Here is a 144,179-nt window from a genome sequence, read left to right on the forward strand (position 1 = left end):
AACCAGGTGAAGAGCTTTTTCTTTACCTGGCCTTCTCCCCCGCTGTCGTCAGCGCCGCCTTGACCAGAGAAGAGGATAGGGTGTAGAAGCTCGTATACTATGCCAGCCGGGTGCTCCGTGGTGCCGAAGAAAAATACCCACCTATGGAGAAACTTGCCTTTGCATTAGTTACAACAACTCGTAAGCTCAAGCCATACTTTCAAGCCCATACGGTGAACGTCCTGACCGACAAGTCCTTCCGACGGGCGATGAGCAATCCTAAAGCTGCGGGTTAACTGGCGTTATGGGCTATAGAGTTGAGCGAGTTTGATATCCAGTACCACCTACGGATTGCCATCAAAGGACAGATTGTCACTAACTTCATAGCAGAATTCACTCATGACGAAGACAAGGGGGCAGAAGAGTCCCCTCATTGGAGCTTATATACTGACGGATTATCCAATAGACGAATCGGGGGGGCTGGCATTGTACTATTGTCACCCGAAGGAGACAAGGTTGAATGTATGGTTCGTCTCGACTTCCCCACCACCAACAATGAAGCAGAGTATGAAGCATTAATAGCAGCCCTCGACCTCGCTAAAGCAGCAGGAGCTGCGAGTGTAGTCATTTACTGCAAGTCTCAGGTTGTGGCTAATCAAGTGAATGGAGACTATGAATGCAAGGGTAAAAGGATGAAGAGATATCTTGATCAAGTAAGGGCAAGAGTAGACGACCTAGAGGCCAAAATCATCCAAATCCCCAAAGGAGAAAATGAGCACACCGACCGTCTAGCCAAAGCCGCTTCAGCAGAGCATATGATAATCCCTAGTAATGTACTCTCTTTTGTTCAGCTTTCTCCACTAATAGATTCCAACGACATGCAGGAGATAGGCTCCGAAAGTAATTGGACCACACCGATAGTTTCATACTTAAAAAAGGGGTCTTACCAGACGGGAAGGAGGCTGCAAGAAAGCTGAAGGTCCAGGCAGCGAGGTTCGTCTTGATAAAAGACGTCCTGTACAAAAAAGACTTCTCCCGTCCATATCTGAGATGCTTGGGTACAAAAGAAGCAGACTACGTCATGAGGGAGGTACACGAGGGAATCTGTGGAAACCATTCGGGGTCAACGTCGTTGGTGCACATGCTTGTGCGAGTAGGGTACTACTGGCCAACCATGCAGAAGGATGCCGATGTTTATGTTAAAACCTGTGACAAATGCCAAAGATTCAGCAATATTATTAGACAACCAATCGAAGAGCTGGCCCCGATGATGGCCTCATGGCCGTTTGCTTAGTAGGGATTAGACATTATGGGACCATTCCCTACAGCAGTACGACAGCTGAAGTTCCTGGTAATGGGCATTGACTACTTTACAAAGTGGGTGGAAGCTGAAGTTTTGGCCACCATTATGCAGGTTTGGCATTCCTAAAATCCTTGTATCGGATAACGGGAGGCAATTCGACAACGACTCCTTCCAAGGTTTTTGCTCGCAGTTAGGAATAAAGAACCACTACTCCTCCCCCACCCATCCTCAGCCTAATGGCCAGGTTGAAGTCACGAACCGATCCTTACTTAAGATTATCAAGACTTGGCTCGAAGGGGCAAAGGGTATATGGCCTGAAGAATTGCCAAGCATACTATGGGCATACAGGACGACGGCAAGGACACCCATAGGAGACACACCATTTCGACTAACGTACGGGAGCGAAGCGGTCATCCCGGCTGAAGTTGGGCTCATGAGCTACAGGGTGCACAACCATGACGAGAACAAGAATGACGGGGCAATGCGGCTACAACTTGACCTAGTAGACGAGATCAAGACGGCGGCAGAACAAAGGCTCGCTAGATACCAGGACCATATGGCCAAACATTACAACTCTCGGGTCCAACACAAAGACTTCCAAGTTGGAGATCTTGTACTTAGGAAGGTCATGGGTGCCGCTAGAGACCCTACCCAAGGGAAGCTCGGCCTCAATTGGGAAGGACCTTACCGAGTTACGTCATGGCAGAGGAAAGGTACTTACCACCTGGAGATGTTATATAGACAGAAACTGCCACATCCATGGAACACCGAGCACCTGCGAAAGTACTACCAGTAGAGTAATACGGAAAACAACAACGATCCCAATTGCCCAGTTTATTTAACCTTTAGCTACAATTACTAGTTTTTCTTTAACTATTTTTGCTACAATCTTTTTGTGTCTTTTTAAGCCCAAGGGGGCAGGTAATTTTCTCTACAAACGCATTTTCTTTTAAGAAGAATATTCAGATACAACTTTGATTTTCCACATGGATTTTTATTGTGAATGGATAGGTTACACAGAGCCCACAAAGTGGACGGGTCATCCCAAGAGGATGAAAATTTGAAGTCCAAAATGGACGGATATAGAACAAGTCCACAAAGTGGACGGATCATCCTAAGAGGATGAAAATTTTAAGTCCAAAATGGATGGATACAGAACAAGTCCACAAAGTGGATACAGAACAAGTCCACAAAGTGGACAGATCATCCCAAGAGACTGAAAATTTGAAGTCCAAAATGGACGGACACATAACAAGTCCACAAAGTGGACAGATCATCCCAAGAGGATGAAAATTTGAAGTCCAAAATGGACGGACACAGAACAAGTCCACAAAGTGGACGGATCATCCCAAGAGGATGAGAATTTGAAGTCCAAAATGGACGGGTATAGAACAATTCCACAAAGTGGACGGGTTGTCCTAAGAGGATGAAAATTTAAAATCTGACATGGACAGACGAATGCCCAAGTCCACAAAATGGACGGAGAATCTTTATGAGAGGAAAAGTATAAACATATCCAAAAAGGAAAATGGACGGATAAATCTACACACCCACAAACATGACGGATCATCAAAAATTCTTCTAATCAAGTGGACAGATAAACATCCATAAACATGACGGATCTGAAGAAAACGAAACCCAATAAGGAGATGGATGCAAACAAGGTCCGCAATATTAGAATACAAGGTGCAAATCTAAAAATCCAAAAATTAAAATACTCAGCAGGACGACTATCACAAGTAAAATGAAGTGAACGGATGCATTCGACAAAAACAACAAAACCGAATAATGTTAAGCCCTTAAAGGGAAGTGTTTACATATCATCCATAAAGGACGAAAATTGTTCTCCAAATACATTAAAAAAAAAAAGTTATCTAACTACGACAACTGTTGGATTTGAGTATCAACCGTCTGCCCTATAACATTGTCCAAATGAGGGGCTTCATTAGCGACGAACTGATGGGTTGCCTCCTCGACGAGTTGTACTTGTGCATTTTGGGCTTGTGCTGACTCCCTGTCACCAAGAACTTCGTCATTGGCAAAAAGGTCGTCAGTGTCCTCTGAAGCAGCAGGCATGACGGAGGTCTGACCTTGGTCCTCAACCTTGATGTTTGACAAGTCCAAGTCAGGGAAGGCCTTCTTGATTTGACGGATGGCGTCGTCGAAGCCTTGAAGGAAGTAGTCTCCTAACTCTAAAATCAGGGCGTCGGAGTCACGGTACTCACGTACCGCCACCACCTTAGCCTGACGGACCTCATCCTTCAGGTCTTGTATCTCCTTGTCCTTACCTTCAAGAGCCTTCTTCGCCTCCTCTGTAGCCTGCTCAAGGCTTTTTCTCGCCTTCTTCGAAAGTTTAAGCTTTTTCTCCATCTTGGGTTTCCAATGTCGCAATTGGTTCAGCTCGTCCTCCGTCTGCTCCGCCTTCTCCCGTACACGTTCTAGGGCCGTCTCATGGCTGAGACATCGTCCCATTAGCCCTTTCATCATAACCATTGCCTAAAAAAAAAAAAAAAAAAAAAAAATGAAATGAGGGAGTTAGACTAAAAGCAAAAGTAATGAACAGGGGTAAAGGAGACAAGGAGGGTTACCTGAGTAATTGCAAAAAGGCCCGTCTCCCACATGGCCTTCGTCGAATGATTCCCCAAGTCCTCTGACGACATGATGGAGGAAATCTGCTCCAAGGCATGTTTAGAATCCTCCCGAAAGAGGACGGGCGGCTTCTCTTAATCCGTTGACGGACCCTTCATGAGGCCCTTGCCAACCCCGTGTTTGGTTGGAGTGGCCGTCTTCGCAACCTCAGCCATAAGTCCTACGACGAGCTCCAAGGATACTTTGGCCTTCTTGGCTAGACGGTCCCCCTTGGGCTGCAGTTTCCTCTTTATAGACGGAATACTTGGGCCCGTCCCAATGGGAGCTACGTCACCTATTTCTTTCTTCTTTGCAGCCTTTGACCTGATCAATGCTTTCCTTTTAGCATCGTCCATTTCTAAAAAGGAGGATGGACAATGTTAGCTACCAAAATAAAGATAAAGACTATTTAAGAATAAAGAAGACGGACTTACGTCTTCGAATCTTTTCCTCGTACTTGACGGCTACTAGCATTGGCTCTGGTCCGTCGCAGTACCAATGGATGGTATTAAGTGTCACCAGTTTCGCCCAAGTCCTTTCCTCCGGCTGGGTCTTGGAAAAAAATTTTTCGAGGAAGGCAAACTCCGTAATATCAACTTGGGGGCGTCGTCTAACTACAAAAGAGGAAGAACGGTTAAAATTGTTAAAAACGTTAAGAGATGAAAGGTTAAAAATTCTTAATATACTAGGACGAGTGCATACTGGACGGGTGTAATATGCCCCAAGTCGTGTCGACAGGCATATGCTTCGTGTCCCCTGGGCGACACATCCAACCATCACCTTCCAGGAAGAAGTAACGGCTCTTACAATCCCTATTTAAGTCCGGCGTGTCATAAATGACCTTCAACGACGGACTCCTGGGTATAAAGCTATACATTCCCTTGGACCTATCGATCTCATCCGGACGGTAGCAGTGAAGGAACTCCCTCACCGTCAGCCTCTTGGCACCGTCGATCATAGCACTGTACAGGACCTCCATTGTTATGAAGACCCTCCAGGCATTGGGGGAAATTTGGTTGACAGATAGTCCTAAGTATTGGAAGAGCTCACGGTGAAGGGAACTTAGTGGAAACCTAAGTCCTGCCTTCAACATCTGCTCATATACTCCGACACCCTCTACTTAGTCGTAATAACATTTCTCGGACTTATAGGGCAAACGGATGGGGATGCTATCCGGAATTTGGTAGTTATCTCTAAATGTTTTGAAGTGGTTTTCCTTGATAGTAGACGTAAAGTTATTCACCGTCCACTCTGGTAGCATGACGAACTCCCTAAGTCCATCAGCACTAATGACGGATCTTACTATTTGTTCCTCACCGTCATCGGAGGCCTCTTCTTGTTCAACCACCTCTGCGTCCTCATTTGTTGAGGACGAGGAGGAGGCAGACGGACTCCTATCTTCGCCTGGACTCTCTTGGTCTTTATGACCGAACGGATATACTTCCTCGTAATCCACCCCGTCATGGACAACTGATTGATTACTGGACGCACTAGACATTTCCTACACGGAATGACAAAACCTAAGACTCTGACAGATCTAGATATTGATGACGGGTGTGTAAAGTTTGGAAGAATGAATTAAAACAAAAGGGGGCAAAAGTATATCTGTTGGATTTATAGGAAGAAATTGGATTTATGGGAAGAAAGCACTTACCAATCTTGTGAATGAACGAAGGAAGTACGACGTTGACGGACGAAACAACTGGACGAGGTGGTCTCTGACAGGTATGATGGGTACACTCTAACAAGTGAGTTTTAGCTGAAAATGGAGAAATGAGAAAGGAAGACTCTGTTATTTATAGGAGAGGTGCACAGAAGACGAATCGATGCTTCGATCCGAGATAAAACCCAATCGAAGGGCGACGCGTGTCATGCCTCATAATGGCTTCCATACTGCCTGTCAGAAGTTGGCACGATCGATGGTATCCGCGTTCACAACGTCACCCCCTCTGGCATGACTCCGTTAAACCTTTATCATTGCACCATCAAATCTTTGGCTTTAATCAACTCTTTGGTTTTGCCCCGTCATCCCTTTAAAGTCGAACAGTCATCGCTTTAGCTTCACACCGTTATCTCTTCAACTTCACACCGTCACCTCTTTGGTTTTATCCCATCATCCCTTTAAAGACTAACCGTCATGCCCCGAGCTTAGGATCGTCAGCCCATAGGTCCTCCTATTCATATATGACAAACCCATAGGGTGAAGGGGGCAACTGAAAAGGATAAAATATGGCTTAATGGGCCTGTTGTAATGGGCCTGACGGATCCGGTTCCACGGGCCAACGAGGAGCTATCCCAACGCTCGCTAAAGCCCATCGCTAGTAGGTACAGTAAAAGCCCTAGATATAGAGTCCTTGCTGCTTACGCCTAAATCACCCTAGAATCCCAAAATAGAAATCCTCGCGCAAAGGGGATTCTAGAAGATACGCGCGCCGAAGGAAGATCTTCTCTACAAGGAAAGACCTTGCTCACCACGTTTGGAAATATTCAAGTAAAGTCCTATAAGGAAAAGACTTCAACACCAAGGAAGAGAGGCTAATCTTCTACTACTATAAAAGCCTCAATACCCTCACAAATCAAGGTACGCGCAATTTACTCTCTCTAGCACTCTAGAGTTGTGAGAATAATTCTAACTTAACCTTCGGAGGGTATTTGGTTGGCACCACACCGGTGTTCTCTGTGAGGTCTTCTATTATTTTGTTGTGCAGGTCTACTTTGAGTGTGCGAGTGCTGTGTGACCTATTGGTGATTTTTTCGGCATCATCAAGAGGGATTCAAATATTGATATTTTCATTATGGTTTTTATCTTTAATTAAGGTTTTTTTTTTTTTTTCTTCACAAACGGGGAGTTTTGACACTTTAAATCTTATAAGGGTCTATTGGGTCATCGTTTTTGGTGAGAGCTAACTGGACTTTTTATGTTTCAAAGAAAATTTGGGTTTTGAAGTGGGATTGTGTAAGATCGTTGGAGCATACAATCCAACATGATCCTACCTACCATCTTAAACTAGAAATGATTCTGATCATTTTGAACCATGGGATTGTAAGATTGTACGATTTAGATTGTAATTTTGACAACCTTGTTTGTGAGTTTGTCACGAAGCTTATTTATCAATGTCAAACTCAAATCCAAGTCCTCTCCTTTGTCGTTCCTGCACATGTACGCATGTGATATGACCGCCATAAATGGGGATTGGAGGACATCCCACATTGTGGGTGGTGGTTTAAACAAGTAAACAACCATCTAGATTTTGATTGGTTTCAACGTGCAAAAATAATGAAAAAAAACTTGGCTACAAGCTTGTTTTAAGTTATTTTGTTTTAACCTATAATGTGACAATTGAAGATACTATTCATGTGTAAATAATACCCAATTATATGATTTGTGTAGTCTAAATAATACACATGAATAATTTATAAATGGTCATGTAACGTGTTGAAAAAAATAAACTCATCTTTTTCCTCTTCTCTTTCCCATCTAGTTCCTTTTATCAAACATGGTGATGTGTAAGCCTTTGATTTCATTTTTCTCTCCCCAATCTACCATAATTCAAACTTGAAGTTATATTGTTCTTTTTAAATCAGATTTTGTGTGTGTGTGTGTGTGTGTGAATAGGTTCAATAGGAATTTAATTAGCAAATGACCCCTTATATAAAACTATTCCACTTGAGATATTCTAGGTTCTCTTATTAGGGAAACTGGCCAGGAAGAAAGAATAGACAATGATTTTAACTGCAGAGGATGAGAGAAAGACATTGGTACAAATACAATTCTGATAGTATAGGACCATTTCTTACCATTATAATTTATAACCTATAGATCTGCACAACACAAATCCACAGAATTTCATAAATACAGGGAGAAAAAAAAAAGTCACACTCAAAATTTTTATGAGTCTTCGTTGCATTCCGCAGCCTCATCTTCAGTAATTGTCTCCAATACAGGAAAATTGGGAACTTTAGTCGGAGAAATGAGAAGGGCTGGTGCAACCTCAATCCAAGAACTCAAATTTCTGATCTCTTTTGCCATTGTAGTAAGAGAATTGCTTTGTCCTGCTAATAAGCCAAAGACCCAAAAATTTTAGAGACCCTAGTAATGAAGATGAACACGATGATAGTTCTTTCTTTGCTGGAGAAGTGAGATTTAAGGAAAGTATTAGATAGTTTGAGAACCTTTATTTGGAGGTTTTATTGTTTGTTTGCGGTGAGACTGAGACTGTGACAGTGGGTTGAGAGTAAAGTTGGTGAAGCTATCCTTTTATACAAGCAAATGACGACGCGTCAAATGAAAGAAGGATGCGGTATCCAAAAGATATCAAAAGATTCGAAACTTAGAGATAATATATATATCATTAAAAGCTTTAAAAAAGTTTTTTACATGTGGGAAATACGGAAGGAAAGTGAGGAGGACAGCAGTCAAAAAAATTGGGTTACAATGAATGTAGACAAATCTATATCGTAACTTTGAATTCACTTTTATATCTGTGAAAATTATATCTTTATCATCAAGTAATTTTGATCGACCCATCAGAAGAAAAAAAAAAAAAAAAATTGATCGGTTCTACAAGCAAAGAAGTAAGGACATTTATTAAAAAGTTTAGCTCATACGATCCTATCTTATTTGAATAAGTATAATTTATTATAAGCTGAAAGTTTGGTCCAGCTGAAAAATCATTCGGGATTGGGTTGCTCTTTCAGTGGGGTTTTCTCCTTGAAAACTCTCACTGTCACGTAGCATTGTAGTTCCTTCTCCGAGGAGTTTAGGTCCCTGTGAATAACAAGGTTATTCTCAGGCTAGTAGGTTTTTCTTCTGGGTTTATAGGGAAACACTACACACTCCCCTCCCCCCACCTCTTCCACCCTTTTAGCTAAAGATGGAGGACTTGTCAAACCGATGGAAATCCCTTACTCTTTCCGAAAAAGAGGGTTCAGGTCTAGCTCTGAAATCCGACCAAGCCACTTCAGAATTTTCCTTGGTGGCTCGATTCCTAACCAAACGACCGATCAACCTGGAAGCCATAGCAAATACATTCAATCACTTATGGAGGACCAAAACGGGATTCAGAATGAAATACATTGGAGATCATCTGGTACTTTTCTCTTTTGATTACAAAGAAGACGTTGACAGAATCATAGCAGCAGAGCCGTGGAGCTTCGACAAAAACCTCATGGTGGTTTCAAGATATGAAAACGAAACAGAGATGGTAAGCTTAAACTTTAACACAGTGTCTTTTTGGATACAAATACACGACATTCCTTTACGTTTCAGGAACAGAGGAGTGGCCAAAAAGATTTGCGAGCCCTTGGGGACTGTCATGCAAACAGAGAACCCAAACGATTGGGACGGTGGTAGCTTCATCCGTGTTCGAGTAGCTCTAGATATCTCCCTACCCCTGTGTCGTGGTCGACTTATAACGCTAGACAACAATGAAGCTCACTGGGTTTCCTTTAGATACGAACGCCTACCAAATGTTTGTTATTGGTGCGGCTGCCTCACACATCCAGATAAGGACTGTGAAAAATGGATAGAAAGTGAAGGCTCACTTAGCAAAGAAAACCAACAGTATGGCCCTTGGTTAAAAGCAGGCCCCTACTTTGCTTCTAAGAAAGGCTCCCTCTCAGTCCAGAGTTTTTATGCCCAAAAGAAGGCCGAAAAATATGGGCAGAGTCACGCCGGAACTCCACTCCATGCTCAGAATCCACAAAAGGCGACAGAAGGCAATGACACCAAAAACTTACCACCAAAAAATCAAGCCCAAATTTTGAACCCAGCCCCCGACAACTCTGAAAAGGTGACTGCTCCCTTTTCAGTCTTTTTGGAGCCTCCCTATTGTGTTCCCCCACAGAAGCCTACCCAAGCTACCTCGTTCGAGCAAATAATAAATGAGATTGACAGAGATATCCAATATGTTGAAGGGTCGACTACTGAGCAGCAAAGCCCAAATGAATCCAATCCGGTCCAAATCACATCCCAACCAATTGGGCTTAACATCCCAAATGAGGCCCCCCCAACAGACAAACCGGTGGATAACGTTAAGGCAAGCCCACTTGCTGATATCTCCAATATCTCCCAGGCCCATGCAGATGTTGACTCGGCTAGTGGAAGAAAATGGACCCGTTTTCAACGGCCAAACTTCCTTGTATCTGATGAGCACCTAGAATTCTCTTTGGGCAAAAGAGGACCCCTACCAAATGCAGTAGACTCAACCCCTCAGAAACGAAGAGCAACCTCAAAGGATGATGCACCTTCATCTCCTTCCCAAACGGCGGTGGCTAGTAGGCAGCCCCGCCGAGCAAAATGAGTCTCCTTTTCTGGAACGTGCGCGAGCTTGGGAACCTACGCACCGTTCGCGAGCTCGAATGTTTTGTTCGGGCACAAGATCCCTCTGCCCTCTTCTTAGCCGAGACGTGGGTGGGAGAAGCTAGGCTAATCGGTTTGTGTTCTGAGTTGGGCTTCGATCAATACTGGGTTTCTCCTCAAGTAAATCGCTTGGGTTGTCTTGCTCTGTTTTGGAAAAACGCTCTTAAGATCGCAATATCATCTTCATTGCCGAATCACATCGACGGCATGGTGGGCGATGACCAGGAAAATAAGTTTCATCTTACATGTATTTACGGCTTTGCGGATCCAGCTAGGAAAAAAGACACTTGGGATCTCTTGCGCCATCTCCGTGCTAGCTCCTCTATGCCGTGGGTTTGCGCAGGGGATTTCAATGAAATCCTCTGGTCTCACGAGAAATGTGACTTGGGTCCTAGAAGTGAGCTGCAAATGAAAGCATTTCGTGATGTCTTGGATGAGCTCGGCCTGAAGGATTTGGGTTTTGTAGGGAAAAATTCACCTGGAAAGGGCGTCGGCATGGTGGCTATGTGCTGGAACGGCTGGACAGAGCAGTAGCAAACTCTCTTTGGCTCGCAAAAAACCCGGGCACTAAAGTCCAAAACCTCCACTCCAACTCATCGGATCACCAAGCCATCCTGGTGAAGCCTCAAGGTATCTCCCCTAATCCAAATCGCCCCTTTAAATTTGAACAAATGTGGCTTAAGGATAGGGGGTGTAGTGCCACTGTCAAGAGTGCCTGGGGTCCTCCTTTGGTGGGGATTACAATGTCGGAGGTGGCAGGGAAGGTTAAAGTCTGTGGCTCGAAGTTGTCGGAATGGAGCAAAAATTCCTTTGGCAGCGTCAAAAAGAGGCTTGAGGAAAAGAAGAAACTCCTTGGAAAAGCTGAAATGGCCGCGGCTAAGGGAGGTGATTTTCTTGTGGTGAATTCCCTTCAGAAGGAAATAAATGACATTCTGGACTCAGAAAATTTGATGTGGCAACAGCGTTCCCGCGCGCTTTTCCTGACCTGTGGTGACAGGAATACTGCTTACTTCCACAGTAAAGCTTCCCAACGTTTCAGAAGGAACAGGATTTTGGGCCTGAGAAATGCTCAAAATATTTGGTGTTCGGAAGTGAATCAAATTAAAGAAATCGCAGTTGAGTATTATCAAGCCCTGTTTTCCACCTCCTCACCATCTGATTTTGGGGTCGTCCTGGAAAAAATCCAACCATCAGTAACTGAAGAAATGAATGTAAAGCTTCTAAGGGAGTTCAACAAGGAAGAAGTGGTTCTAACAGTAAACCAGATGAAAGCCATCTCAGCCCCGGGTCCCGACGGTATGCCCCCTCTCTTCTACCAATCTTTTTGGAATTTAGTTAGCGATGATGTATGTTCTGCTGTGTTAGATTGCCTAAATAACTGCAAGATCCCAGAGGAAATTAACCTTATGCATATAGCATTAATTCCAAAAGTTAAATCACCTGAACGAATTTCTGAATTCCGTCCTATAAGTTTATGCAGTGTGATTTATAAGTTAGTATCTAAGGTGCTGGCCAACAGACTTAAATGTTTACTGCCTGAAATTATTTCAGAGAACCAAAGTGCCTTTCAGGCAGGTAGGGTTATCACTGACAACATATTGATGGCTTTCGAAACTCTGCATTACATGAAGCATCACCAGTCGGGCAAGTTGGGATTCATGGCCTTGAAATTAGATATGAGCAAAGCGTACGACCGGGTTGAATGGAAATATCTGGAGTTAATTATGAAGAGCATGGGTTTTGCTGACAAGTGGGTGGCCTTAATGATGGAATGCATTTCAACAGTTAGCTATTCGATTCTCATTAACGGTGAACCCACACAAACCATCCACCCTACTAGAGGAATCAGACAGGGAGACCCGCTCTCCCCATTCCTCTTCCTTTTCTGCACTGAAGGTCTCCATAGCCTTCTCCGCCATTCAGCTGAATCCGGCCACATCAGGGGGATCTCCATTTGTAGAAAGGGCCCCCGGCTAACTCACCTCTTCTTTGCTGACGACAGCATCCTTTTCTGTAGAGCCTCTACTTCGGAAAGCATCAAGATCCTAAATATTTTAGGCAGCTATGAAAGAGCCTCCGGTCAGCAGTTAAACAAGTCTAAGACTTCTCTCTTTTTCAGCAAAGCTACCCCAGCTGAAACCATCGAGCAAATCACTAGCTTAATGGGTGCTCAGGAGGTCAAGCAATATGAGAAATACCTCGGTCTCCCTACCCTTGTGGGCAGAAACAAGAAAGCTAGTCTTAGATTTATCAAGGAGCGGGTGTGGGCCAAACTTCAGGGTTGGAAAGAGCAACTCCTCTCCCAAACGGGTCGAGAAATATTGTTGAAGGCGGTGATTCAGGCCATCCCTACCTTTGCTATGAGTTGCTTTAAACTCCCCTCCACCCTATGCAACGACATAGAGCAATTAATTCGTAAATTCTGGTGGGGTCACAGGGGAAACCAAAGGAAGATTCATTGGTCTAAGTGGAGCTCTCTCTGCCTTCCAAAAGACATGGGCGGCTTGGGTTTTAAGGATCTTCAGAAATTCAATGAAGCTTTGCTAGCTAAGCAAGTGTGGCGCCTCTCGGAAGATAAGCCCTCTCTCTTCCACAGATTTTTCAAGGCGAAATTCTTTCCTAGAGGCTCTATCTTTGATGCAAAGGAAGGCAGGGGTTCCTTCGCTTGGAATAGTATCCTTAAAAGCCGAGATCTTATTAAAAGAGGGTCCCATTGGCGTGTGGGAAATGGAGAAAACATTCCAATGTACGGAGCAAATTGGCTTCCTGACCCTCATTATCCAGCAATCCAATTTGCTCCTCCTTTCTTCGGCGAAGATGCTAAGGTGGCTATTTTGATTGATAAAGATTGTAAATGCTGGATTGATGAGGTAATTGACAATAATTTTCTGGTCCATGAAGCTAGAATGATCAAAGCAATCCCTCTAAGCCTCATTGAAGTAGCTGACAAACTCTGCTGGTACAGCAATTTAGATGGTCTGTATTTGGTGAAAGGGGGTTACAAACTTCTTATGAGCGAGGATCAAAATTCTAATGTTGTATCTTCCCCGGGGTCCTTGCCTAAAAGCTCGTGGAGGAGTCTTTGGAAATTGAACACCCCTAACAGAGTAAAGACATTGCTGTGGCGAGCCATCTCTAATGCCTTACCAACCCGGGCTAACCTGGTTAAGAGGAAAGTCCTCACTGACCCGACCTGTTAGGCTTGCGGTTTGGCTCCAGAGACTTCCTTACATGCCCTATGGTCTTGTCCTAAGCTATCTAATGTGTGGGCATTGCATTTTAACTTACTGAAAAATGAAGCTAGTGGTAGCTCTTCTTTCCGTGATGTCTTTCAGCTGTGTGTGGAGAAGTCTCACCCCCTTGACCTTTTTGCAATGATTTCCTATCAAATTTGGTTCAGGCGCAACAGGGTGAGACTAGGTGAAGTTGTGGAGGATCTGAAATTGGTTAACACTTTGGCCAAGGATGCCCTTCAAGAATTCCAACAGACTAACTTAGCTCCCCTCAAGTCTTCCCCGGCTCAGAGCATCCCCAAGTGGGTGCCTCCACCTACGGGTTGGGTAAAAGCCAACTTCGATGGGGCTATTTTCCAGGATCGAGATGCTGCAGGTCTTGGTATCATCATCCGAAACGACTACGGTCTTGTAATGGCTGCTCTAACTCAAATTATTCCTCTGCCCACTTCAGTGGAGACAGTGGAAGTGTTGGCAGCAAGAAGGGCGGTGATCTTCGCCTTTGAACTGGGATTTGATCAGGTCATCCTTGAGGGCGACTCTGCAATTGCAATCCAAGCTTTGAACTCTGATGACTTCTCGGCAGCTCCCTTTGGGCATATAATTTCTGATGTTAAGTCCTTTTCTCCCTGCTTTAGGTCCCTAATTTTCTGTCATACTCGTAGATTGGGAAACAAAGTAGCTCATAGACTAGCTAGGGAAGCTTGTAATTTCTCTTTCCCTTTTTGTACTTGGATAGAAGAAGTTCCTGTAAGCTCCTATGCAGAATACTCTGCAGAAATTGTTAATACATAGCTCTCCCCTGCTTTTGCTGGGAAGGTTTTCTCAAAAAAAAAAAAATTATTATATAAAAAGATTTGACAATTATTGTGCATATGCAGTACAGCAGAAGTAGACAAATATAAGGTTTTATTTTTTTAATTTATAAAAATGATAAGATATACATGCACCCAACAGTCTTGAACCCACCAACTGAATTTTTTTTTTTTAATTAATAGTTCCTAACATTTATTTATGGTAATCCAAACTAATGACACTTGCCCCTCTTTCCCCTCATAATACTGAAAATTCTTGGTTTCTATGTCTCATACTACACCGAGTGATGGAGCAAGGATTTCAGCTCGGGTTTAGGGAAATCTTAAAAGACAAGATAGGAAGCAAAATAAAACTAAAAAATCTTTGTTAAAGAAATTAAAAAATATATATATAATAGTGTAATTGCTATACAAAATGTCGGATCTGTTTGAGATTCACTTATTTCGTTGAAACTGAAAATTTTTTGTTGAAAGTACTGTAAATAAAGGTAAATATTAATTGAAATAGTACAGTAGGACCCATGAATAGTACCAAAAAGCGCAGTGAGATCTATTAATAGTTACAAAAATAAGCCAAAAAGTAAAATAAGTTGGCAAAAAATAAACTAGCCAAATAGACACGTAGTATAAATGTAAATTGCAATTTACTTTTGACACCTAGTATAATTACTAAGTTACCCTTATTGAGTTTTCTTATTTATTCCTAGTAATTTTAAATATATCTTTAAAACCATTTTATGATTTCTTTATTATCAATAGTTTTCAATAGACTAAGTAATCATTCATCCATTGATATCTTATTTATTTTTAGGCGAAAAACATATTTTAGTCCCTACATTTTCAGGCTATTCCCATTTTAGTTCATACATTTTATTTTTACCTCTTTTAGTCCCTATCCTAAAAAACGCTTCCCGTTTTAGTCATTACCATTACATCAGAAATGGAAAAAGCTAACGTGGCAAACGGCATGAATAAATAATACTAAATTAATGTCCACGTGGCCTAAATTAATAATAAAAAATGTTTTTTGGCATTAAAAAATGCCACATCAGCATCTAAATTAAAAAATTAATTTATTAATTTTAACTAATTAAAAAAATTAAAAATAGAATTAAAAACTAAAAATCATAGGAATTGAGATCTAAGTGTCTTGAACAAAAACAACAAAAACACAAATCCAGATCCAAGAACACAAACCTAGAAATTAAAAAAAAAAAAAAAAATCTTTTTTTAATTGAATGAATGAATGTTTCAATTTCAAAAAACAATTTGTCAATCCAAAAGTAGAAAGGAAAAACAGGAGCAAGCTCGAGAGTGTGAAAGACGAGAGGAAGAGTCACAGTCTAAATCCAAATGTCCAGTGTAGAGGAGGAAGCCTTTGAAAGATAGGAATTATAGAGTGGACCTTGAATCTCGGTTGGGAAAAATGCAGCTTGTTGTTACTCCCGTAGTGGCACCTGGATATTACTGTTCAGTTTGTGTGTGTGTGTGTAGTGAAGGATCCTGCAAATTACTTGGATCATATCAATGGTGTTAATGTGTATAGTATTAGGCCCAACTAGATTATTTTTATAGCACACATTCTTATACTACACTCTTACTTGTACTATACTCATATGCCTCCTATATAAAGGCATTCATGTGTACAGGGGCGTAGCCAAGAATTTTTACATGGAGGGGCCGATTCGAACCATGAAGGTTGAAATCGATGATGATGAGTATCATCGTTGTATGGATAGTCTATATTTTTAGGTTGATATGGACCTTCTTTGAGATAAGCTCGTTGGATTTCATCTTGTTTGTTGATAGGGAATTCACATATTTGTTTATGTGATCCTGAATCACGATCTATCTCTTCAGATTGAATTCTTGAACATTTGGAGGGGTCAGGGTGTTCATCAGGCATTGAAGTATCAACATTTGTTTTTACAGCCACAGGTGTCCTAATTTTTGAATTGCTAACATCCTTTTTCTTAAAGAATGCATCAATTGTTTTTCGTTTGCTCATAATTCTTTTAGGTTTAAGAATATGACTCAAAAATTAACCTGAAAAAAAGTTTAAAAAATAAAATTTTAATTAGAAATTTTTACTTAGTTATATGGAAGTTATTCATACTCAAGAAAAAACAAAATTTTCACTATAATTTAAACATACAATCCATTTTTAATACGACTTTAATTAATAATAAGCTTTCAAACAAAAACAAAAATTAAACACACAAGTATTGGTACACAACATAAACCAAACAATTTAACAACACCCACAGCCACATCCACAGCCATATGATATCTAACTAATCAAAAATAGGTAATAAATCAAAACAATTTTACCTTAGAAACTTTGTCTTCACAAAGTGCAAAGATGGGTCACCCGTGTGGCAATGCCTACTGCCTCTACCTGACTGCCTCCAACTTTATATCTTCCCTTCAAGACTCATCACAAACAATCTCCCCATGCCTTTAATCATGTATTTCTCTAAAAATCTATGAAAATATAAAGAGCATGTGAATATTTAGGTGTAGATAGTTGAGGAAAAAAAAAAAAAGACACTAAAAAGAGATGAATATCTAATGCTTAAGAAAGAGAAGAAAATTCACCAGTCACCAAGTTCCAAAACTAAAGCTGATGAAGAAAGAAAAAATCGGTCATTTTTTTTTTTTTTTTTTTTTTTTTTTTTTTTTTCCGAATTGTGAGTATAGAGGACTGGAGTTTTGGGGGTTGGTAGGTAGGCAACGGTACCAGTGGAAATGAAAGTGTATCAAAGAAGACAAAACAAAAGAATAAGAAGTAAAGAAAGGGATTCCGTGAGTCAGTGGATGGATTTTTTGAGATGAAGAGAAAGTAGTTTTGTTTTTTGTGTTTGGACTTGAGCGGGCCAGCTTGTTTTATTTAGAGTACATAAGGTGATAAGGCCTAAAACTAAAGCCGGGCTTGGGAGAATATTTGAGCTGGGCTTGGGAGAATAGTTGAGAATGGGCCATGGGGGGGCCGGCTGTCCAATATTAGGAGGGCCCAATTTTTTTTTCTACCTACTCTAATGGAAAAAAAAAAAAAAAAAAAAAAAAAAAAAAAAAAAAATTGCAAGGGCCGGGGCCCCCCCAAGCCACTATGTGGCTCCGCCCCTGCATGTGTATTATTTTACTGTGAAATACAATATACAATCATTCAGTATTTCTAACAAATAAAAAGAAATATCAAAGGACATTGGGTATGTCTATGCAGGTAGAACGGGCATCTGTTGACCAGGTCAAACAGTGATTTGAAGTTCTTAAGAATCCTAGAAGCTTCACTGAACAAGCTCTTGATGAACGGATCTTAAAGCAGCAACAAGAAGAGAAGGAAAGGAAATGCCAACGTTGAGAAAAGAAAAAAAAGAAAAAAGAAAAGAGGAAACTCAAATGGATCCTGATGTTGGTAATGATTTGCCAATTTAGTGTTCTTGTTGACAAAAAAGATTTTTTTTTTTTTTTAATTTCTGGGTTTGTGTTCTTGGATCTGGATTTGTGTTATTGTTCAAGACACACTTAGATCTTAATTCATATGATTTTTAGTTTTTAATTCTGTTTTTAATTAGTTAAAATTAATAAATTAATTTTTTTAATTTAGATGCTAACGTGACATTTTTTAATGTCAAAAAACATTTTTTATTATTAATTTAGGCCACGTGGATATTAATTTAATATTATTTATTGCCGTTTGCCACGTTAGCTTTCTCTGTTTTTGATGTAACAGTAGAGACCAAAACAAGAAGCGTTTTTTAGGATAGGGACTAAAAGTGGTAAAAATAAAATGTAGGGACTAAAATAGGAATAACCTGAAAATGTAGGGACTAAAATGTGTTTTCTGCCTTATTTTTAACAATATTCATTGCTAAAAATTTAGAGTTTATAGCTAAAATCCAGTGTTTGAAATTGTGAAAGAGTCAGATTGAGGGAAAAAGATTAGAACAAAGTTTGGCTCCAAACATGCTCTAATAAACTAACATGTGTCCTCATCATGTCCTTATTAAGGTATGTTGTAGCCTTAGGTTTCAAATATGTTTGAAGCCAAATTTAATCTAAAAAATTAATGTAGGAAATGAAGACATTAGGGGTTTCGTATCATGAGAAAATAAGACACAAGTAGTTTTTTTTTTTTTTTTTAAAGTAATCTTAAGTTATCATCAGACATCAATTAGTTTTTGGTGTAGGCGGGGATTGAACCTCAGATCTCTTATACAATCATTAGAGACTTTACCAGTTTTTAAATGTTATACTTATCTCTTTGGGGGAATTTATTTCCAACATTAATAATTCTGCTCTATTAAAATTCCACACAAACTTCCCCTTCTATGCAAACTCACAATCAACTTGTGTAGCAACAGTTGCAAGTAGAAGCTGTATTATGTGGACGATGTTACTTGTGCGAGACATGTCAAGAAATTATAGGGGGCAAACTAAATTTTTCCAATAATAAAGGAGCTTTTAGGGGAGGTTGAGAGGCAATTACCCCCCTCCCTCGCAGCCATTGGCTTCGGCCTTACATACATCTACAGTTTATAGGTATCTTTTTTTAATTGATATAATAGGATTTAAGCCTAAGTATCCACTTCATAATAATTGTTTTTTATCAACTAAGCAAGACATCAACTAATTTTTGGTGTAGATCGAATTGAAACCAAAATCCCTTATTCAATATTGGTTGAGTTAATCAAAACCCAACATAGGTATGCCATTTGAATCTTGTTACACAAATTTACAATAAAATGCTGCAAATCATTTTAATACAAGCAAAAGGGACATTGCAAACAGAATTACACCCTTGAATTGCATTTTTGCTAAAAGGTTTTAGTAATTTTTTTTCACTAATTATGAGTTGAATGTAGCATATTTAGAAGAATGTGATTAATGCACCAATGAAAAGTAAATTCAAGTTGAAGGAATGAAAAAGGCAGAAGAAAACCAAAAATAACATCAATAAAAAAAAAAATGATATGCCATTAAAGTAATTCAAGAGTTGAAAAATCCATGTGACCAATTAAGAATATGCTACATGAGCCGAAAGTAATTTAAATGATCCCAAAATTTTGGGTTAATAATTTGTAGCTGTGATGGTCTTCATGAGTTGGATGGAGTTTCTGACCTCACTATTAAAAGTGGGCTGAAAATTTTAACATTTTTATTAGCTCTAAATTCTTGGGCAAAGTAATAAAGATGATTCTTTGTAATCTAATGCATCACAAATACTGTCCAGTAGTCTAAAACAAATTAGAACTCCATTTTCCGTAGAGGGAGATAAAATTTACATCAAAAGAAACTAATTTGCAAATTGAAAGCTTTGTTAAAATTTACATCAAAAGAAACTAATTTGTAAATTGAAAGCTTTGTTCTGATGCAAATTGTTCTTTACAGTAATATGTTCATGAAATGACCCTATTACAACAGCTAAGGGCTCCGGATCAGAGCCACCTATAGTCTGAAAACATTAAAATGGTTCCTCTACTTCTTCGATTTTTAAACAATTCAGCTCAACATAACATTTTATATAAATCTGAACTCCGGTAGCAAAATTCTAAAACAAGCAGCTCTTCAAGAATCCAAGACAGAAGAAGATGGAAAGAAAACAACCCAGATTATGAATCATCATCGTATTCCTCAGCACCCTCTTCAGCAATAGGCTCAAGCCTTGGTGAATTGGAAGGCTTCTTCCGAGGGTACATAATAGGAGCTGGGGCTACCTCAGTCCAAGAATTCAAGTTTATGATCTCCTTAGCCATTGAAGCTTGGTATAAAGAGAAACAAATTCTGTGGGTAGATTTCTGTAGATGATTTTTTTCTCTTCCTTGTATCTAAAGAAAGATGAGAGAGATGGGATTTCCTTAGAATCGTTCTAGGAGTAGGAGGCTTTGTATAACGCAGAGCACAACAAATTGACTGTGATGAATATGAACGTGGAGGCACTTATTAATATCGGAAGAGGAGGAAAGTGCAAAACAAAAATGGAAAAGAATATCTAGAAGGAAGAAACAAAGAAAGCTCTGAGTCATAGTTAATAGATGGTACATGTGGACAATATTGATAATGGCTTGGAACAGAGGAAAGTTCGTATGATGATAGAATAAGCGACCGCAATTGCCATAGAAAAGACAAAAACGTTAAACGTGTGAGAAATTTGATGGGACATGGGAGCCCACAAATAAACGAATAAGACAGCCACACCAAAATTGTAAAATTGTCAAAAAAAAAAAAAAAAAAAAAAAAAAAAAGTATAATTTTCATTAAAAAAAAACTACAATTTTTTTTTTACATACTTATTTTTATAAAATACTCATATCAATTTATTTATTCTACACATTTATTTAATAAAATATTTATTCTTTTAAAATTTTTTATTATTTCCTCACTCACTACTCCTCTCTCTCACATCCCCAATACTACCAAAAAATACTAAAATATTAAATGCACAAGCTACAGTAATTATGTATATATACACAGTTATTGTAGCACTTGTGTATTTATGCACAATTTTACACTCACTGATATGAGTATTTTTTTTGCTTAAAATGTATAAAATTGATTACTTTTTTTATTTTGTAAGATTATACACTATCTGATGTGATTGCTCTAATCTTTCTTGAGTTGTTTGGGAACTTGAATTGGAGATATTTGTAAAAGTAATTATCACTTCATTAATCACTTTTTATATAAGACGAGTTTAAATTACTTTTTAAAAAATGGTATAATTAATTTTCTTTAACCGAAATGATAGAAAATTTTATTCAAACTTTAAAAAAAGATAAAAAGTTAAATGATTACAAAATTTCTAATTTAATGGTTGAGATTAAAAGTAAACTTTTTAAAATTTTAATCTCTTAAAAACTATTGTATGGTGCAATAGCTCATAATCCTATCACAATTATTCCCTGTTTTCTTGAACAATTAGGACATTTTCAAAGTGTCGTTTCCCATTTTATGCCTTCAATTCGTATCTATTATGCATGTATTCTCTCCATTTCACCAACAAAGCTTGTAAAAGTCACTTCACCAAGAGACCTCAGCACAAAGTAATTTTTGAGTTGATAGATTATTATTGATTTTCATATGGTCCCATCATTAACACTACTTTATTATCTACCACTAATTACTTACCACCTCAAACAATTGTGATGTCTGTTGCTCTAGATTTTTGTTAAATAGAAACATGTTTATTTCATTAATTTCTTCTCACCGAAGTGAAAGCATGGGTAGTATTAGACTATTTCTACCTAAGATTAGATAGTCACTAGTGGTATCTTGTTAGGTTAAGGAGCACCAAAACCTATTACAATTACTCAATTAGTAATCCAAGATAGAAGAAGCTGAAAAGAAAACCTATTACAATTCCACATGGGATAAATGGAAGAATTGACGGAAAAAATAAAATTACAATTATTGGTGACAAATCTAAATTGTAATTTTGAATACACTTTTAAAAGCATAAGAAATAAGGACTTTTATCTAATAGTTTTTTTCCTGGTATAAAATTATATCTTAATTAGGGGTGGCAATTTATATTCGTGTGTTGGGTTCGTGTCATTTCGACTTATAAGTATCCGACTATATGGGTCAACACTAACTTGACATGTTTATTAAACGGGTCAAGATTCCCCAACCCTAACACAACCCATTTATTAAACAAGTCAGTTGTGTTGACATGTTTATCAAATTTTATCAAAACAAAAAAAAAATTATTATTAACCAGATTTATATGAATTATGAAAAACTAAATAAATAAATATTTTTAATATAAAATTTAGAACTAACGAATAGTTGCATCACAAATAATCATTTAAAACTAAAGCACATCTCAATATCATAAATAATCATTCAAAACTAAAGCACATCTCAATATCACAGATAATCAATCATAATATGTCAAATAAAATAAACCACAACAATTAATAGGTTTATATATTTAGGGTTTAAAGGGTATATTGATAAAATGTTATTTAATTAAATGGGTCAGACAGGTCAAACAAGTTCTATGTGATAGACACTAACTCAACCCATTTATTAAACAGGTTAGTCATGTCAACCTGAATATGACACTAGCTTATTAAACCTCAACTCATAACTAACTAATTTCATGTCGTGTCGTGATAGGTTCGCAGGTTATGTCCAATTTTGCCACTCCTAATCTTAACCAAGTTATTGATAGAGCATGGGAAGAATTGGAAAATTGGAATTGAAGTTGACAAAACTAAAATCCGTTGAATTTATCAATAAGTACAATAAGTTTATCAACATCTGTTGAATGTTTTTGTAGCTTTTGCCAAGAAGTAGGATTAGAAATTAAGATCCGCTTTGTACCAATATTTTGTCACATGAGAATGTTAGGAGAATGATTGTCCATATGAATTTAGAAGCTCAATTACTTCTGCCAAAATGATTTTAGCTTTAGTATCAAATACATTTTTAAATTTTGAAGATCTGAGCCCAAATTCCTAACATTTATTTATGGAAAAAGTTTAGTTTCAAACTAATTTTGAGTTATCTTGCTCCAACCTACTATATGACAACTAAAGAAATCATACTTTTTGTAATGAGTCATGTGGTTTTTTTTTTAAATAATAAACATGAATAATTATATTATTCATCATGTAATGGGTTGGAAATATAGTTTCAAACTAGTTTGGAACCAAACTTTGTCCCATATGCATAGTAATCCAAACTTAGGTGACTTGCCCCTCTATAGGTGTTTTTCTAATTGATATAATAAGATTTAAACTTAGGTATTCAGTTTATGATAATTTTATTTATCATTAAATTAAGATATCAATTTTTTTTTTTTTTTTTTTGTAAATTGAATTTAAACCAAAATCTCTTATTCAATTTAAAAAAAAAAAAAAAAAAAAAAAAAAAAAAAAAAAAAAACTTATACCGGCTCAATTAATCAAAATGGCAAAACCTGCTTGAATCTTCACTTTTTGCACAAATTTACCTCAAAAAAAAGCCGTAAATCATTTTAGGGTAAATTACATATTTGGTCACTATCTTACACACTATATTTCAATTATGTCCATAACTTTTTAATTGTGTCAATTTGGTCCCTATCTTTCAGTGTTGTGTTAATTTAGTCCTTACCATTATTTTTAGGATGAAAATTGATGACTCATCTAATGATCAAAATAAAAAATTAGATTTTGTTGATGTGACAATACACAAAAATTTTATTTTGGTCATTTGTCATATCATCAATTTTCATTTAAGATATAACAATATAGACTAAATTGACACGACACTGAAAGGTTAGAAACCAAATTAACCCAATTGAAATGTTAGGAATTGAATTGAAATATGATTTATAGGATAAAGACTAAATACATAGTTTACCCATTATTTTAATAAAAGCAAAAGGTACACTACAAAATAGAATGTTCATGAAATGATCTTATTATGAACTGCAGCTAATAATAGGAGCTGGGTCAACCTCAGTCCAAGAATTCAAGTTTATGAACTCCTTAGCCATTGAAGCTTGATATATAGAAAATCAAATTATGTTGATGATTTTTTCTCTTCCAAGTATCTAAAGAAAGATGAGAGAGATGGGATTTTCCTTAGAATTGTTCTATATATAGGGGAGGCTTTGTATAATGCAGAGGATAAGAAATTGACTGTGATGAGTGTGAAAGTGGAGGCAGATATTAATATAGGAAGAGAAGGAAGTAAACAAATTGGAAAAAAAAAATCTAGAAGGAAGACACAAAGAAAGTTCTCAGTCATGGAGTTAATTGTGGTTGTACACGAGTCCATGTGGACAATGCAGAAAATGAAAATGGCTTGGAACATGGGAAAATTCGTATCATGATAGAATTACTATTCAATCTGCACAGAATAGACAAAACTTTTAATGGGTGAGAAATTTGATGGACATGGGAGCCCACAGATAATCTACACTCTCTGACCCTCACCAAAATTGTCAATTTTAGAAGGTGTTTGGTACACTCACTCAAACATACATTTTTAGTTTTTTTTTGATAGGCACATTTTTAGTTTTTAAACAACATTACATACATTTTCATACAACTTTTCACCCACACGTATTTCCACATATGTTTTCAAACACATGTACCAAACACCTCCTTAATCTTTCTGGGGATTTTTGTAAAAATAATCATTTTATTATCACTTATTTAAGATGTGTTTAAATTACCCCCCAATTAATATAGAAATAAATTCACTTACATTTATTTCATTAATTTCTTCTCACCCAAGTGAATTACCAATTTCTTTTATAAAAAAAATATATATGAATCACCATTTATGGTAAGGCAATAGTTATTAAACTCATACTAGACATTGACCTGGGCTATGAGCCACTGGCTCATTTGTTGAATCTAATGATCAAATAATTTTTTTAAAAATTAAATATATATATATATATATATATAAAGTAATAAAAGTAGGTTTGAGAAATCATAACATGAATATATAAATTAAAAAAAGTAGGCATATGTTTAAATTAAACTTGCCATTATTATTCAAAATCAAGGTTTCACAAGCAATAACATTAGAAATTCTATAAAATTCTATAAAAAAGTCATTGAGGTGGACCTATTAGTGTAATTTTACACAATTCACAAACCCAGCTAGGTCACATGGTTTACTTAAATCCTGTTAGGTTTGACTAGTTTTGACCTGATCTTATGCACATTCGATCTAATTGATCACCTAGACCAGTCTATGTACCAAGTCATCAAAGAACACCATAAATGCATTCTCCATTATACTATAAAAGAGGCTGCTAATGGGTGGCCAGATTTGCTTGCCTCAAGCACCTTGTAGGTGCAATTAGTCAAGAAGGAGAGAAGTTTTTTTTTTTTTTTTTGATTGGTAAACATGCACCAAATAGGTCTTGAACTTACAACCTTACCCTCCACCTAGAACTTGTAAAAGCACAAGGTGCTAGTTGACAAAAAGAATAATCTTGCACTTTAACTATATAATGTGTTAATGTATAAGTATTGTAGGATAAGAAAGAGAAGTTTAGACAAAGAAGAAACTTGTGCACAAAAGGCTTTTAAGTTTAGATAAGAAACTCAAGTTTAGAAAGAGAAGTTCAAATACTAATATTTAAAAAAAAAAAAAAAAAAATTGTAGGGTAATCAATGTTTAGCTTTGTCTCTGTGTTTGCTGCTTGTTGATGTTGATTTTAGTAACAAGAATGAAATATTATTTTAGTACCGGTAGATGTCGGTTTACCGTTTCAAGATTACCGTAATATATAATTATATAAATATATAATAGAATATTATTACTTATTACTAATGAGATAAAATATAAATTGATAAGAGCATCCATATTGGTGGTGCCAAAAATTTAGTTATTTGACATCACAAAAAATTATTTTATTTATTTTACATTTTCACTTTATAAAACACCCAACATAAGTGATTTTATTTTAACTTTCAACACAATAAAATAATATAAACAATACAATAAAATAATATATCCACTACAATAAACAACATCACAACCACTACCACCACCACAACCGCCACTGCCATTGCCATTGCTACCACCACTTGGATGTCCTTCTAGGATGGTAATTGCAATTTTTAATTGAATGGTTGTGGAGATGGTCATGTCTTTATTATTATTATTATTATTATTTTCAATATTAAAGGCAATTAGTTGTAAATTTAAGGCAATTATTTTTTTTTTTTTCAATATTAAAGGCAATTACTTCTCCCACCTTTTTCTTCTTCTTTAGCTCATTTTCCTTTCATTTGTTTCCTCATTGCAACTTCCAAGTTTGCAGTTCACATCTTTTTTTTTTTTTCCTTAATTTCTTTCAGTTTATGCATGCAACAATAAAGACAGGTGAGTCCATTAGCAAACATTCACAACCCAACCACATAGTTAATACAAATTACAGCAAAGATCAATTTTGAAAACTCAAAATCCATCACATTTCTCAAAAACCAATTGAATTCAACACAAAAAACCTCAAATTAGCAACAAAAAAAAAAAAAAATCCAATCTAAAATCTCAAAAACTCTCAAAATTTTCCCTAAATATTAGAGGTGAGATGGGTCGGCGGAAGGGGTGGGCAACAAGAACAACGGCCAGGCAAGCAAGAACGGCGGCTAGGCATGTGAGAATGGTGGCTGGGCATGCGAGATCGGCAAGAACAGTGAGGTTTGTTGGAAGAGACGAAGAGCAAATGGCTGTGGAAAGTGAGGAGAGAGGAGCAACAACATAAATGGGAAAGGAGGAGAAAGAAAAAAAGAAAAAATATATATTAAAATATTTTGAATAGAGTGTGAACACAACATAAAATATATATATATATATATATGTAAGGACACAAAATCTTTAACGGCCCAACATCGATGTTGGGCTCGCACGCGGAAAGTCCCTCACAATAATATTTGTAGAGAGTGGGCTTGAAAGGCCAGCGTTGGGTCACAGGGTGACTTTTCGGACCGAACTATAGATGAACCAATATGAGGAAGAGCTTTGGGCTGGATATTCAGGCCCTTCGATCTTATATCTAAGAGGATTTGGCTCCTCGGATCATGTCCGAGGAACGATGGTGTTGTCCCCGGTTACCCGTCGGAGGGTTTTTATGTGGTGTCCGGCATATATTATCCAGGCATTCTCTTTCATCAAGTCTTTCTCCAGAAGCTAGATGGGAGCCCCCTCTTTGGTCACATAACATTCTCTTTTATACTAGCCTACGTTTGTTGTCCTTCGTCCACGTGTAGGGTCGATCTTTCTAGGACAGATATCTGTCCCATCAGTCTAATCCCAAAGATTGCTGGAGATGATCCATAAAGCCTAAGATCCCGGCTCTACTAGGGGCAGTGTCATGTCAGGGAAGGGTATTAAAGACAACTTCCCCAGGATATTTTCTGATCTTTCCAACTTACTCGTATTCCATTTCTATCCATGAGGTTTTGGACCTGCCGAGGACGAAACCGTCCTCGGCTATGTCTTCGGGCTATTTTTATGTTTCCTAGTTTCGAGCTTGGGCCCTGGCCTCCTTCAGTTTAAGACCGGTGGGCTTCCCATAAGCGTGTGGGCCGGACCCATAAATTATTGGACCCCACATTAGCCCCTCAAAATCCTGCTGTCCAACATCATGGTAGGACAGGTGGATTTTGATGATGTCAAGCCCTTATTGCCGTTCACTTTCTTCGGATCTTGATCAACACTGGCGACTCTTCCCCTCCCCAAGGAACGCACCGGTCTACAAGCCGCTTTTCCTGGATTTGCGCACGTTGCCGTTATGCCGCGTGGTTATCTGCAGCGTGTCTTTAATGTCTTCCCATTTACGAGGCCTCCTAGATATAACGGTTACTGATGGTATAGGAGAACGAAGCGGCGCGTTATACTCTGGATTTCCCTGGGGATCTGAGTGCGTTACATACCCTCTTCTTCGTCCCCTATATAAAGAGAGAAGACAGAGGGTGACTCTCTCATATCTGAATCCCTCACGTTCTTCTCAGAATCCACTTCCTCCATCCGGTTACGCCCTATTCAATAATACTTCTCTCATAGTAATCCACCATGAACAAATTCTTCCTCTCCTATAAACGCCATGTCCTGACAAAACTTGAGATGGCTCGGTCAGGGCAAGGATGGCGGAGGCTTAAGATTTGCCTCCCCGTTCTTTTAGCCAAAATCCGAAGCAGGGACTCGTCACACCCCATCTCTGGTGTGACTGAGTCGAAAACCTCCCTTGTCATCTCCATCTGCTCTCTCATGAGCATACCTAATATGGCTCCCCTTCTCCCTCTTTTGCTCCTTTTACTTTCTTTTCATTGCTTCCCTCTTCTTCTCCTCCTTCCCGCTCATGTCCTCCATCTTCTTTTTCCCTTGCATTCTTCAGCAACAAGAGCTTGCTGAAGTGCTTCCATGTGTTCCAATTCTTCTTCCTTATCCTTCATTATTTTTGTATAAGGGTCTTCTCCTGATATGAACAGTACTGAGGCATAGATTTCAGAGAGACTTTGAAGGCGAGTTCAGAAGACACTTGATGGTTTACTTATTTGTGTTACGGATGTTGTTACTGTTTTAGCAGTTCATTTTTTGTATAGGCTTGTTTAAGCCCTTCCTTGTATGTTGTAACAATTTTTCATATTAATAAAAGTGATTGTTACTCTATTTCGTATGTCTTGTTTATATATTTTAACAAATGTGAAAGCGCTGCTCGGCATAATAGTATAGCATTTGAATCAATAATAACTAAGGCCAAAGTAATCGTTCCTAAAAAGATGCCACGATAACTTTAACAAAATTATTATTCAACATAACAATCCGACCAGTGAGGAGTGAGACTTATCTTAAAATTAGCCGTGATGGGCATTAAATGCTCGATAAGGTGTAAGAAGTAGTTATCCGAGGACACGTTACCCACCGGATGAATGGCCTCCTTAGGTCGGCGATCATTAGGTCGTTCTGCCATCTCCATGATACGCGAGCCTTAACCTTTTCCAGTATTTAAGCCGAGAAGTTTCTTCATTCGGGCAGTTGATTTCCCAAGCAGTCTGAGTCCGAGGACTTTGCAAAACCTGGGTTTTGTTCAGGACTTATGCGTTTTATCTTATGTACTTGATTTTTCCCCTTAGGCTTGAGTCCGAGACTTGGGTTTTTATCAGTACTGGGTTTTCCCTTTTAGCTTGGGTCCGAGGACCATGCAAGCCTTAGGTTCTGTCCAAGACCAATGTCTGCATTAGTACTTGGTTTTCCCTTTTAGCTTGAGTCCGAGGACCATGCAAGCCTTAGGTTCTGTCCGAGACCAATGTCTGCACTAGTACTTGGTTTTCCCTTTTAGCCTGAGTCCGAGGACCATGCAAGCCTTAGGTTCTGTCCTAGACCAATGTCTGCATTAGTACTTGGTTTTCCCTTTTAGCCTGGGTCCGAGGATCATGCAAGCCTTAGGTTCTGTCCAAGACTTTGAGTTCAGATTTTCCCTTTCATTGAGCATTTCCCGAGGTGCCAAACAGGGTGTCCCTGGGCCTTCACGCAAAGCGGGCCTGGGTCGCGAATTCAATGAACCCGCGGATTAAGAGATATTTCTGCAACCTCTGGCCATGCAGTACTTCTCTGACGCCCCTAAGATCGAGGCGCGCCTTTACGAGGCTCTTTGAGTCTCTTGGCTGCAGTTGACGTTGGAAGTTAAGCCAAGACCACTTTGTCTGTAGTGCTCCTTGGGACGCCGCGTGAGTTGACTGCCACTATCTTGTCTTTTCAAATAAATAGGAGGGAGAGAGGGTTGCTTTATATATACACCCATCCCCTTAGTTTCCTCTCACATCACGCTTCCCATACCCGGAGTTCTCCTTTCTTGGCATAACATGTTGAAAGCGAGGGTTGGGAAGAAAGAACTTCCTCCGCCGCAGAAACGCCGTGTCTTCATGAGGCTTATAACAGTAAGGTATGGGCACAGGAAGCACAAGTTCAGGAGAGTACTCCATCTCCACCGAGGGGGAAAGGAATCTTCCCCTCTTTTAGTCAAAATCCGAAGCAGGTTCTGTCCATGCCAGAGTTTTGGTGCGGCAGAAGAAGGATTTTCCTCCATCAGCGCCTCTGCTTTGCGGTAGGCGTATGTTTAGAGAAAGCCCCACCACCTCCAACTCCCTACACCTTTTCTTCAACGGTGTCAGGTTCAAGTTGGGTCTCTTTGGCTGCCTGAGTTATGGGCAGGTAAGGGTGCGGGGGAAGAATAAGATCTCGGAGCTGTAGCCAACCTTTCCTCCGACATACCTCCTCGGCTTTCTCCAGCTTTCTTGTATTTTTCTTTTTCTTGCTTATGTAGTAAGCTTTGACGTAGGCTGATTCCAGCTTTTCGTTTGTACACTGTACTATTTCTTCATCATAATGAAAATGGAAATTGATTTACATGTTTTAAGCGTTGATCTAATGGGCCACACAACTTCGTGAACGAATGTGCTCTATGTATGTGTTGCTTTGAAAATATTTGTGATAAAGCTACTTTGAAGCATAATCTAATCAACTCTCATCTGTCAGCACTATCAGGCATTATATCCATAACTTGTAATAAATCAAACTTAAGAAACTAACCGGGATATCAGTTGGGTATTCCGTGATAAGCGCGTGAATATCGTCCAAGGCTGGTGATTTATAAATATTCCATCCGAGCAATCGACTGGGAGTTAGGGAACTCCGATGGCGCTTTTGTGTACTTTGTTTCCCCATAGGCTTGAGTCCGAGGACCATGCAAGGCCTTGGTTCTGTCCATTACTTGTAAAATCTCTTTTTTGTACTTGGTTTCCCCATAGGCTTGGGTCCGAGGACCATGCAAGGCCTTGGTTCTGTCCATTACTTGTAAGATCTCTTTTTTGTACTTGGTTTCCCCATAGGCTTGGGTCCGAGGACCATGCAAGGCCTTGGTTCTGTCCATTACTTGTAAGATCTCTTTTTTGTACTTGGTTTCCCCAAAGGCTTGGGTCCGAGGACCATGCAAGGCCTTGGTTCTGTCCATTACTTGTAAGATCTCTTTTTTGTACTTGGTTTCCCCATAGGCTTGGGTCCGAGGACCATGCAAGGCCTTGGTTCTGTCCATTACTTGTAAGATCTCTTTTTTGTACTTGGTTTCCCCATAGGCTTGGGTCCGAGGACCATGTAAGGCCTTGGTTCTGTCCATTACTTGTAAGATCTCTTTTTTGTACTTGGTTTCCCCATAGGCTTGGGTCCGAGGACCATGCAAGGCCTTGGTTCTGTCCATTACTTGTAAGATCTCTTTTTTGTACTTGGTTTCCCCATAGGCTTGGGTCCGAGGACCATGCAAGGCCTTGGTTCTGTCCATTACTTGTATGCTTCTTTTTAAGTAGTTGGTTTCCCCAGAGACTTGGGTCCGAAGACCATGCAAGGCCTTGGTTCTGTCCATTACTTGTATGCTTCTTTTTAAGTAGTTGGTTTCCCCAGAGGCTTGGGTCCGAAGACCATGCAAGGCCTTGGTTCTGTCCAAAACTTGTATGCTTCTTTTTAAGTAGTTGGTTTCCCCAGAGGCTTGGGTCCGGGGACCATGCAAGGCCTTGGTTCTGTCCAAAACTTGTATGCTTCTTTTTAAGTAGTTGGTTTCCCCAGAGGCTTGGGTCCGGGGACCATGCAAGGCCTTGGTTCTGTCCAAAACTTGTATGCTTCTTTTTAAGTAGTTGGTTTCCCCAGAGGCTTGGGTCCGAGGACCATGCAAGGCCTTGGTTCTGTCCAAAACTTGTATGCTTCTTTTTAAGTAGTTGGTTTCCCCAGAGGCTTGGGTCCGGGGACCATGCAAGGCCTTGGTTCTGTCCAAAACTTGTATGCTTCTTTTTAAGTAGTTGGTTTCCCCAGAGGCTTGGGTCCGAGGACCATGCAAGGCCTTGGTTCTGTCCAAAACTTGTATGCTTCTTTTTAAGTAGTTGGTTTCCCCAGAGGCTTGGGTCCGGGGACCATGCAAGGCCTTGGTTCTGTCCAAAACTTGTATGCTTCTTTTTAAGTAGTTGGTTTCCCCAGAGGCTTGGGTCCGGGGACCATGCAAGGCCTTGGTTCTGTTCAAAACTTGTATGCTTCTTTTTAAGTAGTTGGTTTCCCCATAGGCTTAGGTCCGAGGACCATGCAAGGCCTTGGTTCTGTCCAAAACTTGTTGGAGATCAGCCCCTAGACCATGGCGGGGGGGGATTTGGCCTGAAGCCGGAAGCCCCTAGAGCTGCCCGCGCTGTTGACACTGCAGGGCGTAGCCCCTAGCAAAAATTCGGGTCGAAGCAACGACTGCATGTCGCCGGAGATGGAGGGAATCCCACAAACCTCAGCTAGCTAGAGAGTTGACTCAAACACCTCCTGCGCCAACGCGCAAGGCTTTCCCACAGACGGCGCCAATTGTAAGGACACAAAATCTTTAACGGCCCAACATCGATGTTGGGCTCGCACGCGGAAAGTCCCTCACAATAATATTTGTAGAGAGTGGGCTTGAAAGGCCAGCGTTGGGTCACAGGGTGACTTTTCGGACCGAACTATAGATGAACCAATATGAGGAAGAGCTTTGGGCTGGATATTCAGGCCCTTCGATCTTATATCTAAGAGGATTTGGCTCCTCGGATCATGTCCGAGGAACAATGGTGTTGTCCCCGGTTACCCGTCGGAGGGTTTTTATGTGGTGTCCGGCATATATTATCCAGGCATTCTCTTTCATCAAGTCTTTCTCCAGAAGCTAGATGGGAGCCCCCTCTTTGGTCACATAACATTCTCTTTTATACTAGCCTACGTTTGTTGTCCTTCGTCCACGTGTAGGGTCGATCTTTCTAGGACAGATATCTGTCCCATCAGTCTAATCCCAAAGATTGCTGGAGATGATCCATAAAGCCTAAGATCCCGACTCTGCTAGGGGCAGTGTCATGTCAGGGAAGGGTATTAAAGACAACTTCCCCAGGATATTTTCTGATCTTTCCAACTTACTCGTATTCCATTTCTATCCATAAGGTTTTGGACCTGTCGAGGACGAAACCGTCCTCGGCTATGTCTTCGGGCTATTTTTATGTTTCCTAGTTTCGAGCTTGGGCCCTGGCCTCCTTCAGTTTAAGACCGGTGGGCTTCCCATAAGCGTGTGGGCCGGACCCATAAATTATTGGACCCCACAATATATATATACATATATATTTTTATTTTTGAGCTACTGTGCACAGCCATCTTTGGTTGTGCACTATACTTGAGAAGCCAAAAATTTTGGCTTTGGCTCCACTAATCGAGCCCCAGTTCTGTAATTGGTGGTGCTAAAAGGCTATATAGCTTTTTAGTACCACCAATAATAATGCTCTAATAGAATAAACAAAAATTCTAACGAACTAAATTGGAGGATATGGGTTTTTTTTTTTTAAATGTAAAAATCGGTTAATTGCACGCATTATGCATTTGTCCTTATGTATTGTATTCCACCACAATCCACAGTCCACACTGATTGGTAATACAAGGGCTTCGGCTCCACCAATAATGGAGCCCCAATTTTGATTTTGATAGTGCTAAAAATAGCAATATAGCTTTTTAGCATCACCAATAATAATGCTCTAATAGAATAAACAAAAATTCTAACGAACTAAATTGGAGGATATGTTTTTTTTTTTTTAAAAATGTAAAAATTGGTTAATTGCATGCATCATGCATTTGTCCTTATATATTGTATTCCTCCAGTCCACAGTCCACACTGATCGGCAATACAAGGAAAAAAATAAAGGCATTTTTGTAAATAAATATGCATGGAATGGGGCCAAAATGGCCAAGTATTACTATTTGGCAAAATATTATATATATATATATATATATATATATATATATGGGGATCTATCACTATTTGCAAAATAATTAGGAATTTAGTATTTTTAAAAAAAAAACTTGAGTTTGTAAAACTTGAGTTTATTGGGTAACTTGAGTTTCATAAAAAATAGCACGGTAAATTTTAATGTTATCTTCTCAAAGAACTTGAGTTTTTGGAACTCGAATTCCACAACAAAATCAAGTTTCGAAAAAGTATAAATGGCTAAATATTACTAAATATGATATATTGTTAAATATTTTACCACACAAGAGTATACTGCCATTTTGGCCCATGGAACGGTAATTGTAAGTAACACACCTTCCAGGAAGTTTCATTTAAACTTAGAAATTGAAAAGCCTACCCTCCCCAGGTGATTCCTTGTCTTTATTTCTACTTTTTACTTTTCCTTTCCGAATTCTTTGACATTCCATCTTCTTTTTCTTTCATTTGTGTGTGAGATAATGTATGGTATGTTTTCCTTTTTTTTGGTTTTTGTTGAATGGAGAGAATGTATGTGTGAGTAAACACAATGATTTAGTCAATTCCGTGTTGTCAAAAAAGTCATTTTATTCATTGTTTTCTCACTCACTTTTTGAGAAATTAAGGGGCCGTTTGGATTGAGTTTTTTGATAACTCAATTCTCTGTTTGCATAACTCATAACTCAAAAATGGTGGGACCCATAGTAAAAAGGTTGTTTGGCCAAACGATAACTCTGTTTCCATAACTCTGTTTCCATCACTCAATTCTCTGATTTTTGAGTTATGAGTTATGGAAACTGAAAACAACAAAAGGCTGTTTTCAGTTTCCATAACTCATAACTCAATGGCATTTCCGTAAATAAACACACATGAGGGACCCACAGCCGCAACTTTTGACCACCTTTTGACTTTTTTTTTTTTTTTTTTTTTTTCTGGGTTGGCGTTGGCTGTTTTTTTTTTTTTTCTTTTTCTTTTTCTTTTCCTGGGTTGGCCGTTCTGTTTTTTTTTTTTTTTTTTTTTTTTTTTTTTTTTTTTTTGGGTTGGCGTTGTTCTTTTTTTTTTTTTTTTTTTTTTTCTTTTCCTTTTTTTTTCCTTTTCTGGGTTGGCGTTGTTCTTTCTTCTTCTTTTTTTTTTTTTTTTTTTTCTTTTCCTTTTTTTTTTCTTTTCTGGGTTGGCGTTGTTCTTTTTTTTTTTTTTTTTTTTTTTTTAAGCTTCGGTGAGTTGGGTATTAATAAAAAAAAAAAAAAAAAAAAAAAAAAAACTACTGTACTGGCTGACAGGTGTGGGACCCATGAATAGTGTGAAAAAATTGAGTGATGAAAATAAAAGTGATGTTGCCAAATGAGTGTGAAAAAATGAGTGATGAGTGATGAGTGATGAGTGATGAGTTATGAGTTATGAGTTATGAGTGATGAGTGATGGAAATTGAGTGACGGAAATTGAGTGACGAAAATTCCTTACCCAAACAGGCCCTAAGAGCCCCTGTTCAAAAGTTCGCACCATGGAATCTTCGTGGAAGTGGGACTTTTCTACTTTCAAGGCTTTCATTTCCATTCAAATATCGCTCTGTCAAAAAACTTGGAGCTTTACTCTTTATTTTCATCTAAGATACATCTAATATATAATAGCAGAGATTAAATTGACATATCATTGAAAAATTAGAGACTAAATTGACACAATTAAAATATTAAGATGAAATTGAAATATAGTGTCTAAGACCCATCATTTTAATAAAAGCAAAAGAGACACTGCAAATAGAATGTTCATGAAATGATCCTATTATGAACTGGGGCTAATAAGTAATAATAGGAGCTGGGGCAACCTCAATCCAAGAATTCAAGTTTATGAACTCCTTAGCCATTGAAGCTTGATATAAAGAAAATCAAATTATGTAGTTTTTTCTCTTCCTAGTATCTAAAGAAAGATGAGAGAAGGAAGTAAACAAATTGGAAAAAAAATATCTAGATGGAAGAAACAAAGAAAGTTCTCAGTCATTGAGTTAATTGACGGTTGTACACGAGTCCATGTGGACAGTGCTGAAAATGAAAATGGCTTGGAGGTTGGAATAGAGGAAAATTCGTATCATGATAGAATTACTAAACAATCTTCACAGAATAGACAGAACTTTTAACGCGTGAGAAATTTGATGGGACATGGGAGCCCACAAATAATACACCCTCTGAGACTGAGTCTCTGACGCTCCACCAAAATTGTCAGTCTTAATCTTTCTTGAGATTTTTCTAAAAATAATCATTTTATTATCACTTATTTAAGATGTGTTCAAAATTTCAAATTACCCTCAATTAATATAGAAATAAGTTCACTCACATTTATTTCATTAATTTCTTCTCCCCCAAGTGAATTATCAATTTCTTCTATAAAAAAAATAGGAATGTTTATCCCACATTAGTTATGTATGTCTAGTGTCCGCTGTTTATAATTTCAATCTACAACTACAAATGTTTGGCTTTTTTATAGTTATACTTTTGTTATGTAATGTATTATAAACCCGGTTTTAAATAATAAATATTAGTATTACTATTTTCGTGTGTGTTCAAATAAGTATTACCGTTTACTAAAAAAAAAAAAAAAGATGTTTATCCCATTTGTGGTTGTACTTAATATTATAAACCCGGTTTAAAACACTAGTACTACTATTTTCGTATTTTCTAATAAGTATTACTATTTACTAAAAAAAAATTATATATAAAAAATGTGAATCACCATTTATGGTAAGACAATAATTATTAAACTTAGACTGGATATTGACCCGACCCGGTTTATAAGCCATTGGCTCATCTGTCAAATCGCATGATAAAATAAATTTTTTAAAATTAAATATATATAAACTAATAGAAGTAAGTTTGAGAAATTATAACGCGAATATGTAAATTAAAAAAAAAAAAAGTAGGCATATGTCTAAATTAAACTTGCCATTATAATTCAAAATCAAGGTTTCACAAGCAATAGCATTAGAAATTCTATAAAATTCATAAGCAAAATAAACGAATGTCATAAGATTGCAACTAAGTCTTTGCTAAATAAAATCTTGTTACATGTTTAAAAATTATGTATATTAAACAAAGAAAAAAAAGGCAAATCTCAAACTAAGTAAACAAAATAAGAGAAAATAAAATGTTAAAGGCTTAAACTAAAAGAAATAAACAAATAAAGCATAAAAAATATAAACAAAATAAGAAAAAGAAGGTTTAAGCAATAAACTATATAACTTATATTGATATATTCATACCTCTTGCTATGTGAAACTGAAAAGTGATGTTCAGAACAGAGAAAATTGATGCATAGCCCTAGGTTTGGGGAATTGAAACAGTGAAAAGTGATGGGTACAGTAATATGTATCGGCAAAGAAGTGAAAGAAAAATGCATTTTTTTTTAAAAAAAATTTCTTTAGGTTTTCTCTTATTTAAATTACCATATTATCATACATTAAGCAGTAAAAAAGTCATTGAGGTGGATCTATTAGTGTAATTTTACATAATTCACATTCCAGCTAGGTCACATGGTTTGCTTAAATCCCATTGGGTTTTACTAGTTTTAACTTGGTTTTGTGCACATTTGATCCAATTGATCACCAAGACCAGTCTATATATTGGGTTATCAAAGAACCCCATAAATGCATTCTCCATTATATTATACAAGAGGCTGCTAATGGGTGGCCAGATCTACTTGCCTTAGCGAGCACCCTATAGGTGCAATCAATCAATGAGGAGAAACATTTTTATTATTATTATTGGTAAGCATGCACCAAATAGGTCTTGAACTCACAACCTTACCCTCCACCAAAAACTTGTAAAAGCACAAGTTTCTAGTTTACAAAAAGAATAACCTAGCACTTTAACTGTATAATGTGTTAATGTATAAGTATTGTAGGATAAGAAATAGAAGTTTAGACAAAGAAGAAACTTAAGCACAGAAGGCTATTAAGTTTAGATAATAAACTTAATTTTAGATAGAGAAGTCAAATACTAATTTATAAAAATAAAAAAAATTGAGGAGCAATCAATGTATAGCTCCGTCTCTATGTTCGCTACTTGTTGATGTTGGTTTTAATAACAGGATCGGAATATTTTCATACGTAAATATCGGTTTACTATTTTAAAATTAGTGCAATATACAGTTATATAAATATATAATAAAAATATTATTACTTATTACTATTGAGCTAAAATTTAAATTGATAATAAAATAAACAAAAATTCTAATAGTGGATATGGTTAAAAAAAAAAGTAAAAATTGGTTAATTGCACACATCATACATTTGTCCTTACATATTATATTCCACCAGTCCACAGTCCACAGTCCACACCGATTGGTGATACAAGGAAAAAAAAAATGGCACTTTTGTAAATAAATATGCCTGGAATGGTATTTGTAAGTAAGGCACCTTCCAAGAAGTTTCATTTCAACTTAAAAATTGAAAAGTCTACCCTCCCCACGTGATTCCTTGTCTTTATTTCTACTTTTTACTTTTCCTTTCCCATCTTCTTTTTCTTTCATTTGTTTGTGAGAGAATGTATGTTATGTTTTCCTTTTTTTTTTTTTTTTTTTTGGGTTAATTTGTTGATCGGTGCGAATGTATGCGTGAGTAAACACAATGATTTAGTCAATTCCGCGTTGTCAATAAAGTAATTTTAATCATTGTTTTCTCACTCACTTTTTGACAAATGAAAGAGCCTCCGTTCAAAAGTTTGCACCAAGGAAACTTCGCGGAAGTGGGACTTCTCTACTTTCAAGGCCTTCGTTTCCATTCAAATATCGCTCTGTCAAAAAACTTGAAGCTTTACTCCTCATCTCTTGTAATTCTCATTTCATCACATCTTTCTTCTTCTCAATCTTCTGCTTGTAGATTCTAATGGCTTTCCCGATCAATCAAGGAGACTCCTTTTCTTCTTCCACTCGCCAGTGGGATTATGATGTTTTCTTGAGTTTTAGAGGTGAAGATACTCGCAATGGTTTTACTGGCCATTTGTATCATGATTTGTGTGACAAAGGTATCAAGACCTTCATTGATAATGATCTCCAAAGAGGAGAAGAAATTTCAGGGGAACTTCTCAAAACTATTAGATCGTCAAGGATTTCAATAATCATATTCTCTCAAAATTATGCATTTTCGACTTGGTGCTTGGATGAACTTGTTGAGATTCTTAACTGCAAGCAAAATGGACAATTGGTTCTACCTGTTTTTTACAAAGTGAATCCATCTGAAGTACGTCATCAAAAAGGTAGTTTTAAAGTAGCACCGGCAAAACAAAAAAACAAGTTCAAGAATGACAAAGAGAAGGTGCAGAGGTGGAGGGCAGCTTTACGTGAAGCGGCTAGTTTGTCAGGATGGCATTATGAGGATGGGTATGTATCAAATAACTAATGTTATATGCTTTTATAACTTTTAATCTCTAATGGTTTTGTTACAACCACAAATGCCAAATATGAAAAAATATATATATTATGATTATCTCTGCAATTACTAAGTCAATTAAGTTAGTAGAACTAGAAGAATTTATGCAAAAAACACATTTTAATTCCTATATTTTCAGGCGATTTTCATTTTAATCCCTAATTATTTTTTTTTTACCGCTTTTAGTTCCTATTTTAAAAAACGCTTCCCGTTTTGATCTCTGCCGTTACTCATTTAACATAATTATCCTACGTGGCAAACGGTCCAACAGTAAATACTGACATGTTTATTAAAATAATATTAAAAATATTATTTATATTTTTAAAAATATCACATCAATAATTTCATTTTAAAAAAAAGTCATGTCAGATAAAAATAATATAAAAATTTCTAACCTAATTATTTAAAAAAAAAAAGAAAAGAAATTAGTTAAATTAATTTTTTTTCTTTTTTTTTGGAAGAACATGAAGAACTCAAAACCATGTGTTCTTTAGTTTCTTCCCCAGCTAAGTTTGCCCAGAAAATTAAAAATTAAAAATTTACTTTTCTTTTCTTGCATTTTCTTAGCACCCAAACCCATAAAATCACTTAGATTTACAAAATAAAAAGACATGACCATAAAAATTTACAAAACACAAACATCCAACAAGATTTTCTTATGCTTTGAAACCAAACACAAAAACACAAAACTCAAACCCAGATTTTCAGCCTCCATGCACAACCAAACCACAAACAACCACACAACCTTAAATTCAACAACCCACACACCTTTAACCCCAGATCTGAAGCTGCCGATTTAGTTAGCCTATGGGTTTTGAGAGAAAGCCACCACTAGTTTCGGCCATCAATTTAGAGAGAGAAAGTTTGGGTTTTCGTCCATGGGTTTAGAGAGAGAGAACTGGGTTTTCACTTCAAACTCAACTCGATCCATGCAATCATCATCCTTATCCACAAACCCAGAAATCAACATCGGAATACAACATACACCACAAACCCCAAAAATCAACAGACACCACAAACCCAGATCAACAAAACTCACAATCCCCAAACCCACCATCGGAATGCACATCTCCACCACGATCTACACCACTGAGCTGAGAGATAGAGAGATGAAAGAGAGAGACTTACCGATTTGGGATAGAGAGACAATGATCTGTGAGTTAGAGAGAGTTTGAGACATTTGGGTCTGAGTTTGAGTGAATCGTGATAGAGAGAGTAGGTCGTTTTAGAGAAAGAAAAGAAGAGAACCACCGCTGGTTGTGGTGGTGGCGGTACTGGCGATGAGTAGAGGAGGCCGGCCATGGAGGTTGAAAGAGTTGTGAGAGTTTTGGAAGAGAGAGGAAGGTTTGAGATTTAGAAGGGAGGGGAACCGGTTTGAAGGTTTTCTTTTGAGTGTGTGAAAATTTTTTGGGTTTGGATGCCAAGGAAATACATGAAAAAAAAAAGAAAAAAGAAAAGAAAAGGAAGACAAAGAAAAGGGAAGAAAATAAGGGTTAATTTGCTAAGAATATGAGTCAATTTTTTGGGGGAAGAACACAAAGAAAATGAAGAACACATAGTTCTGAGTTCTTCATGTTCTTCCAAAAAAAAGAAAAAAATTAATTTAACTAATTTCTTTTCTTTTTTAAAAAAATAATTAGGTTATAAATTTTTATATTATTTTTATTTGACATGACTTTTAAAAAAAAATTAAATTGTTGATGTGGCATTTTTGAAAATGTAAATAATTTTTTTAATATTATTTTAATGAACACGTCAGCATTTATTGTTGGACCGTTTACCACATAGGATAATTCTGTTAAATGAGTAACGGCAGGGACCAAAACGGAAAGCGTTTTTCAAAATAGGGACTAAAAGCGGTAAAAATAAAATTTAGGGACTAAAATGGGAATCGCCTGAAAATGTAGGGACTAAAATATGTTTTTTGCCAAAAATTTAATCATACTAATTAAAGAGTTTGTCTAACATATTTTTGAGTTTTTCTTCCCCTATTAGTAAGTTGCAAACACGTCTAATGAGTTTTAATCCCATGACCTCACCTTTTACCCACACTTGTGATAAGAGGAGTGTTGTTTGAATCAAGGCTTATCCGCATAATCCTTTTAAAAAAAATTTCTCTAATTTTCTTAATCATTTCGTTTAATGTGTTATAAATGGGCTGTCAATAGGCTTTTATCTCACCTAAGGTGAAGTTTCCATGCAACTATTTGCCAAAAGCCTAAAACAATTTCTTACTAGTGAAAAAAAATAGAATGAATCAAAATCAAAGTTGTGAATAAAGTATAGAATGTCATTTCAGTTTGGCAAAGAAACAAAATATACCTTTCAAAGACTTGATAATGTTATAGTTTCTCCCACCATTTTTTTTAAATCCAAAATTTCTTGAAGTATGGAAAGCCAAAATCTTATACTCAAAAGAATAAAAAATAAAATAAATGATACTTCTCAAATACTTGAATTATGTCCTTTAATTCAATTGATAATATGTCAAAGTTTTAATTCAATTGATAATATGTCAAAGTGTAGGATGTAATGCACAAAACTAGACATCTTGATTCTTTTATTTTCATATTCATATTTTCAACTAGTCCAACTCATTTAATGTCTCATATACTTTGTGATTGGCAGCAACCCTGAATTCAAATTCATCCAACAAATTATTGAAGAAATATTGTATACCAAATTAAATGGCATACAGTTATTTGTTGCTAAATACCCAGTTGGAGTAAATTCTCGTGCCAAGGAGATAGAATCACTTTTAAATATTAAGGTAGACGGATTTAGAATGGTAGGGATTCATGGTCTTGGGGGAATAGGTAAGACAACTATTGCAAAAGCTGTTTATAACAGAATTTTTAAGCATTTTGATGGAAGTTGCTTTCTAGAAAATGTTAGAGAAAGTTCTGAAACAAATAATGGCATGATCCAACTACAAGAGAAACTCCTTTTTAATATCTTAAGGGGCAAAGATTTGAAGGTGTTGAGTGTAGCCCATGGAACCAATATGATAGTGGAAATGCTTCTTCGTAAAAGAATTTTTGTTATTCTTGATGACGTGGATAAGTCAAAACAAATAGAAAATTTGTTTGGAAATTATGATCGGTTTGCTTCAGGAAGTAGAGTCCTTATAACAACAAGAGACAAACACTTGCTCGATAATCTTGGAAAAGTTTGTACAACTTACAAGATGACGGAATTGGACAACTGTGAAGCTCTTGAACTTTTTAATCAACATGCATTCAGAGGAAATGAACTTGAGGAAGATTATTCTATACTTGCAAACCAAGTCATACAATATGCCAATGGCCTACCATTAGCTCTAACAATAATAGGTTCTGATTTGTGTGGAAAACCAAGATCTCAATGGGAAAGTGCAGTACAGCAATATGGAAAAATTCCTAAAGAAGATATTCATAATATACTTGAAGTAAGTTATGCTGGATTGGAAGCTACGGAAAAGGATATTTTTCTTGATATTGCATGTTTCTTCAAGGGAAGGAACAAGTATGATGTTGTAAATATATTACATGCTTGTGATTTATATCCAGGAAATGGTATTCCAAACCTTGTTAATAAATGTCTCGTAACCATTGGTCATGATGGCATATTGGGGATGCATGACTTGGTACAACAAATGGGTAGGGAAATTGTTCGGCAAGAATCACCAAAAATCCTCGAAACACGTAGCAGGTTATGGTATTATGATGATGCATGTGAAGTACTAACTGGAAGTAAGGTATAGCTTCTTTTTCTTTAGATTTTAACTTCTTTTTTCATCAGGTAGAAGTGATAATTTTTTGTTCTTAATATTATAGCAAATATAAATTTAACAATATCATTTTTGCTTAAAATTTCATGATTATTATAGATTTGGCAAATTCTATTGTGTTATATGTTTCACTTAATTCTTTATCCAATCAGGGGTCAGACAAAATTCGAGGTATAATGTGGCATTCGCCTAATCGAATAACAGTGAAATTACATGATGAAGCTTTCAAAAAGATGAAAAATCTCAAATTTCTTATGGTTCGTAATGTAATTATTTCTGAAGAACTTATATATCTTCCCAATGGGTTAAAGTTACTTGAATGGCACGAATATCCTTTTCCTTTGCCATCCAATTATCGTCCTCAACAACTTGTTGTACTCGAGATGCCGCGTAGTTGCATTAGATTGGGCAAGCTATTCATGCAGGTATGAGTATTAGTATTAATGAATTTTGATTTCTTTGGATGTTATTTCTAAAATTTTTTTGATGAACAATTTTTGGGGTTTTTTTTTTTCCTTGTAGGGGGGCCAGTACAATAATTTGAAAAGTATCAATTTGAAAAGGTGTATATCCATTAGAAAATTACCTGACTTGTGCGCCCCAAACTTAGAGAGATTGAACATTAATGGTTGTGAAAATTTAATTGAGGTTTATGAGGCCATTGGATCTCTTGATAAGCTCAAAAGTTGGAGTCTCATAAAATGCAAAAAACTTCAAATTCTTCCTAGCAGCTTTAGGTTGAAATCTCTTGAAGATATTAATCTAGATGGCTGTGTAAGTCTTGAAAAATTACCTGACTTGGGTGCTCCAAACTTAGAGAATTTGAACATGGATAATTGTGAAAATTTAATTGAGGTTCATGAGGCCATTGGATCTCTTGATAAGCTCAAAAGGTGGAATCTCAAGAAATGCAAAAAACTTCAAATTCTTCCTAGCAGCTTTAGGTTGAAATCTCTTGAATATATTAATCTAGATGGCTGCGTAAGTCTTGAAAAATTACCTGACTTGGGTGCTCCAAACTTAGAGAATTTGAACATGGATAATTGTGAAAATTTAATTGAGGTTCATGAGGCCATTGGATCTCTTGATAAGCTCAAAAGGTGGCATCTCTGCGATTGCAAAAAACTTCAAATTCTTCCTAGCAGCTTTAGGTTGAAATCTCTTGAAGGTATTTATCTATATGGCTGCGTAAGTCTTGAAAAATTACCTGACTTGGGTGCTCCAAACTTAGAGAATTTGTTCATGAAAAATTGTGAAAATTTAATTGAGGTTCATGAGGCCATTGGATCTCTTGATAAGCTTAGGCAGTGGATATTGGGGGATTGCAAAAAACTTCAAATTCTTCCCAGCACCCTTAGGTTGAAATCTCTTAAACATATTTATCTAAATGGCTGCGTAAGTCTTGAAAAATTACTTGACTTGGGTGCTCCAAACTTAGAGACTTTGAACATTAGTGGTTGTAAAAATTTAATTGAGGTTCATGAGGCCATCGGATCTCTTGATAAACTCAAAAGTTTGAGTCTTAGAGACTGCAAAAAACTTCAAATTCCTCCTAGCAGCTTTAGGTTGAAATCTCTTAAAGAAATCAAGCTACATGGCTGCGTAAGTCTTGAAAAATTACCTGACTTGGGTGCCCCAAAGTTAAAGATGTTGGACATTAGTGGTTGTAAAAATTTAATTGAGGTTCATGAGGCCATTGGATCTCTTGATAAGCTCAAAAGTTGGAGTCTCAGAAAATGCAAAAAACTTCAAATTCTTCCTAGCAGCTTTAGGTTGGAATCTCTTAAATATATCAGTCTATATGGCTGCGTACGTCTTGAAAAATTACCTGACTTGGGTGCTCCAAACTTAGAGACTTTGAACATTATTGGTTGTAAAAATTTAATTGAGGTTCATGAGGCTTTTGGATCTCTTGAGGAGCTTAAGAGGTGTACGATTAGGGATTGCAAAAATCTTCAGATTCTTCCCAGCACCCTTAGGTTGAAATCTTTACAATTTTTTTGTCTATCTCGCTGCGTAAGGCTTGAAAAGTTTCCGAATATTCACCCAGAAATGAAATGTGACAGGTTAAATCTTCAGTATAGTAATATTAGTGAATGGCCTTTGTCATTGAAGTATCTAAGTAGTGGGCTTTTTTACTTAAGCGTAGGTCATTTAAAAAAGGCCGGGGATTTTTTTGTTAGCATTTCGGGATGTAAGTTTACGAACTTATATGATCTGGAAGTCTATGGTTGTGACAGACATATAATTGAATCACATATTTTGATGAAGCCCGATTCCTTCCCCTCATTACAAGATCTAACAATAGATGGCTCTAATATTGTTACAATCCCGGAAAGCATTATTAGATTTACTACATTACGGGAACTTACCATGCGTAATTGCAAGATCCTACGTGAGATTCCAAGGCTTCCAGAGTCTATAAGAGGAGTGGTCGCATCAGACTGCATGTCCTTGGACTTGGATCTACCATCATGCAGACTATTTAATCAGGTGCGCTCTCTCCCCTTCTCTCTATATATTTAAGTTTAAGTGATATATATATTACAAGAATCTCTAAATTTCAATTTCTTGTTTTTGCTAAATGCAAGCAGTTTCTAGAAAGATTCATGGATACCTCGTTTTTTGATTACGATCGTTATTATGAACTTGTACTACCAAGAATTGAGATTCCGAAGTGGTTCAAATTGAACCATCAGAGTGTTGAAAATTCTGTATCATTCGTGGTTGGCCGTGAATTTAAAAAATTAATTGTCTGTTTTGCTTTTCGATCGGTGGAGGTCGAAGCTACATGGGCAAATTGTTTCGTTGTTTCCACCAATGGTTTTTCAGAAGAACATGAAGCATCGCTACCCTTTATATCAGGAGTTTCTGAGCATCTCGTATTACGTCCTGTATATCTTGGGGGATGGAATGAATCAAATCCATCTGAACAGAATCACGTTACGATTACAGTTGAAATCCAGTATCGGGGCACGTCCTCTTCTTCTGATGACACCAAATTTACATGGTTGGGAGTCCATGTAGACTGCATCTGTTGTGGGTCTTCATCGGTTCCTGATGACATTGATCACCCTTCTTTTCCATCTGATGTGGGGCTTCAAATGGACACCACAAATGGGCTCGACTTACCCATGGGTCACCCAGGTTTGGGATTTACTTATGGGTTGGATGATGTGGGGCTTCAAATAGACACCAACTTACAATTGGGTCACTCAGGTTTAACTGGATATCATGACTCAACTGCTTGTAGAGATGGTTGTGGGTCTTCCTCGGTCCCTGATGACCATTCTTTGTCATCTCACTCAACAGATTATAGTATGTATAAGACAGATTTAAGCAGTGACTCAGAAGTAGAACATTGGTCTCCTTCGGATCCTGAAGATGATCTGGATTCATCTTCAAATGCAAGCATTGGATATAATGACTCAGATGTAGGAGAACATTGGCTCCTTCGGTTCCTGAAGACACCACCATTCTCCATTCTTTGCCAGTGCTTCCAGTGAATACCACAAGTGGGATTTAGTGATGGGTTTGATCAGGGTTCCTCTTCAGTGGCCCATGCCTTTGACAACAATAATTCTGACTTCAATCTGTTTCCACCATCAAAGAAGGCAAGAACATCTTGATCAAACTTCAAAGAATTATGCTTCCACCTGAAAGCAACCACGATGCCAAGGTATGCCTGCTTTAGTTGCATTATTGGATTCACATCTTTGGTTGCCTTTATAATTCATAGGACTGTTTCTCAAGTATTTAATTTAATTTATTTTAATGCAGTTGCTGTTGCTGTTGAAGTAATTGGTAGGTCCAAGATCCGTTTCCACCTTGCAATTTGATTTTCATTTATTGTAATATTTTTCTTTTAAACTTTAATGTTATTAATTGTCATAGATGTTCCTTTACTTTTATTGATTTGCTGAATAATATTACTTAGATTTTTCATTATTTTACTGAGAGGTAAGTGATAGTGGAACAAGAATGCATCGAACATATTACCGGGAGAAATAAAAATCAACTTTGCATTAAACTATGGACTCAGAATCCTTGAGTTCCTCTTTTCTCAAAGATGCTGTAGCAGCAAGTTAAGTCACAGTGTCTAATATAATCCTAGGCATATAGTTGGTACCAAGTAATTCTTTGGGGGTAAAAATAAGTTGAAGGCCAAAAGTTTTAAAAGTCACCGTAAGAAAAACTGCTAGGTCTGTAGTGATTTATTATGTTTGGCTTGAAAGAAATGATGATGTATTCTGCAGCAATGTCAAGTCTGAGGAGGCAATAAGACATTAAAGCCTCGGTTGAGTTTGCCATAATTGAGGGTTTTAGTTTGATTCTTTGTAAGTTTAGTTGCAGCTTTTATTTAGTTTCCTGCTCACTCTGTTTTTGTTGTTAGGTGTTACAACTTTTAGATACTAGCGTTTGCTGTTTGTAAATTCATTTGTTCTTTTAAAAAAAAAAAAAAAAGAATAATCTTTGATTTTACTTGAGGACCTTGACCATTTTCACACACTAATTTTCTACATTGCCAAACGAAGAAAAAAAAATACAAAGGAATTATGCATTCAAACCTGAATTTTGTTGCAGCCAAATCTTACTGTTCTAACTAAAGTAACTTTTTTTTATTGATTGCATTGCTCATATGGTTACTGCGTTTTTCCATTTACTTCTCTTTTTTTTCTTTAATGCGGTTTAACTATTGAGAACTTCTAGATTTGGATGGAAAACATAAGAATATGCAACATTTGAGAAGTTTCTATGCGCTATGCAATCCTATCCTTTTTTCCCTAATTGGGAATCAATTTGTATATTTTCTTTCTGCTTATTATTAAGATATAAAATTTACTGTAAAACAAATTTAGGTGTTTCAAGTTCAACTCTCAGAGATGAAAATTGTTTAGATCTATCCAGCCAAGCTGAATCATATGATGGTTAGTGTGGTAAAATGTTGAAAGGTCCTGTTGGTCGAAAGGTTTATCTTTGTTATTTCTTTTTACTTTTTTGGTTTGAAGTGTTTGCAGGAATTCAAAACCTCTGAGGTAAGACCATGGAAATGTTATTTTGTGGATCTCCTACTTTAGTGATCAATGTTTTGGTGAATATTCTTGGATGGGAGGATGGTACAAGGTAGATGAATTAAATTGCAACCGTTTCATAGTCGTTCAGTGGTATTGAACTCCCTTGTTTTCTTTGAAAATATCTTAAACCAATTTCCCCTTTCATTCAATTGCTTAAAAAAGACTTTTTTTTTTTTTATGCCTAGATTCAGCTTCAAGAGCTACAATGGGAGGTAAAGAGTAGACACCTCTGCTATGGCATGTACTAAATTTTTTTTTATTTGCTATCACTTATGATTTAGAGATTTAAATAGTTTTTATACAAATTAATTGTTTCAAATCTTTATTTGGGTCTTTTTGTCTAGGAATGTGGAGCGGTCATTAAAGTACTAGATCCTATGTCAAGGTCATCAAGAGGTACTCTCTACAGTTAAAAAGCTAGGTAATTCATTTAAATACTTTTGGAAAGCATCTTTGAAAGGGCACCTTGCTCTTAATGTTCTAAAAATTAAATAAAACTTTTGGATCACATATTAAGATAATGAGTTGACTGTTAATCAAAATGACCATCTTTGGCTAGTTTTGTTGACAAAAAACAAACAGGTGTTTTTGAGATTTTGGTTTTGTTTAATACTAAATGATTTGCACTTGAAAAGAGTTTTGCATATTATTTGTATATGATTAGTTGAGGAGTTATTTTTAGAAAAATAATAAAAAAATCACGTGTTTTCATCATTGTTGGGATTGCAACTGTACTTGCTGATAAAATTTCTTCATCCCTTAAGTTCAATTTCTTTTTTAAAAATGATCTTTTTATCTTTTAGGTTCCTGCGTTTGAATCTGATTGACCATTCTCTAAAGCTCAAACTAAATTCTCAAATCAGTTCTGAGTCATGTTGCCATTGAAATACAACATTATAACTAATTCGGAAGTACATGGAAACTAATTTGACCCCATGATCAGTCAAGTCTCTTTACTATCAAGAGAACCTATTGGCTTCTCCATAATGAATACTTAGATGGAAGGAGCATAATTTAGAGATATAGTTCTCAGATGTGGCTGCCCTGTGAAAGATTTATCTCCCTTTCAAAGCCATTATCTTTCCTATGGAAACTATTAAATGATGGTTTTCTAGTGAGAAGGGAGTTAGCAATTAGCAATCTCATCATTGATGTTTCTTGCAGTTTATCTGCTACAGAAAAGGAATGCCTACACCACCTATTTATTGCCTATGACGTGGTTCACATCACCACTCACCATTAGAACTTAGGTCCTAGAGCCAAAGTCAAAGTCAACCTTAAGTTTCTTCTTGGCTGGGAAGAGTGTGTCAATCACAAGACCAGTGCTATCACTTCACTGTCATCTTTGCCAACACTCTTTGGGATATTTTAATACATAGAAACAAAGTAGTGCATTACTGTCCCAAGTCATAGTGCTTAGCTTTCTTCTATTTGTAGGGATGCAGCAAACACATGGGAAGTGGACATTGCATTTAAACCATCTGGCGTTCTTTTCAGCAGTTTTCTTGGAAGTATTGCACCTAACATGATTATTTATTGGAGGTATAGATCTCTCTTTTCATGATATGTCTATATGATGGTGTAAAACCTATAAAGAATTTGGTAAATAAAATTATTGTTGGATGCTTCATATGGTTCTATGTATTATATGTGGTGTGTATGAAGATGAAAAAATAACGGTTTTGCTCCATTAGATATTTCATAATTGGAAACTCATATGTTGGGAGCAATTTTTTGAGTCAGTATTTTGGGGAAAAGAGGGCAGTTTCTTGAGGTTATCTAAGTGAATTGGTTGAATGGGTCTGTATTTGCCCCCCCATCATTCAATGTGATGTCATGAACTGTGTAGTTGTTTCAATTTTTTTAATTAAAATAAGTTTATGTTATGTCAAAGTATTCCTCAAATGTAAGACCATGGAAATGTTATTTTGTGGATCTCCTACTTTAGTGATCAATGTTTTGGTGAATATTCTTGGATGGGAGGATGGTACAAGGTAGATGAGTTAAATTGCAACTGTTTCATAATAGTTCAGTGGTATTGAACTCCCTTATTTTCTTTGAAAATATCTTAAACCAATTTCCCCTTTCATTCAATTGCTTAAAAAATACCTTTTTTTTTTTTTTTTTATGCCTAGATTTAGCTTCAAGAGCTACGATGGGAGTTAAAGAGTAGACTTCTCTGCTATGGCATGTACTAAAATTTTTTTATTTGCTATCACTTATGATTTAGAGATTTAAATAATTTTTATACAAATTAATTGTTTCAAATCTTTATTTTGGACTTTTTTTCTTAGGAATGTGGAGCCGTCATTAAAGGACTAGATCCTATGTCAAGGTCATCAAGAGGTACTCTCTACAGTTAAAAAGGTAGGTAATTCATTTAAATACTTTTGGAAATGCATCTTTGAAAGTGCACCTTGCTCTTAATGTTCTATAAATTAAATAAAATTTTTGGATCACATATTAAGATAATGAGTTGACTGTTAATCAAAATGACAATCTTTGGTTAGTTTTGTTGACAAATTTTTTTGAGATTTTGGTTTTGTTTAATACTAAATGATTTGCACTTGAAAAGAGTTTGGCATACTAAATGATTTGCACTTGAAAAGAGTTTGGCATATGGTTGTCATAAGACTATTCAAACAGCTAAGCAGTAATTTTAGAGGCTCTAAAAGCCGCAAATTTGGAATGGGCTGCCAAGGGAAGGTATTTGCAGTTGAGAAGAATTGGGATTACAGAGTCTGTTCATTAGACTTCTTAGGTAGCAAAACCAATAAGGAGTGTTTAATTAGGTTAGGAGTCATATTCATTTATTTAGTTTATTTAATTTGCTTTAATATGTATGAGAACATGTTTCTTGATCGTAATATTTTACCTTTTTTTATTTTTTCCTATGTAAATTGGGGAGGGGGTTTGGAACCCCAATACTAGACATCACAAGAAGTGTTTTAAGAATATTATTTATATATGATTGGTTGAGAAGTTATTTTTAGAAACAAAATATAAAATCACATGTTTTTATTTACTTGTTATTTTTGTGTTAATTATGAATATTTGAATTAATGAGGATGGACAGGCCACAACTTCATCATTGTTGGGATCGCAATTGTACTCGCTGATAAAATTTCTTCATCCCTTAAGTTCATTTTGGTGCTTAAAGATGAAATTTCTATCTTTTAGGCTCCTCTGTTTGCATTTGATAGACCATTCTCTAAAGCACAAACTAAATTCTCAAAGTAGTTTTGAGGCATGTGGCCATTGGAATACAATATTATAACTGATTTGGAAGTACATGGAAACTGACTTGGCCCCATGCTCAGTCAAGTCTCTTTACAATCAAAAGAGCCTATTTAAAGCCTATTTAACTCCCAGTGAAAATTTAACTCCCTTTTAAAGCCATTATTTTTCCTATGTTTTTAAATGATGGTTTTTTAGTGAGAAGGGAGTTAGCATTTAGGAATCTCACCATTGACGTTTCTTGCCCATTATGTGATACAGAAGAGGAATGCCTAGACCACCTATTTATTGCCTATGGCTTAGCTCATGCAATGTGGTTCACATCACCACTCACCATTAGAACTTTGGTCCTAGTGACAAAATTAAGTTTCCCTTAGAGAATTTGGTAAACAAAAATTATTGTTGGATGCTTCATACAATTTTGTGTATTATATAAGGCGTGTATGAAGATGAAAAGATAATAGTTTAGCTCCATTAGATATTTCATAATTGGAAACTCATATGATGGGGGCAATTTCTTGAGTCAGTATTTTGGGGAAAAAAGGGCATTTTCTTGAGATTATCTAAGTGCATTGGTTGAATGGGTCTATATTTGCCCCCTTCATTCAATGTGGTGTCATGAACCATGTAGTTGTTCATATATTATTTTTGTATTATGATAAAGTAATCTTTGAATGTATGGAACTTGGTGCCGGCGTGCGTGTTGTGGTTAGTTTGGAAAGAGCACAACAACGATATTTTTTGGGATGGCATGAGATCTATTGAGAAATTGAAGTCCTTGCTACTTCACACTTTGTTTGAATGATCTCAAGCTTGGGGTTTTTACTAATTGTGCTTCCATTTTTTTTTTTTTTTTTCAATTTTTTCTTAGATCTTCTATTTGATTTGCCTGTACTTCTTCAAGGTGCTTTATGCTCATCATTGTGAACTTGCTGTAATTCCTTTCATTTGCAATAAAATTTCTTTTACTTACAAATAAATAATTAAAACTAAATATCTTTGAAAGAATAAGGTCGAGATTAGGATGGTAGGTTAAGGACTCACTGGATACAGGTGTAAATGAATAAATATATAGTATTTGACACACATTAACAGTATCTTCTTTTTTTTTTATGAGCATCCTATCAACTCTCTAAATGTCTCTATTTAATACAACTTCGGTATTTAGATTAGTTATTGCGAGGTTCTGGAAAAGCTCGAACAGGTTCAGCTGCCAAGGAACAATGATAGTTTTGAGATGGATGTGCAAATTAGTCCAAAGATTAACAAAGGTATACCTGGTCAGGCTGGTCTTTTGTAGAATTTTATGTGATAAAATATGTCCAAAGTCTTTCATCTATTGAGTTATATTATCAGATGAGCGAAACATCTATTACATATCTTGCTCAAAATATGTCCAATTCATTTGAAGATATGTTTAAAACTATTTGTCTGGTTTAAAGAAAAAAGGATTTTCTTCAATAATTCTGTTCTGATTACCATTTAGTGGGGATGGGGGGTGGGGCTGCAGTTCAAAGCTTTGTAGACTCTAGTAATCTTTAGGCTGTATAGAATGCTCAATGAATCCCCAGATGAGGGATTGCCAGGTAAATTCCTAGGCATTGTTTAAATTAATATGGCTAGATTAGATGTTCTTACGATTGAGATATGGTGCTTAGAGCACTTGCATCAGTCTCTTTAAATTAACATTGTAAGGTGTCCTTGCTACAAATGGCATTGCATTGTTCTTCTCTAGACAATAAAAAATGATAGAGCGTTAATTTTTCTCTCGCTCTGCCTTTCTCTCTATCTCTCTCCCTTTACTCACTGGAAACATTGGCACTCTTGAGTTGGTGCCATTTTCAGCAAGGAGAAGATGGTCGAAATCACCGGTGCAGGGAAGGAGGTTTTTGCACAGCATAGATTGAAACTCACGGACTCAGGTATGATGTCTTTCTCTCTCTTTCTTTGTGCTTTGATCAATTTTTCCCCAATGCTTGATGATGGGTATGATGCCCAGTTGAGTGTGGGTATGTCTACCATATACTGGCGAGTGGTCAGCGGCTTGTGGGATTGTTTGTCTATGGGTGTGGGTGTGCTCAGCAAAGGTGTCAGCTTCAATTATTATGACTTATTTTTCATTAATCTTCAAGTAGCAAGGATGTGATTTTCTGCTCAAAGTTATCATTTTTCTTTACCCATTTTCACATCTGATTAGAGTATCTGTTTCAGTAGATTCTATTTCACTTTCTTTTTTTCTTTTTTATATATTCATTCTTCTCTGCTCAGATCCGGACCTAAATAAAGAACAGTCAATGAGGAAGATCCTAGGATAAAATTGAATACTATAAAATAGAATACTACAACTCACTTTCTTGTAGGTGTGAATTGGCATGGATGACTTTTGTGTGTTTTATACTTGGTACTTCTGTGCAACATGAATAGATTTCATACTCTATGCTCTGTTTGATGACTGATAAATGGGGAATAGAAGTAAATGTAAACAAAAGGAAAAGGAAGGAAAAATAGTGCCATGTAGGAAGTAGAGCTTCAACTGCAAAGCTCTATAGTATTTTTGAGTTTTTAGTTAAGTCACTTTTCAATTCATTGAAATGCAGGATGAGCATAGTCATAAGCTTTGTACTTTCTGTTCTTTGTAAACAACCTACTAAACAATATTGCTAGTCTGAATCATGAAAGTGCCCAATTTTGCTAGATTACTTCTTTTTACTTTTTGAAACCAGCTAAGAAATCTTGGTGGTTTATAGTTTTCCATCCAAAATAAACAAGGTAATATGACTTTTTGGGGTTCAATATAATGTGGATTTTCACTCTCTGGTTTTTGGATTCAATCTTTGTCTGTTGATTGTTGATAATATAGTTCAGTCTTTTATTTCTCTTTTATTATTGCTTATTAGTAGTTATCCATAGCAATCGAGGAGAGCAATCCAGTTTTCTTCTTCATTGTTTGCTCACATTTGCAGTATTTGCAGTTTTACCTTTTATATGTCCGTTTTTGTTTTTAAGGTAGGGAATCAATAATTTAGTATAACTCTGCCTGTTTCTGTGCTTAGTGTTAAATATTTTGTTCACGGTCTGTTACAAACGCAGAAAAAGGAGAGTAGCAGTAGGTTGGTGGCCATTCTGAAATTTAGTTGCTTTATTAGTATGAATCAATAAACTTAGTATGATCATTGTTTGGATCATGTAATCTATGTATGATTTGCATGAAATATGATTTGGACAGTAATTGTAATTATTTCATTCTAATTTGTGCCCAAGTTTTGCATAGGATAAAGCTAAAAGACTAGGCAGAGCTTCCTTATTCTTAATAACAAAATCGTCATTTGTGGGTGGTTTCATATAAACAAGTTGATTTGCCTTACTTGTTGGTAATCTTGTGATCTATATGTAAAGTTGATTTGCCTAACTTCTCATCATATTGCTGCTTATTATGTTATTGTTATTAAGGAATGGATTCACAAATGCAGGGGGGATTGGAACTTCACACAGCCTTCTTAGAAGAAGGGTCGAACATGAATAATGAACTTATGATGGACTCTCCACAAGATGAAGTCCATACCCTACAGTTTCCACCTAAAGTTCAAATGGAATCCATTACTATGAAGACACAACCGGTGGTAATTTCACGGTAGAAGACTGTCTCATTGTGTCGGCATGGCTCAATGTTTCATTAGATGCAGTGCAAGGGAATGAACAAATACACAACATATTGGAATAGGGTTGTGGAGTACTTCAATAAAGAGAAAAGACATTTGCATCCACTCCCAATGCAAACTCTCTAATGAATAGTTGGTCAACAATTCAACTCCATACTAATAAGTTTGTTGGGTTCTTAGCTTCAATTGAGATGACTAATCCAAGTGGTGTGAATGAGCAAAACAAGGTAAAACAATTGTTGCTCAAAGTAGTGTCAATGCATTAATGCACCGATACTATCTATTCATTAATCCAATTCTTATTTGTCAATTTTTCAGATTAATAAGGCAAGGGAAGCATATCTAAAGTTCCAAAATACCACATTCCTCATTGTTGGAATATCTCGAGGCATCAACCAAAATGGTTGGAATTTATTGCGAAGCCTCATAAGCCTCAAACAATAAGAATATCAACCCGCAACATCTTTTACTTCTACTTTGCAATCGATACATCTAGGGGAAGAAGTCTCCTATGCTTCCTTTGTAGTCTTGGAGAGACCACCCGATAGGAAGGCTGAAAAGGAACGATCCAATAAACTAAAAAGTAATGATAGTTTGATTTTGAATCTTGAAGGGATATTGAATGACATGGCAGAAAATAAGGACAGAAAATCTAATGAGAAAAAAAAAAGGCTCTTTAGTGGGAATTTTCTCAAACTCAAGAACTCCTAGAGATTAAGAAAATGAAGCTTCAAGAACTTGTGGAGATCAAGAAAATGGAGATTTAAGAGTTGATTTGTATTAAGAGAGAGAAGCTTCAATTAAAACGAATGACAAAAGAATTGGAAATAACCATGATGGATACTACAGACTTGGATCCAAAGCAGCAACAATGCATTAGCCAACTTTACCAAGAAATCATTCAACGTCAAGAGAAGAGTAATTGGTGAATATTGTTGCAATGTAGCAAACTAGTCATGCAACATTTTTGTACAATGCATGGATTTTGTTGTTAAGGTGTTGCTAAACTTGTCAGATTTTGTTGTAGAGAAACGTGTGCACCACTTTTTGGTCCATCCGGATTTTTGTAACACCCATATATATATATATATATATACACACACTACTAATGAGAGGATTACCTGTTCGTCTTCAACTTTTGGCGTATCATAATATCCATACAAATTCTGAAATAACATACTCTTTAGTTTAATTTTATTTCCTATAAAAAAGCAAAAAAAGTTAAAGAGTAATATTATCTCATGTATAAAAGAAAAAAAAAATCAAATATCTGATTCGTATCTATATTTGTTGACTATTTGAATTCAAATATTTCAATTATGTTTTATAAAAAAAATTTAAAAAAAAACTTCAATCATGTATGTACCCAAAGGAAAAAAAAAACAGTTTTTCTCTCCACCCATTTGTATTAAAATGTTTGATTCCTATCTGTATTTGTTATCTATTTGAATTCAAATACTTCAATTATTTTTATCAAAAAAAAAAAAAAAATTACTTCTTCCCCAAAAAAAAAAAAACTTATTCTCACCTCACCGCTCATTTGTATTTAAATGTTTAATTCCTATCTGTATCTGTTATCTATTTGAATTCAAATACTTCCATTATGTTTATCCAAAAAATATATATAAAATTACTTTTTCCCCAAAAAAACTCTCTACCTCACGTAAAAACTACTCATTCTTATCATGAAATTTTTATGTTTTTTTTATTAATTCTTTAAAACATTCCAAAAATTTTGTTATCCAAATTCAATACAGTTATGACAAATCCCCATCCATCCACGCTAATGTATGTCATCTTTCTTTTGTTCAAATCTCAAATATTTTTACTTATCACAATTCTTATCTCAATCAATAAATTTAAATATCCCATTGGGTTTCAACTTCTTACGATACAAAATTGCCTTCATTTGAACACGTTAAAATTGCATCTACCCACTGCTATCTCAGCTCCCTTTAGCCACTATCAAGCATATCACGTCTCCAACCTTCCTGCTTCATAGATTCATTCTAATTTAACAAATCCACCTGTTTCATGACAGAATCAAACTCAGCAGCCTTTGAAATTTGCTAAATTTCAATATTTAAAAGTACATTATATCTAATTTATATGGAGAAAAGAATTTTTATTGAGGTATGTGTTTAAAGGTGTTTGTTGTTGACAGAGAGCTTGGCAAGAGAGAGACAGAGATTGTTGACTACAAGCCCAGTCTTAATTTCTATTGAGTTATGTATTTGATTCCTTTGTAATGTTTTGTAATGTTGAGTCTATTTTGATCGATTTTTGGTTTTACCTTGAGCCTAATTGTACGCACAAAGCATGTGTGATGAGTCTAGCGTGTGTGTGTGTGTATATATATATATATTGTGATTGGAGTTCTCTTTTTCTTGTTCTTAGTCCTTCTCTTATTGTTTGCATGGTTTTTAAACTTGGACTGTTCACAAAATTGGTAAGGGGAGAGGTCCAAACTTTTTAAGGTCGGACCGAAGTTCGACCGAGGTCAAACCATAATGATATCATAATTACTTTCTTTAATTAATTCATTAAATATAAATTGTGGGGGGACGAGGATCCAAAGCAGTTAATGAAGTAGGCAAGGGCATTTACGAGGAGATGAACTTCACAAAGTATCCTTAGAAAGAACTTATTTGAACTAATTAAGAGATTGAGAAATTGTAGGAGATAAGAGCGCCGAGAACTCCTACCTAACCTCAGAAGGCCGAGAATCAAGAATGAAGGGAGCATGGTGCAACCTGAGGGAGGAAAAGTGTAACTTGGCACTGAACACAAAAGAGAAGAGGAAGGAAGGATAAAGCAGCCATCCCATCTGCATTAAATGTACTGCAACCACTTAGCTAGCCGCATTAATGGGAAAATGACCGTGAATAGTACCCTCATAGCTCATACTTTGGTGTAAAACTCACCAGTAAGGCTTGGATGGGACAAGTATCAAGGAAATGTAATCTTAACGCTCCAAATATAAAGCCCATATGCATTTTGGCTGATTATATAAAGCCAAGAAGCAACTAGATCAAGGGGATTTATTTTTTTTGAAAAAGAAAAAGAAAGAGAAACCATCACTGTAACAACATCCTCGGATTGAACCAAACCCGAGGACAAACACTTAGCCATTTTTAAGGTTTTTCTTAATTCAATATGTACTTTTTATTTGATCAATTCATCTAATCTCCATTAATTACTGAAGCATGGGTACTTAGAAGGTGATCTTGTATCCCATCTCTAAAATCCGGATCCGAATCCTCTCCATTTCAATATGAAATGGAGAGTGTCCAGTTAAGGGCTGAGATTGATTTAAAATCAATCTATGGCCTAAAATCAGCCACGCCATTTAAAATACACTTAAGAAAACAATGAGCCTTAATTAACGTTAGTTTTCAACGTTTCTTCTGTCTCTATGGGTCCTCCCTTTCTCTGTCTCTCTCATCAGAGATCCATGGCTCCTTCAACTTTTACCCACACGACCACTGAATCGACATTACTACAACGATGATGCTCCGACAACCTCTCCACCCCAGTCGTGAATCAATGGTTTTTCTTCCATGGCTGGGCTTTGTTGAGAGTGAGATGAGTGAAAGAGCCCAAATTCAAAAGAAGAAAACCCAGCCATGGCCGACTTCTCCTTGCACGCACATCACCGCCATTGACAGATCTTATGACCGGAATCACCTCGAATATCTAGTAAGGAAGGTTGATATCAGCTTTCTAAACCCCACCCCAAAAAAAAAAAAAAAAAAAATATGAGTAGTTCAAAATTTATTATTTGATATATGGTTTTGTTCTTTCTTTTCTTGTTTTCTTTGTCAAAGAGCATCCTTATGTTTCATTTATAACACTAAAGATTATCCCTTACTTTGATTGAATTTTTTTTCCTTTCCTTGCTATAGATCTGTGGTAATTGTAGTAGGTGTATATGAGCTTCTCTCATCTCTGTTTCTCTCTCTTTTTACCCTCGGATCTCATTTTATTTCAGTTTTGATTAGTTTGATGACTGTGTTTTCTTGTTGAGTGTAAAGCTTGATGATTTTGCTTGAATTTGAAATTTGGGGTTTGTGGGTCTCTAGGCTTTGGCATTAACTAAGAGTAAGTTCTGATATCAATTGATTGAAAAAATCATAAAATCTTTTTTTTCATTTAAGTTATATATTTATATATAGTAATAATAATAATATGTTGAATAAACTGTATATAAATTTTTTTTAAACTTTGAAGTTTCAAAATATAAAATCTATTCAACCTATCTTGGGGAAAACACGACTGATTTGAATGCTTAATGTAAGTTTGGTAGACATCAGGATTATAATTGCAATTTGAAATGAGCTTTCATGGTTATCACTTTTTAATTCATTGATTGATTGTTAAAGAGTTTTGGTCGTTCGTGGGGTTCAATGGATAATAAACTTCATTTGGAAAGTTCTCTTTGGAAGGCATAGAAAGTAGTGTTACTAGGATAACCAATTCCTATTTGTTTACATGGACTTTGTTAATAATATGAATTTTTATTTTTAGCTTGTCATTATTTATGCTGCTTGTATATAGATTTCCTCTAAAAAAAAAAAAAAAAAGAATGTATCACTTGTCAAATAAAAAAGGCTTAAATGAGGTAATCTTAAAATCTCTTATAGCAGTTTGGTTTTGTGTTTACAAGAATTGATATATTATTAAAGACTTATCTTGGCATTGATCGAATCCATCTTGTTGCAAAATTTGTCTGAAACCAAAGTCTAGCTTTTATTGAAGCCTCCACGATTGCATCCTGAACTGCTACTAGGTAAGATGCTGAAACACTACTCGCTCCCCACTGAAGATTAAATCTACCCTGAAGTCCTTTGCTTCATATGCAAAACCACTCCATTTGAATTTCCTTTGCTTGCACCCAGCCACTTTGATGATGAGTTGCCAATCCCTGTTGGAGACGGGGTTTTGAGTCAGCTAGCTGTGATCTTAAGATTAGGATTGTCCATTTTTAAAGGCCTCCTTATACCTGAGTGAAAGAAGGCTTGAAAATTGTTAAAGAACATTGCTAGGACTTGAAAACTGTTCAGTGCTGAGACCTACTTATGCTGTGAGGCATATTGATATTTTTTGTATCTAACAAGCCTTCTTTCTTATTTTCTCCTTTCTGTAGGACATCATTTTGGTATAATTGTTGGGGAGTCAAGCCATCAGAAATTGTCCGAATCTGCAAAATCTTCTCAAAAAATAGATCTTCAAGGATGCAAGACTTTCTTCTTTTTTCTTGCCCAATTTTCTATGAGAATCATGTATTGTCAACAATCATGTTGTTATGGTTTCAATAGAACTCTTGTTATCATGGCTTCATGGTCTTGTGATCAAAATGTTCATTTTAATAAACTTTTGTTCATTTTTGGATCACTGCCCAGGTAGACTTTCAATGAAGATTTTTGAATTCAAAATTTCCTTTGTACCAGTGTAAAATTTGAATGAGTTTGTTAGCAAAAAATTTGATATTTAATCAAACAGATAATGTCATTGATTTTATTTCATAGCTTATGTAACTTAACCCCTGATACACTGTCACAAACTTCAATGTTCAAAATTATTATTAAGCAATGAAGCATAATCCTGTTTCAATTTGTTCAAACTTCAAACTAAAATCAGAAGGTGACAAAGTTCACCACTCAACCCGGCACATTGCTGCTCTTCAATCATCTGGTGCTTATCATATTGCTGAAATCCATATTAATCATGGTAGTGGTAAGACTTGAATATTTAATCTTTCAATATAGTCTGATGTTGGAAAAAATCCATATTAATCTTTCAACATGGTCTCTGTTTTTTTCCCTTTTAAATGATCAAATGATATGTATTAACCAAAATAAACCATTACAGAACACGCAGAAAAAGAAGCGGCAAACATAGACCAACTGGTCAAGCTTTTCACCGTCAATAAGAAAGTCTAGTAGGATCAAAACTGAAACAAAATAAGTCCTAAAAGGTCTCGGCAAACAAAAAGAAAATTAAAATAAGACAAAATAGAGACAAATTGAGATGAGAGAGACCCATATACCAATTACAGTCTTCACTCTATAGTTACCAAAGATATACAGCAAGGAAGGGGGGAAAATTCAATTAAAGAAAGGGGATGAACTTGGAAAAGAAAACATACCAGAAAAAAAAAAGAAAAAAGAAAAAAAAAACCCATTGATTCACGACTGGGGTGAAGAGCTTGTTGGAGCATCACCGTTGTAGTGATGTAAGCTGATATCTAAACTTCCTTACTAGATATTCGAGGTGATTCCGGTCATAAGATATGTCAATGGTGGTGATGTGCGTGCAAGGAGAAGTCGGCCATGGCTGGGTTTTCTTCTTTTGACTCTGGGCTCTTTCACTCATCTCACTTTCAACAAAGCCCAGCCATGGCCGAAAAACCATTGATTCACGACTGGGGTGGAGAGGTTGTCGGAGCATCATCGTTGTAGTGATGTCGGTTCAGTGGTCGTGTGGGTAAAAGTTGAAGGAGCCATGGATCTTTGATGAGAGAGACAGAGAAAGGGAGAACCCATAGACACTGAAGAAACGTTGAAAACTAACGCTAATTAAGGCTTATTGTTCTGTTAAGTGTATTTTAAATGACGTGGCTGATTTTGGGCCATAAATTGATTTTAAATCAATCTCGGCCCTTAACCGGACATCCTCCATTTTATATTGAAATGGAGAGGATCTGGATCCCTAAAATCCATTGTGTAAGTAGGAAGTAACACATTAATAACTGTCAGCAACTACTTTTTACCCGCCACACAAATATAAATATTAAATTTATAAAACTAGCACAATTGACTAATATATATATATATATATATATATATATAGATAGAGGTAAAATTAAATGATTTCCAAACACATTTTAAATAACTTAATAAAAAATAAAGCTTGAAAAAAAAACATTAAAAGTTATAATTAATTTTTGAAGTATAAAAGTAGAATATATTTATACTCCCTCTTAGAGATGGCTAATTAAAATATATAATATAATAAAATTTTATGAATATTAGTTATAATATAAAATAAAAGTAGTAATGAAAGTTTATTTAATACAAATCTTGCCTATGCAAACACAATCATCGGACTTAGAGGTAGAGCTAAACGACGCGTCGGGATCGTGGTCGTGATTACTGGTCCAAACGCTGAGATAAGCCTCGCGAAGCCTTTTCAAGGCGGAGAGGGCGTCGCCAATGTTGGCGGAGACAGAGAGACACCTAAGTGCTGGCTTTCCTAGACATAAATCGGATACCTCTTGGGTTAATAAGCTAACTGCCATACACAGACAACAATAAAAACCGAAGAGAAAGAGGTAAGTGTGATTTGTTTTTGTTGGGAGCAAATTTTGAGGTTGTTGTTTGGTTGGTTTCACTGTTTCAGTTTCAGATTTAGTTTCAGAGAGAGAGAGAGAGAGGGATATAGCCTTGGCAGCTGGGATTTGTAAATGTTGTAGTACACGTGTTTTACTTATAGGCGTTCATATCCCGTACTGATTTGATGTTAGAGATGGGCCCCATTTGTCCTCGGACGGTATTGATAAATCCACCACTTTTTTTTTTTTTGATAGCGATAAATCCACCACTTATTCAAATGTGTAATTAGTTAGTGATTTTTTATTTTTTATTTGTAAAAAATTGTAGGACACCATTGAGAAAAATATCTTTTTATGTTCTTTGTCTTTTTGTATTATTTTATTTTATTTTTTAATTTTTGAGTTACTGCCTGGAAACTCTAAATAAAGTAATGGAAAAGTACGAATGCGTGTAATTGCCGTGTATAACTGTTATGACACAATCGAAAAAACAAATTGGGAAATTAATTTACTTGTCAATTGAACAGAGTCTAAGGTTTCTCTCTCGCTTAGGACAGGTGTTCTTTTCATCTTTTCCAGCGACTGTAGACTTTTGTCCCTCCTTTCAAAGGTGGGTTTCTGTTCCTCTCAGTGACAAGTGCACCGAGAGGCCTGTGGGTAATTTTTCCTTGGGTTACTGGGAATCAGTTCCTTCTTTTTCCCCTCTTCTCCATCCCTATCTGTTTTTTCCTTTCTTTATTGACTTCTAAACCTCCTTTATTCCCTTTTTTTGGTTCCTTTTCGGTAAAATCTCGTTATGGAAGATCTTACAAAAACTTGGAGTAAGCTTAAACTGTCAGATTGTGAGGGCTCCAATGTTAGATTATTAGAAGAACATGCTGAAACAGAGTGGGTACTGGCAGCCAAGTTTCTAACCAAGTGAGTACTCAACCTAGATGCTATTGCAAAAACTTTCTCCCCCCTGTGGAGAGCTTCAAAAGGGTTCCAAGTTAGGAAGGAGGAGGACCACATTGTCCTCTTTACTTTCAAGGACCAACCCAATATGATGAGAGTCCTAGCTGGGGAACCTTGGAGTTTTGATAAATATTTGGTGGTAATGCAAAAGTTTGATGGCTCAAAGGACTTGAGAGACATGGGGTTTGATCTTGCCACCTTCTGGATTCAAGTCCATGATCTCCCACTCAGGTTTAGGAATAGGATGGTGGCTAAAAAACTATGTGATGCCTTGGGTACAGTAAAACGTGAAGAAGAGGAAACGGCCATGGTAGGTGACAGATTTGTGAGGGTAAGGGTTACTCTAAACATCTCCAAACCTCTTTGCAGGGGAAGAGTGATTACTCTAGAGGATGGCAAGGATTTATGGATTCCGTTCAAGTACGAACGACTCCCTAACCTCTGCTATAGATGTGGGTGTCTCTCGCATGATGAACGAAGTTGTGAGTTATGGCCTGCTAGTGAAGGAAACGAGGGACAGGAAAGCCCTCAGTTTGGACCTTGGTTAAAAGCATCCCCTTTTTTGCCCTCAAAAAGTAAGTTGGTTACAGTTTCGGGCTATAAGGAGTTGAGTAAGAAAGCCAATCCGCTTCCAAATCCGATGCAGAGCAACAAAATTCCAGTAATGGTGCTCCGGACTAACAGCCCCTCACCGGAGGTAATCCGTCCCGAAAACCAAGAAAAAATTTCAAACCCAAATGTCATGATGGAACCGGTTTTTCAGCTAAAAGATCCGGCGCTCCTAGAAGTGGTTCAGAGTGACATGACTGAAGCAGGTCACGTGCAAGCTAGTGTGGTAGTGCTGGATGATGTAACTGAAGCGGGAAAAACTTTGAGGAGACGTTGGAAGCTTTGGACAAGGAAATTGAAAGGTATGATTACTCTCCCATTACAACTTCTGAAATTCTTAACCCCCTGGGCCCAACCAAGTCCGGCCCAACAAATTCCACCCCTCCCCCTTTTCCTACAAGCCCACTAGCCAACATTTCAAACTTAAGCCCAGCCATGCCTAAGCCAACGCCCATTTCTTATCCTAAGTGGACTAGGATCAAGAGACAAGTGGACTCAAATGAGGATTCTGATGACCTTAATGTTGCCCTGGGAAAAAGAGTTGCTCACCTCCTTCACTGCGACTCAAAACCTTTTAAACGTAGAGCCATTTACGCTAGACCAGAAAGAAAACATTAGCCCATCGGTGGAGACTGGTTCCCAGCCCCGCCGAGATCAATGAGTTGCTTATGTTGGAATGTGCGGGGGCTTGGGAACCACCGTACAATTTGTGAGCTTGCTAACCTAGTGCGAGCACAAGACCCCTCTGTCCTGTTCCTAGCCGAAACCTGGGCAGATAAAGAAAGGCTTGAAAAAGTGTGTGATGACCTTAATTTTGATGAGAAATGGATAGTGTATAGAATTTCTAGAGCTGGAGGTTTGGCTCTTTTTTGGAAAAATTCTGTAAGTATTAAAATAGTTGGTTCCTCCCTTAATTTTATTGATGCAATTGTCAATGATGGCCAGGAGGATGCATGGAGGTTTACTGGCATCTATGGTTTTCCGGAATCAAGAAGAAAGGTGGAAACATGTCATCTTTTACGTGATCTAAATAATAAGTTCCACCTCCCCTGGGTTTGTGCAGGGGATTTCAATGAGATTCTTAGAGCTCATGAGAAACTCGGCGGTTCTCAAAGAAGGGAAGTGGAGATGGAAGCGTTCCGGGATGTGGTGGATGAACTTGGCTTCATTGACCTTGGTTTCACGGGAAAGAAATTCACTTGGAGAGGAAAAAGGGGTGAGGCAATGATCTTGGAGAGACTAGACCGTGCCTTTGCCACCCCTGCGTGGATGGAAATTTTCCCAGCCACTCGGGTTCAACACATTCACTCTAATTTCTCTAACCATAACCCTATAGTCATCAAGCCTGAAGGGATAGTGCATTGCAAAAATAAACCTTTTCGCTTCGAAAGCATGTGGATGAAGGATGATGGGTGTAGGAACACAGTAAATGTTGCATGGGGTTTACCATCTCCTGAGAGCGATATGAACCTTGTTTCTTCAAAAATTAGTCAGTGTGGAGTGAAGTTGGTGGAATGGAGTCGGTCTGCCTTTGGGAGTGTCAAAAGGTAGCTTTCAGAGACTTCAAAAATGCTTGTCCTTGCTAAGGAGGCTGCTGCAAGGGGTGGCTCTTATGACCAGGTCCGAAGCTTAAAATTAGTAATCAATGAGCTCCTCGACAAGGAAAGCATGATGTGGATTCAAAGAGCTTGTACCTTGTACTTGCAATCAAGGGATAGCAACACCCGTTTCTTTCATAGCAAGGCCTCCCAAAGATACAAGAGAAACCACATCCAAGGGCTTAAAAATAGCCAGGACATTTGGTGCACGGCTAAGCATCAAATCCAAGAGATTGCTACTGCTTTCTATCGGGATCTCTTCACTTCTTGCAGTCCTGAGGAAAACCATCCAATTTTTTACTCAATCCAGCCAGTGATCTCGGTGGACATGAACAGAGATCTTGTCAGGGACTTCACAAGAGAGGAGGTGGAAGTAGCCCTAAAAGATATGGAACCGCTCTCGGCCCCTGGCCCAGATGGTATGTCTCCTATTTTCTTCCAAACTTATTGGTCTGTAGTTGGTGATGATGTTTCCTTTGCTGTTTTAACCTGTCTTAATAATTGTTCTATGCCTGTTGAAATCAATCACACATTTATAACCCTCATCCCTAAAGTTAAGAGCCCTGAACGAATCTCTGAATTTAGACCTATTAGCTTGTGTAATGTGGTTTATAAACTGGTCTCGAAGGTGTTAGCTAATAGGCTCCAGGGGTTACTTCCTGATATAATCTCGGAAAATCAAAGTGCGTTCCAAGCAGGGAAACTCATTTCTAATAATATTTTGATGGCATATGAAACTCTCCATTATATGAAGCATCAAACAGGAAAATCTGGTTTTTTGGCTCTTAAATTGGACATGAGCAAAGCTTACGATAGGGTAGAATGGTCTTTTCTTAAAACATTAATGTTAAAAATGGGCTTTCATGTGAATTGGGTAAACTTGATGATGATGTGCATCACAACGGTCTCCTACTCTCTTTTGATCAATGGGGAACCTTCTGGAAAAATCACTCCGTCCAGGGGTATCAGACAGGGAGACCCTATCTCACCCTATTTGTTCCTTCTTTGCTCTGAGGGCCTACATGCCTTGATTGAGGATGCAGCCCAATCGGGTCTTATCCGTGGCATATCTATTTGTAGAAATGGTCCGCGATTAACACATCTGCTTTTTACAGACGATAGCCTTATATTCTGTAGGGCTTCAATTCAGGATTGTCTCCACATCCAGTCCATCCTCTCAGAGTACGAGGCTGCCTCGGGGCAAAAGCTAAATAGAGAGAAAACTACCCTCTTCTTCAGCAAAGCAACCTCCTCGAGTACTTAGGAAAACATTATCAACTTTCTGGGGGTTCCGGAGGTTAAGCAATATGAGAAATATCTTGGTCTCCCTTCGTTTGTGGGGAGAGGCAAGAGGGCTAGTTTTGCTTTCATAAAGGAAAGAGTCTGGTCGAAGTTGATGGGTTGGAAGGAAAAGCTCCTCTCCCAGGCAGGGAGAGAGGTTCTCATAAAAGCAGTAATCCAAGCGCTCCCATCCTTTGCCATGAGCTGTTTCAAATTACCCTCGACGCTATGCCACGAAATTGAGGTCATGGTTCGCAAATTCTGGTGGGGCAGCATGGTAGCCAAAGGAAAGTGCATTGGGTGAAGTGGCATACTTTGTGTCTCCCTAAACAGAATGGGGGAATGGGTTTTAGAGAGTTTCAGAAGTTCAATGATGCTCTTCTAGCCAAGCAAGTGTGGAGGCTACTCACTAACCATGACACTTTGTTCTACAGATTTTTCAAGACAAAATACTTCCCCCATGGTTCCATTTTTTAGGCGAAAAATAACTTGGGCTCTTTTGCTTGGTAAAGCATTCTAAGGGGTAGGGACATCATCAGTAGGGGTGCTAAGTGGGGGGTTGGTAATGGTTGGAATATTAAGGTTTTCGAGGACCGATGGCTGCCTAGTGGAGGCTTGGGTAGAGTAACCTCTCCTCCCGGAATCCATGACCCTAAATTGAGAGTGGCTTCCTTAATTGACCATGATTTGCACAGTTGGAAATATGATCGGGTTGATGCTATATTCTCCCCAGCTGAGGCCAAAACTATCAAAGCTATCCCGTTGAGTTTTCTAGACTCTCCGGACTGGTTGTACTGGCCTTGGAATTGTAACGGAGTTTACTTGGTAAAAACGGGGTACAATCTTGCCCGAGAATGGGAGTCTCTAAATGCTCCGGGTGCCCCTGCCCAAACCGTTTGCAATAGCACTTGGAAAAAAATTTGGAACCTCCACGTTCCAAATAGAATCCGTACCCTCCTCTGGTGTGCCTCCAATGATTCGCTCCCCACAAAGGTTAACTTGACCCATAGAAAGATGCTGCAAGCCGACACCTACCCCAACTGCAACCTGGAACCCGAGACTGTAGTTCATGCCCTTTGGTCCTATAAGAAACTTGACATTGTGTGGCTTCCAAAGTTTGCAAAACTTAAAGAAGTTTCTGCTTCTCTCTCCTGCTTCTCAGACCTTATGTCCTTAGCACTTCAGGATCCTATTTGTGTGGAAGAGTTCGCAAATACTATCTCCTTGATTTGGATGAGTAGAAACAGAGCATTCTTCAGTAGTGATTGTTTGCCCCTTGAAAAAATTCCAGATCAGGCCCGTGCCTTGGTGCATGAATTCCACCATATTCGGCCAATCCATGCAAAAATCCCAAGAACTGTCCGTGCGGTCCGCTGGAAGCCGCCACCCCCTAGTTTGGTGAAAGTAAATTTCGACGGTGCTATTTTCTCAACCCATTCTTCAGCTGGTCTTGGCGTGATAATCTGTGACCAGGCTGGACTGGTATTGGCTGCCCTGTCACAAAATATTCCCATGCCTACTTCGGTGGAGACAGTGGAAGTGATGGCAGCGAGAAGAGCTCTTTTGTTTGCCAAAGAGCTTGGTTTTGAGAGAGTTGTGGTTGAAGGAGACTTGGAAGTGGTCATAAAAGCTATCAAGGAAAAATCTCTCCTCTCTTCTGGCTGGGGTCACCTTCTTAAAGATATCCATGCTCTATCTCATTCTTTTAGCTGTATTTCTTTCCTTCATGTTAAGCGTTTGGGTAACCGAGTAGCTCATTCCTTAGCTCGTAGATCTTTTTGTAATCCTCTGCTAGTTTGGATGGAGGAACTTCCCCCAGATATTGTTGATGTTTACAACCAAGATCTTGGTTTTATTAATGAATAGCCTCTGCCCTTATTTGTGGGCTGACCTCTCAAAAAAAAAAAACTGTTATGACACAATGTCACAATCTGTTCTTTAATTCTCTTAAGGAGTTTTTAACTTTATCATAATCAATTATTTCAGGTTTGTTTTTGTTAAATCGTGTGAACTTTTTTGGGTATGTCTATGCAGGTAGAACGGGCATCTGTTGACCAGGTCAAACAGTGATTTGAAGTTCTTAAGAATCCTGGAAGCTTCACTGAACAAGCTCCTGATGAGTGGATCTTAAAGCAGCAACAAGAAGAGAAGGAACGAAAATGCCAACGTTGAGAAAAGAAAAAAAGGAAAAAAGAAAAGAGGAAACTCAAATGGATCCTGATGTTGGTAATGATTTGCCAAGTTAGTGTTCTTGTTGACAAAAAAGAATTTTTTTTTTTTTTTTTTATAATTTCTGGGTTTGTGTTCTTGGATCTAGGTTTGTGTTATTGTTCAAGACACACTTAGATCTCAATTTATATGATTTTTAGTTTTTAATTCTGTTTTCAATTAGCTAAAATTAATAAATTAATTTTTTTAATTTAGATGCTAACTTGGCATTTTTCAATGTCAAAAAACATTTTTTATTATTAATTTTGGCCACGTGGATATTAATTTAGTATTATTTATTGCCGTTTGCCACGTCAGCTTTCTCTGTTTCTGATGTAACGGTAGAGACCAAAACAAGAAGCATTTTTCAAGATAGGGACTAAAAGCGGTAAAAATAAAATGTAGGGACTAAAATATGCTTTCCGCCTTATTTTTAACAATATTCATTGCTAAAAATTTAGAGTTTATAGCTAAAATCCAGTGTTTGAAATTGTGAAAGAGTCAGATTGAGGGAAAAAGATTAGAACAAAGTTTGGCTCCAAACATGCTCTAATAAACTAACATGTGTCCTTATCATGTCCTTATTAAGGTATGTTGTAGCCTTAGGTTTCAAATATGTTTGAAGCCAAATTTAATCTAAAAAATTAATGTAGGAAATGAAGACATTAGGGGTTTCGTATCATGAGAAAATAAGACACAAGTAGTTTTTTTTTAAAAAAGTAATCTTAAGTTATCATCAGACCAAGACATCAATTAGTTTTTGATGTAGGCGGTGATTGAACCCCAGATCTCTTATACAATCATTAGAGACTTTACCAATTTTTAAATGTTATACTTATCTCTTTGGGGGAATTTATTTCCAACATTAATAATTCTGCTCTATTAAAATTCCACACAAACTTCCCCTTCTATGCAAACTCACAATCAACTTGTGTAGCGACAATTGCAAGTAGAAGCTGTATTATGTGGACGATGTTACTTGTGCGAGACTTGTCAAGAAATTATAGGGGGCAAACTAAATTTTTCCTATAATAAAGGAGCTTTTAGGGGAGGTTGAGAGGCAATTACCCCCCTCCCTCGCAGCCTTTGGCTTCGGCCCTACATACATCTACAGTCTATAGGTACCTTTTTTTAATTGATATAATAGGATTTTTATCAACTTCATAGTAATTTAATTGATACATCTACAGTCTAAGCATCCACTTCATAATAATTGTTTTTTATCAACTAAGCAAGACATCAACTAATTTTTGGTGTAGATTGAATTGAAACCGAAATCCCTTATTCAATATTGGTTGAGTTAACCAAAACCCAACATAGGTATGCCATTTGAATCTTGTTACACAAATTTACAATAAAATGCTGCAAATCATTTTAATACAAGCAAAAGGGACATTGCAAACAGAATTACACCCTTGAATTGCATTTTTGCTAAACGGTTTTAGTAATTTTTTTTCACTAATTATGAGTTGAATGTAGCATATTTAGAAGAGTGTGATTAATGCACCAATGAAAAGTAAATTCAAGTTGAAGGAATGAAAAAGGCAGAAGAAAACCAAAAATAACATCAATAAAAAAAAATGATATGCCATTAAAGTAATTCAAGAGTTGAAAAATCCACGTGACCAATTAAGAATATGCTACATGAGCCGAAAGTAATTTAAATGATCCCAAAATTTTGGGTTAATAATTTGTAGCTGTGATGGTCTTCATGAGTTGGATGGAGTTTCTGACCTCACTATTAAAAGTGGGCTGAAAATTTTAACATTTTTATTAGCTCTAAATTCTTGGGCAAAGTAATAAAGATGATTCTTTGTAATCTAATGCATCACAAATACTGTCCAGTAGTCTAAAACAAATTAGAACTCCATTTTCCGTAGAGGGAGATAAAATTTACATCAAAAGAAACTAATTTGCAAATTCAAAGCTTTGTTAAAATTTACATCAAAAGAAACTAATTTGTAAATTGAAAGCTTTGTTCTGATGCAAATTGTTCTTTACAGTAATATGTTCATGAAATGACCCTATTACAACAGCTAAGGGCTCCGGATCAGAGCCACCTATAGTCTGAAAACATTAAAATGGTTCCTCTACTTCTTCGATTTTTAAACAATTCAGCTCAACATAACATTTTATATAAATCTGAACTCCGGTAGCAAAATTCTAAAACAAGCAGCTCTTCAAGAATCCAAGACAGAAGAAGATGAAAAGAAAACAACCCAGATTATGAATCATCATCGTATTCCTCAGCACCCTCTTCAGCAATAGGCTCAAGCCTTGGTGAATTGGAAGGCTTCTTCCGAGGGTACATAATAGGAGCTGGGGCTACCTCAGTCCAAGAATTCAAGTTTATGATCTCCTTAGCCATTGAAGCTTGATATAAAGAGAAACAAATTCTGTGGATAAATTTCTGTAGATGATTTTTTTCTCTTCCTTGTATCTAAAGAAAGATGAGAGAGATGGGATTTCCTTAGAATCGTTCTAGGAGTAGGAGGCTTTGTATAACGCAGAGCACAACAAATTGACTGTGACGAATATGAACGTGGAGGCACATATTAATATAGGAAGAGGAGGAAAGTGCAAAACAAAATTGGAAAAGAACATCTAGAAGGAAGAAACAAAGAAAGTTCTGAGTCATAGTTAATAGATGGTAGTACGCAGTTCCATGTGGACAATGTTGATAATGGCTTGGAACAGAGGAAAGTTCGTATAATGATAGAATAAGCGACCGCAATTGCCATAGAAAAGACAAAAGCGTTAAACGTGTGAGAAATTTGATAGGACTGGGAGCCCACAAATAAACGAATAATACAGCCACACCAAAATTGTAAAATTGTCAAAAAAAAGAAGAAGAAAGAAGTCTTTTTTGCATAAAAAAACTATATATATATTTTTTTTACATACTTATTTTTATAAAATACTCATGTCAATTTATTTATTTTACACATCTATTTAATAAAATATTCATTCTTTTACAATTTTTTATTATTTCCTCGCTCACTACCCCTCTCTCTCACATCCCCAACACTACAAAAAAAATACTAAAATATTAAATGCACGAGCTACAATAATTATGCATATATACACGGTTGTTATAGCACTTGTGCATTTATGCACAATTTTACACTCACCGATATAAATATTTTTTTGCTCAAAATGTGTAAAATTAATTACTTTTTTTATTTTGTAAGATTATACACGATCTGATGTGATTCCTCTAATCTTTCTTGGGTTGTTTGGGAACTTGAATTTGAGATATTTGTAAAAGTAATTATCACTTCATTAATCACTTATTATATAAGACGAGTTTAAATTACTTTTAAAAAAATGGTATAATTAATTTTCTTTAACCGAAATGATAGAAAATTTTATTCAAACTTTAAAAAAAGATAAAAAGTTAAATGATTACAAAATTTCTAATCTAATGGCTGAGATTAAAAGTAAACTTTTTAAATTTTTAATCTCTTAAAAACTATTGTATAGTGCAATAGCTCATAATCCTATCACAATTATTCCCCTTTTTCTTGAACAATTAGGACATTTTCAAAGTGTCGTTTCCCAATTTATGCCTTCAATTCGTATCTATTATGCATGTATTCTCTCCATTTCACCAACAAAGCTTGTAAAAGTCACTTCACCAAGAGACCCCAGCACAAAGTAATTTTTGAGTTGATAGATTATTATTAATTTTCATATGGTCCCATCATTAACACTACTTTATAATCTACCACTAATAACTTACCACCTCAAACAATTGTGATGTCTGTTGCTCTAGATTTTTGTTAAATAGAAACATGTTTATTTCATTAATTTCTTCTCACCGAAGTGAAAGCATGGGTAGTATTAGACTATTTCTACCTAAGATTAGATAGTCACTAGTGGTATCTTGTTAGGTTAAGGAGCACCAAAACCTATTACAATTACTCAATTAGTAATCCAAGATAGAAGAAGCTGAGAAGAAAACCTATTACAATTACACATGGGATAAATAGAAGAATTGACGGAAAAAATTAAATTACAATTATTGGTGACAAATCTAAATTGTAATTTTGAATACACTTTTAAAAGCATAAGAAATAAGGACTTTTATCTAATAGTTTTTTTCCTCGTATAAAATTATATCTTAATTAGGGGTGGCAATTTATGTTCGTGTGTCGGGTTCGTGTCATTTCGATTTATAAGTATTCGACTATATGGGTCAACACTAACTTGACATGTTTATTAAACGGGTCAAGATTCCCCAACCCTAACACAACTCATTTATTAAACAGGTTAGTTGTATTGACATGTTTATCAAATTTTATAAAAAAAAAAAAAAAATTATTATTAACCAGATTTATATGAATTATGAAAAACTAAATAAATAAATATTTTTAATATAAAATTTAGAACTAACGAATAGTTGCATCACAAATAATCATTTAAAACTAAAGCACATCTCAATATCATAAATAATCATTCAAAACTAAAGCACATCTCAATATCACAGATAATCAATCATAATATGTCAAATAAAATAAACCACAACAATTAATAAGTTTATATATTTAGGGTTTAAAGGGTATATTGGTAAAATGTTATTTAATTAAATGGGTCAGACAAGTCAAACAAGTTCTATGTGATAGACACTAACTCAACCCGTTTATTAAACAAGTTAGTCATGTCAACCTGAATATGACACTAGCCTATTAAGCCTCAACTCATAACTAACTAATTTCATGTCGTGTCGTGATAGGTTCGCAGGTCCACTCCTAATCTTAACCAAGTTATTGATAGAGCATGGGAAGAACTGGAAAATTGGAATTGAAGTTGACAAAACTAAAATCCGTTGAATTTATCAATAAGTACAATAAGTTTATCAACATCTGTTGAATGTTTTTGTAGCTCTTGCCAAGAAGTAGGATTAGAAATTAAGATCCGCTTTGTACCAATATTTTGTCACATGAGGAATGTTAGGAGAATGATTGTCCATATGAATTTAGAAGCTCAATTACTTCTGCCAATATGATTTTAGGTTTAGTATCAAATACATTTTTAAATTTTGAAGATCTGAGCCCAAATTCCTAACATTTATTTATGGAAAAAGTTTAGTTCCAAACTAATTTTGAGTTATCTTGCTCCAACCTACTATATGACAACTAAAGAAATCATACTTTTTGTAATGAGTCATGTGGTTTTTTTTTTTTTTTTTAAATAATAAACATGAATAATTATATTATTCATCATGTAATGGGTTGGAAATATAGTTTCAAACTAGTTTGGAACCAAACTTTGTCCCATATGCTTAGTAATCCAAACTTAGGACACTTGCCTCTCTATAGGTGTTTTTTTAATTGATATAATAAGATTTAAACTTAGGTATTCAGTTTATGATAATTTTATTTATCATTAAATTAAGATATCAATTTTTTTTTTTTTTTTTTTTTTTGTAAATTGAATTTACACCAAAATCTCTTATTCAATAACCAAAAAAAAAAAAAAAAACTTATACCAGTTCAATTAATCAAAATGGCAAAACTTGCTTGAATCTTCACTTTTTGCACAAATTTACCCCCAAAAAAAGCCGTAAATCATTTTAGGGTAAACTATATATTTGGTCACTATCTTACACACTTATTTCAATTTGGTCCATAACTTTTCAATTGTGTCAATTTGGTCCCTATCCTTTCAGTGTTGTGTCAATTTAGTCCTTACCATTATTTTTAGGATGAAAATTGATGACTCATCTAATGGCCAAAATAAAAAATTAGATTTTGTTGATGTGACAATACACAAAAATTTTATTTTGGTCATTTGTCATATCATCAATTTTCATTTAAGATATAACAATATGGACTAAATTGACACGACATTGAAAGGTTAGGTACCAAATTGACCCAATTGAAATGTTAGGAATTGAATTGAAATATGATTTATAGGATAAAGACTAAATACATAGTTTATCCATTATTTTAATAAAAGCAAAAGGTACACTGCAAAATAGAATGTTCATGAAATGATCTTATTATGAACTGCGGCTAATAATAGGAGCTGGGTCAACCTTAATCCAAGGATTCAAGTTTATGAACTCCTTAGCCATTGAAGCTTGATATATAGAAAATCAAATTATGTTGATGATTTTTTCTCTTCCTAGTATCTAAAGAAAGATGAGAGAGATGGGATTTTCCTTAGAATTGTTCTTTATACAGGGGAGGCTTTGTATAATGCAGAGGATAAGAAATTGACTGTGATGAGTGTGAAAGTGGAGGCAGATATTAATATAGGAAGAGAAGGAAGTAAACAAATTGGAAAAAAAAATATCTAGAAGGAAGACACAAAGAAAGTTCTCAGTCATGGAGTTAATTGTGGTTGTACACGAGTCCATGTGGACAATGCCGAAAATGAAAATGGCTTGGAACATGGGAAAGTTCGTATCATGAGGTAATGTGCAAAATAGTAGTGCAAAAGGATTGTATATAGTTAGTTAGACAACGTTTGAAACAATAAAGGAAAATAGCATCTCGAGTTTTAGAAACTCGAGATCCTATTAGAACTCGAGTTCAAAAGACTCGTCATGCGAGTGTGAAAATGCCACGTAGATCTTGAGTCTTTAAAACTCGAGTTTCATGCAAAAAAATTTTCACCTATAGTGGCGTTTTTAAGTCTTACAGTGACGTTTTAAAGCCCTATAGCGGCGTTTTTCTGCAAAATTTTTTTGTAAATAGGTTTAGGGAGTCCTATAGTGGCGTTTTTAAGCCCTATAGTGACGTTTTATAGACCTATAGTGGCGTTTTTATTCAATTTTTGAAAATCGAGTCTTTAAAACTCGATTTTCAGCTTGATTTTTTCCCATTTTCGTCTAATCCACATACAAATCGAGACTTAAAAACTCGATTTTTATCTTGGAACTCGAGTTTTAGACACTCGAGATGCTAGTTTTCAACATTGTTTTGAAACTTGACAATTAACTAAATTTTTTAATATTTATTGTTATTTAGAAAAAAAATTCTTCGTATCATGATAGAATTACTGTACAATCTTCACGGAATAGACAAAACTTTTAACGGGTGAGAAATTTGATGGGACATGGGAGCCCACAGATAATCTACACTATCTGACCCTCACCAAAATTGTCAATTTTAGAAGGTGTTTGGTACACTCACTTAAACATACATTTTTAGTTTTTTTTTTTTTGATAGGCACATTTTCAATTTTTAAACAACATTATATGCATTTCCATACAATTTTTCACCCACACGTATTTTCACATATGTTTTCAAACACATGTACCAAATAACTCCTTAATCTTTCGGGGGATTTTTGTAAAAATAATCATGTTATTATCACTTATTTAAGATGTGTTTAAATTACCCCCCAATTAATATAGAAATAAGTTCACTTACATTTATTTCATTAATTTCTTCTCACCCAAGTGAATTACCAGTTTCTTTTATAAAAAAAAAAAAATATATATATATATATATATATATATATAAAGTAATAAAAGTAGGTTTGAAAAATCATAGCATGAATATATAAATTAAAAAAAGTAGGCATATGTTTAAATTAAACTTGCCATTATTATTCAAAATCAAGGTTTCACAAGCAATGACATTAGAAATTCTATAAAAAAGTCATTGAGGTGGACCTATTAGTGTAACTTTACACAATTCACAAACCCAGCTAGGTCACATGGTTTACTTAAATCTTATTAGGTTTGACTAGTTTTGACCTGGCCTTGTGCACACTCGATCTAATTGATCACCTAGACCAGTCTATGTACCGAGTCATCAAAGAACACCATAAATGCATTCTTTATTATACTATAAAAGAGGCTACTAATGGGTGGCCAGATTTGCTTGCCTCAACAAGCACCTTGTAGGTGCAATTAGTCAATAAGGAGAGAAGTTTTTTTTTTATTGGTAAACATGCACCAAATAGGTCTTGAACTTACAACCTTACCCTCCACCTAGAACTTGTAAAAGCACAAGGTGCTAGTTGACAAAAAGAATAATCTTTCACTTTAACTATATAATGTGTTAATGCATAAGTATTGTAGGATAAGAAAGAGAAGTTTAAACAAAGAAGAAACTTGTGCACAAAAGGCTTTTAAGTTTAGATAAGAAACTCAAGTTTAGAAAGAGAAGTTCAAATACTAATTTTTTTTTTTTTTTTTTTTTTTTTTTAAATTTGGGGGGTAATCAATGTTTAGCTTTGTCTCTATGTTTGCTGCTTGTTGATGTTGATTTTAGTAACAAGAATGAAATATTATTTTAGTACCGGTAGATGTCGGTTTACCATTTCAAGATTACCGTAATATATAATTATATAAATATATAATAGAATATTATTACTTATTAATAATGAGATAAAATATAAATTGATAAGAGCATCCATATTGGTGGTGCCAAAAATTTAGCTATTTGACATCACAAAAAATTACTTTATTTATTTTACATTTTCACTTTATAAAACACCCAACATAAGTGATTTATTTTAGCTTTCAACACAATAAAATAATATAAACAATATAATAAAATAATATATCAACTACAATAAATAACATCACAACCACTACCACCACCACAACCGCCACTGCCATTGCCATTGCTACCACCACTTGGATGTCCTTCTAGGATGGTAATTGCAATTTTTAATTGAATGGTTGTGGAGATGGTCATGTCTTTATTATTATTATTATTATTTTCAATATTAAAGGCAATTAGTTGTAAATTTAAGGCAATTAGTTTTTTTTTTCAATATTAAAGGCAATTACTTCTCCCGCCTTTTTCTTCTTCTTTAGCTCATTTTCCTTTCATTTGTTTCCTCATTGCAACTTCCAAGTTTTCAGTTCACATCTTTTTTTTTCCCCCTTAATTTCTTTCAGTTTATGCATGCAACAATAAAGACAGGTGAGTCCATTAGCAAACATTCACAACCCAACCACATAGTTAATACAAATTACAGCAAAGATCAATTTTCAAAACTCAAAATCCATCACATTTCTCAAAAACCTATTGAATTCAACACAAAAAACCTCAAATTAGCAAAAAAAAATCCAATCTAAAATCTCAAAAACTCTCAAAATTTTTCCCAAATATTAGAGGTGAGATGGGTCGGCAGAAGGGGTGGGCAACGAGAACAGCGGCTAGGCAAGCAAGAACGGCGGCTGGGCATGTGAGAATGGTGGCTGGGCATGCGAGATCGGCAAGAACGGCGAGGTTTGTTGGAAGAGACGAAGAGCAAATGGCTGTGGAGAGTGAGGAGAGAGGAGCAACAACATAAATGGGAAAGGAGGAGAAAGAAAAAAAGAAAAAAAATATTAAAATATTTTGAATAGAGTGTGAACACAACATAAAAAAAAAAAATATATATATATATATATATACATATATATTTTTACCTTTGAGTTACCGTGCACAGCCATCTTTAGTTGTGCACTATACCTGAGAAGCCAAAAAATTTGGCTTTGGCTCCACTAATGGAGCCCCAATTCTATAATTGGTGGTGCTAAAAAGCTATATAATATAGCTTTTTAGCACCACCAATAATAATGCTCTAATAAAATAAACAAAAATTCTAACGAACTAAATTGGAGGATATGGCTTTTTTTAAAAAAAAATGTAAAAATCGGTTAATTGCACGCATTATGCATTTGTCCTTATGTATTGTATTCCACCACAATCCACAATCCACAGTCCACACTGATTGGTAATACAAGGGCTTTGGCTCCACCAATGGAGCCCCAATTTTGATGTTGATAGTGCTAAAAATAGCAATATAGTTTTTTAGCATCACCAATAATAATGCTCTAATAGAATAAACAAAAATTCTAACGAACTGAATTGGAGGATATGGTTTTTTTTTTTTTTTTAATTGTAAAAATGGTTAAGTGCATGCATCATGCATTTGTCCTTATATATTGTATTCCACCGGTCCACAGTCCACACTGATTGGTAATACAAGGAAAAAAATAAAGGCATTTTTGTATATAAATATGCATGGAATGGGGCCAAAATGGCCAAGTATTACTATTTGGCAAAATATATATATATATATATATATATATGGGGATCTATCATTATTTACGAAATAATTAGGGATTTAGTATTTTTTAAAAAAACTTGAGTTTGTGAAACTTAAGTTTGTCGTGTAACTTGAGTTTCATAAAAAATAGCACGGTAAATTTTAAGGTTATCTTTTCAAAGAACTTGAATTTTTGGAACTCGAATTCCACAACAAAATCAAGTTTCAAAAAAGTATAAATGGCTAAATATTACTAAATATGATATATTGTTAAATATTTTACCACACAAGAGTATACTGCCATTTTGGCCCATGGGACGGTAATTGTAAGTAAAACACCTTCCAGGAAGTTTCATTTCAACTTAGAAATTGAAAAGCCTACCCTCCCCACGTGATTCCTTGTCTCTATTTCTACTTTTTACTTTTCCTTTCCGAATTCTTTGACATTCCATCTTATTTTTCTTTCATTTGTGTGTGAGATAATGTATGGTATGTTTTCCTTTTTTTTGGTTTTTGTTGATTGGAGAGAATGTATGTGTGAGTAAACACAATGAAAGAGCCCCTGTTCAAAAGTTCGCACCGTGGAATCTTCGTGGAAGTGGGACTTTTCCACTTTCAAGGCTTTCATTTCCATTCAAAAATCGCTGTGTCAAAAAACTTGGGGCTTTACTCATCATTTTCATCTAAGATACGTCTAATATATAATAGCAGAGTTTAAATTGACATATTGAAAAATTAGAGATTAAATTGACACAATTGAAATATTAAGATGAAATTGAAATATAGTGTCTAAGACCCATCATTTTAATAAAAGCAAAAGAGACACTACAAAATAGAATGTTCATGAAATGATCCTATTATGAACTGGGGCTAATAAGTAATAATAGGAGCTGGGGCGACCTCAATCCAAGAATTCAAGTTTATGAACTCCTTAGCCATTGAAGCTTGATATAAAGAAAATCAAATTATGTAGTTTTTTCTCTTCCTAGTATCTAAAGAAAGATGAGAGAAGGAAGTAAACAAATTGGAAAAAAAATATCTAGATGGAAGAAACAAAGAAAGTTCTCAGTCATGGAGTTAATTGACGGTTGTACACGAGTCCATGTGGACAGTGCTGAAAATGAAAATGGCTTGGAGCTTGGAACAGAGGAAAATTCGTATCATGATAGAATTACTGAACAATCTTCACAAAATAGACAGAACTTTTAACGCGTGAGAAATTTGATGGGACATGGGAGCCCACAAATAATACACCCTCTGAGACTGAGTCTCTGACGCTCCTCCAAAATTGTCAGTCTTAATCTTTCTTGAGATTTTTGTAAAAATAATCATTTTATTATCACTTATTTAAGATGTGTTCAAAATTTCAAATTACCCTCAATTAATATAGAAATAAGTCCACTTACATTTATTTCATTAATTTCTTCTCCTCCAAGTGAATTATCAATTTCTTCTATAAAAAAAAAATAGAAATGTTTATCCCACATTAATTATGTATGTCTAGTGTCCATTGTTTATAATTTCAGTCTACAACTACAAAAGTTTGACTTTTTTGTAGTTATACTCTTGTTATGTGATGTATTATAAACCCGATTTTAAATAATAAATACTAGTATTACTATTTTCGTGTGTGTTCAAATAAGTATTACCGTTCACTAAAAAAAAAAAAAATAAAGATGGTTATCCCATTCGTGGTTGTACTTAGTATTATAAACCCGGTTTAAAACACTAGTAGTACTATTTTCGTGTGTTCTAATAAGTTTTACTGTTTACTAAAAAAAAATTATATAAAAAAAATGTGAATCACCATTTATGGTAAGACAATAATTATTAAACTTAGACCGGATATTGACCTAGTCTATAAGCCACTGGCTCATCTGTCAAATCGCATGATAAAATAAATTTTTTAAAATTAAATATATATATAAACTAATAAAAGTAAGTTTGAGAAATTATAACACAAATATGTAAATTAAAAAAAAAAAAAAAAGTAGACATATGTCTAAATTAAACTTGCCATTATAATTCAAAATCAAGGTTTCACAAGCAATGGCATTAGAAATTCTATAAAATTCATAAGCAAAATAAATGAATGTCATAAGATTGCAACTAAGTTTTTGCTAAATAAAATCTTGTTACATGTTTAAAAATTATGTATATTAAACAAAGAAAAAAAAGGCAAATCTCAAACTAAGTAAACAAAAGAAGAGAAAATAAAATGTTAAAGGCTTAAACTAAAAGAAATAAACAAATAAAGCATAAAAAATATAAACAAAATAAGAAAAAGAAGGTTTAAGCAATAAACTATATAACTTATATTGATATATTCATACCTCTAGCTATGTGAAACTGAAAAGTGATGTTCAGAATAGAGAAAATTGATGCATAGCCCTAGGTTTGGGGAATTGAAACAGTGAAAAGTGATGGGTACAGTAATATGTATCGGCAAAGAAGTGAAAGAAAAATGCATTTTTTTTAAAAAAAAATTCTTTAGGTTTTCTCTTATTTAAATTACCATATTATCATACATTAAATATTAAAAAAGTCATTGAGGTGGATCTATTAGTGTAATTTTACACAATTCACGTTCCAGCTAGGTCACATGGTTTGCTTAAATCCCATTGGGTTTTACTAGTTTTGACTTGGTCTTGTGCACATTCGATCCAGTTGATCAATAAGACCGGTCTATATACTGGGTCATCAAAGAACACCATAAATGCATTCTCCATTATATTATAAAAGAGGCTGCTAATGGGTGGCCAGATCTACTTGCCTTAGCGAGTACGCTATAGGTGCAATCAATCAATGAGGAGAAGCTTTTTTATTATTATTATTGGTAAGCATGCACCAAATAGGTCTTGAATTCACAACCTTACCCTCCACCAAAAACTTGTAAAAGCACAAGTTTCCAGTTTACAAAAAGAATAACCTAGCACTTTAACTATATAATGTGTTAATGTATAAGTATTGTAGGATAAGAAATAGAAGTTTAGACAAAGAAGAAACTTAAGCACAGAAGGCTATTACGTTTAGATAATAAACTTAATTTTAGAAAGAGAAGTCAAATACTAATTTTAAAAAAAAAAAAAATTTGAGGAGCAATCAATGTATAGCTCCGTCTCTATGTTCGCTACTTGTTAATGTTGGTTTTAATAACAGGATCGGAATATTTTCATACGTAAATATCGGTTTACTATTTTAAAATTAGTGCAATATACAATTATATAAATATATAATAAAAATATTATTACTTATTACTATTGAGCTAAAATTTAAATTGATAATAGAATAAACAAAAATTCTAATAGTGGATATGATTTAAAAAAAAAAAGTAAAAATTGGTTAATTGCACACATCGTACATTTGTCCTTACATATTGTATTCCACCAGTTATACAAGGGAAAAAAAAATGGCACTTTTGTAAATAAATATGCCTGGAATGGTATTTGTAGTAAGGCACCTTCTAAGAAGTTTCATTCCAACTTAAAAATTGAAAAGTCTACCCTCCCCACGTGATTCCTTGTCTTTATTTCTACTTTTTACTTTTCCTTTCCCATCTTCTTTTTCTTTCATTTGTTTGTGAGAGAATGTATGTTATGTTTTCCTCATTTTTTTTTTTTTTTGGTTAATTTGTTGATCGGTGCGAATGTATGTGTGAGGAAACACAATGATTTAGTCAATTCCGCGTTGTCAATAAAGTAATTTTAATCATTGTTTTCTCACTCACTTTTTGACAAATGAAAGAGCCTCTGTTCAAAAGTTTGCACCAAGGAATCTTCGCGGAAGTGGGACTTCTCTACTTTTAAGGCCTTCATTTCCACTCAAATATCGCTCTGTCAAAAAACTTGAAGCTTTACTCCTCATCTCTTGTAATTCTCATTTCATCACATCTTTGATCTTCTCAATCTTCTGCTTGTCGACTCTAATGGCTTCATCAATCCAACAAGGAGACTCCTTTTCTTCTCCCACTCGCCGGTGGGACTACGATGTCTTCTTGAGCTTTAGAGGTGAAGATACCCGCAATGGTTTTACTGGCCATTTACATCGTGCTTTGGTTGACAACGGTTTCAAGACCTTCATTGATGATGAACTCCCAAGAGGAGAACAAATTTCAGCGGAACTTCTCAAAGCTATCAAATCGGCTAGGATTTCAATTATTATATTCTCTCAAAACTACGCATTTTCTGCTTGGTGCTTAGATGAACTTGTCGAGATTCTTAACTGCAAGCAAAATGGACAATCGGTTCTGCCTGTTTTTTACAAAGTGGATCCATCTGATGTGCGTAAGCAAAAAGGTAACTTCGAAGTAGCACTGGCTGAACAAGAAAACAAATTCAAGGATAACATAGGGAAGGTGCAGAGGTGGAGGGCAGCTCTAAATGAAGCGGCTAATTTGTCCGGATGGCATTATAAAGATTGGTATGTATCTAATAACATTAGCTTTTATGACTTTTAGACTTCTAATGGTTTTGTTACAACCACAAATGCCAAATATGAAAAAATAAAAAAAAATAACAAATCTATCAAGTCTATTATGATATCTCTTCAATTACTAAGGCAATTAGGTTAGTAGAAATGGAAGAATTTAATCATACCAATTAAGAGTTTGTCTAACATATTTTTGAGTTTTTCTCCCCCTATTAGTAAGTTGCAAACACATCCAATGAGCTTTAATTCCATGACCTCACCTTTCACCCACAGTTGTGAGAGGAGAAAGTGCTATTTGAATCAAGGCTCACCCACATGATCCCAAAAACATTTCTCTAATTTTCTTAATCATTTCATTCAAAGTTCTATAAATGAGTTCTCAATATGCTTTTATCTCACCTAAGGTGAAGTTTTCATGCAGCTACTTGCCTAAAGCCTAAAACAATTTCTTACTAGGAAAAAAATTAAGAATGAATGAAAATCAAAGTTGTGAATAAAGTATAGAATTTCATTTTGGTTTGGCAAAGAAACAAAATATACCTTTCGTAGACTTCATAATGTTATAGTTTCTCCCACCATTTTTTTTAAATCCCATTTTTTTTTTTTTGGGTCAAGTATGGAAAACCAAAATCTTATTCCCAACAAATAAAATAAAATAAATGATACTTCTCAAATACTTGAATTATGTCCTTTAATTCAATTGATAATGTGTCAAGTGTAGGATGTAATGCACAAAACTAGACATTTTGATTCTTTTATTTTCATATTCATATTTTCAACTAGTCCAACTCATTTAATGTCTTGTATGCTTTGTGATTGGCAGCGACCCTGAATACAAATTCATCCAACAAATTATTGAAAATATATTGGATACCAAATTAGATGAAATACAGTTATTTGTTGCAACATACCCTGTTGGAGTAGATTCTCGTGCCAAGGCCGTAGAATCACATTTAGAAATTAAGGTAAACGATTTTCGAATGGTAGGGATTCATGGTCTTGGGGGAATAGGTAAGACAACTATTGCAAAAGCTGTTTATAATAGAATTTTTAAGCATTTTGAAGGAAGTTGCTTTCTAGAAAATGTTAGAGAAAGTTCTGAAACAAATGATGGCATGATCCAACTACAAGAGAAACTCCTTTTTAATATCTTAAGGGGCAAACATTTGAAGGTGGTGAGTGTAGCCCGTGGAACCAATATGATAGAGGAAATGCTTCTTCGTAAAAGAATTCTTGTAATTCTTGATGACGTGGATAAATCAAAACAAATAGAAAATTTGTTTGGAAATTATGATTGGTTTGCTTCAGGAAGTAGAGTCCTTATAACAACAAGAGACAAACACTTGCTCGATAATCTTGGAAAAGTTTGTACAACTTACAAGGTGACAGAATTGGACAAATGTGAAGCTCTTGAACTCTTTAATCAGCATGCCTTCAAAGGAAATAAACTTGAGGAAGATTATTCTAAACTTGCAAACCAAGTCATACAATATGCCAATGGCCTACCATTAGCTTTAACAATAATAGGTTCTGATTTGTGTGGGAAAACAAGATCTGAATGGGAAAGTGCAATACAGCAATATGGAAAAATTCCTAAAGGAGATATTTATAAATTACTTAAAGTAAGTTATGATGGATTGGAAGAAGTGGAAAAGGATATTTTCCTCGATATTGCATGTTTCTTCAAGGGAATGAACAAGGATAATGTTGTAAATATATTAGATGCTTGTGATTTATATCCAACATTTAATATTCCAAACCTTGTTAATAAATGTCTCATAACTATTAGTCATGGCATATTGTGGATGCATGACTTGGTACAACAAATGGGTAGAGAAATTGTTCGGCAAGAATCACCAAAAATCCTTAACAAACGTAGCAGGTTATGGCATTATGAGGATGCACTTGAAGTACTAACTGGAAATAAGGTATAACTTCTTATTCTTTAGATTTTAACTTCTTTTTTCATCAGGTATAAGTGATAATTTTTTCTTCTTTGATAATTTCTTCCTTTCTAATATTATGGCAAATATAAGTTTAACAATATCATTTTTGCTTAAAATTTCATGATCATTATAGATTTGGCAAATTCTATTGTGTTATATGTTTCACTTAATTCTTTATCCAATCAGGGGTCAGACAAAATTCAAGGTATAATGTGGCATTCGCCTAATCCAATAACAGTGCAATTACATGCTAAAGCTTTCAAAAAGATGGAAAATCTCAAATTTCTTATGGTTCGTAATGTACTCATTTCTAAAGAACTTAAATATCTTCCCAATGGGTTAAAGTTACTTGAATGGAACGAATATCCTTTTTCTTTGCCATCCAATTATCGTCCTCAACAACTTGTTGTACTCGAGATGCCGCGTAGTTGCATTAGATTGGAGGAGCTATTCATGCAGGTATGAGTATTAGTATTAATGAATTTTGATTTCTTTGAATGTTATTTCTAAAATTTGTTTGATGAACAATTTTTGGGGTTTTTTTTTCCTTGTAGGGGGGCCATTACAATAATTTGAAAAGTATCAATTTGGAAAGGTGTATATCCATTAGAAAATTACCTGACTTGTGCGCCCCAAACTTAGAGAGATTGAACATTAATGGTTGTGAAAATTTAATTGAGGTTCATGAGGCCATTGTATCACTTGATAAGCTCAAAATGTGGGATCTCAGCAATTGCAAAAAACTTCAAATTCTTCCTAGCAGCATTAGGTTGAAATCTCTTGAAGATATTTATCTAGTTGGCTGCTTAAGTCTTGAAAAATTACCTAACTTGGGTGCCCCAAACTTAAAGTCATTGAACATTAGTGGTTGTCAAAATTTAATTGAGGTTCATGAGGCCATTGGATCTCTTGATAAGCTCAAAAGGTGGAATCTCGGCAATTGCAAAAAACTTCAAATTCTTCCTAGCAGCTTTAGGTTGAAATCTCTTAAAGAGATTCATCTAGATAGCTGCGTAAGTCTTGAAAAATTACCTAACTTGGGTGCCCCAAACTTAGAGTCATTGGACATTAGGGATTGTGAAAATTTAATTGAGGTTCATGAGGCCATTGGATCTCTTGATAAGCTCAAACAGTGGAATCTCAGCAATTGCAAAAAACTTCAAATTCTTCCTAGCAGCTTTAGGTTGAAATCTCTTGAATATATTGATCTAGGTGGCTGCGTAAGTCTTGAAAAATTACCTGACTTGGGTGCTCCAAACTTAGAGAATTTGAGCATGGGTAATTGTGAAAATTTAATTGAGGTTCATGAGGCCATTGGATCTCTTGATAAGCTTGAGTCGTGGTTTCTCAACAATTGCAAAAAACTTCAAATTCTTCCCAGCACCCTTAGGTTGAAATCTTTAGAAACTATTAGTCTATGCGGCTGCGTAAGCCTTGAAAAGTTTCCCAATTTTCACCCAGAAATGAAATGTGAGAGGTTCGATTTTCTTTATAGTAATATTAGAGAATGGCCTTTGTCATGGGAGTATCTAAGTGGTGGGGTTATTCACTTAAGCCTAGGTAAGTGTCAAAACGTTGGGGATTTTCTTGTTAGCATTTTGGGATGTAAGTTTACGAACTTGAGACATCTGGACGTCTTTGATTGTGACACACATATAATTGAATCACATATTTTGATGAAGCCCGATTCCTTCCCCTCATTAGAATATCTAAGAATAGATGGCTCTAATATTGTTACAATCCCGGAAAGCATTATTAGATTTACTACATTACGGCTACTTTCCATGCGTAATTGCAAGATCCTACGAGAGATTCCAAGGCTTCCACAGTCTATAAGAAAAGTGGGCGCGTCAGACTGCATGTCGTTGGATCTACCATCATCATGCAGACTATTTAATCAGGTGCGCTCTCTCTCCTTCTCTCTATATATTTAAGTTTAAGTGATATATATTACAAGAATCTCTAAATTTCAATTTCTTGTTTTTGCTAAATGCAAGCAGTTTCTAGAAATATTCATGGATCCCTCGCATTTTGATTACGATGGTTATTATTATGATCTTGTACTACCAAGAATTGGGATTCCGAAGTGGTTCAAATTGAACCATCAGAGTGTTGGAAATTCTGTATCATTCGTGGTTGGCCGTGAATTTCAAAAATTATTTCTCTGTTTTGCTTTTCGATCGGCGGAGGTCAAAGCTACAAAAGCAACTTATTTCGTTGTTTCCACCAATGGTTTTTCACTAAAAGATAACGCATGGCTCATATCAGGAGTTACTGAGCATCTCTTTTTACGCCCTTTATATCTTGGGGGATGGAATGCATCAAATCCATCTGAACAGAATGACGTTACGATTACAGTTGAAATCCAGTATCAGGGCATGTCCTCTTCTTCTGATGATCCCAAAATTACATGGTTGGGAGTCCATGTAGACTGCATCTGTTGTGGGTCTTCATCGGTTCCTGATGACATTGATCACCATTCTTTTCCATCTGATGTGGGGCTTCAAATGGACACCACAAATGGGCTCGACTTACCCATGGGTCACCCAGGTTTGGGATTTACTTATGGGTTGGATGATCTAGGTTCATCTTCAATTGCCCGGATTTGTGATAACACTGACCCAGACTTTGAATCATCATTTCGTGATGATGTGCACGATTTGGACTCATCTGCTAGTAGAGATGCTTGCCCTCCCATTGTCCTTGATGACATTGAGCACCATTCTTTGCCATCTGATGTGCTTCCAGTGGATACCACAAATGGGTCCGAATTAGGCTTGGGTTGGCAAGATTTGGGATTCAATGATGGGTTTGATCTAGGTTCCTCTTCAGTGGCCCATGCCTTTGACAACAATAATTTTGACTTCAATCAGTTTCCACCATCAAAGAAGGCAAGAAGATCTTGATCAAACTTCAAAGAATTATGCTTCCACCTGAAAGCAACCTCGATGCCAAGGTATGCCTGTTTTAGTTGCATTATTGGATTCACATCTTTGGTTGCCTTTATAATTCATAGGACTGTTTCTCAAGTATTTAATTTAATTTATTTTAATGCAGTTGTTGTTGCTGTTGAAGTAATTGGTAGGTCTAAGATCCATTTCCACCTTGCAATTTGATTTTCATTTATTATAATATTTGTCTTTTAAACTTTGATATTATTAATTGTCATAGATGTTTCTTTACTTTTATTGATTCACTGAATAATATTACTTAGATTTTTCATTATTTTATTGAGAGGTAAGTGATAGCTGAACAAGAATGCATTGAACATATTACGGAGAGAAATAAAAATCAACTTTGCACTAAACTATGGACTCAGAATCCTTGAGTATCCTATTTTCTCAAAGAGGCTGTGGCAGCAAGTTATGTCATAGTGTCTAATATAATCCTAGGCAAATAGTTGGTACCAAGTTGTTCTTTGGGGGTAAAAATAAGTTGAAGGCCAAAAGTTTTAAAGGCACCATAAGAAAAACTGCTAGGTCTGTAGTAATTTATTATGTTTGGCTTGAAAGAAATGATGATGTGTTCTGCAACAATGTCAAGTCTGGGGAGGCATTAAGACATTAAAGCCTTAGTTGAGTTTACCATAATTGAGGGTTTTAGTTTGATTCTTTGTAAGTTTAGTTTTAGCTTTTATTTAGTTTCCTGCTTGCTCTGTTTTTGTTGTTAGGTGTTCCAGCTTTTAGATACTGGTGTTTTCTATATGTAAATTCATTTGTTCTTTAAAAAAAAAAAAAAAAAAAAAATGAATAATCTATAATTTTACTTGAGGACCTTGACCATTTTTGCATACTTATTTTCTACATTGCCAAACAAAGAACAAAATACAAAGAAAGTATGAATTTAAACCTGAATTTTTTTGCAGCCAAACATTAATGTTCTAACTAAAGTAACTTTTTTTTATTGATTGCATTGCTCTTATGGTTACTGCGTTTTTTCATTTACTTCTCTTTTTTTTCCTTTAATGTGTTTTAACTATTGAGAACTTCTAGATTTGGATGGAAAACATAAGAACATGCAACGTTTGAGAAGTTTCTATGTGCTATATAATCCTATCCTTTTTTCCCTAATTGGGAATCACTTTGTATATTTTCTTTCTGCTTGGGTGTTTCAAGTTCAACTCTCAGAGATGAAAATGCTTTAGATCTATCCAGCCAAGCTGAATTATGTGATGGTTAGTGTGGTAAAATGTTGAAAGGTCCTATTAGTCTAAAGGTTTATCTTTGTTATTTCTTTTTACTTTTTAGGTTTGAAGTGTTTGCAGGAATTCAAAACCTCTGAGGTAAGACCATGGAAATGTTATTTTGCGGATCTCCAGCTTTAGTGATCAATGTTTTGGTGAATATTCTTGGATGGGAGGATGGTACAAGGTTGATGAGTTAAATTGCAACCGTTTCATAATCGTTCAATGGTATTGAACTCCCTTGTTTTCTTTGAAAATATCTTAAACTAGTTTCCCCTTTCATTCAATTGCTTAAAAAATAACTTTTTTTTTTCTTTTTCTTTTTTTTTTTTATGCCTAGATTCAGCTTCAAGAGCTACGATGGGAGGTAAAGAGTAGACTCCTCTGCTATGGCTTGTACTAAAAAAATTTTATTTGCTATCACTTATGATTTAGAGATTTAAATAGTTTTTATACAAATTAATTGTTTCAAATCTTTATGTGGGCTTTTTTGTCTAGGAATGTGGAGCAATCATTAAAGGAATGTGGAGCAGTCATTAAAGTACTAGATCCTATGTCAAGGTCATCAAGAGGTACTCTCTACAGTTAAAAAGGTAGGTAATTCATTTAAATACTTTTGGAAAAGCATCTTTGAAAGTGCACCTTGCTCTTAATGTTCTAAAAATTAAATAAAACTTTTGGATCACATCATCACATATTAAGATAATGAGTTGACAGTTAATCAAAATGACTATCTTTGGCTAGTTTTTTTGACAAAAAACAAATAGGTGTTTGTTGAGATTTTGGTTTTGTTTAATACTAAATGATTTGCACTTGAAAAGAGTTTGGCATATAGTTGTCATAAGACTATTCAGACAGCTAAACAGTAATTTTAAAGGTTCTAAAAGCTGCAAATTTGGAATGGGCTGCCAAAGGAAGGTATTTGCAGTTGAGAAGAATTGGGATTACTGAGTCTGTTCATTAGACTACTCAGGCAGCAAAACAAATAAGGAGTGTTTAATTAGGATTAGGAGTCATAGATTGGCTCATTCATTTATTTGGTTTATTTTATTTGCTTTAATATGTATTAAAACATGTTTCCTGATCATAATATTTAAGAGGTGTTGGAACCACTAGAGTATCCCTTCAACCCCTGAGATTGTGATTGATCATTTAATATATGCTATCCAAAAACCTTTGGTTGGGATCTGTGGAAGGATATTATTTATATATGATTGGTTGAGGAGTTATTTTGAGAAAAATAATAAATAAAAAAATCACGTGTTTTCATCATTGTTGGGATTGCAACTATACTTGCTGATAAAATTTCTTCATCCCTTAAGTTCAATTTCTTTTTTAAAAATGATCTTTCTATGTTTTAGGTTCCTGCGTTAGAATTTAATTGATCATTCTCTATAGCTCAAACTAAATTCTCAAAGTAGTTTTGAGTCGTGTTGCCATTGAAATGCAACATTATAACTAATTCGGAAGTACAGGGAAACTAATTTGACCCCATGATCAGCCAGGTCTCTTTACTATCAAGAGAACCTATTGGCTTCTCCATAATGAATACTTAGATGGAAGGAGCATAATTCAGAGATATAGTTCTCGGATGTGGCTGCCCTGTGGAAGATGATATAGTTCTCAGATGTGGGACTCCCTGTGAAAGATTTATCTCCCTTTCAAAGCCATTATTTTTCCTATGGAAACTATTAAATGATGGTTTTCTAGTGAGAAGGGAGTTAGCAATTAGCAATCTCATCATTGATGTTTCTTGCCGTTTATGTGCTACAGAAAAGGAATGCCTAGACCACCTATTTATTGCCTATGACGTGGTTCACATCACCACTCACCATTAGAACTTAGGACCTAGAGCCAAAGTCAAGTCAACCTTAAGTTTCTTCTTGGCTGGGAAGAGTGTGTCAGTCACAAGACCAGTGCTATTACTTCACTGTCATCTTTGCCAACACTCTTTGGGATATTTTAATACATAGAAACAAGGTAGTGCATTACTGTCCCAAGTCATAGTGCTTAGCTTTCTTCTATTTGTAGTGATGCAGCAAACACATGGGAAGTGGACACTGCATTTAAACCATCTGGTGTTCTTTTCAGCAGTTTTCTTGGAAGTATTGCACCTGACAGGATCATACATTGGAGGTATAGATCTCTCTCTTTTCATGATATGTCTATATGATGGTGTAAAACCTTTAAAGAATTTGGTAAATAAAATTATTGTTGGATGCTTCATATGGTTCTATGTATTAAATGTGGTGTGTATGAAGATGAAAAGATAACGGTTTAGCTCCATTAGATATTTCATAATTGGAAACTCATATGTTGGGAGCAATTTCTTGAGTCGGTATTTTGGGGAAAAGAGGGCAGTTTCTTGAGGTTATCTAAGCGAATTGGTTGAATGGTCTGTATTTGCCCCCCATCATTCAATGTGATGTCATGAACTGTGTAGTTGTTTTAATTATTTCTAATTAAAATAAGTTTATATTATGTCAAAGTAATCCTCAAATGTAAGACTAAAATTTTTTTATTTGCTATCACTTATGATTTAGAGATATAAATAGTTTTTATACAAATTAATTGTTTCAAATCTTTATTTTGGCCTTTTCATCTAGGAATGTGGAGCCGTCATTAAAGGACTAGATCCTATGTCAAGGTCATCAAGAGGTACTCTCTATAGTTAAAAAGGTAGGTAATTCATTTAAATACTTTTGGAAATGCATCTTTGAAAGTGCACCTTGCTCTTAATGTTCTAAAAATTAAATAAAAATTTTGGATCACATATTGAGATAATGAGTTGCTGTTAATCAAAATGACAATCTTTGGTTAGTTTTGTTGACAAAAAAACAAATAGGTGTTTGTTGAGATTTTGGTTTTGTTTAATACTAAATGATTTGCACTTGAAAAGAGTTTGGCATAGGGTTGTCATTAAGACTATTCAAACAGCTAAACAGTAATTTTAGAGGTTCTAAAGGCTGCAAATTTGGAATGGGCTGCCAAGGGAAGGTATTTGCAGTTGAGAAGAATTGGGATTACAGATTCTGTTCATTAGACTTCTCAGGTAGCAAAACCAATAAGGAGTTTTTAATTAGGATAGGAGTCATATTCATTTATTTAGTTTATTTGATTTGCTTTAATATGTATGAGAACATGTTCCTTGATCGTAATATTTAAGGTTTTTTTTCCTAGGTAAATTGGGGAGGGGGTTTGGAACCCCAATACTAGACATCACAAGAGGTGTTTTAAGAATATTATTTATATATGATTGGTTGAGGAGTTATTTTTAGAAACATAATATAAAATCACACGTTTTTATTTACTTGTTACCTTTGTGTTAATTATGAATATTTGATTTAATGAGGATGGACACGGCCACAACTTCATCATTGTTGGGATCGCAATTGTACTTGCTAATAAAATTTCTTCATCCCTTAAGTTCATTTTCATGGTTAAAAATGAATTTTCTATCTTTTAGGTTCCTCTGTTTGCATCTGATAGACCATTCTCTAAAGCACAAACTAAATTCTTAAAGTAGTTCCAAGGCATGTGGCCATTGGAATACAATATTATAACTGATTTGGAAGTACAAGGAAACTGACTTGGCCCCATGCTCAGTCAGGTCTTTTTACAATCAAGAGAGCCTATTTAAAGCCTATTTAACTCCCAGTGAAAATTTAACTCCCTTTTAAAGCCATTATTTTTCTTATGTTCTTAAATGATGGTTTTTTAGTGAGAAGGGAGTTAGCATTTAGGAATCTCACCATTGATGTTTCTTGCCCATTATGTGATACAAAAGAGGAATGCCTAGACCACCTATTTATTGCCTATGACTTAGCTCATGCAATGTGGTTCACATCACCACTCACCATTAGAACTTTGGTCCTAGTGCCAAAATTAAGTTCCCTTAGAGAATTTGGTAAACAAAAATTATTGCTGGATGCTTCATACAATTCTGTGTATTATATAAGGCGTGTATGAAGATGAAAAGATAATGGTTTAGCTCCATTAGATATTTCAGAATTGGAAACTCATATGATGGGGGCAATTTCTTGAGTCAGTATTTTGGGGAAAAGAGGGCATTTTATTGAGATTATCTAAAGTGCATTGGTTGAATGGGTCTATATTTGCCCCCTCCATTGAATGTGATGTCATGAACCGTGTAGTTGTTCATATATTATTTTTATATTATGTCAAAGTAATCTTCGAATGTATGGAACTTGGTGCCAGCATGCGTGTTATGGTTAGTTTGGAAAGAGTGCAACAACCATATTTTTTAGGATGGCATGAGATCTATTGAGGAATTGAAGTCCTTGCCACTTCACACTTCGTTTGAATGATCTCAAGCTTGGGGTTTTACTAATTGTACTTCCATTTTTTTTGATAAGTAATTGTACTTCCATTTTTTATTTTCAATTTTTTCTTAGATCTTCTATTTGATTTGCCTGTACTTCTTCAAGGTGCTTTATGCTCATCATTGTGAACATGCTATAATTCCTTTCATTTGCAATAAAATTTCTTTTACTTATAAATAAATAATTAAAACTAAATATCTTTGAAAGAATAAGGTCAAGATTGGATACGGGTGTAAATGAATAAATATATATTATTTGACACACATTAACAGTATCTTCTTTTTATTATGAGCATCCAATCAACTCTCTAAATTTCTCTTTTTAATACAACTTCGGTATTTAGATTATTTATTGCGAGGTTCTGGAAAAGCTCGAACAGGTTCAGCTGCCAAGGAACGATGATAGTTTTGAGATGGATGTGCAAATTAGTCCAAAGATTAACAAAGGTATACCTGGTTAGGCTGGTCTTTTGTAGAATTTTATGTAATAAAATGTGTCTTTCTCTCTCTCTCTCTTCCCCAATTTTCATTGCTTTGTGCTTTGATCAATTTTTCCCCAATGCTTGATGATGGGTATGATGCCCAATTGAGTGTGGGTATGTCTACCATATACCGGCGAGTGGTCAGCGGCTTGTGGGATTGTTTGTCTATGGGTGTGTTCAGAACAGGTGTCAGCTTCAATTATTATGACTTATTTTTCATTAATCTTGAAGTAGCAAGGATGTGTTTTGCTGCTCAAAGTTATCATTTTTCTTTACCCATTTTCACATCTGATTAGAGTATCTGTTTCAGTAGATTCTATTTTACTTTCTTTTTTTCTTTTTTATATATTCATTCTTCTCTGCTCAGATCCGGACCTAAATAAAGAACGGTCAATGAGGAAGATCCTAGGATAAAATTGAATACTATAAAATAGAATACTACAACTCACTTTCTTGTAGGTGTGAATTGGCATGGATGACTTTTGTGTGTTTTGATACTTGGTACTGCTGTGCAACATGAATAGATTTCATACTCTATGCTCTGTTTGATGACTGATAAATGGGGAATAGAAGTAAATGTAAACAAAAGGAAAAGGAAGGAAAAATAGTGCCATGTAGGAAGTAGAGCTTCAACTGCAAAGCTCTATAGTATTTTTGAGTGTTTGGTTAAGTCTCTTTTCAATTCATTGAAATGCAGGATGAGCATAGTCATAAGCTTTGTACTTTCTGTTCTTTGTAAATAACCTACTAAACAATATTGCTAGGTTACCTCTTTTTTTTTTTGAAAACAGCTCAGAAATCTTGGTGGTTTACAGTTTTCCATCCAAAATAAACGAGGTAGTATGATTTTTTGGGGTTTAGTATAATGTGGATTTTCACTCTGGTTTTTGGATTCAGTCTCTGTCTGTTGAGTGTTGATAATATAGTTCAGTCTTTTATTTGTCTTTTTTATTATTGCTTATTAGTAGTTATCCGTAGCAATCGAGGAGAGCAATCCAGTTTTCTTCTTCATTGTTTGCTCATATTTGTAGTGTTTGCAGTTTTACCTTTTATATGTCCGTTTTTGTTTTTAAGGTAGGGAATCAATAATTTAGTATAACTCTGCCTGTTTCTGTGCTTAGTGTTATATACTTTGTTCACAGTCTGTTACAAACGCAGAAAAAGGAGAGTAGCGGTAGGTTGGTGGCCATTCTGAAGTTTAGTCACTTTATTAGTATGAATCAATGAACTTAATATGATCATTGTTTGGATCATGTCATCTATGTATGATCAGCAAGAAATATGATTTGGACAGTAATTGTAATTGTTTCATTCTAATTTGTGCCCAAGTTTTGCTTAGGATAAAGCTAAAAGACTGGGCTGAGCTTCCTTATTCTTAGTAACCAAATCGTCATTTGTGGGTGGTTTCATATAAACAAGTTGATTTGCCTTACTTGTTGGTAATCTTGTGATCTCTTTGTTGCTGTATGTAAAGTTGATTTGCCTAACTTCTCATCATATTGCTGCCTATTATGTTATTGTTATTAAGGAATGGATTCACAAATGTAGGGGGGATTGGAACTTCACACAGCTCTTAGAAGAAGGGTCTAACATGAATAATGAACTTATGATGGACTCTCCACAAGATGAAGTCCATACCCTACAGTTTCCACCTAAAGTTCAAATGGAATCCATTACTAAGAAGACACATCGGGTGGTAATTTCATGGTAGAAGAAGACTGTCTCATTGTGTCAGCATGGCTCAATATTTCAGTAGATGCGATGCAAGGGAATGAACAAAAACACAAAACATATTGGAATAGAGTTTTGGAGTGCTTCAATAAAGAGAAGACATTGCATCTACTCGTATTGCAAACTCTCTAATGAATAGTTGGTCAACAATTCAACTCCATACTAATAAGTTTGTTGGGTTCTTAGCTTTGAGATGACTAATCCAAGAAGTGTGAATGAGCAAAACAAGGTAAAAAATTGTTGCTCAAAGTAGTATCAATGAATTAATGCACCAATACTATTTATTCATTAAATTCAATTTCTATTTGTCAATTTTTCAGATTAATAAGGCAAAGGAAGCGTATCTAAAGGTCCAAAATACTGCATTCCGATTTGATCATTGTTGAAATATCTTGAGGCATCAACCAAAATGGTTGGAATTAAGGCTCAAACAATATTATCAACCACAACATCTTTTTCTTCTACTTTGCATTCGATACATCTAGGGGAAGACGAGGTCTCTTATGCTTCCTTTGTAGACTTTGGAGAGACCACCGGTAGGAAGGCTGAAAAGGAAACGATTAAATAAACTAAAAAGTAATGATAGTTTGATTTTGAATCTTGAAGGGATATCGAATGACATGGCAGAAAAGAAGAACAAAAAATCTAATGAGAAAAAAAAAATGCTCTTGAGAGGGAATTTTCTCAAACTCAAGAACTCATAGAGATTAAGAAAATGAAGCACCAAGAACTTGTGGAGATCAAGAAAATGGAGTTTGAAGAGTTGATTCATGTTAAGAGAGAGAAGCTTCAATTAAAACGAATGATGAAAGAATTAGAAATTACCATGATGGATACTACAAACTTGGATCCAAAGCAGTAACAATACATTAGCCAACTCCACCAAGAAATCATTCAACGTCAAGAGAACAGTAATTGGTGAATATTGTTGCAATGTAGCAAGCTAGTCATGCAACGTTTTTGTACAATGCATGGATTTTGTTGTTAGGGTGTTTCTAAACTTGTCAAATTTTGTTGTATAGAAATGTGTGCACCATTTTTTGGTATTAAGTAAAAAGTGAATGATAATATTGTGATTGGAGTTCTCTTTTTCTTGTTCTTAGTCCTTCTCTTATTATTTTGTTTGTAGCTTGTCATGCCTTGTTTCTTTTGGCCTTTAGTTATGCTACTATTAAGTATAAAAAATTAAACAAAGAAAAAAACTTGTAGACTTTGCAAGTTTTATAAACTAGTCAGTTTTTTTTTTAATGTCATAATCTTGTTTTGTTTTGTTTGTATATATTAATTGATATTGCAAAGGAAAAATAAAGACGATACTATATGTTTTGAAATATTAATTATGTAAAATTATTTGTGGATGATGCAAGACATGGTGAAAGGGATTTGTTGGGTGGTTGGGGAGGGTTGTATTTTTTTTTTTTTTTTTTAATGGATTGTAAATGTGAATGGATAAAGAATAATATAAAATAATAGTTATAAAATTTGAGTAGTGATAGGGAGTTGAGGTTGATGTATGTCTATAAAAATAGATAGTTAAACTAGAAAAAGTGAAGTTTTTCGGATTAATTTAGTTAAAAAATTGAGTAGGCTGATGTGGATGTTCTTAAAGCTACTTGGTAGTCTAGTACATATGCATTTGTGATCGCTTTAAAAGCAAACCAAAAGTACACCCTAGGAATTTGCATTTGATTGTGCAATAGAAGTTGTAAGCAACACATTCTTTATAATTGGGAGTTTGGGTTATTGTATTAATCATTGCATCTAGATAGCTCTCACTTTTTGTAATGTTTCTTTAAATGATGTGGACTGTGCAACTGAACCTTATAAATTATAGATTTTTTTCATCATCTTTCTTATGATATTTTCTAATTTGTCTTTTCAAATGCTATCTATTAATATGGGTTATTTATCTCTTTTTGATCCTTTGCACATAAATTTATGTATAACCCAATTAACTGCCAGGAGTTCCAGATATATTAGGTGGAGGCAACGTTGAAAGTCTTTAATTTGGAGCTGCATTATGGGGAATTTATCTTGTAGCAACTAAAGTGATGATAGGTGGTACTTAGTGATTTAATTGGTATTTGGAGCAATAGATTATAGATGTTTGGATCACTTTGTAGTATGAGGTCAGTCAGTTTTAGGATTTTCACCTTCATGTCACGAGAGAATATGGATCAATTGATTGACTTTTCAAATATATGGAAACTGCAGTGTGGGTTGGCATAGCTTTCGGAAATCGCCAAACTGGAATTTCAATCCACTTGGGAGGGTCTCGAGTGTGGGTTGGTATAACTCCATTTGGGTGTTGGTTTCTTTCTTTCTTTGTTTTTTGGATTCGAAAGTATTAATCTTTTAATTAGCTCAATGCACTAGAACAAAGCCACAGCAAAAGCTCCAGTATTTATAAAAGATGCTCCATATACTTCAAATTAGAAAGCTATGATCGCACCCTTCAAATTAGAAAGCTAGGAACTCTTTTTTCGCAGATTTGATTTTAGGCGGATATCAACACCAAGGGAACACCGGGAGAGATTCAACGAGGTTGGGATGTGACGGGAATGAATCTGACAAAATTAAGCATTTTGGGGTAAAAAGCACAATATTTTATGAGACCATTGCCTGGACCTTTTCAAGTGGTTGAAAAAGCAATCCAGTTTGTAATCTCAATTGTGTAGCTTGTTAGATACAGTTTGACAACATAGCTTCTGTTCTGACTTTTAGAATTTTGTTTCGAACCGGTGATAGGGATCATTTTTGTTTTCTATATTTCTACAACCAGCCAGGCAAGCTCATGTATTGACATAGTAATTCCCAGAATATAAACATGTTGAGAAAAAGGACATGTATTTATATGTATATACACCAGGTGAACCAGAATTATGAGCCCTATATATTTAAAATCAATTAAACAACTTCAAACCAAAACAACAAACACCATACAAACACTACCAGTAAGCACTAAGCACCCCCATTGTTAACCCTTAGGCAATGTGATAGACAGTGCTACCATGGTAGCTTACACCTAAAACCTAAAATCAGTTAACATAAACCAATAAAACAACCTGGTGGTTTATTCCAGATCATGGAAAAAACCTGGTTTATTCAAGATCATAGCAACAAACAAAGAATTCTCTAGCATCTTGAGATGCTAAAATATTCGAAGGAAATGAGTGTGACTACTCAGGGCTCCCTAATCAGCATACATAAAACTCCTTGAGATCCTAAGAATTCTAAGATAAACGAAACAAATTTCTATAACTGATGAGTAAATACCATAAACAAAACAAAATGCAACCAGAAACGAATCTATTTTACCAGGCAATGTATCCATTCAGTTCAAATGATATTTTATGCATTTCAATGCCTCAAAAGTCCCATCCAAAACTACTTGATTAGAATTATTTTATAAGGTTTATCAGAATCCATCTCAAACCATTCACATTTCTCATTTCAGCAATACTTCCAAGTACCCAAGGACTAAAAATATGGTATTTACATTACCCACATTGATCATTTCAAAGTCATTAAATTCAAAAGAGATTCATCAACAGGCATAGAATCTAAAACCAAGAAATGAAACTAAATCATAACCACATTTTCTTTCTTTAGCAAACTAAACTAAAAGTGCAACACAATTGACCTACAAATATCACAATCTACCTACCAGAAAGAACGTATCCATTCAGCTCAATCATTTCAATATCATCAAAACCCATTAAAAACTACTTGATTAGAATTATTTCATAATACTTCTCAATTGAGCATTTCAATGTCATTATACTCTCAAGAAATTCATCAACAAGCGCAGAAACCAAAAATCAGAAATGACGCTAAATCCAACCACATTTTCTTTGTTGTTGCTTAGCAAACTAAACTAAAAGTTATGCTGTCAAAACGAAATTAACCTTCTATATCCATTCAGCTCAATTATGCATCTCAATATTGTCGAAAGACCCATTCAAAACTACTTGATAATAATCACTTTGTAAGATTTCATTTTGAGCCTATCTACATTTCCCACATTGGATTCTTAAAAGCATTCATTAACAAGCATCGAAACTATTAAAAAAAAACCAGAAATGAAACTAAATTATAACCACATTTTCTTTGTGGTTGCATTAGCAAATGCATTATGATATTCAAATCCGCTCTACTCTGTTTCCAAACATTTTAACATTTAACCCTAAAAATTCAAAGACATAACCATTAAATCATAACAAAAAAAAAAACGATAAAATTTTCTTTCCATGCCTCAAAACTGATTAAACAACAAAACCCAAAACAAAAAGGTAAATTCAAGGTTTTCAAACCCCTGACATAGTTGATTTTCAATCTAAAGGAACCTCAACATCACCATCAGTGATCTCTTGCTGCAAATCCTTAGGGTCCTTACCATCAACAGTACACCCAACAGAGACACAAGTTCCCAGAATCTCCTTCACGGTCCCACTAAGATCCTTCGCCATAGACCTAGGCTTCATCACCTTAGCGATCTCGATGACGTCGTCGAGCGAGATGTTACCGTTGTGCTTGATGTTCTTCGTCTTCTTCCGGTCGCGCTCCGGCTCCTTCAGCGCCTTGATGACCAGCGCGGCGGCGGAGGGCACCACGGACACCTTGGCCTGACGGTTCTGGACCGTTAGCTTGACCGTTACGCGGAGGCCCTTCCAGTCCTTGGCGGTTTCCTTCGCTATGTCTTCTCCGATCTTCTTCGGGGAAAGACCCAGTGGACCGATCTTCGGAGCGAGTGAACTCGCCGCTCCGACCTCACCTCCGGTGACTCGGACGTACACGTCCACCACCTGTGAGGGATCGAGCTTTGGAGGCATTTTCGGGGTCTCTGGTGGTGGAGTTTAGGGTTTGAGGAGCTTGTATGAAATAGCTATGGGGGCGCTGTGAAAGTGAGTCAGAGAAACTGTGAGGTTTTCTAGGGTTCATATATGCTAGGGTTTTGCATGTAGGGTTTTTTGAAATGACCAAAATGTCCTTGGTTTTATTGGGCTTTTTTGTATAGGCCCATTAATTTTCAGTGGACCTTTGGGGACCATTGGGTTGTGGCTAATGGGTTGGATTGAAAGCTTGGTGCAATGAATAGGGTGACAATACATGAGTTTTTATTTTATTTTTTTGGATGGGTGACAAGTACATGAAATTATTTGGATAACAGATAGGGATGAACAATGTTGCGACACTTCACATGACATTAGAGAAAAGAATAAAAAAGAGCAAGATCATGATAAGGATGCATTTTTGCATGAGTTGTTAGCCGTTCTACATTTCTATTTACAATGGATGCCATTGTCAATCATACAATCATATTTTAGGAAGTTCAATCCATTGGGAGGAGTGGATTTAAATTAATAAAGAACTTTAAAATTGAATCTCGCCGACACTAAAAACTAAAAAGAAGTTTATTGGTGAAGAGTAATCATTATAAATATTTTAGGAAGTTCAATCCATTGGGAGGAGTGGATTTAAATGAATAAAGAACTTTAGAATTGAATCTCGCCGACACTAAAAACTAAAAAGAAGTTTATTGGTAAAGAGTAATCATTATAAAAGATTTATACACTCCAATCCTAACATGTCACATCATCTCATTATATATTAAAGAATATGCATAACTATACTTAATCAATTCTATTACTCATTTAAAAATCCAACCCAATTAGAAGTTTATGAAAATGTTATTTGGTGTGATAAGTTATATTAAGTTTTAAATAAAAAACAGATATGACAATCACTTACTGAATGATATAAAATATAGATTTTACACTCCATCCATACCAAATTCGAAATCTTTAGTTAATTCTATTCCATCACTGTACAAATGGTTCATAAGTATGGCCAACTAAAAAACAGTTCAGGACCACTGCCTGGTTGGACAAGTTGGCACTTCCGTAGTCACTAATAAATGCTTGGATTAGTAGTGGGGTGTGAGTTTGAGTTGCCAAATATCCTAGCATATATATTATCTAAGTATTTTTAACCATTCCAAATAAAATAAAAAATAAAAAACCCAAACTTTAATCCAAATATTTATGATCAACTATGGATTAGTTTATTTTATCAAAATCCATATGCTTTATCGCCTTCTTAATTAATTGCCAATTTGGATGCTGCACCGGCCGGCCACCTTCAATATAATTCATATCCTCTGTTTAAAACTAAAACTTTTTTGGAAAGCAATGATTAAACTAATCAAACGGCTTCGAACTTCTCCTCTACCTGGATTAAAGAAAGAACTTGAACTCAAAAGTTCATTTTTCCACTCCAATCTGACACACCCAACAACCATATAAAACACCCACACGTAATTCTCACTTTATTTACACAGTCTGACGTGTATACTTTGACATATATCTGTTAGGCAGCCTGAACTTAGAAAAAAACATATGAACCCTAAACTCACACACAACTCACAAAATGCATGCATGTTTGGCCCCCACAATCTCAAACCATCCATGGACTAAACGTGAAATGAACAAAAAAACAAAAGCTGCAATTCCTGTGGTCAATAAGTTAACAGGAATGTTCTTCTGGATAAAGTCATTGTGAGAACCTTACCTATCTGATAAGAGACTTTCACGCAAAAAATGCATATTTTAAACTTCACGAAGCAGTGAGTGATGCATAACGACATAATAAGATGCCTAAACTTTATTAACATATTTCTTTATGTTTTAATATATACCACAAATGATCATTGAAGAAAAAAAGTATTCTTACTAAGAGCATCATAATTGGCATGTGTCGTGTGTATAGGTGTTGCGGTGTAAAGGATTCGAATAATGAAATAAATCTTGTTTGAAAAGAGCATTTAGGATAATTTTAGGATATCATTGTATAGGCCGGGTCTTTTTTTCTTTTTTTTTAAGTCATTCTATCAAAACAAAACTATTTTTTAATCCATGAATGTTAAAATATTAAAAAAAATGATAGTGACAAAAAAAAATAAGATAAATGTGGCCTAATAAGACCTTATTAGGTCTACATGTATTAGTGTTGACAACTTGTGTCAAATAGTGAGTCTTTTTGCGTCTTAAAGTTGTAATTTGAAATTAAGAAGAAGATTCAATATCAGCTCAAAAATGAATGGTATTTGTTAACTTGATAGGGGATGAATTTGGACGTGAACATGTCGGAAGACTTCACGCACATGGAAATGCATTATGAGGTCTACATGTATTCGTGTTGACAAATTGTGTCAAATAGTGAATTTTTTTGCATCTTAGAGTTGTAATTTGAGAGCAAGAAGAGGATTTAATAGCAACTCAAAAATGAAAAGTCTTTGTCAACTTGATAGGGGATGAACTTGGACGTGAACATGTTGGAAGACTTCACGCACATGGAAATGCATTATGAGAAACCTTACCTGCCCGATAAGAGACTTCACACACGTGCCGAAATCTGATTTTTAATCAAAGCGAGGCCAAAAACATTATAACTTAATTGGCATTGTTTGGTATTTTTAACAAAGATAAAGAACTGCGTTACATTAAAAGATTCCAAACCCTAATTCTCTTGATTTCACTATATTAGAGATATCAAGATAGATCTAGAAATCAATTGGTGAATAAGTTGAAGTCAATGTGTTACCACAAACTTGTTGTCATGGGAGCAAAGACACTCCAAGAAGTTCTTGGAGTCAGTTGGAGGTTGCGGTCCTACCATGGGTGTGTCATTTGTGAAAACATCCTTATGGTTGAAGGGTCAAATATTTTGGAGCAGTAAAGAGTTTTTGTTGTAAGTTGTTTGCTAGTTATACATGTGTCTTATAAAACCTTAAACAACCAAATCTTCAAAATTCATATTTGCCCTATAATGCACTCATCAATTGAATGAAATATATTAGGTATACAATGGGTCTGTTTGAAGTTCGCTTATTTTGTTAAAATTGAAAACTTTTTTGTTAAAAGTACTGTAAATAAAGATAAAAATTAGCTGAAATAGTATAGTGTAACCCATAAATAGTACTAAAAAACGTAGTGGGACCCATAAATAGTAGCAAAAATAAGCTAAATAGTAAAATAAGTTGGGAAAATTAATCATGTTAAAAGAACACAATATGACAAATATAACAACCCAAAAGTCATTGTAACACATAAAATTACAAATTCACGGTAGCTATGATATTATATAAAACATGATCCATAGTAACCTTGCTATTCTATAATTTCTAACAATCAAGATCAATTACAATTTCATTTTTCCAACCCCTAGTTGCCTTTAGTCTACTCTCTAATTAACTTATGTGCCACGTGCCCCACACTAATGACCAGAATTGCATTATCCATGGACTTTAAAATGACTATCAAGAACACTACTATTGGTGCAAACCATGTTACTTTTTGTTCTAATTGGTTTTTGAGTCCCTCGAGAGTATTTTATTATATTTGAGAAAGTCTAGTGTCACAGAAAAATGCACAACTTGTGTCACAACTCGCCACATGGCAAGTTGTGGTTGGTGGAAGGGTGTCCCCACATCACCCTTCCACCAACCACAACTCGTCATGTTATGTATTTTGGTTGTGGCACTAGACTTTCTCATTATATTTTACCCAATGATACGTAAGTACCTAAGGCCTAGGCAATTAACAAGTCAAAAATAATGCAAAATGGTCGCATAGGGTGGTCTAAGAAATTATGAATGATATCATTATATATATTTACTTTTTCTCAAAACTTTGTCCATAAGCTCAAAATATAAGAGACGTAAATGGGAGCATATCATATCAAATCTAGAAGAAAAATATGTCTATTCTCTTTGTTTGATTATGTTGCACATCATAAAGATAACAAATTTGATGGGAAGTGATGCTTGGAATAAATCTGACACTGGCAATAAACTTACACGGAATATCCTTCGAGGAAAAGGAAAAAAGAGAACATGCAATAGATAAAATTAGAAAAACAAAAAAAATTATAGCAATTTCATAACATTCTTAAAATAATCTACCACCTTATACATAAATCCACCATAATGTAGAATTTTTATTTTAACTTTTTGAGAAATATTGTGAAATTGTTATAAAGTTTTATTGTGTCCCTAGCATGACTCAATAAACACTAAAATGGATTTTTTTTTTTTTTTTAAATCATGTGTCTCAATCTGGATTCAAATTGGGAGCAATTTCTAAGGTATTGCAAAGACTGCAATAGTTATGGATCACTACATAGAAAAGTTAAAACGTCAAAAAGGTAAAAGGTTTTCTAAAAAAAAAAAAGTTTAAAGTTACAATCGTTGTCTTTTCTTTTCTTTTTTATGTTCTTTTCCAAATTGAATGGCTAAACTTTTCTCCTCAACCGTATATAATTATTAGTGCTGTACTTTATATTTCACCAACCAGAACAGCACAACCTAATATAAGTCATTATTTTACTGGAATTATCAAAATAGGAAAATAATCAAACATATGGTATAGCGTAATAAATCTAGTATAAAATGATACACTTCTCATGAAAAAAAAAATTTTTGATTTTTTTTTTTTAACGCTAGAACAAACCAACTTATCAACAAGCATTAGCGAAATTGAAGCTTGGAAATTTAATGAGTAAATAGTCTATCATACTCCAGCAATAAGATTATCAAATTTCAAGAAATGTGGAAAATTCAATTGGATTTCCTACCCTTAAGGGTTTGGATATATAGATTTCAAAAAAATTGAAGAAAGAGTTCTTTTATTATTCATTGTCCTCTTACAAAGTGGGTATAACTATGGTGAAAACTGAAAATGGGCTTTTGCCTTCTTCTTCTTCTTTTTTTTTTTTTTTTAATATCCAGTAAAATGTTTCATATTTGAAACTATTTAGACAAATGTCCCTATTTTGAAATTTGATTTTCTAAAAATTGAGTTTCAATTTAAAACTTGATTTTTAGACAATCGAGTTATAGCTAACTAAAAAATTATAAAAAAAAAAAAAAAAAAATTCTGGAACTCAAGTACTTCACATGGAACTTGAGTTCCAAAAAAAAAAAAAAAAAAAATCTAAGTCCATGTTCGCTATAACTCAATGTTCCAAAAATCGAATTATACATTTGAAACTTGATTTTTAGAAAATCGAGTTTCAAAACAGGGGCATTTTCCTAATTAGTTTCAAACATGGGGTATTTTGCTAGATATTTTAAAAAGAAATGGGAAAAGCCCATTTTCTCTGTATAACTATATATAGCAAAAGTTGTCTTATAAGAGGACAAACTAAAAGATTAAAAAAAAAAAAAAAAAAAAAAAAAAAAAAAAAAAAAAAAAACAAACTCTAAGGACAATACGTGCCCTTTAATAGTTAACGACCATCTATTGTGCATATATTATTGACAACTATAAGAAGCATATCTAACTCTTTTTGACCATGTACACTTTTATGATAATAGCTTTGAATAAAGCTACAAAGAAAATACAATGAACAATATTATTTATGTGGGAGGAACGAATCTTTCTCTAATTAGATATTGTCCCCTTTGGGATGGGCAGGGTCAACCCTTACTTCCACTCGCATGAATTTGCTCAATCCCACATCGGGGAGAAACGCCTCCCACCCTTGGTCTAAGGAAGGGTGTACCATTTCCCACCCACCCAAAAAAAAAAAAAAAGAGAGAGTAGAATTTCACCTATAAACCTAAAAAATTATTGCCAAAACCGTCAATTATGTTAAGTTAGTCCTTGAAATTCTTAAATAAGATTCCATGTTACCTTTGCTCTTGCTTGTCATCAAAGCTTATTGTTGAAATCGTACAAAATTGTGCCTCATTTGCACTCTTTTGTTGCCGTTATAGTAAGAATTAAGTTAAATTACAATTTGAAACACTTAATTTGTAAAGCAATTTCATGAAATAATTTCTAAAATGGAAATAGGAGTAAAGATGTTAACAATTTTCAAAACCTTAGACTAATTAAATTAAACAAACATTAATTCATGGATAAAATTAAATTGTGGCATATATAATTCAAGAACCAAAAACTATAATTCACTTATGATTATAATATAACATAGTAGTAAGAAATTCTTATAACTCATTATATTTGCGAGTTCAAGAATTATAAATTTGAGTAGTTATAAGCCCTATTATCATCCAAGTGATCTCAAGCCATAACGTAATGTGTGGACAATACTTACATAGCCGCCCCCCACACTTGCGAACCCTTTTTTTTATCAGTACATAGAAAAGTTAAAACGTCAAAAAGGTAAAAAGTTTTCTAAAAAAAAAAAGTTAAAAGTTACGGTCGTTGTCTTTTTTTTTTCTTTTTTTCCAAATTGAATGGCTGAACTTTTCTCCTCAACCATACATAATTATTAGTGCTCTACTTTATATTTCACCAACCAGAACATCACAACCTAACATATGTCATTTTTTTATTGGAATTATCAAAATAGGAAAATAATCAAACATATGATATAGCGTAATAAATCTAGTATAAAATGAAACACTTCTCATGAAAAAAAAATTTTGATTTTTGATTTTTGATTTTTTTTTTTTTTTTTTTTTTTTAACGCTAGAACAAACCAACTTATCAACAAGCATTAGCGAAATTGAAGCTTGGAAATTTAGAGTAAATAGTCTATCATACTCCAGCAATAAGATTATCAAATTTCAAGACATGTGGAAAATTCAATTGGATTTCCTACCCTTAACTTTGGATATATAGATTTCAAAAAAATTGAAGAAAGAGTTCTATTATTAATATCCAGCAAAATGCCTCATATCTCAAACTATTTAGGCAAATGCCCTTGTTTTGAAACTCGATTTTCCAAAAATTGAGTTTCAATTTAAAACTCGATTTTTAGACAATCGAGTTATAGTGAACTAAAAAATTAAATAAAAAAAAAATATTTTGGAACTTGAGTACTTCACATGGAACTTAAGTTCCAAAAAAAAAAAAAAAAATTCTAAGTCCACATTCGCTATAACTCGATGTTTCAAAAATCGAGTTATAAATTTGAAACTCGATTTTTAGAAAATCAAGTTTCAAAACAGGTGTATTTTCCTAATTAGTTTCAAACATGAGGCATTTTGCTGGATATTTTAAAAAGAAAGGGCAAAAGCCCATTTTCTCTGTATAACTATATATAGCAAAAGTTGTCTTATAAGAGGACAAACTAAAAGATTTAAAAAAAAAACCTCAAAGGACAATACGTGCCCTTTAATAGTAAACGACCATCTATTGTGCATATATTATTGACAACTATAAAAAGCAAATCTAACTCTTTTTGACTATGTACACTTTTATGATAATAGCTTTGAATAAAGCTACAAAAAAATACAATGAACAATATTATTTATGTGGGAGGAACGAATCTTTCTCCAATCAGGTATTGTTCGTTTTGGGATGGATAGGGTCGACCCTTGCTTCTACTCACACGGATTTGCTCAGTCCCACATCAGGGAGAGACACTTCCCACCCTTACCTTATAAGCACATGGCCTAAGGAAAGGTGTACCATTCCCCCCCCCCCCCCCCCCCCACCACAAAAAAAAAAAATTCTTAAGTTAGTCCTTGAAATTCTAAAAAATTATTGCCAAAACCGTCAATTATGTTAAGTTAGTCCTTGAAATTCTTAAATAAGATTCCATGTTACCTTTTCTCTTGCTTGTAATCAAAGCTTATTGTTGAACTCGTACAAAATTGTGCCTCATTTGCACTCTTTTGTTGCCGTTATAGTAAGAATTAAGTTAAATTACAATTTGAAACACTTAATTTGTAAAGCAATTTCATGAAATAATTTCTAAAATGGAAATAGGAGTAAAGATGTTAACAATTTTCAAAACCTTATAGACTAATTAAATTGAACAAACATTAATTCATGGATAAAATTAAATTGTGGCATATAATTCAAAAACCAAAAACTATAATTCACTCATGATTATAATATAACATAGTAGTAAGAAATTCTTATAACTCATTATATTTGCGAGTTCAAAAATTATAAATTTGAGTAGTTGTAAGAGCATTCACAGCAGTGTAGCTATAATGCTATATTGCTAAAATTTAGCTCCACAAACATAAAAAAACCCCTGCAGCAGTGGAGCCATAGTTAAAAATTTTAGATGAATGGCTACAGTGCACATCTAAAAATAGATGTGCACTGTAGCTCAAAGCTAAAAAAAAAAATAGTTTTTTATTACATCTCTCTCTCTCCTCTTTGATTAAAATAGTCCTCTCTCTCTCTCTCTCTCTCCGACTTCTCTTCATTCTTCTTTCTTCCTCAAAAAATTTTTTTTCTCTCCAGCTCACCGGCCTCCCTCATCCCTCAGCTCGCAGGCCTCCCTCATCCCTCAGCTCACCGGTCTTTTTTTTTTTCTCTCTAGCTCTCAGCTCGCCGGTAAATTTTCCTTTCCTCTCTAGCTCTCGCCGGCCTCCGTCATCTCCCTCATCCCTTAGCTCGTCGGCCAGCTCCCTCACCGCCGACCTGTTCCACCGACCCAGCTCGCCGACCCATGCCAAGCCCCATCGCCCAGTCTGCATCCCTCCGCCGGCCTCAACGTCATCGACCCAACCCCCCAGCCGCCGATCACGCTTCCGTCCAATCCTCTGATCAAACCCACGCCGCCCAGTCCTCCCCACTCCGCCGATCAACGCCTCCGCCTAGTCCTCCGATCAGACCCACGCCATTCTCTTTGCTGTGATTGAGTTTGTTTGTTTGTTTTTTTTTTTTTTTTAATGTATTTTCATGTGGGAATGATGTTTGATTTTTGTTTTCTTCTATGGGTTTGATGGCTGTGGTGGTGGCGATGGTGGCTGTTGTGGCTATTGTTTGGTGGTACGGTGTTTGGTTTTTTTTTTTTTTTTTTTTTTTTTTTGTGGGTTTGGTTGTGTCTGCTGGTGGTGGTGATAGTGGTGGTTGCGGGTGTGGCTGATGGTAGAGGTGGTTGTGCACGGTGCTGGGTTGTTTTTTTGGGTAGTGGATTATATTATTTTATTGTAGGTGGTATATTATTTTATTGTAGGGATATATTATTTTATTGTGATGTTTATATTATTTTATTGTGTTGATAGCTAAAATAGATCAACTGCTGTAATATATGTATAGGTATAATAGATAAAGTAACTTTTGGTGGAGTTAAAAAGCTAAATTTTTAGCTCCACTGCTGTAGATGCTCTTATCATTCAAGTGATCTCAAGCTATAATGTAATGTGTGGACAATACTTACACAGCTGCCCCCCACACTTGCAAACCCTTTTTTTTATTAAAAAAATTCGTGATTATAAAATCATGCATCTCCCGATAAAATGGATAAAATCAAAACAAGGTAGTAGTAAGTAGACATAATGAAAGGTTTGTTAAAAATTATATAAACCCATACTTGGTCAGCAATTCTCACTCAGCATGAAACACGAGTTGGAGTTGTTTATGTGAATCGAGGAGTAATAATAATAGAATTCCACTGTTGCTAATCCATTATTGACCTTTGCTGTTTAGTTTCTAATGCATTTTTCCTGTTTCCTTAAAAAGAAAAAAATAATTGACCTTGGAATGCTACGCTAATGCCTATTGTATCGTAATCTACAATCATCCTGTACTGAATCATCATTCAATCCTCCATATATACACTGTGGAATTGTTAGGTAGCAACTGTTGCTAAGTTAATTAATAGGTGTTCTCTCTTTACACGACATTGCACCCTCTAAAATTTCAATTATATGAACTATTTTTGGAATTTACGCGTGAGTGTGGTTAATAATTTTCCATGTACTGTCCTAGGATAATTTCACCATCATGAATTAATATATTCAATAAATTAACACACACATCCCAAGAACACACCAGTCGGCAAACCTCACTGAACCATATTGATATACAGGAGTAATGTTGTTTGTTTTTTATGAAAATTTGCGTAGGTGGTAAAATATATGAAAATATATGTAATATTATTTAAAATTTAAAAATTATTGTTTAAGTACATGTATCAAATGGGCCCACAGTCTCTACCACAAAAGAAGATTTAAAAGAAAAAAAATTTAGAAGCATACTACTTTGTGACAATTTTGATGGGGGCAACCATTTGTATAATAAAAAAATAAAAAAAACTACATTTTAGTTAATTAAGTTCAAAGTTTACTCATATGAAAATATATAAAATTGTGTAAAAATATATGATCGTTACAACAATTAATTGCATAAATTTACATAAGTACTATTGTTTTATCATATAGTTTTTTTAAATTTATTTACATGTCCCATAATAAAGATGATTATTGTATGAGAAAAATATATAAGTAATTTTTTAATGAAATGTATGTAATATAAAATAAATAATATAATATAAATGTTAAGAAGAGTAAGCATATATTAGGATCATAATCTTTACTATAATTTTGTTATGACTTATTTAATTAGTGAGTTATGAGTGGTGAAATTTTAAACTCCATTAAAAAGCCATCACTTTTACTTTTACTCCGTCGCTTACTATTTGCCACATACACGAGTTACAACAAAAATTTGTAATCCTTGGATGTAAATGGTGTGATCAGATTTATTGAAGGGTAGGATATGGACAATCTTGACATGTGACGGCAAAAGAAGCACTCATTTCACCAAGTTGAGAAATATTTTCGTACCTGACGTGTCACGATACGGACAATCTGATCTGAATTGGAAAGGTGATGGGGTGTGGGGCCCAAAAAACTTGACCTGCAGTAGGTGAAAGACTAGACGAAAAAGTGTGTCATAAAGCTCTTAACTGCCAATGAATTTGAGATTTGAGTAGTTGATTGGACGAATGACTTGATTGGCCCACGTGTGGACTCGCTCCTAAATGGATAAAAATTCGTTGCTATTTATTTCTATTCCTATTATTATAAATGGAAAATTTTCCTTATTATGTTATCTATTTTTTGAAATTTCCTAATCGATTATGCCCACGTCATATTGGACATGACATTTTTGTATGTAGTAGTTGAAAATCGACAAAACATCATACGCGTGTCATTCGAAGGGTATTTTAGGGATTTTACTTTGAGTTTTTTTTTTTTTTTTTTTTTTTAAGAACAATTTTGAGTTTTTTATAAACCACTTCTTCAGATTTTCATGGGACTTTTGGGTTGGGATAATCAATTTTTTAGTTTTGTACTTATTATGTTTTTGTGTCAATTTAGTTTGTATATTAGTGGGGTTTTGGCTCTTTTTTTTTTTTTTTTTTTTGGTATGCTATAGTTCATTGTAATTTAACCAATCAATTTTGCACCCCACCTTTTCTTTTTCTTTTTTCATTTGTTTTTAACTTAAGGAAAAATTAACAAATATCTTTAAGAGTTGACTTATAAAATATTTTTAGAAATTTTTTATAAAAAAAAAGAAAAAAATTTAATTTTTTTAACAATTTTATTTTTTATGAAAATGATATTATAATTTTCTTAAAATACCTCATTAACAAATGCTCTAAAAGAAATTGTTAATCAAAATTTTTAATTTAAAAAATAGATAATATATCATTAGAGAAATAAGAATGATGCAACAAAAGTGATGTATAATCAATGATGTCCAAACGATTAATCATTCAAACTTAAAATTTATGGATAAAATGGTATTTACATAACAATGTACCTAAGACTTAAATTTGTTAATTAAAACCCTTTTTTTAATTTCGTAAAGTCCTATGTTAGAGGAGCCACAAAAAAATTATAATTAAAACTCCATTTGATTTGTACATCTCCCACTTGCCTCTCAATCATATATATAGGGCCAAAATGAAAGAAGTGAGATTGGCTTAATTATATATAGTTCTTTCGAGGACATATCCCATAAAAATTGAAACGATAGATATGTGACCAAAGCCTATAGGGATTGGACCCCATGATGCATGACCCCTTTTTAATTTAAAGCAGATAGTAAAGATTAACTGATTAAAAAATAAAAAGAGGCTCATACTAAACACATGAGGACACCCACTTTCTACAATTTTTCTGTTTGGCTTTTTAGTAACTTGCTTGTTTGAACTCTGTGCAAAGAGAAATGAGCTTATCCGTTACACCATTATAAAATGCTGAATAATCAAGGATGACAACAAAGCAAGCACAGCCTAGCTGGAAAGAAAACAAACAAACAAAAACCCATATAACATTTGCAAGTTTTGCAACCCCATTTCAAAGTTTTCATCAATGGCAACTTGGAAAAGTTTCCATGCACAACCCAGTTACAACAACATCTACTCATCAACCAGTTCGGAGAGTGACAACAACATCAACAACAATCCAGTTGCCTCCGACAGTCACTTCGAGTTTGATGAAGCTGATGTTTGGAATTCCAATCATGTCTCACCACTTGAGACAAAGAAAACACTGCCAACTCCTCGGCAACCTAAGAAAGTGACTAGGAAGAGGGACATAGGGGACAGGACCATGGTGGCATCAACATCATTGCCTATGGAGATACCGGACTGGTCGAAGATTCTTAAAGATGACTATAGAGACCATAGAAAGAGAGACAGTGATGAAGATGTTGTTGTTGATGATGATGATGAGCATGAAGATCAAGATTACAGGTTTCCTCCTCATGAGTATTTAGCAAGGACTCGAGGTGCCTCTTTTTCTGTTCATGAAGGGAAAGGTAGGACTTTGAAAGGCATGGACTTGCGCCGTGTGAGGAATGCAATTTGGGAGAAAGTTGGGTTTGAAGGTTAGTAGGGGCTATAGCTAGAGAAGGACTTGGTTCATGCAATTAATAGAGTAATTAAGGAGAGATTAGAATTGTTGGGTATTTTGTTAGGCCGGAAATTAAGGTCAAATCTCACTCTTTTCGATCTCTTATGTTCTTTTTCCGGAGGACTAATTTAAGCTTCTTGTTATTTTTATTTTCCTTTTTTTACTTATTTTCCTGTGAATTTTGAGTGTCTGTGTTTTATTAAGAGGATCACTCATGCATGTAACTCTAACTTTGTGATCGAAGCTAAATCCCAATGATCATCATCACGGTTTCATAAGGCCATATTTTGTTTCTTTCTTCGCTTTTCCCTTTTATTTTTCCCCCTTACATGTTGTATTTAGCTGTTTTTTGGGGTTATATTGGATGAAATTAAATTGCAAAGGAAATGAGCAAGGTGACGTGAACTCAAATGGTTAGCGGTTGGTAAGAAAAGTACAGTTTAGCTAGAACAAACCTTGGAATCAAATTCTTGTCCCTCAATCTAAGCCCTTTTGAACCTCAACAAGGATATTGGCAATCTTAAAATTTATATAGTGGTCTCTTCGTTTTTTGGCTAAGATATAGTACTCATTTAACTTTTACTTCTTTTTGGTTCTCAAACTTTAAATTGTAAAGATAACAAGGAGTTTAAGCATTGAACGTATCTGTAAGAAAACATGGAGCTTGCCTTATTAAGACCTAATTAGAATGCTTGGATGTCACGTGTGAGTGGAGTTCCATGTTGAGGAGTATACATGATTGGACTCGTTTCAATTTCCATGAAATGCCAAAACTTAAAAAAAAAAACTTCAACGACAACCATATGCTCACCATATTCAGTGTATCTATATCTAGACTTTTCCTAAAAGTTCACATTGGGAGAAACTTCGGGGAAAAAGAAAGAAAGAAAGAAAAGAAAATCCATAAATTTGAAGACACCTTGTCCATATCTGAGTTTGACTGATAGGCCATAGATGATAAATCAATTTCAATAAGTTATATCCAAAACACATTGTAACTAATTTATCTGGTGGTAACAAATTATCAAACAAGGGGCGCCACTTGATTCTCTTACCACTGTTTATTTAGATTAGTACACTGATTAATACTTAGGTTGCTTCATAAGGATAATTCTTAAGCTTTTGGACCACTAGAAGGCCTCACGGTAGTTTTCATGGTTGATGATATATGCATTTGTAGGTTGTTCATTGTTGTTGTCAAAAAAAAAGCAACCTATTAATAGCTAGGCTGCTTCATTGTTACACTGCAATAAAGTTGGAGAGTTACATTATTCAAAAGGTCCTTCGTCTCCTTCCTCTGTCAACTGAGAAATGTGGATGCAAATTAAGGTCGGTCTGTGTGGCTCAAAACTACAATTGAACTTGTGTTGACTGCTGTGGTGGGTGTTGTAGCAATGGGCATTATTCAATGGGTATTGGCAGGCTGTTAAGAGTTTTAAGCCCGTAGAATTTGAAGAATATGCTGTACCCATATATATGATTCTTCTTATTTCATGCCAGTGGTCCTATAAGGTACGGTACAAGTGTTTAAACATGGTCCATATTAGGTTGCTGTCATGATCCATGGTGCTCCATAAAAGTTCAATGTCTAATGAATGGGGTTTAATGGTGCTCAAACAAGCTCGGAAGGTGTAAACTGTAACGAACCAGCTTGGTTGGTTTGGTTTATAAAGAGTCTTCCATGAGCCTTTAATGGTACAGGCTGGATTTGCCTAGAGATGGGTTAGTTCATAGTCTTTTACTCTTTACCACCCCCAAAAAAATGGGACATTTTTGGTTACCCTACTCAAGGTTGTGAGTTAAGTTGGGACTCGGGTTCTAGTCATCCCTGAGGTCATTCTTGAGATCTTGGATTTATGTTTTTTTTAGTGAATCTCTTGGGATCATCCCTCACAGAATTCTTCTTACATATATTTATTAGAAGAGTGTGAAATGGAGAACTACAGTCCAAAATTTAGCAAGGCACTTTAAAACTTAAGATCAGAAGAATTCAAGACTTTATTTGGTTGGAACAATATAAAATATTTGTATTTTTCATTGTGTATGTTAGGTAAAAAAAAGTAGAAGTATAAAGGGTAAATTACTATTATTCCTTTATTATTAAAAGTAAGATGATAGAAAAGTGAGATAATTTTTGTACTTCTCTTCTTATTGTCATTTTCTTTCATCTTTTCTCTTCACTTTCGAACAAAAAATGGTAGGTGTGCATGGAAAACTCCATCTACCTTATTTTATTTTCTCATTTTTCATTCCAACCAAATAATGAAAAATCACATTTTTCTCTCCCTTTTTCTCCTCTAATTTTCCATCTTCTACCTTTTCACCACAACTAAACATGGTGTAAAACACAAACATAAGGGAAAAAGGAAGGGGGGGGGGGGGGGTTCCTTCACCATTATAATGGGTAGTACACTTGCCTATTTTGTCTGGTCAAAGACACAAACATAAGGGAAAAGAAAAGGGGGGGGGGGGGGTCATTACCATTATAATGGGCAGTACCTTATTGCCTATTTTGTCTTGTCAAAAATCTAACATGTTTCATGCAGCTTGAAAATGGGAAATTTGTTTTAACCTCAATACAATTGTATCAACGGATATTCAACAAGTTTATTTATGAATTAAAAACAAGTAGACAATCTAACCACAAACACCAAATTTATCACAATAATAATAAAGTGATAAAAAAAAAATGTAGAGATTTGGTAACTAAGTGAAATTTTAAAGATTAACCTCTTAAATGGAAAATTACTCCAGGGTGACCTACCCTATAAGCCAATTCACTATAAAATGAGAAATATACAAACAAACTCAAATAGCATTTGACCATTTGTAATTAGACTTTTCGGGACTCAATAGGCAACTCATTGACTTCACCCCAATAACTCCAAGACCTTTGGACTTCTTCTATATAGACTACACAAATGACATGTTTGCTTCAAATTGGAACTTTAGGATCTCAATCAAGGAAATCAATACCGTATCGATACCAATCGTACTAACCATTAAATTAGTATTATTACAATTGTATCAACTGTACTGGGCATATTTTGGATATTTTGGCTGTTATTGGCATTTCAGCCAATACACTAATTTTTTTTTTTAATTTTTGAAAATTTTAAAACATGTTATTTAAGCTAATAAATTAATTAATGTACTTAGGCTAAAATGTAGACCATAAAATACGTGGATTTTAAATTTTATGTTGATAAACATAAAAATTAATAATTTCATATTTACATAAATAAATACAAACAAATATATATGTATAGAAATATATAAATAATGGTAATCTCTAAACTGTACACCGATATGAAGTATCAACCAGTACCAAAATATTTCGTCCTCCTAATCAAATCGAAACAGGCTTCGGTCCAAAATTGACTTCCTTAATCTATCAATGCATGCACTGATAGAAGACAAAGCACTTAGTGGTTTCAATATGCATGGGTTCTTCAAGTTCTTGGTTTTGATATATCTTGAGGGTGTAAAGCCAATAACTAGAACTAGAAGGATGTTTCTTTGGTTTTGAAACCAAAAGAAGACTCAGGATAATCAATGGTACGACAACTTTCTTTGTATAAAGATTTGTGCTTTGTTTGTATTTATAAGTAGGTTAAATAAAGTTGTACAATTATTTTTCTAAGGGAATTAGAAAAACAAAGTCTGACATTTTTGTTCAAGCAAACCTGGAATAAGGGACCGGTGAACTTTGTGGTTCAATTATTTTTCGCTTGAGCAAGATTTTTTAGGTTGCATATCTTTAGATAAGTTCCATGACTGATTTTTTTTTTTTTTTTTTTTTTTGAGAAGATGACTTAACATATCTTTCACAATTGCCCAAATGTTGCAAACTCTTTTTAAGAGTACAAACTACAAAGTCATTAGAAATTTTTAATAAAAATCCTAACAAATTGAACTTAAAATAGAGGTGAGAACAAATTTTTTTCTCTCTATTTATTGTCTTTAGGCAAATCGATAGAACAACTTTACATCTTGCCATCCTTGTAGGAACCTTTTTAAAAAAAAAATATATATTAATAATAAAATGGTTCAGTTAATAGGTACCTTAGGGCATTTGTTAATGACTACTCCCTCGTCCCACTTTTTTTGTTCTCTATTCCATTTTGAGATATCTCAAAATATTGTCCTGTTTTTAAAAATAAAAGTCATTAATTTAATAACATTCCTATTATACCCTTATTAATTTACTAATTCAATTTTTTAATAAATTTTTTAAAGGGTAGTTTTGGAAACTAATACATTTTTAAAAGGTAAACAAGATAATAAATGATGTTCTCTTAAAAAATTTGACTTTTCAACAGGACAAAAAAAGTGGGACGAAAGTAGTATTTTAAAAAAAATTTAATACACTTTCATGAAAAATATAAAAAACTGATTTTTTTTTTCTTTTCCCATAATTTTTATAAAATAAAAAATTGCTAAACTAATGTCCTTCGGGAACTTGTTAACTTTTCCCATAATAAAATTAGGAAAAAAAAACTATTAAAAGCTATTTTTGCTGGTTTTGCTGTTTTAGGAGATTAAAAAGTGTTTTTAAAACCTCAAAACTGACTCATTTTAAACTCAAAATACAGTCTTCTAACCTTAATACAAACGCACCCTAAGAACAACCTAATAGCTTATCAAAAAAAAGAACAACTTAATTTATTAAGGCGAAAGCCGTATATGGCGACGAATTTTGGCTTTAACAAAACATTGTTACAAAAGCAGTCTTATCGAGGCGACACTAGATCGAAAACCCGAAGTAAGGAGTGGTTGTTAGAATGTGAGTGACCGGCTTGCCTTTATTGATTTGTTCGCCGAAGCGCAGAGAGAGAGAGAGAGAGAGACCCTTCTCTTTCTCTGTCACTCTGTTTGTGTGTGTTTTAGAGAGAGAAAGAGAGAGTATGATCATGGGGGGAGGAGAGAGAAAGAAAATCTTGGTGGGTTTGGCAGTGGCAATGTTTTTGGGAGTAGCAGTTTACTTGAGGCTTTGGACCATCGATTATTCTTTTTCTTCTGATGACTCCGAAATCCTAAGGTTTTTCTTCCCCTTCTGTTTTTTTCCTTTATGGGTTCTGCTTCCTAATCTTTCTTTCTTTGTTTTTGGTTTCTTTAATGTGTAATTGAACATGGGGTTTTTCTTTTTGTGCTTAAAAATCTTTGTAGAAGACAGTTTGATCTTGCAAACAGGGAAGCCATGGATGAATCTGCAGAGTGGAGGCTGAAATATGATGTGGAAGTAGAGAGGTCTACCAACTGTGCCAAAGAACTCAATGAGGTATACAATAACTTAATTCATTTGTGGGATTAGCGTTTGTGCTTTGGAATTATTGGGGTTTTTTATATGATAGATTCATAGCTCATGTATCATAGGATTTTGTGAATTGAATTAAAATTGCAAGATATGTATAATGTACCTTTGTAGCTATAACTATATATTTTTGATTGTATCAATTCATATCCTTTTGTTTTTGATAGGTAAGAATTCAATTTTATTACACAGAGGAACAAGAGAATTTGTATCAATTTATATCCTGCATAGATGTTTCCATGGAGATAACCTGGCAAAGTTTTATTTCATTTAGTTTCATGTTATATGAGTTTCTAGTGAGAATTATCAACTTTTAACCTGAAATTCTGTTTTGTTTTAATCGACCATGATTAACCTGAACTTCTAATACTTGTGCTGTTATGAATTCAAACTTGGATGGAATTGTATGCTGAGTTGGTGACATTGCGTGCTTATTACAGTGTTATATATGGATGACTGAGCAGATATGGAGTATGACATTTGAGCTATATAATCCTACATTGAATAAACCGTTTTGGGGAAACCAAAATGTGGTTTTTGAGCTATATCCTAAGACTATTACTGTATTAAGTATTTATGTGGCAATTTATAATACTATCTACGTATATCATTGAAGGATATAGTTTAGTTCTAAATCAGTTTGGACTTTGGAGCTATTTCCTTCAACTCACTACGTTGTGATTTATAAGACTATCCGTGTGTATTATTTAAACAAGTTACATGACTTATTAAAAAATTTATTTGTGGGATTGGCCCAAATTTAGGAAGTTCATATTCTAGAGACTTGTATGCAATGCATTCCTCCATGGTCTCATTGTGAGGATACACTCTCTGATCACCATTGCACCTCTACTACCTATCAAAATTCCATCCATGCCATGGACCTCTGCTAACACTCCCCTCCTTCTTCCAACCAAAAAGTCTATTAAATGATTGAGTTTGTGCTCAAGGAGAGGGGAAATGGGAGATTTAAACTATTGACCTTTGCTTTATAAGGTGTGATTCTAGATGATTGTTCTACTGCTTGGGGGTTGGCTAGTTAAGAGATTATTGTGTGAATAATGTGCATGGTGGACTGGAAGCTTTGGAACCATCATTTAGATGTATCAATATACAGCAGTTGGGTTAGTTGACAAAATGATAACTACTCATTTGCATTAGCCTTCTAATTGACAGTTGCTTTTTTTAGACTCCAGTATTGCGTACACTTAACAATTATGATTCTTCTCTATTTTTCTATTTCTTCCTTGTCTCTCCCTTTTTAGAAGTATACCTGAGGTTTAACAGCCTCTCTTCCTCTGGATTGAATAATTATGGATCTCCTTGACAGATTAAGGAGTCTCTTGAGAACAAGGTGGAAGATGAGAAATTGGCAATGGTACAAAAGGTGACTCTTTACTTCATATTATCATGTACTTTCCTTTTTCTTTCCCTCAATGTTGTAGTTGACATTCTTTAGGATGCATTCAGTTTCCGCATGATGTGGGACACCCAAATTCAATAGCTTAGTGACAACTAAGATGAGAGTTGTTTGCACATTAGTATTTAATACAGTGCTTTAGTTACATCTAACTTTTCTTATATACTTCTGAAATTGTCTTGAAAGCAATCGTTGATATTTCTTCAAAAAGGCCAGTAGAATTTCTTTTTTTATTTTCCAAACCTTTAAAAAAGTGTTTTCACCTCTGTATTTATGGACGACCATGGAATTCCAGGGTACTAAGAATAATTTAAAAGTTACATTCAGTTTGGTTTTTCTGTTCTTTTTCTTACAAATTCAAACATTACCAGGAAAATACAGCCTTGCTTGAAAGGGTGGAAGCCTTAAAACAGGAGCTTGAGGATGCCAAGCTGAAGTGCAACTTGCATTAGATTAATTGATCACTATAAATTTGATATTGGGTAAACGAGATTTCTGCATATTAAGCTTTACCTTCATGTGTCATTAGCGTGTCTCTGAGGGAAGCAGTACTTTCTGAGCAAATCTTTCAGAGTGCAAATTTTTAGCTCTCTTGACCGTTATTCAAGCACGGGAAATATATCTTCGATGATATATATGGTTCCTTCTCAACTATCATGTAGAATGCTTGGTAAGCAGATATTTCAACTATGAGTTGTTGAAATAATGAAGACCCTGATGTTCTTATTTTTCTCCTTTCCTTATTACTGAGGGAAGGTTTGGGTTGGTCTCCGAATTTCAACCTTCTCTCTATGTAAATTGTTTTTTAGGAGGACAATCTTTGTTGACAGATCTTCTTGAATTTTGGGCAAGAGATTTGTTTGGTTGTGAAAGAGTAAATTTTGTATGTCTGTAAGAGTCATCATCACCAACATTTAGATGTATAGGCCCGTGAATCTATAGATTTCTGTTTCAAAATGTTTTGCATGTGTTTTCATGTGGTTTGCATGTTTTTCCCCCTGCTACACTTGGGGTAATAAAGAGAGACTCGTGTACTCTAGTCCTTAGCAAAATGTTGCTAGGCTGCTAGCTATGTAATAGGGCAGAAAATTTTGTTTTTCGTTCAGGACTTCCTTGTCTCACCTACATCTCTAGCTTCAGAAAGGGTTTCAAGTTATGGACAAAGATTGGGTCCAATGGTTCCAGAGCGTTGGACCTGTTGATGATGACACGTGTCCACTTTGGTCATGTGTTGCCATTGCAACAGGTCCAATGCATTGGAGCCATTGGACCCAAGCCAAGTCCTCAAGTTCTATTATATATATCACATGGTGAAAGCATTATTATTATTATTATTATTATTACTTTTTTTTTTTAACATTAAGGGCTTGGTCCTTCACTGGAGTTCCTTTTAGTCACTTTGCTTGAGTTTAGTGATACTAATTACATTATATTTAGATCAGATATTCTCTTATTGTATGCAAAGTGCAAACTTTATGATTGACTAATTGAGGAAAACACTTGTGTAGTGCAAATCTCAACATGATCCTTTTTGTTACTAACAAAAATGGTAAATTTTTCCCAGTGTATTTGATGTATTATGCCCTCTTTCTACACAAGGGTTGGTTCTCTGCACAAGGTCAGACTTAGGGAGTCCTGCTATCTCCTCCAGAACATAGATTACTTTTTACCAGTCCAACCTGGGAAATTAAGCGCGTTTGGAGACGCTAGCCTTGCACCGACACATGTTTTGATGTCTTGCAATTCGCATGCTTTCAACTGTGTGCTTGGTGTATGACAGTTAAGCTGTATGACAGAATGTCAGAATCTTAACTGTATGTTTGGAAGGACCGAAATGAATGATATTAAAGAGGATCACATAGAGAAATTGTGTCTATTCTTTTATGGTTTTATTTAACAGCTTTTTTTGAATGAGGAAATTGAATGTAATGGAAATGAATAAAAAGAATAATTTAAGAATATTTATTTCCATTCCTTGTTTGGGAGTTTAATAAGTAGGAGGGAATGGAATGGATAATTGTGAACGTTCATTCCTCTCTATTCCTCTCAAAACCTCAAATTTTCATTCCTCTCAAAATTGGGAGGAACTAGATTTAAGTTTAATGAAAATTGTATTAAAACTCCTAAAAAATACCCTTTCAATTTTAGCCCTTTTCACACGACACATTTTTTTCTCAACCAGACATACAAATATATACTATCATTCTTGCTCTCTTTGCACTATGTTGCTCACGCTACTACTATTCTCTTACTGGTGATTTCTCCATCAAATCCCTTGAGTCTTTCAATTTAATTGATTTATTGACTTTTGAAAAGTAAGTAGGTGCTAGTATGTGTGTTGTGCTTTGATGGAATTCCAATTTTCAATACCGATTGATCCACGCCAATTTCTGCTTGTTTTATAGTATAACAATTTTGAAAGCAAATAACAAGCAACAACATTGTTCGCATCGAGTCTAAACTAGAATCAATTTTTATGATCTATAAATTGAGGGGGTATAAATAGTAATGTTGTTGTAAAATAATTTTATTTCATTTTTTCTAATGTTGGTTTCAACAATGTTTGCATTCCATTCTTTTCCATTCATTTATTTTAAAACATCTAAATAAGATTACTTAATTATATTTCATTTCTATTTTTTACTTTCATATCTCTTACTTAAATTAATTTCAATCATTTCCATTCCTTTATGATCATTCCGTTCTATTATCTTATGAACTCCTAAACAAAGGCTTGAGTACATTCAATTCATTTCCATTTCTTTATGATCATTCTATTTTATTCCCTTATGAATTCCTAAATGAAGGTTAGGAGTTTAATAAGATGGAATGAGATGGACATTCCCTTATAACCAATCCATTCCATTTTAAGCAGTCCTCTTAAAAATGAACTTTTTTTTTTTTTTTGGGTGAAAATTCCTATTTTATTAATCTTCTAAAAGACAAATAAAAAGCGAAAAGTATACTTGTAAAATTCTATGTTTCTTTTTATTTTAAATCCTGTTTATATAAACTCTTAACATGCTACAAAAATACACCATATTAAGATCTATATATTCATTATTTAGAGCAAAAATAGATGAACAATGCGGCTTTAATACAAGCTTGGTGATGATTAATTAAACGGCAAAACTTGGTGGCGATTAATCCTGTGAGTGTTTGTCCAGAAAAATTATTCAAGTCCAGATGAGCAGATAAAAGAAAAAGATGGAGAGGAAGGCTATTTAAGCAAGCAAATGCAACATAACACTATTGGGGTCTCTTGAAATTGTTACAACCCTAAATGATAATTCTTCATCTTCTTTCATAATACAATAACTATTATGCTAATCATGGCAATAGCCTAATCCTTCATACACACATAATTATCCTTGCCCCTCAGGCAAATGGTAATTACTACAAATAATTAGATGGTTGGAGGAGATGATGTATGTAAATCATCTGGACTCCTAGCTTGTAAAATAGTAATTTTTCTTGTAATAGAGAGATTGCTTTTCAATCTGAGGTATTAGTTGGGGAATCAGGATCAGTAGGGTCTGTTCTTAATTCTTGGAGGAATCTTGTTATAGTCTGCACGAAAACTTCATTGTTTTCAGGTTGCTGGCTTGAGGAGGCAGCTGGGGCAGCAGTACTACTAGAACTGTTCTCTTTTGAACCCTGTGGAAAAGTCATAAAATTATTGATGAAACCACATGAAAAATGAAATGGTAATGATAAAATAAAGCTGATATAATCTTACTTCTTACATATTTAGACATTTCCCTAACATGCATATCAGAACATTTACAAATCATGATTTTTGGGGGCCAAAACATTTTTTTTTTAAATTACTATTAAAAAAAATGAAAAAATATAATTTAAAATTAAATTAATATATAAAAAATTAAACTGACGAATATTTTATATTAACAAAATATAAACAAAATATTTTTTCTTTACAATCATTGATGATCTATATATAGGTCAAATGACTGTTTTGTTTTTTTGATATTTTGGGTCAACTTTCAATTTGCAATAGCTAGTTTTTATTTTTGGTGGTCAAATATAAATGTTTGAACCTAAATATTGCATACTAATAAAAAATAAAAATAAAAAATTCAGGAAGCCATGACCCCCTTGTTAAATGGCTTATTTTAATTGTTTCAGTTCTTTCACAAAGAGTGCCATTTTTTCTGCTAGTAAGACCAAGCACCCTTAAAGTTTTTTTTCTTCTAAAATATGGTCTTCTGATTGTTTAAAGTTTTACAACAGTAAAAAAAAGATAGAAAAAGAAAAAGAAAAAATGTATGAAACTAATGGTCTTAATTAAAAGATCTTGGGGAGGATATTAATACCCTTTGTCGCTTCGGGGGTCTGGTCTTAGTAGCGTTCATGATTCCAATGAGCTCGTCAAACTGAAAAAGAGAAAACAAACAAACCTATCCAGATTATTTTGATCTTAATGAGCTGCCTTTGCAAGAAAGATAAAGCATTTATTATTTATTTCAATTCCATGCACTGAAATGCACATACATATCCACTTAAAAACATTGCCTTATGAGTTATGAATATGTTTATGGGGAAATTATTCAAGATAGGAACATGGTAATTCCTATTCTACCACGAATTTAATTAGCGAGACAACCCAATGATGAGACAATCCGTTGATGAGTTAACTCGCCATTCATGAGAGAAGAGAGAATACGATATTATTATACTTTGCACTCCTATTTTCCTTAATTTTCACAAGTGTATTCTATAAAAGACATCAAATTATTACCTGTTTTACCATCTTTTCATATTTAACAGCACACCTGTAGAGCCTCCTCTCCTCTTCAATATTGTGGTTGGACATTATCAAATCTCTCTCTCTCTCTCTCTCTGGGACAAATTGTTGAAGATTAGAGGGAAGTTTGATATATTATATATAGACAATGAAAGTCTTAAGATAGTTCAAAAAATTTGATATATCTGACCGTTACCAACCGCCCTCTATATAGAAAGAAGATGAAAGACCGTTATCTTACCCTCTGTATATCTTCAACCTTACGCATTCAAAACATTATCCTCGTGATGATGAATTCCGTCAAAGCCTTCTTTTAATGGAGAGAGAGCGAGAGAGAGAGAGAGAGAGAGAGCTAGCTTTACAAAGAGAAAAACCTTTACACAAATTAAGAAATAGTGCCAATAAGAAGAGAGTAAAACCCTTTCCAAATAATAGGAAAATAAACTTTCATTAACATTGTTACATACTACTCCCTATATTACCTACCACCATAAAAGAATGGGAGGAATAAGTGCCAAAAAAAATATAAAGTGAAGGTTCAATCGGTCCCTTACCTTTCTTTTTTTTTGAGAAATAATTACAACATACTGCTAACCCCATAACTCGAACCCTTTCCCCTCTAAACCCCCAAGCACTTTGTACACGGAGAGGTGCCAATTCAGCTACAAGGCCTTTGGCGGTTCCTTTCCTTTCTAGTTTCTATTTTCACCCAATTTTATCTTTAGATAAAGTGTTATTGGAAGTTTGCTAAGTTAGCAAAAACAAAAATAAAACAAAAAAAAAGTTGCACCATTATTACGAAGATAGCCAAATTATGTACAATATAATAAAGGAAAAGTTGTGTCATGTACATTGTGATTGCAATAAATTAATGCTCCCTTTAATTGTTAAGTGAAATTCTATTGTCATTGATTAAAGAAGTTTAAAAGTATTACCCTAGTGTCAAGAATCTTATAGCTCAATTAAAGATATTCTGAATTATTGTTTCCACCCCTTAATTATCGAATTATCCCAAAAAATGGTACTATTCTAGTTAAAATTCTATTTCTAAAGATTTTTTGAAATTTAAAAAGAGTTTCATGATATATTTTTAATTATTTTCAATATTTTTTTAATAATTTAATTTGGGTTTTACAATTTTCATGTCGTGTGACTCAAAGTAAGTATTACACGTCATGTAAGTACAATAATATTATTAAGGGAAAAATATACAAAATACTCATGTGGTTTCCCCTAAAAACATGGAACTCCCTTGTAGTATTGTTATATATGTGAATTGTTTAATTATGTAATATCTAATTCCTTTGGGGGCATTTGAGTGTGATAGAAAACCCCTTTGTGGTATTTTTTAATGTAAAAATACAACTCTAGATATGGATACAAATCATCACATGAATAACTCATTGCTCATTTTAATGGATGCATGTTGGTTTACATTTGAAACAATATCATAAGGGCATTACTTAAATATTGCATTCAAAACTTCAAGGGTTCTCAGGTTTTACCAATAAGCCACATAGGGATTTTGTGTATTTTCTTTATTATTGACATTTTATTATGAGTGAAACTTTATTACAAAACTAATCAAAATATTGCTCCAATTAAAAGTCAATTACCAAACTAATTAAGAAATACAAAATAGGTTTAATTATTTTATTACTTAATTATAATTTTGGTTTTGATAAAAAAGTTTCGCTAACATATTTTAGATAATAATTTTTGAAGCTTTTTATTGAAAAGAAAAAAAGTAACTGATTTTTTTTTTTTTTACATCTTTTTTAAAAAAACATTTTTCATAAGAGTGATCTCAAAATTTTTTAAAAATAGTTATTTTTTAAAATAGTTCATTAACAAATACCCTAAGAACAACATATTATTGGGACCCAATTATATATTGAAATTTTCTTCTTCTTTTAATCTACATATGATCTTGGTTAAAGCTAAGGTTTTACTCAAATGAATCTCCTTTTTTCATTGCACCCCTTGCTCTCGAAACCCCACTTATAAGATACAATGGGCCAGGTGATATTTCTTAAAACTGTTAATGTAGCCTTTGTTTTCGGTTCTATTTTGATTCAAAAGCAACCGACGCATAACTAACATACATAACAGCTCTTACAAATATGAATATGACACGAGATTCCTCCGATCATTTTTGTTGGGCTGCAAGATGCTTGACACCCTTTTTTTGGTCAAAGTACTGGCACCGAAAGAAAACCAAAAAACAGGTGCCTCGTGAAACATGTTTACATATAATATGAAGGAAAATTTAAATGCTTATAAGTTGCCAATTTGTCTTCTTTCACAGATCTTGCATGGAAACCTTAACTCTATGAAAAATATAATCCCTAATTAAACTATAAACTATGGGAAAAATTAACAAACCTATAAACTAAGGAAAAGTTAACAGATGTCCTAAGAACATTAGCTTAGAATGGACTATCACACATCTTTGGTGCGATGATCACTCCACAAGTATAAGTGCTTGGAAGGTGTGGAGATAAGAGTCCGGGTTCAAGTTTTCAGGAGTGAGCGATGATCACTCCACAAATATAAGTGCTTGTAGAGTGTAAGGGATAAGAACCGGAGTTCAAGTTTTCAGGAGGAAACTTCACACACATATACACTTAGATTAGGTTATAGTTGAATTTTTATCTAAAAAAAAAAAAAAAACTTTTATAGTAAAAGAAAAAAATGATCGATAGTTTTTTATATTATATTTTTCATAATATCAAAATTTTCTTAAAATAGTTCATTGACAAATATCTTAAAGATATCTATTAAGAGGAATAATGCTAGAGATAAACTTTTTTTACAAAAAATTTTACAAACTAATGATGTGATATAAGTGTTTGTGGGGTGTAAGGGATAAGAATCGGAGTTCAAGTTTTCAAAAAGAAACTTCACACATATATACACTTAGATTAGGTTATAGTTGAATTTTTATCTTAAAAAAAAAAAATCTTTTATAGTAAAAGAAAAAAACGATTGATAGTTTTTTTTTATATTTTTCATAATATCAAAATTTTCCTAAAATAGTTCATTGACAAATATCTTAAAGATATCTATTAAGAGGAATAATGCTAGAGATACAAATTTTTTTTACAAAAAATTTTACAAACTAATGATGTGATAAATGGTCATTGATAAATAAAAAAGTAATGTTAATAGTAAGCCTAAATAAAACCAATAAGAAGTTGGTCACATCAATAATTTGTAAAAATATTATAAAATAATTTATGACGGTAACATTACTTCAATTGAGAGGACCTATAAACTAATTAGATGCATAGCATCATTAATTTAATAATTTATCACCCCTTAAAAAAGTTATATCACAAAAGGGCATACACTCACCGACCTCTGTAACTGTAAAGGGAGTACGCAATCTTAAAAGCTACTTTGGAATTGCTCACGAAAACTGCACTTGGGAATTGGGATTGTTTTTCATGAAAACCCTGACCTTTGAATGAACTTTTGAGGATTCGATTATGTGTTATAAGCAAATGATAAAACCAAACTACCTCTAAACAAAAAGAACTTTGGAGATTGTTGGGTTGATGATGATGATTGGAATTTAGTGAAAGTTATATATGATTATGAATGGTAAAGCAGGCTGGTTGTTTTCAGAGCATAGAGACTGACACACAAACACATGTAACTTGCAAAGAGTGAAATGCAATGCATTTAAAATACTTTTTTTCCCTTCCTTAAAAGTTTAGCATAATTTACCTATATACAAAGTATGAGAAATCAGTTCTCCAAACATGGTGTACTATAAATGCAAAAAGAAATTTAAAAATAAAAATAAAAGCCCAGCAAGGATAGCACAAAAGCATTTGCTGACTACGGATTTTTAGCCAAAATTTCACCGGGAAGCCAACGACCAAAAATTCAGTAGAAAGGAAGGTGAAACGGAAAACCAGCTCATAAAAGCCATAGCTGTAGCAGTCTCAAACCTTGTGCAGTGGTTTATGGCACATTTATTAAGATCATTGCCAATGAGTACTGTTATGCCCGCAGATGCACATGCAGCAGCAAATGTAAGAGTGGATGTGATCTGCACAATAACAAAATCTTCATGCTTCCCTAATGCACCAATCTTACTTTGCACACCATTGATATTACAGTAATCACACATCAATATAGTATTGATTAAAGAACAAGACTAGCAATAGTAATTGCTCTTAGAAATGTAGAATTTCAGTATCCACCAATAATCAAGAATTACTCCCAAAAAAAAAGGAGATCAATTAGCAATGGCAAATTATTCCTCCACAAGAAGCTCCTGTTCGTTTGGGAACAACTTATTTTGTTTTTTGCCGAAAACTTTTTGCTACACGTGCAAAAATATACTTATACTTTGAAAAAAATGAGGTTTTAAAAAGCTGTACATAAAAGCTAAAAGCTAAAAACTGAGCTTATAAGAAACACTTATTAGACTTTCAGCTGAATACTAATTCACATTATCAACTCATTCAACAGATTAGCGACAAGAAACAACCTACAGCTACAAGCCACTTTCCTAGTGATTAAACAGAATTTGCATGGCACCTAAACAGCAACCAATTCCAACAGTTTTCTTACCCCATCACCAATGGTGAAGAAACTGACAACTCTGCAGTTCCGTAAGCTTCGTCTCACCAAAATGGCATATAAATCAACAACTGCCAGAGAAAAGCTCCACAAACTTTGCAAGCTAACAGCAACAACAAGGTAGCTGACACAGGAAAAAGCATGAAGAGTTCATATTATTCAAATTTATCTACTTTTAAAAAAAAAACAATGAACTATTAATCTTACAAACAAACTAACTTACATAATCATTTAAATGGTTACAACCAGAACAGCAGAAATACACAATGCAACTGGACTTTTTCACCCACAAAGGTAAAGTAGCTATGTAATAAAAAGATGAGCTCAAATTCTATGCTTAGATAATTATTGCCAAAACAATCTAAACAGGGATCACATAGAACAAGTAGGTGCCCATGGTGTGCAATTGTTGTACTCAAAAAAAGTAAATATTGACTTCAACGGACAGCATTTTATTTTTTGATAAGTAATGATATTTTATCAAAAAAAGAATACTTAATGAAGAATACAAAGAAGTCTAAAGAATTACAAAAAATAAGTTATTAGGTGCAGACTCTTCAAAATCAACAAAAGAATTACCGTTGGTAAAACTAAAGCCCCAAGCATGGGACTAGTCAAACAATACTGTAATCAATACTGTTTGCAATTGAGTCACCAAACTTTCTGCATCTTCAAAAGAACAACAATTTCATTCCCTCCATAAGCCCACACCAAGCATAAAAGGTAATAGATTCCAAATATCCAAAGAATGTTTCCCAAACCAATTCCTCCAAGTCCAATCAAACAAGATATCCATGACCATCTTTGGTAACCCCCATTGAATTTCAAAAGATCCAAAAACATAACTCCACAAAAAGTGAGCTACAATGCAACGCATCAATAGAAGATCCACTACCTCTCCGCTATACCAGCACATACAACACCAACCCTCTAAAGTACAACCTCTCTTCATGAGATTGTCACAAGTAAGTATCTTACCCCAAGTTACTGTCCATTCAAAAATGGAAACCCTTCTTTGAGCCTTAACAGACCAAATACTCTTCCAAGGGAAAGAAACTGCACTAGGATCATGTAAGACAGCAAAGAATGAACAAACATCAATCTATCACAACCCTCTCTCATATGAATATTTGAGTTAAAAAAATTTAGGAAGGAACTTACTGACTCCAATTCCAAATCATTAAAGTCTCTATGAAATTTAACATCCTAGCTTGTGCCTCCCCATTTATCTGACTAACCAACAATGAGTGAGTAGATGCATTACTATCTGATGAACATACAAGCAACTCTGACAGTATCACTACCAAAGACAACAATCCCTATCTCTCCATACATTGACAGCTCCATGGCCATTTTCCATGTGGAGCATTTGGAATTATTGGACCGTTCACCAAAACTGTTGAAAATACAAATAGCCCTGCATTCCTCCTCCCAGCCACCAAGTGCTACAAAAAATGGGCCAAAGCAGAGGGGAAGAACTCCTTCAAAGGGGTGATTCCCACATCAATGGTCATACCAAAACTGTACACAATTACCATCAACTACATCAAATGACAAATAACTTATAAGTCTGTCCCATCCTGCTCAAATACTTTTCCAAAGGCTACAACCACGGGTTCCTCTATCAGGTTCTGAAATCCATCCCCACCATTTTTCACCATACTTCGTAGCTATTACCTATCTCCATAAATGTGTCATCTGTCCCAAAGCGTCATGACCATTTCCCCACTAAAGCTTGATTAAAGGTCCCCAACTTCTTTACACCCAAACCTCCATTGGCAACAGGAGAGTAAACTGTATCCCACACCACCAAATGGTATTTGAACTCATTGCCCAAACCACCCGCAAAAAGTTGTGCTGTAATTTCTCTGACCTGTTTGCCACGTCGGTGGGAATGGTAAACCAGGGGAAATAGTACGTAGGTTCAACAGGTAGACAAATGTCAAAAGCACACACTCATCTGAAGGCTTTCTAACTAATAATGGGATTGACTAAAAAGTTCTAATTACTACGAAGATAATAGGTCAACAAGTTGGACACAGGGGCTTGGTTAGTATTGACTTTCAACAGGCTGGAGACAAAAAGTCAAAGAGGGCTGACTGGACGCAAATCTTGTATCATCCACTTGTAAGTTATAAAAATATTATCTGTCATAACTACAAATTTTCCCCTTCACTGACCAGTCTCCACCTATCTTTGATGAGAGAGAGAGCACCTTAGGGCATAAATTAGTCATCCCTTTTTGGAAACATTTTATGGGAAATTGAAAAAACTGTAAAAAAAAGTTAGTAACTTTTTCATTTTTCCATAAAAAGTTTTCTAAAATGGTCTAAGGGCATACGTTAGTAAAATCCAAGTTTAAAATGGTGATCATGTTATGGAATTAACTCTATGTTCTTTCAAAACGTTTCAGCTCTAAGTTTCAATTCAAGGCTTTTTTTTATATACCAATTGAGTGATAAACCAGCATTCCAAGATGCACTTAGTCTAGCAAATGGTCCACAGTGGCAGATCACACGGTGGACTCAGTCATGCTAAATTATTAAGATATGCTACTTATGCTGCCAACCACTACTTATGCTAAATGTTGATGATATAAACTACCAGTTATCCATCATATACAAAGATGTAAATGATTCACATATAATACAAAGAAGAACATTAAATTCAACCTTCTATAGAGAACTTCATTGAAAAAAAAAATTTCTGAATTGGAACAATTATTATTCTGGTCTCGTCAATGTCAATCAAGTGCCAACAAGCAAGCCCTGCTCCCACAAACATCTTGACGCCCGTCATTTTTCTCTCCTCTCCTTTTTACTAGGGAAGGGAGAGGTGGGGTTCGAACCTTAGGCACCGGGCACCACAGAGGGTGCTGGTATCACTAGGCTAACACCTTGAACCCCACCCTAACATTTTTTCTAACTGTACATGTAATTTATGTTACAAATAGTGTATACAGGAACTACTATATAGTAAATTCAACATCCAGAAATGGTAGAAAAGAATAGGGGTCTTAAATATCTCTACTAGAAATGAGTACAATACATAAAAGAAACCCATTTATGAATCCACCCTCTACACAATCGCCATGGAACCTATTTCACTTACCAATAAATAAACAAAAACCGTACATAATTTCAAAGATTCTTCTTTTCGATGTTCAATACTTCAATTATAATAAATTTGGTTGAGGAATTTATTCAAACACCTTTCATGCAAAAATTCAGGAAGAACAAATCTTAAAAGTAAACAAAACCCACTTAACAAATGAGGCGAAGGAAGTACCAGAAGGCAGAGGCGGAGGCGAAATCGGAGGTCGAAGCCATGACGAGGAGAGAGATGACGGCGAAGATGAACTGAAAGAGACGCAAAGCGAAGCCGCCACAAGTACCAGGCATGCCTTGTATGTCCTTCATCCTCGCTCTCGGCACGTTCTGCGCCGTCTGTGGCGGCGCCTCCACCGGATGCACCGATGGCCGGCTCACGTGCATCGCTGCTGCTGCTGCTGCTTTCTCCTTAAAATCCCAATTTCCCGAACCTTTAAATTTTTACACTGCTACTACTTTAGTAGTAATTAAAAGAAGGAATTTTGGGTGATTGACAACAAAATTGGGAATGAGTGAGACTGTGAGACTGTGAGTCGAAGAAGAATAATGATGATGAAAAGAAAATTCTGTTTTTTTTATTAATATGGATGGGTTACTATTTTGTCGACTTCTAAATCAATAGCGTGGCTCGTCGGTCAGTGTGCAGTGACTGACTCGTGACACGCTAATGATGTCAAAAGCATAGGCTCTCCATTTCCGGGTCCTACCTATCTATCAATATTATAAAATTCCCTTTCGAGAAAGAATCAATCCTACGTACCTAATTTTTATTTTATCAAGCAAAAAAAAAAAAAAAAATTGATTACTAGTCGGCAACCGGAAAGTTTAGGAAAGATTACTAAAACTTAGAATTAGTTTGGTTCAGCTTTTTTTTTTAATTTGGTCTTTTCAAAAAAGTAAAATTTTTAAAAAGTGCATAATAAGAAAATATTTTTTCAAAAAATTGAGTATTTGGTAAAAAGTGTTAAAAAATGTTTTTTGAAAAAATTGAGTGTATATAAAAGTGACAGTTTGAGGGATAAATTACCAAAAAAGACAATGTATATATAAAGGAGTTTATTTCATACTTAAATCAACTACGTCGTATACTTTTTTCTCAAAAAAAAAAAAAAAAAATCTACTTCATATACTTACTAAAATAATAATAATAATATATATATATATATATATTATTGGTATTATTTTAATAATGTTTGGGCAATTTTTCTTTTTTAGTGTCATAATTATTTGTTATTACCATTAATGACTTCTAATCAATATAAAGGAGTTTATTTCATACTTAAATCAACTACTTCATAATACTTAAATCAATTTTTCTCTTTTTTAAAAAAATATTTTTTTTCTTATCAATATTAGCTAATAATAACCTACCACTTAAAATTTATTGTAAAATTATTGTGATAATTGATACTGATTTTAATTTGAACGTACTATTACAATTATTTTTTTCTCTTTCTAAATTTTTTTTTTCTCACCAATATTAGCTAATAATAACCTACCACTTAAAATTTATTGTTAAAGTATTGTGAAAATATTGTGAGAATTGATACAAATTTTAATTTGAACGTACTATTAAAATTATTTTTTTCTCACCAATATTAGCTAATAATAACTGTAGGGACACGATTCTCAAGCGGCCCAACGATGACGTTGGGCTCGCGCGTGATGGATCCCTCACAATAAATTTTGTAGAGAGTGGGTTTGAAAGGCTGGAGTTGGGTCACGGGACGTTAGTACAGGCCGGACATTAGATAAACCTAGACCGGAAAAGGCTTTAGTCCGGTTATCTAAGCCCATTAACTTTATGAATTGAGGGATTGGGCTCCTCGGATAATGTCCGAGGAGCACTAGTGTATTCTCCGGTTACCCGTCAATGGGTTATCCCTGGTGGAGCGTATATACTTTCCGGGAATTCTCATTCTTGGAATATTTTCCAGGAAGTGAGATGGGGGTCCTCCACTTTGTTACCTTGCGTTTTCTTTTATACTAGCCTACGTTCATTATCCCCCGTCCACGTGTAGGGTCGACTTTTCCAGGACAGAGATTTGTCCCATCAGTCTAATCCCGAAACTGTGGGAGATGGTCCATAAAGCCTAAGAATCCGGCTCTGTTAGGTGCGGTGTCATGTCAATGAAGGGTATTAAGGACTATTTCCCTGAGATATTTTCTGATCTTTTAAGTTTGCTTGTATTCCACTTTCGTCAATGGGATTCTGGGTCCTCCGAGGACTGAGCGGTCCTCGGACATATCTTTGGGCCACATCGGGCTCACTATTTTTGGGCTTGGGCCCTGGCCTCCTTTAGTTTGGGGCCTGTGGACTCCCTATAAGCGAGCGAGCCGGGCCCATAAACTATTGGGCCCCACAATAGCCCCTCAAAACCCTGCTGTCCAACGTCTTGGTTGGAAAGGTGGGTTTTGGTAATACCGAGCCTTAACTGCGGCTCATTTAATTCGGCCCTTGATCAACGTTGGCGACTCTTCACCTCCACGAGGAATGCGCCGGTCTACAAGATATTTCTCTCGATTTACGCGTGATGCGCTTATTCCGTTTGGTTATCCGTAGCACGCCTTTAATATCTTCCTTTTACGAGACCTCCCCAATCTAACGGTTACTGATAGCGTGGGGGAATGAAACGGATGCACATTTATTCGCAGATTTCCTTGGGGATCAGAACGTGTTACGCACTCTCGTCTTACTCCCCTATATAAAGAGAGAAGACAAAAGGTGATTCTCTCATATCTGAATCCCTCAGGCCCTTCTCATAGTTCACTTCTTCCGTCTGGTTATTCCTTATCCAATAATACATCCTCCATAATAGTCAGCCATGAATAAATCCTTCCTTTCTCAGAAACGCCATCTCCTAACAAAACTTAAGATGGCTCGGTCAGGGCAAGGATGGCGGAGACTCAAGATTTGCCTCCCCATTCTTTTAGCCAAAATCCGAAGCAGAGACTCGTCACACCTCACTTCCGGTGTGACTGAGTCGAAAACCTCCCTTGTCATCTCCATCCGCTCTCTCATGAGCATACCTAATATGGCTCCCCTTCTCCCTCTTTTGCTCCTTTTACTTTCTTTTCATTGCTTCCCTCTTCTTCTCCTCCTTCCTACTCATGTCCTCCATCTTCTTTTTCCCTTGCTTTCTTCAGCGACAAGAGTTTGCTGAAGTGCTTCCATGTGTTCCAATTCTTCTTCCTTCTCCTTCTTCTCTGTAAAAGGTTCTTATCCTGATATGAGCAGTACTGAGGCAAAGATTTCAGAGAGACTTTGAAGGCGATTTCAGAAGACACCTGGCGGTTTACTTATCTGTATTACGGATGTTATTACTGCTTCGGCAGTTCATTTTTGTATAGGCTTGTGTAAGCCCTTCCTTGTACGTTGTAATAATAATTTTTTATATTAATAAAAGTTACTGTTATTCTATTTCGCATGTTCTGTTTATATGTTTTAATAAATTTGCAAGTTCTGCTCGGCACAGTAGTAGAGCATTTGAACCAATGACAACTAAGGCCAAAATACTTGCTAATAAAAAGACGCCATAATAACTTTAACAAAATTATTATTCGACATAACAATCCGACCAGTGAGGAACGAGACTTACCTTAACATTAGTCGCGATGGGGACTAAGTGCTTGATAAGGTGTAAGAAGTAATTATCCGAGGACATGTCACCCTTTCAATGAGCAATTTCCTTAGGCTAATGATCGTCGGTTCGTTACGCCATATTCTTAACACACTAGCCTTAACCTTTTCCAGTATTTAAGCTGAGAAACTTCTCCATCCGAGTAGTTGATTTCCCAAAAGGCCTGAGTCCGAGGACTTCGCATAGCCAGGGTTTTGTTTAGCACTTATACTTTTTCTTTTAGGTGCTCGGTTTCCCCATAGGCTTGAGTCCGAGGACCATGCAAGTCCTAGGTTCTGTCCAAGACTCTTTGAGTTCAGATTCTCCCTTTCATAAGGCATTTCCCAAGGCGCCGAGCAGGGGTTGTCCTCGGCCACGGCCATTGCTCGGCGTGGGCCACAGTACCTGGGCCCTCACGCAAAGCGGGCCCGGAGCCACGAATCCACTTAGCCCATGAATTAAGAGATATTTCTGCAACTTCTGGCCACGTGGTACTCTCTAATGTCACAGTGACCGAGGCGCGCCTTTACGAGGCTCTTTAATCTTGTGGTTGCTGTTGATGTTGGAAGTTGAGCCAGAACTGTTTTGTCTGTAGCGTTCCTTGGGACGCCGCGTGAGTTGACTGCTATCACCTTGTCTTTTCAAATAAATGGGAGGGAGAGAAAGTTGCTTTATATACGCACAAATCCTTCAGATTTTCTCCCACATCACAGCTTCCATATCCGGAGCTCTCCTCCCTTAGCATAACATGTTTAAGGCAAGGGTTGGGAAGAAAGAACTTTCTCTGCCGCAGATGCACCCTGCCTTCATGAGACTCAGAATAGTACGGTATGGGCACAGGAAGCTTAAGTTCAGGAAAATACTTCATTTCGACCGAAGGGGAAGGGAATCTTTCCCTCTTTTAGTCAAAATCCGAAGCAGGTTCTGTCCATGCCAGAATTTTGGTGTGGCAGAAGAAAAGATTTTCCGCCATTAGCGCCTCTGCTTTGCGGCAGGCGTATATTTAGAGAAAGCCCCTCAACCTCCAACTCCCTGCACCTTTCCTTCAACGGTGTCAGGATCAAGTTGGGTCTCTTTGGCTGTTTGAGCTGTAGGCATGTGAAAGCATTGAGGAAGAACAAGGTTTGGGGGCTGTAGCCAACCTCTCCTCTGACCTACTCCCTCAGCTTCATTTTATTCTCTTGTATCTTCCTTTCTTTTCGGTTATGTAATGAGCTTTGATGTAAACTGATTCCAGCTTTTCATTGTACGCTGTACTATTTCTTTGTTTTAGTGGTAATGGAAATTTCTTTACTTGTGTTGGATACTGTTCCTTTGATTACACTACTTTGTGAGTGAGTGTGCCCCATGCGTGTGTTTCTTTCAGAATATTTAGAGCAAAATAGCTTGAAACATAATCTAACTAACTCCAATTTATCAATACTACCAGGCATTATATCGATAATTCATAGTAAATCAAACTTAGGAAACTAATCGGGATAATAGTCGAACACCCTGTGATAAGTGCGTGAACACCGTCCAAGGCCGATAACCTCTAAATAATCCATCCGAGCAATCGACTGGGAAGTAGGGGACTCCGATGGTGTTTTTTTTTTTTTTTTTTTTTTTTTTTTTTTTGTTCTTGGTTTCCCCGTAGGCTTGGGTCCGAGGACCATGCAAGGCCTTGGTTCTGTCCAAAACTTGTATATTTCTTTTAAGTAGTTGGTTTCCCCATAGGCTTGGGTCCGAGGACCATGCAAGGCCTTGGTTCTGTCCAAAACTTGTATTTTCTTTTAAGTAGTTGGTTTCCCCATAGGCTTGGGCCCGAGGACCATGCAAGGCTTTGGTTCTGTCCAAAACTTGTATATTTCTTTTAAGTAGTTGGTTTCCCCATAGGCTTGGGTCCGAGGACCATGCAAGGTCTTGGTTCTGTCCAAAACTTGTATATTTCTGTTAAGTAGTTGGTTTCCCCATAGGCTTGGGTCCGAGGACCATGCAAGGCCTTGGTTCTGTCCAAAACTTGTATTTTCTCTTAAGTAGTTGGTTTCCCCATAGGCTTGGGTCCGAGGACCATGCAAGGCCTTGGTTCTGTCCAAAACTTGTATATTTCTTTTAAGTAGTTGGTTTCCCCATAGGCTTGGGTCTGAGGACCATGCAAGGCCTTGGTTCTGTCCAAAACTTGTATATTCTCTTAAGTAGTTGGTTTCCCCATAGGCTTGGGTCCGAGGACCATGCAAGGCCTTGGTTCTGTCCAAAACTTGTATTTTCTTTTAAGTAGTTGGTTTCCCCATAGGCTTGGGTCCGAGGACCATGCAAGGCCTTGGTTCTGTCCAAAACTTGTATATTTCTTTTAAGTAGTTGGTTTCCCCATAGGCTTGGGTCCGAGGACCATGCAAGGCCTTGGTTCTGTCCAAAACTTGTATTTTCTCTTAAGTAGTTGGTTTCCCCATAGGCTTGGGTCCGAGGACCATGCAAGGCCTTGGTTCTGTCCAAAACTTGTATTTTCTCTTAAGTAGTTGGTTTCCCCATAGGCTTGGGTCCGAGGACCATGCAAGGCCTTGGTTCTGTCCAAAACTTGTATATTTCTTTTAAGTAGTTGGTTTCCCCATAGGCTTGGGTCTGAGGACCATGCAAGGCCTTGGTTCTGTCCAAAACTTGTATATTCTCTTAAGTAGTTGGTTTCCCCATAAGCTTGGGTCTGAGGACCATCCAAGGCCTTGGTTCTGTCCAAAACTTGTATATTTCTTTTAAGTAGTTGGTTTCCCCATAGGCTTGGGTCCGAGGACCATGCAAGGCCTTGGTTCTGTCCAAAACTTGTATTTTCTCTTAAGTAGTTGGTTTCCCCATAGGCTTGGGTCCGAGGACCATGCAAGGCCTTGGTTCTGTCCAAAACTTGTATTTTCTCTTAAGTAGTTGGTTTCCCCATAGGCTTGGGTCCGAGGACCATGCAAGACTTTGGTTCTGTCCAAAACTTGTATTTTCTCTTAAGTAGTTGGTTTCCCCATAGGCTTGGGTCTGAGGACCATGCAAGGCCTTGGTTCTGTCCAAAACTTGTATATTCTCTTAAGTAGTTGGTTTCCCCATAGGCTTGGGTCCGAGGACCATGCAAGGCCTTGGTTCTGTCCAAAACTTGTGAGATCTCTTTTGTTAAGTAGTCTTTTCTCTATACTGATTTATTTTTCGAAGGTCGGCCCCTAGGCCAGGGAGGGAGGAGTTGGCTCGAGGCCGGAAGCCCCTAGAGCTGCCCGCTCCGTTAGCAGTGCAAGGCATAACCCCTAGCAGAGGCTTATGGCGGAGCAACAACTGTAAGTCGCCGGAGATGGGAAAAACTCGTGAATCTCTGCTTGCTGGAGAGCTGACTCATGCGCCACCCGTGCCAACGCGCAAGCCTCCCCACAGACGGCGCCAATTGTAGGGACACGATTCTCAAGCGGCCCAACGATGACGTTGGGCTCGCGCGTGATGGATCCCTCACAATAAATTTTGTAGAGAGTGGGCTTGAAAGGCTGGAGTTGGGTCACGGGACGTTAGTACAGGCCGGACATTAGATAAACCTAGACCGGAAAAGGCTTTAGTCCGGTTATCTAAGCCCATTAACTTTATGAATTGAGGGATTGGGCTCCTCGGATAATGTCCGAGGAGCACTAGTGTATTCTCCGGTTACCCGTCAATGGGTTATCCCTGGTGGAGCGTATATACTTTCCGGGAATTCTCATTCTTGGAATATTTTCCAGGAAGTGAGATGGGGGTCCTCCACTTTGTTACCTTGCGTTTTCTTTTATACTAGCCTACGTTCATTATCCCCCGTCCACGTGTAGGGTCGACTTTTCCAGGACAGAGGTTTGTCCTATCAGTCTAATCCCGAAACTGTGGGAGATGGTCCATAAAGCCTAAGAATCCGGCTCTGTTAGGTGCGGTGTCATGTCAATGAAGGGTATTAAGGACTATTTCCCTGAGATATTTTCTGATCTTTTAAGTTTGCTTGTATTCCACTTTCGTCAATGGGATTCTGGGTCCTCCGAGGACTGAGCGGTCCTCAGACGTATCTTTGGGCCACATCGGGCTCACTATTTTTGGGCTTGGGCCCTGGCCTCCTTTAGTTTGGGGCCTGTGGACTCCCTATAAGCGAGCGAGCCGGGCCCATAAACTATTGGGCCCCACAATAACCTACCAAAATATTGCGATAATTGATACTAATTTTAATTTGAGCGTACTATTAAAATTATTTTTTTCTCTTTCTAAAAGAATTATTTTTTTCTCACTAATATTAGCTAATAATAACCTACCACTTAAGATTTATTGTGAAAATATTATAAAAATATTGTGATAGCATTTCTCAATTTTAATTTCTTATTTTTAATTTTATTTTTTTCCTTATTTTTTTTTCTTTTCATCCGTATTTCCTTTTCTTTTTTTCTTTTTTTTCTTTTCCTTCTTTTTTTCTCCTCCACACACGTACCCTTACTCTTTTTTTTTCTTTTTCTTTTTTTCCTTCTTTCCTCTTTTTTCCCTACCACTTCCTCCATGCTCCAGAACATTCCACACAGAGCCTCTTTCTTCCTCTTTCTTTTTTTATTTTCTTTCTCCCTTTTCTCTTGCCACACAGAGCCTCCCTACTACTTCCTTCACATATTACTGGCAGTACTCAGTACCCACACTTCAAGTACCAAGTACCCACACTTTAACTCTGCCTTTTGAAACACAATGGGCAATTTGGGAAGAAGAAAGATGAAGAAGAAAGAAGAAGAAGATCAGTCCGGATCGATCAAGAGAAACATTTACCTGCAGCAGCACGGTCTAGATTGTGTAGCAGCACGGAGGAGAGGCTTGTTCTTGAAGATGATTTGAGAGGAAGCCGTAACTTTCTAGCTACAGACCTTGATTTATCAAAGGGTAAAGTTAGATTTTCAGTAAAATGTGAAGTGCAATTTGGTAATTGCACACAGAGTCCAATAGATATATGAATAACGCGCATAGACTTTTTCCAAAATGCACCTCAGAGCTCCTTTTTCACTTTGCGCATTCTCTTCACAAACCTAAAACGCAACTTTTTCCAAAAAGTTGTATTTTATACCTAACCAAAAGGGCTTTGTGGTTCAGCTTTCTTCAAAACGTGCTTTTTGGGTTGAAAAAATTTGAAACAAACAGGCACTTAGTTATTTTCATTAATTCATGAGATATTCATCCATTTATGAGATTTTTAAGGCCTGTTTGGTAAGAAATTTTTAATAATATTATTTGTATTTTTTGAAAATACGTGTAGGTGAAAAAGTATGTGAAAATACATATAATATTGTTTAAACACTAAAAACTGTTATTTAAATAACAGTAACAAATGGCCCTAAGTTTGAAACTCCTCGCATCTTGGGGCCACCCAAAGAGTGGATGCTCTTATTATCCCCAAAAAGAAGAAGGAAAGTTTAGAGTGGTAAATGAGCTGAGCTAAGTTGAATGTTAAAAGTTTAAATTTGTTCATTTAACTTTTTTTTGAACACGAGTCGAGTTCGAGATCATCACCAAATCTATATTATATATAGAAAGATTTTCCTTTTTGAATTGAACTTTAATGTGGTTTAAAAATACCCTCATTAATGAAGAGTGACTTCTCTTTAAAATAGGGTCATAAATGTCAAATAACAAATTTCACATTGATTTTTAAAATGAGAACTCCTAAAATTTACGATTTTTTTTCCCTTCACAATCATCTTTTTATTCCCTAAAATTTAGCATTTTTTATTCATTTTTCATCTAAATAAAAGTAAAACACCCCCAATTAAAAAAAAATAAAAAATAAAAAACCAAGAGTTCTCCTAAAATTTAGTTTTCTTTCCCTCACATTCATCTTATTTTTAAAGAAATTACAGTTGCTGCTTATTTCTAAAGTTTATCATTTTTATTTGTTTGAAAAAAAAAATTCAAATTATAATATATGCAAATTATTAACCTTTACTTAAAAAAAAAAAAAAAAAAAAAAATAGAAGAGTCTTTAAGTATGCGCAACATGTGTGCTTAGAGGCTAATAAGATTTTATGTTCAAGTTTGGCTCATTTTCTTGTCAATTAAGTTCAAGTTTTTCACAAGCTACTTGATTAACTTATTCTTTTCATATATATTGTGAAACAATGACTAAAATGTTTTACCTCTTTACAATTTTATGAATTTTTACTACCAATAGATTATCATCAATAAGGTACAAATAATAATTTAATATTATATGAACTTATTAACAAACTTATATATATTCAATTTCAAGTCTATATAAATATATTTTTAGACAATTATATATGTAAAAATATAATATTATATATATTTAAATCGTGTATTCATGTTCATGAACTTATTCACAAAAACATTATTATGTTTGAGCTCAACTTGTTTAATAATCGAGCATAAACTAAAGATTTGAACTTTGCTAGTTTCTAAACAAACAAACATGAACAAGCTTTTTCTTGAGTCGAGCTCAATTTATTCATAAACTACTTGGTTCATTGATAGCCCTAGGAAAGTTTTATCAATTCATAATATGATAATACAATTTTGCTTCTTTATTTTATTTTTTAAAATATGAAATTTAATAATTATAAAAGTACTTATAAATATGTTATTATAAACATTTATTATAAATTAATTTGATAATTATGTTTGTATATTAAATATAAGGCTAAAATGCAAATTTCACCCTCTAAATTTGATTGGAAGTCATTTAAGTGTTCTACTATAAATTTCATTCAATTAAGTCTTAAAAATTCAAATTTATTCAATTCAAGCATTTCTTATAATTCTATTAAAAAATAACCTTCAAGTATGCAAGCTAATGAACAAAAAAAATGTGAACAAAAGTTTTCAGATAAAAAATCTATAAATATTTTTATTAATTTTTATATTTGTTCTTATGTGAGAACAATATATTTTAACGGCAATTTTTTTAATGAAATTGGATAGAATACCTAAATTAAATAAATTTGAAAATCAGATGACTCAATTGAACGAAAGTAAAGCTAGAGAATTTGAATGAATTTTAGTCAAACTTAGAGGGTGCAATTTATATTTTAGCCTAAATATAAATATTCTACTACTTAAATATAATATGAAATACAAAGATTCTAATGAATTATTTAAATGTGTGTGTGTGGATTAGAATGATGACATGTAAAATTGTGAGACATCAAAAGTTTATGTGACATAATATTATGAGATCAACTAAAAGTTAAAGGCAAAAATGCAAAACTTAACCTATGAGTTTCACCATAATTCATTTTAGACCTCTAACTTTGCTTTGTTCATTTCAGACCTCTAAGTTTCAAAGTTATTCAATTAAGGTCTTCTATTAGCCTCCGTTAAACTAGTATTTGCAATGAATGTTACATAATTAAAATGATATTTACAATAAATTCATATAAAAGTGATGTTATATAACTCTATACTTATCAACTCAATTTATAATAAAAAATTGTGGAATATTTTTCTTTTCTCACATGAATATTTTGATGGAATAAAGTATAAAGGTTCAAAATGCCAAGACAATGAGCTACACTAATTTTATATAGTTATCGCCTTTTTTTTTTTTTTTTTTTTTTTAATGTTAAAAGGATATATTAGAAAATAATGGCATGTTTAGATAGAGGGGGGAAGGAGGGGGTGGAGGGGAGTAGAGTAGTGTTGACTAAAAATAAGTTAATTTTGTGCTAAATCTACTCCACTCTACTCTACTCCCCCTCCCTCCTCCTCAATCCAAACGGACTATAAGAGTTAGCCACATGGGCAGAGGTGTTACATAATCTATTACAAAAAAGACTTGAGAGGTCATGTATCAAAAGGTAAGACAGCCCCACAGGCGGAGAGTCTAGGATACAAAATTCTTGTTGAAGGGAAACAACTTTCCTGACCAGAGCATCAGCACAGGCATT

General features: G+C 35.1%; 5 protein-coding genes, 2 long non-coding RNA genes and 1 pseudogene across 56 annotated transcripts; 4 read left to right on the top strand and 4 right to left on the bottom strand.

Moving 5' to 3' along the window:
• Window positions 1-15,565: 15,565 nt before the first annotated feature.
• LOC126690813 (uncharacterized) lies at window positions 15,566-17,754 on the top strand (annotated as a pseudogene).
• A 1,803-nt stretch (window positions 17,755-19,557) lies between these two features.
• Window positions 19,558-35,450, bottom strand: LOC126691835 (uncharacterized). The gene is made up of 2 exons (XR_007644846.1): window positions 35,394-35,450; window positions 19,558-20,036 (listed from the first exon to the last, which is right to left on the bottom strand). It is a non-coding gene; the product is annotated as an uncharacterized LOC126691835 (long non-coding RNA).
• Window positions 35,451-38,240: 2,790 nt separating this feature from the next.
• On the top strand, window positions 38,241-96,929 carry LOC126691830 (disease resistance protein RUN1-like). Of its 50 annotated transcripts, none has more exons than XM_050387028.1 (17): window positions 38,242-38,938; window positions 41,616-42,723; window positions 42,909-43,181; window positions 43,279-43,404; window positions 43,612-43,818; window positions 44,026-44,114; window positions 86,273-86,990; window positions 87,090-88,045; window positions 88,147-88,169; window positions 89,194-89,500; window positions 89,613-89,639; window positions 89,793-89,865; window positions 91,304-91,408; window positions 91,879-91,951; window positions 93,959-94,061; window positions 95,645-96,056; window positions 96,148-96,929. In XM_050387028.1, the coding sequence occupies exons 1-8, from the start codon at window positions 38,445-38,447 to the stop codon at window positions 87,993-87,995; spliced, it is 3,921 nt and encodes a 1,306-aa protein (XP_050242985.1). In that variant the 5' UTR covers window positions 38,242-38,444; the 3' UTR covers window positions 87,996-88,045; window positions 88,147-88,169; window positions 89,194-89,500; window positions 89,613-89,639; window positions 89,793-89,865; window positions 91,304-91,408; window positions 91,879-91,951; window positions 93,959-94,061; window positions 95,645-96,056; window positions 96,148-96,929. The 50 variants fall into 50 exon arrangements, 49 of the variants coding, with proteins under 49 accessions (XP_050243023.1, XP_050242985.1, XP_050242984.1 ...); XM_050387027.1 differs by lacking the exon at window positions 44,026-44,114 and adding an exon at window positions 44,440-44,528; XM_050387021.1 differs by lacking the exon at window positions 44,026-44,114 and adding an exon at window positions 85,977-86,065 and having other exon boundaries at window positions 38,244-38,938.
• LOC126691834 (uncharacterized) lies at window positions 70,603-79,672 on the bottom strand. The gene is made up of 2 exons (XR_007644845.1): window positions 79,616-79,672; window positions 70,603-71,039 (listed from the first exon to the last, which is right to left on the bottom strand). It is a non-coding gene; the product is annotated as an uncharacterized LOC126691834 (long non-coding RNA).
• A 2,981-nt stretch (window positions 96,930-99,910) lies between the features above and the next one.
• On the bottom strand, window positions 99,911-100,753 carry LOC126691836 (60S ribosomal protein L12). The gene has a single exon (XM_050387068.1). The coding sequence runs from the start codon at window positions 100,657-100,659 to the stop codon at window positions 100,159-100,161; it is 501 nt and encodes a 166-aa protein (XP_050243025.1). The 5' UTR covers window positions 100,660-100,753; the 3' UTR covers window positions 99,911-100,158.
• A 12,063-nt stretch (window positions 100,754-112,816) lies between these two features.
• LOC126691837 (uncharacterized) lies at window positions 112,817-113,751 on the top strand. The gene has a single exon (XM_050387069.1). The coding sequence runs from the start codon at window positions 112,926-112,928 to the stop codon at window positions 113,445-113,447; it is 522 nt and encodes a 173-aa protein (XP_050243026.1). The 5' UTR covers window positions 112,817-112,925; the 3' UTR covers window positions 113,448-113,751.
• Window positions 113,752-118,175: 4,424 nt separating this feature from the next.
• Window positions 118,176-121,159, top strand: LOC126691838 (uncharacterized). Its single transcript, XM_050387070.1, has 4 exons — window positions 118,176-118,509; window positions 118,638-118,749; window positions 120,113-120,169; window positions 120,574-121,159. Exons 1-4 carry the CDS (start codon window positions 118,376-118,378, stop codon window positions 120,652-120,654), a joined length of 384 nt encoding a protein of 127 aa, XP_050243027.1. The 5' UTR covers window positions 118,176-118,375; the 3' UTR covers window positions 120,655-121,159.
• Window positions 121,160-128,625: 7,466 nt separating this feature from the next.
• Window positions 128,626-133,225, bottom strand: LOC126691839 (CASP-like protein 5A2). Its single transcript, XM_050387071.1, has 3 exons — window positions 132,852-133,225; window positions 129,555-129,687; window positions 128,626-129,027 (listed from the first exon to the last, which is right to left on the bottom strand). Exons 1-3 carry the CDS (start codon window positions 133,055-133,057, stop codon window positions 128,836-128,838), a joined length of 531 nt encoding a protein of 176 aa, XP_050243028.1. The 5' UTR covers window positions 133,058-133,225; the 3' UTR covers window positions 128,626-128,835.
• Window positions 133,226-144,179: the final 10,954 nt, after the last annotated feature.

This window comes from Quercus robur, chromosome 7 (genome assembly GCF_932294415.1).
Source record: "Quercus robur chromosome 7, dhQueRobu3.1, whole genome shotgun sequence".
In the NCBI taxonomy this organism is placed as follows: domain Eukaryota; kingdom Viridiplantae; phylum Streptophyta; class Magnoliopsida; order Fagales; family Fagaceae; genus Quercus; species Quercus robur.

Coding starts and splice junctions, on each gene's coding strand:
- LOC126691830 (XM_050387028.1), top strand. CDS start 38,445: ATGGCTTTCCCGATCAATCAAGGAGACTCCTTTTCTTCTTCCACTCGC. Junction 42,724..42,908: donor AAGTACTAACTGGAAGTAAG/GTATAGCTTCTT, acceptor TTATCCAATCAG/GGGTCAGACAAAATTCGAGG. Junction 43,182..43,278: donor TGGGCAAGCTATTCATGCAG/GTATGAGTATTA, acceptor TTTTCCTTGTAG/GGGGGCCAGTACAATAATTT.
- LOC126691839 (XM_050387071.1), bottom strand. CDS start 133,057: ATGCACGTGAGCCGGCCATCGGTGCATCCGGTGGAGGCGCCGCCACAG. Junction 129,688..132,851: donor GCCTCCGCCTCTGCCTTCTG/GTACTTCCTTCG, acceptor TTCCTGTGTCAG/CTACCTTGTTGTTGCTGTTA. Junction 129,028..129,554: donor TCTTCACCATTGGTGATGGG/GTAAGAAAACTG, acceptor GTTATTGTGCAG/ATCACATCCACTCTTACATT.
- LOC126691838 (XM_050387070.1), top strand. CDS start 118,376: ATGATCATGGGGGGAGGAGAGAGAAAGAAAATCTTGGTGGGTTTGGCA. Junction 118,510..118,637: donor GATGACTCCGAAATCCTAAG/GTTTTTCTTCCC, acceptor AAATCTTTGTAG/AAGACAGTTTGATCTTGCAA. Junction 120,170..120,573: donor AATTGGCAATGGTACAAAAG/GTGACTCTTTAC, acceptor AAACATTACCAG/GAAAATACAGCCTTGCTTGA.
- LOC126691836 (XM_050387068.1), bottom strand. CDS start 100,659: ATGCCTCCAAAGCTCGATCCCTCACAGGTGGTGGACGTGTACGTCCGA.
- LOC126691837 (XM_050387069.1), top strand. CDS start 112,926: ATGGCAACTTGGAAAAGTTTCCATGCACAACCCAGTTACAACAACATC.